Source organism: Zootoca vivipara, chromosome 5 (assembly GCF_963506605.1).
Source record: "Zootoca vivipara chromosome 5, rZooViv1.1, whole genome shotgun sequence".
NCBI classification, from domain to species: Eukaryota; Metazoa; Chordata; class Lepidosauria; order Squamata; family Lacertidae; genus Zootoca; species Zootoca vivipara.
In genome coordinates this window covers 33,988,777-34,132,955 of record NC_083280.1, presented here as the reverse complement: position 1 = coordinate 34,132,955, position 144,179 = coordinate 33,988,777, and the positions used below count along the sequence as shown (strand labels likewise).

The 144,179-nt window shown below is 42.6% G+C and overlaps 2 protein-coding genes across 4 annotated transcripts; both read right to left on the bottom strand.

Annotated features, from left to right (window-relative positions):
• Nucleotides 1-2,865: 2,865 nt before the first annotated feature.
• LOC118093784 (vesicle-associated membrane protein 2-like) lies at nt 2,866-18,542 on the bottom strand. Its single transcript, XM_060274227.1, has 5 exons — nt 18,516-18,542; nt 18,085-18,176; nt 7,288-7,411; nt 3,766-3,924; nt 2,866-2,943 (listed from the first exon to the last, which is right to left on the bottom strand). The coding sequence occupies exons 1-5, from the start codon at nt 18,540-18,542 to the stop codon at nt 2,866-2,868; spliced, it is 480 nt and encodes a 159-aa protein (XP_060130210.1).
• A 16,536-nt stretch (nt 18,543-35,078) lies between these two features.
• Nucleotides 35,079-125,445, bottom strand: PIK3CB (phosphatidylinositol-4,5-bisphosphate 3-kinase catalytic subunit beta). Of its 3 annotated transcripts, none has more exons than XM_035132808.2 (24): nt 125,234-125,445; nt 95,193-95,332; nt 82,523-82,706; nt 80,046-80,271; nt 78,215-78,438; nt 76,549-76,731; nt 75,966-76,127; nt 75,611-75,697; nt 73,459-73,710; nt 71,682-71,778; nt 68,596-68,726; nt 67,322-67,375; nt 66,065-66,253; nt 63,919-64,040; nt 61,527-61,670; nt 60,561-60,660; nt 58,213-58,391; nt 57,000-57,109; nt 56,451-56,529; nt 49,017-49,184; nt 40,536-40,659; nt 39,661-39,806; nt 37,886-38,018; nt 35,079-36,966 (listed from the first exon to the last, which is right to left on the bottom strand). In XM_035132808.2, the coding sequence occupies exons 3-24, from the start codon at nt 82,673-82,675 to the stop codon at nt 36,829-36,831; spliced, it is 3,201 nt and encodes a 1,066-aa protein (XP_034988699.1). In that variant the 5' UTR covers nt 82,676-82,706; nt 95,193-95,332; nt 125,234-125,445; the 3' UTR covers nt 35,079-36,828. The 3 variants fall into 3 exon arrangements, with proteins under 3 accessions (XP_034988699.1, XP_034988700.1, XP_060130549.1); XM_035132809.2 differs by lacking the exon at nt 125,234-125,445 and adding an exon at nt 124,644-125,227; XM_060274566.1 differs by lacking the exons at nt 95,193-95,332; nt 125,234-125,445 and having other exon boundaries at nt 82,523-90,722.
• Between the last annotated feature and the right edge of the window lie 18,734 nt (nt 125,446-144,179).

Genomic DNA, 144,179 nt, shown 5'->3' with positions numbered 1-144,179 from the left:
TGTTGGTGGTGTGGGATATTCAGCCTCATATAAGCAACATGTTGTTGTTGTTGTTGTTGTTTAGTCGTTTAGTCATGTCCGGCTCTTCGTGACCCCATGGACCATAGCAACGTGCTTGAGTCTAATTAATATATGAAGGGGTTAAGACCATAGAGTAAGCTGTCCTGCTGGGCTTCACTAGGTTACTGCCCCTCACCTTGGGAAGGAAGGGTTATCAAGCACTTGTTCTTCCCATTTCACCATGTGAACCCTACCAGTTAAGAGGTCTAAGCCGGATGCTCCAAGTGCTGCATGGCTTAAGCAAGCCATCTTTGCATTTCTATACAAATAATTTAGAAACTCTCATCACTTTGGAGCCCTACTCTTATTGGGATTGATCCCACCTTTTGATAGTAAAATTACACTTGCTGATAAAGTGCCCAGTAGATCTGAAGCTCTTGTTAACCTCAGCGTATTTAGTGGGCGCTCAGCTTTCACAACAATCATATCTCACTGAGACAGAGGTCTCCTAGGCACGTTTTGAAAATGATGGCCCCAATATCTAATCACACATACCTGTTTTGGAAGGCGCCTTTACATACAAGCTCCGAAATTGTTCTTGCTCAATGTAAAATATTATTTTTTTTAAAAAAAAAATGTTTCCAAAAATTAGTTTCTGAAGGTCAGCATGGACACATGTGAAGACACAGTGAGAGATCAATGAGTGGCATTGGTTGGCAGTATTTGCTGGAACACTATACAGTATATATATATACGTATATATACACACGTATATATTTATATACACACACACGTGTGTGTGTGTGTGTGTGTGTGTGTGTGTGTGTGTGTGACATAATACCAAAGGGAAACAAAATCAGACTACACTGAATCACTGAATTCTTACATACTGTTGCAGGCTAAGAGCCCCAAGACACAAGGAATTAAAAAGCAGGCTTCATTTGAGAGATTATCAGGAAACAAGCCATTTGCCACGAGTGGTTCAGCTGCAGAAATAGACTGGAAGAAAAGAAGAATGAAGAAGGTAAATATTTAATATTTCAGTCAGGGAAATGAGCATGCTTATCCAAACAAAACAGAAAGAGAAATTCAATGATAAAATTATATATGCGAATTTTAAAATGAAATTAAATAAAGTAAGCAAATAAAGGCATTCACGGATATGTCCAAGTTTTGTATTGGAGCTAGCAGGACTTGAGTAAAAAAAAATGGGGCAGTGGGGCAGGCCATTTTATCAGGAGGGATATTACATCTACCCACACCCCTCGCTCTTCATCTGAGGTTCAAAAAGTGGTTTACAATATAAAAACACAAACATACATAACAATACAACAAACAAAAACAATAACCCCACCAAACAATTTGAAAGACCATAAATTGTTTAATTACCCAAAGGTGTTTTTTCCATGCACAAAAATATATCCAAAGAAGGCACCAGGAGGTAAGTCTCCCTTGGGGACTGCATTCCACAAAGGCTTTATGGGTCAAAACCAGCACTTTGAATTGGGCCTGGAATGGCATTAAATGCTCAAATTGTATTGCCCCAGTGAGCAACCTGGCTGCTGAATTCTGCACCAGCTAAAGTCTCCAAATGACCTTCAGAGCAGCCCCACGTATAATGCATTGCAGTAATCTAACCTAGAGGATACCAGAGCATAGAGTACCAGCCCAAGCTGATGGGAGGCATTCCGTGCCGCTGAGGCCACCAGAGCCTCAAGCGACAGCAATGGATCCAGAAGTACCTGCAAGCTGAGTACAGTACCCGCTTTTGAAGTCCATCTGTCCATAGCTACCACAAGGTGATGAAATTATTGCCACATGCTTGTGTCTATGCTGCAATTTTAATGCAGCAAGTAGGTTTAAAAGCCGTATTTTCTTCTTCTGTTGCTCATAGCAAAACTGGTTAACTTAATGCAACTCTTTTGAAATGCTGGTAGTCATAGTGAAACATTGGTAGTGTTGATTATTTTTACCAAACCAGATCACTATTAATATATTACCTTCAAGGTGCTATCCTGTGCACAATGCATAGGTTTGCACTGTCATGAAACTGTACTGTACAAGATAAATCTATAATTTCAGGTGCAATGCCATATTCTAAATATACCAATGCTTGCCTTAACAGGACATTGAATGTGGGTTCACAGTATTAAAATAAATACATTACTGTCCTAGGAATACACCTTGTTATGATGAAATCTCAACACATCTCAAGCTTTCCAGGTTTCAGGTTTCCTAATCCACCCCTACCAAGCCACCAGAAGGGCTTTGTCCAGCCACTGAGCTAATTTAATGACCGACCCTGGATTCAGAAAGACTTTTGTTGTTGATTTTAAGACCACGATTAGAGCTTTTATAATTACGTAAGTGTTCTACTTCATCATGAAAAAGGTTTGTCCCTTTAGCAATGAGAAAATCAAGCAGTTATACAATGGATACTTAAGCAAAAACAAGCCAGCTATAAAGGAAGCATTACTTCGTGTGGCTCCTTATACAAGGGGCAGTGGTTTTTTCTGGGGGGATGTATGGGTACACGTACCCCTAAACATTTTGTGAATTTAATGGGAGAGAATATTCAGTTCCGTTGAATAGCATGGTGAATGATCAGTTCTGTTGCTACCCCCCAATGGCGGCCTCATTTCCTATCACGGTATTTTCCTGAGTCTCAGACAGAATGAGAGTACCCCTAAATACTTTTTAAAGAAAAAAGCACTGAGAAGGGGCATTGGTGATCTTTTTTGGGGGGGGGGTTGGTAAGAGAAGGGGACACTGGGAAATTCCAAACTTGTAACATTATTTGTTCACTCCCCCCCCCCCTCTTCAGAATGGTTTGTCAGTAGTCATGAAATGAAATGTGAAGGTAATTCAAAACAAAGAATTGAACCACTCACTTATAATTATGATGAGAATGACTGCACATACGATACCCAGAATGATCATCATCTAGATAGAGAGAGAGGGAGGGAGGGAGAGGGAGAATCAGTTCAGGGGAGGAAAACAGAGAAAGGTTAGCTTTGAATGTACATTTGGACAGGCTGTTTGCCTTCTTCTACAGCTAATACTTCAGCTTTTCCAGGCAACAAACATGTGATGTAAGAAAAGTAGATCATAATCTACTTGTAAGATGTCTGAGCAACTTGCAACAGATTGCCATGTGGTTTCTGACTCCCAGTCATTTAACAATAGCTAAAACAATTAGGCTCGTCTCCCACCAAAATCAGACTGGCTAAAGGCAGAAATGCAGACGTGAGGTTTGAACTGAATGTACTGAACTCAGTTCTGGTACAGTTCTGGTACTGAAAAGGTGCTCTCTTCCTTAATTTGAAGTGTACGACCTCCCATCTCTACCTATTTTGCACCTGACTTTTGTTGGTGGAACTTGGGGTTCAAATGAAGAAGAAGAAGAAGAATTTGGATTTGATATCCCGCTTTAGCACTACCCGAAGGAGTCTCAAAGCGGCTAACATTCTCTTTTCCCTTCCTCCCCCACAACAAACACTCTGTGAGGTGAGTGGGGCTGAGAGACTTCAAAGAAGTGTGACTAGCCCAAGGTTACCCAGCAGCTGCATGTAGAGGAGCAGGGAAGCGAACCTGGCTCACCAGATTACGAGCCTACCGCTCTTAACCACTACACCACACTGGCACAATGAAAACACAGCTGCTGCTGCTGCTGCAGGCTGAATGTTTGGCCACCCCTGGTTTAATCTTTGCACTCATTATTTTGGAACTATGTCCTGATTACACCCTTGCAGTAGTAACGTTTACCTTGCAGTTTTTCCACCAGTTTTTCCTCTTCAGTTTAGCTGCGCTAGTTTCAAACTGGGAGGCACCAGCTTGCAAGGCATCTGCCCGGTTATCCAACTCCGAAAGCTTCTGGTCTCTTTCTAGTACTTTGTCCACATTGACTCGCATTATATCCACCACCTGAAATGGGCATATCAATAGCTTGTAAATCACTGGGGTGGTGACCTATAGGCCTAGTCAGGTCTTTCCCCTCCATGCAGAGAAACAGAGAGCTATGCTCTTCATCCTTGCCCCTCCTCCCACTGCATTTTCACACTTATGCAATGTCCAAAAGGCTTACCTTCCAAGTCCCGGACTGCAGAATCCGGGGCCGGCAGCCGTGTGACACCGGAAGTTGCGTCGACGTAACTTCCGGTGTCGCTTTGCCCTTCTATGGGCACAAAAAATGGCCGCCGTCAGCTTCGAAAGTCGCTTGCTTGCATGTCAGGAAGTGCATCGACGCAACTTCCGGTGTCGCTCCGCCCATCTATGGGCACCAAAAATGGCCACTGCCGACACCGAAAGTTGCGTCTATGCACTTCCGGACATGCGTAGATGCGACTTTTGAAGCCGGTGGCGGCCATTTTTGGTGCCCATAGAAGGGCAAACCGGAAAGAAAAAAAATGGCCGCTGGCAGAAGATAATAATGGAGAAAAAAGGGAGACAAAGTGATATGGGGGACCACCGGGAAAAGGTAAGTTAAAACGGGGGTTTCCTGGGGAAAATGGGGTACTTGGCAGCTATGCCAAAAGGTGAAACTAAGCATGTTCAGACAATGGGCAAATTCATGGGCAGATGTCTGGGTATGGGGCTGGGGAAAGCAGTGATGTCCTACTGCCCGTCCCAATAACCCCTCTGTCTATTTGCTCTCTGCAGGAAAGAGCAACAACTGAATTAGCCAAATACAAGGTGGGGATTGATGGTTGAATGTCTTAGGCTGTGATGGAATATGCAGAAATGGCAAGACTAATGGGAAAGATCAGAAGCCAGGAAGAGCAAGGTTTTTTTTTAAAAAAAAGACTGGAATAACTTTATTGTATACTTAAAAGGCCACTGTAGACAGTTAAAATCATTGGCAGGGATACAATGACACTTGCAATGTGATATGAATTTTGGTTACTATGATTATATAATACATGGATAATGGTAAACGATGCAGAAAAAAGGAAAGAAAGAAACATTTAGAAATGGAACCCATGGGGAGGGGGGAGGAGGTCTGAAGGTTCAAAAGAACCTTGTTATTTTTATGATTTGGAATGGTTATAGTTATCGTGTATAACTTTATATAAAACCAACGAAAAATTTATTCAAGTAAATGTCTTCGGCTCCATTTCTAATTGCACTCGCCAGGAAATAAGCCCCTTAGTGATACTTTTTTCTGAGGGAAAGGCTAGGGCTGTTTATTTCCATTTAGAAAGAGAAAAGAGTAGCTATGTTAAATGAATACCATTCTAATTTCAACTAGTTAATTTTAGCTAATGGTGAAGAAAGTGGAAACACTCAAGACTGAAAGGTTTCCTTAATGAAGTACTCCAGTGAATGCAAGCTGCAAATAATACCAAACTGATTCAACAGCTTGACATCTTTCCAGTGAGAAATCAAACGTTCTTAAATGTAGCAAATTACTGTTTGCTACATGGTTCTAGCCAGAACGGAATCACCAGATAACATGATCATGATGATCAACCCCATGATGTCATGGTACAGTCAATCAATATTGTTATGACGTTGCTCAACCATATTGCTGTCATTGCGGTATGTGCAGAGGGGGACTTTTAGTTGCTTTTGCTACAAGATATTGCAACAGACTAGCAGGTCACACACACACACACACACACACACACACACACACACACACACACAAGCACACATAGAAACACAAAATTGTAATTGATTTTTATGGTGTGGATGTTTAGTGCCACCTTGAGGATATGTTTAATATGGCATCACACTTTAATGGACATTATCTAAGGATCTTTTCAGATGGACCCCCCCCCCCACTTCTCCAAATTACAGCAAATGGACAAGAACTGTTACGTGCTTGTTCTGTAAGATCCCAATGCAATCCCCAATGGAAATGATTCTTTTGTGGGAATATTGCATTTCCCCAATACCAATGCCAGTATTTTGTAGAGAACTGAGCACAGATTTTTCTGTTACTGCTGCTCCCCTCACACTGCCACTCAATACTGTCAACTGACTTGGAAGTAGAGGGGGAGGGGACACAACTGGCTTGGCTACAGGTTTGTTCTGGGACAGGAGGCAGCTGGTGGAATCTGGTGTTTGCTGTTAGCGTGTGTGTGTGTGTGTGTGTGTGTGTGTGTGTGTGTGTGTCTGAAATGCATATTGGCTCTCACCTCTCTCCTTGGTCTTTGATGGTGGCAAGAAGGTGGCAGGAGAAGAGAAGGTTGTCGATAAGCACAAGCACTGGCCTGATGGCTGGCTGGCTGGCCGACTGGCTCATTCATTTGTATGTGTGAAGGCAGATGCAAGGGCAGAGTACTGAGACAGAAGTGGTGACTCAAGCAGGCATGGGGGGAAAAGCAAGCAGCAGATTTGCAGAGGCTGGTGGGTGGCAGTGGCAGGCTGAGCTCTGAGCTCAGGCATAATAACAACAGTAGTGCAAAACGGTGGGTTGCCTGTTATGTATTCAGTAGCCTGTGTTGCCTGAGCTTGAGTCTGGACTAAGGATTCTGAGCTCCTGTGTTCTGATTCGATACATGGTGTCCAATCACAGAACATTTCAGGATTTGGGCCTCTGCCATTGGCCCTTGAACTCCGAGTTGTAATTTGCAGCTTGGAAGTTTAGACAGCCAATCACGTTGAGAGTGGGAGTGGCCCAGGCTTTCAGAAATGTATATAAGCAGTTGCTTTGCCCCATTACCCAGTTCTGTAGTCAATAAAGGTTTGTGCTGTTATCACTGTGTCTTGCCTTGTGGGAACCCACCTACACTTCATTGCCCACCCCAAGTGGGCCAAATGGGGAGGTCGCCTGTTGGGCCAGATTTGCTTCATGCGATAAAGGTTCCCCACCCCTGCTTTAGTGGATTTCTTCCCACAAACTCCCAGTGATGTTAGCTGTGTCCTGTGCATTGATGATAGACAGTGTTTGACTCTGCTTCTTGTGTCTGTCGATGCATGAAGGAGTGAGCGTTTGTGTGCCTGTCGCTTTCTTGAAGCTGTCTGTGTTGTCCAAAGCTACCCCAGCTATGCCCCGTTCCGTCTTCAGCTTCTGCCTTAAACATACAAGAGCTTTTAAGGCAGAAGAGAGACAAAAAAGACGATGCACAGAACCTGAGACACAAGAGCTACTCAGCTGGCTGTGACACATAGATTCCCAGTGCAATCCTAATTTGTTACATGAGTTTTCACCTCGGGACAATGACTGTGCACCCTAGGTGAGTGGCATATTCAACACTGAAACTCAACAGATGATCCAGATCACAATCCTGAAATCCACAGATCTCAACAAAGACAACGCAAGGTGCCTTGTGCTCAGCTCACCTCATTCACTTGAGCCTGTGTCTGCTGCAGCCTACGATTGCTGGTCACGTTGGTCTGGAGCGGAGGCCCTGCTGCACCTGGACTGGGGGCTCCTCCTGCACCTTGGGAAGGAGCTGCTGCTGACCTAAATCGGAAACCCAGCACATATTTATACCCTCGTATGATTTGGCTTACATCCTAACCCACGTTCCACTGGCAGGAGCATCACATCACGCAATGTTGTATTTTTCTCTGATTGCTGAGTTACAGTTCCGAGAAACTCTGAACAAGCTACAGTGCTCAGAATTCTTTGAGGGGAAAGGATGTACTTCAAAGGTGCTTTAAAGGCATAGAGTGCACCCAGCCAACCCCACTCTCTTCCCCCAGAATGCTGCCTATGGAAATATCGCCGCCTTTAGGACATGGTTCAGCAGATATTGTGTCATTAGCAACTTTCTGGGGGCCACACATACCCTCCAATATTTATCCGATGAAAATCAGGATGTCCTATTTCATCATCATCATCATCATCATCATCATACCCCGCCCACCTGACTGGGTTGCCCCAACATATAGATAAACATAATAAAACATTAAGCATTTTAAAACCTCCCTATACAGGGCTGCCATCCGATGCCTTCTAAAGGTTGTATCTTATCTCCTTGGCTCAGGGGTTGCATCACTCCATACCCTCCAACCATACCCGTCCTAAGGAAAAGTGGGACATTCCGGGATCAAATCAGAAACCAGGATGGCTTCTTTAAATCCAGGATTGTCCCTGGAAAACAGTGACACTTGGAGAGTCTGGCCACATGCCCCTCTAGCCACATGCCTCAAAAGTCGCAGATTGTGGCCTGGAAGCACCTGAGCTCACCATCTTGTTGAAGGGAACCTCATGCAGGCCACTTTGGATGTAAGGCAGGATATCAATGTAAAGGGGGGGGGATAGATAAATGTGGCTAGGGCCAGAGGCAAAAATATGGTGGTGCAATTAATTTGAGGCTCTGCCTGTGTATAGTAGGCTATGTTCGAGCCACACAAAAGTCTTAGGTTTCTATTCTTCTCCCCACAACATTCATATCTATCTCTCTATTCTCCAGGCAAGGAAGAGGCACCCTCACAGTTCAAGGGCACATTCCAGCCTGAAGAAGGAAAAAATCCCTCAAGGAAGGTGAGAAACAGGGTTGGGTTGGATGCCTGTGGTAGCCAGGGCCAGATTGAAAGTTTTTGTTGTTGTTTAGTCGTGTCCGACTCTTCGTGACCCCATGGACCAGAGGACGCCAAGCACTCCTGTCTTGCACTGCCTCCCGCAGTTTGGTCCAACTCATGTTTGTAGCTTCGAGAACACTGTCCAACCATCTCATCCTCTGTCGTCCCCTTCTCCTTGTGCCCTCCATCTTTCCCAACATCAGGGTCTTTTCCAAGGATTATTCTCTTCTCATGAGGTGGCCAAAGTATTGGAGCCTCAGCTTCAGGATCTGTCCTTCCAGTGAGCACTGAGGGTTGATTTCCTTCAGAATGGATAGGTTTGATCTTCTTGCAGTCCATGGGACTCTCAAGAGTCTCCTCCAGCACCATAATTCAAAAGCATCAATTCTTCGGCGATCAGCCTTCTTTATGGTCCAGCTCTCACTTCCATACATCACTACTGGGAAAACCATAGCTTTAACTATACGGATTGAAAGTAGGGGGACCAATAAAAGTGACTCTTACTTTTGCCTGATAAGGCTACATTTCAGCCACACCTAAGTCACAGGTTCTACATGCACACATTGTTTTCTATCCAGGCAAGTAAGAGGCATTTTCATAGTTCAAGGACAAATTCCAGCCAGAATTTTGCACACTGAGGAGGGGCCGAGGCACGTCACATTCCATCCCATTCCCCCTCTTGGGGTGCAATGGAAAGTGCTAGAAAGAGGTTCCTCAACTTTGTCCTAGGGCATCACTATCCCATGTATAAATCTAGGGACGCACAAGGCATCTATTTGCACAGTTCCAGGCCTGGAAGTTTAGTGCTTTAACCACTGATCTGCACCACCTCCCTTCATTGATCCGTATTTCACATTCGAGGTCAGCTTCCTAAGGTTTGTAAAGAATGAACAGAAAAAAACAACCCCTGATACATTGATATATGAATGAGAGGAAATTGGCATTTGTTTCTGTTCAAATTAATCCACAAGGCAAGTCTTTTCTCTCCAGGAGCCTGTTTTTTATTATTATTACCAATAACATCCCTTTGGAGGTTTCCTGACAGATTCAATCTGTACTGGTGGCTGAACATCGGCCAGCAAGTCTTCCTCACGCCCACTGGCCTGACAGTTCCTAATGATTCCTTCCTCCCACACTCCTGTGACTCACTGTCCTTTCTGAAAGGTCCCTCGTCATTTAATCCCGTAGGGGGACAGCCAATCTCCTCTAGAAGTGCCAAAGAAATCCATGGGAATGAAGCAAAATGCAAAAATCAAACACCCCACACAAATCTTCTCCCAACAGTGCTGATATCTCCGCACACACACTCTCTCTCACACACACATCCTGCCCCGCCCCCAATACCAGGCCAAGGGATTGCAAGATCAGAATCACTCCAGATCCTCCAACCAGAGTACAGTAATGGGGAAAGAATGGTGACCCAGGTTTGAACATCTCTGTAACAGCAAATGATTAGGGATGGGGTGAAAACTGATTCAGGTTGCATGAATCAAGAAGGGGGCTGCATGGAATTCTGCCAAGCTGAGCAGGATTCCTCCCCCTGCTGCCACAATTATTTTGAGGAAGGAATGTGCTTTAAATATGTGGTGTGTGCACAGCTTAATAGTGTGTTATTAGGGTATGTTACACGGCATCCAGTGAGTGGCTCTAGAGCTCCTGGGATCTTTCACATCTCACTTTGAAAACTATAGGCACAGAGCAGGAAAAATCCCTAGGAAAGTGCAAAGGGGCAAGGAAGTGTGTGGTTTGCGTGGACAGGCGGAGACCCCCCAACCCCAGGTGACACCCGAGCGGAATAATGACGCAAGACAACGTGCTATGGGATTAAAATTGGCCACAACTTTATTAAGTTTATTAAGGTTGTAGGGAGACCTTGGCTTAGGCATTGGGCATTTATCCTTCGCAGTCCCCAGCCGGGGATGTGAGAGACTTCAGGGTTATCCAGAATGTGTGGGGATTGGGCTGGCTCTGGAGAACATATGTTCAAGCAGAGAGCCCGCCCCCCATTTCGCCACAGTCACAGGGGAGAGCAATGACAACCTATTGGCATATGGCCAATACCTCCCCTCAAAACAGCCCCTTTAATGGGGAACCCTGGGATCGCTGCCGCGGGATGGTGGTGGGTCACCATTTCACACGCACACACAACCCACATTTAGGGAAGATAGACTAAAGGATTCTGCCCAAGGCCTGAAACCGCCAAAGTTGAGACGTTTTGCTATAGGGAAGGCAAAACCTGCCAATGCAGGAAAATTATTTTCCGGCCCTTCAACAGCGGCCATAACATAGCAGCGCCTGCGTACCTGTGAAGAAGGGGTTAACCTGCAAAAGAAGGCTTAACTGAGGGAGGGCAAGGTGGGAGAAGTTCTGGAGCCGACTGAGAATTCCCAGGTAAGTTCCACCCTCTATTCATAGCTGCCAAGTTATCCCTTTTTAAAAGGGATTTTCCATTATGCTGAATAGGCTTCCTCGCGAGAAAAGGGAAAACTTGGCAGCTATGCCTCTATTGTGTGGGCAGGGCGGTCCCTCCCCTTACCTGGCCAACTCTCTCCTGGCAACGCCTCCCCAGCTGGGATTGAATAACTGGTAGAGGTAGGTGGCAACCTCCAGTTGTCCAGCCTGGCGGGGGGGGGGGCAAATCCAGGCTGTGCTGCCGGGAGCCACATGGGATCGTGGCGGCTGTGCGCAACCAGGCAAAAGGCACCCCCCATTTGATGTGGGGAGCGGTCATTATCACCCTCTGTTTATTTGTGTGCTGCTGTTACAATCTATTGTTTTAACTATGAATTAATTGTTCTGCTGCATGCCTATAACTCATTACTGACAGTGGTTGCTATCTATGGTAGCGCAGAGTCTATCAGTTGGCTGCCAACCTTGCAATGATTGATCATACAACATATAATGACATTAATAACACTGCCTACTACCAAAGACACATTGCCATGCTGCGAGAAATGAAGATCTGTTTGTAAGAGGCTTTGCAGTGGGTTTATATGCAAGCTGAGATGCTTGTGAATGCCTACAGTAAAAGGAAAAGGTAAAGGACCCCTGGACAGTTAAGTCCAGTCAAAGGCGACTATGGGGTGCAGTGCTCATCTCACTTCAGGTCGAGGGAGTCGGCATTTGTCTACAGACAGCTTTCTGGGTCATGTGGCCAGCATGACTAAGCTGCTTCTGGCACAACAGAACACTGTGACAAGTGCCAGAGTGCACAGAAACACCCTTTAACTTCCCGCCACAGTGGTACCTATTTATCTGCTTGCACTGCCGTGCTTTCAAACTGCTAGGTTGGCAGGAGCTGGGACAGAGCAATGGGAGCTCACCCCGTTGTGTGGATTTGAACCGCCAACCTTCTGATTGGAAAGCCCAAGAGGCTCAGTGGTTTAGACCACAGCGCCACCCGCGTCCCTGCAATTGTGAATGCCTACATGCTGCAGAATGTCTACAATTAATGCCAGCAGATAACTTATCAAGAAAAAAATATTCTAAATAGAGTGGTGGAGCAAAGAATAAGTGATGTTCTGAGATGTGACTTCTAAAGCCGATCTGAATATTCCTCACAACGTCTACAGTGGTACCTCGACTTATGAACGACTTGACAACTGATTTTTTCGACTTACGAATGGGGCTAATGGCCGCACGCTTACGAATGTCTTGACATCCGAAAGGAAACTGTGGCGGTTTTAGATAGGGATTTTTCGACTTACGAATTTTTAGATAGGGTTGCTTCGACTTACGAATTTTTCCGTTTCCAATGCATTCCTATGGGAAATCGCATTTCCAATTGCATTTTTCGACTTACAAATTTTTCGACCTAGGAAGGTGCCTTCGGAACGGATTAAATTCGTAAGTCAAGGCACCACTATTAATTTATGACTTGCTTCCAAATAGGTGCCTCATTAGGGCAGCTCCATGCATTAGGATTGTTTCTAATGTTTGACATTTCCTGTGTTTTTATTATGTTTGAAGTCTGATGGGCAGGGTATTAATAAATAATGTTGTTGTTGATGATGATAAAATATAAAGGGTCTTCTCAGTGGTGGCACCCCAATTTACTGCTCTCCACGGGTAGGATAGGATTGGTGGTGGTGGTGGGGGCTCTCACAGCATTAACACTCCTATAGATCTTGCTTCCCCAGTAGGTTTCCAGGGGATCTCTAAGCCAAGCACAGAGCACCACATGTGTCCCCAGCTTCCAACATGAGCCCAGATCCCATTGTTCTTCATCTTACAATGATGGGCATCCAGCCAGGAGAGGTGGAGAAAATTGTCTTTAAGGCAACAGAGCTCACTCTTTCAAAATGTGAATAATGGAAACTTAGCTGAGCAGCTAAGGCCATCATCTTGATAAAAGAAACGGTCTGGCAGATTTCCTCTTATAGACTCTACTCTCACAGATACGGGATCACAGGTTTGGAAGATTCCTATTGTATCATCCAGACCCAACTCCCTAAACTAGTGGATTTATTACCTGTCATCACACCTACCAGATCTTTCTTCAAGCCAGACTGAGTCAGAAGGTAGCATTTGCTCACCTTGAATCCACAATGAACACATCTGACAAGCACCAAGATGAATCACTTCTGTGGTTAGCACTTTGTAATACTCACATAGCAGAAGGAAGACCTATTGTGGTATAAGGTCCACAGATTTGTTTCCTTTTTTAAGTTGCATAGTTTTGATGATGGAATATATTCCTCAGACGGGATCTTCTTGGACCCCGTGTGAGGAACACATCTGTTTTGCCACTAGCCTAAGTCTCCTTGAAACATTTTCCACAGGTCAGTAAATTTTGGCTACCTCATAAGCATGGGAACTCTTTTTCTACCTCACGATCAAAGAGACCACACCATCATAATAAATGCTAAATAATACTGTCACATGCCACCCAAATCTCTGAACAGTGAGAGATACCAGGCGTACCAGGGACTTAGCAAGCTCTGTGTTTCCCTTTGGACAGCGAGAGAGTGTCTTCATAATATATGGTTTATTTACACATATATACAACCTGAGCCTACGATGGAGGAGTTATAGCATTACACTGCAAGCGGGTCCCGTCTCTCTTGTAGCTGCCACATAGGATCCAAAACTGCCAGCCCCCATTGTGCTCTGGCCCCACTTTCTCCAGTTCGCAAGCAAAAAGCCATTCTCCTCTGCAGGTGCCCTCACTGCGCTGCTGAGAAGGATTTATTTCCCTCCAAGGAAACAGACCACTCCACCAAAAACGTTTCACAGTATTTTACAAATTGATTGCGCTTTTAATAAAAACAGGGTCCCAAATGAGCACAAGCAATGTGCAAAAATATTGCAACATGTGCTGGATAAGACTGATTGCTGTTGTCAGCTGATCAGCACTGAGCACTGCTGTCTCTACAGCAAAACGACAAAACCCATAAAGGTGGGGAAAGCTGGATTTGCCTAGACCGGGGATGAGACTGAACGATGTTGTTGGACTCCAGTCCTCGTGAGTAAGGGCTGGCCTACCCATGAGGCAAGGTGAGGTTTCAGTCTGCAGGATCCACAGGGGCAGCAGAGCCAGCCTCCAAACAACGCATTGCCCACTGCTGGGCTGTGGCACACTCCTTGGAGGCCAGATGTCAAAGTCACTCCACACTCAAAGGAACGCACACAGCAGGCAGTTAACTCTTTATTGTCAAGCTGGCACTTACAGTCATTCTATGACTCCAAATACCCACACACACACCAGTCTAGCATCTAGGCCAGTGGTTGGCAAGGCTTACTGGGCATGGGCTGGATCACTCCCGTGGAGATCCTCTGTGGGCTGGACCGGCACAGTGTGACACTGGAAATCGCTTCTGCGCATGCCCAGACACCAAAAATCACACCTGCGCAGAAGCGATTTGAGGCGTCTGGGCATGAGCAAAAGTGATTTCCGGTGCCACGGACATGTGCAGAAGCAATTTCTGGAGCCGCGGAAGAGAGGCCCCATGCCATGCTGTGCTGGATTAGCGCAGGACACGGGGACTAGCCGAGTGAGTGGCTCAGTTCGGGGGCGCCTCATGGGCCGGTTAAGTGACCCTCATGGGCTGCTTCTGGCCCATGGGCCTTAGGTTACCACCCTCTTATCTAGACAGCTATTCTCAGGCCTGCACTCCTTGGAGCATTTGCAGCAATGGGCCACCCCCCTCCACCAGTTTAGGTAGCTCCCCCCGATGGGCTGTGTGCGTACAACCAGAGACTACGCCTGTGTGGAAGTCGTCTCTGCTCTTCCCACTTCAATTTTCTCCTGGTTCTGGATGACAGTGGTGCAGGAGTGGATGGGGAAGCACCTAGCCCAGGGGTCTGCAACCTTTAAGACAAAAAGAGCCACTTGGACCCGTTTCCGAAGAAAAAAAATAAACTGGGAGCCGCAAAACAGGGACATAATTAGAAATCAGAGGGCCCCATAGCAAAATTTGCTATGCCCAATAATAAATGCCCCAAAATGCCATAGAAAATTATTCAGGGCCCCAGTGTACCATAAATCCTAATCAGTGCCTGATGTAAATAATAATTAATAATGAGTGCCCAATGTCATCCTTGTCATTATAAAAATAACTGAGTTTGGGCTGCCTTGATTACTGGGAATGGGCAAAACTCTGACTCCCTTATTAGGACACCTGTATGGTTTCATGTGTGTTGCTCCCATCAAGTGAACTTATAAAAATTTCCTCATATTGAATCAACCCATTGATTAATACATCTACCTCAATCTCCTGACCAGGCCGGCAGGAGGCCACAGGCAGGCCGCAGGCAGGAGCAGCAGCAGCAAACACGCGATCCAAGCCCGCAAGCCTTTTCTGCTGCTGGGCGGAAAGAAGCGCGCCCGTTTAAAAAAATAAATAACTCCGCCCCCGCCCCCCGTGAGCCTATTGGCTGCAGAAATGCGGCAGGGAGGGGCTGATGCAGGGAGGGGGCCGACCACGCTCCCCGGGCTGCTAACGTCACCTTGCGTCCTTTTTGCACAGCGCACGCGCACAGCGGAGTTGTGGACTCCGGCGGGCGCCATGTGGGGCGCAGGCGCACAGCACGCCGCCGCAGCAGTGTGCTCTGGCGGCGGTGGGCACCGCGCGAGTGTCTGGCGGGCGTGGCGGGCGCCGCCGCATGGCTCCGGCGGCGCATGGCTCGGGCGCCTCCTCCCCTCGTATCCGCTCCAGAGCCGCAGCAAAGGTGTAAAAGAGCCACATGCGGCTCCGGAGCCGCAGGTTGCAGACCCCTGACCTAGCCCTTCACTTGCCTGACCCACCACCTCCTCCTCTTCTTCCAGCGCATCCTGTGCTCCACCCTCCAGCTCTGAAGCTTCCCTTGCCTCTGACTCTTGCATCCTGATTGGTACAGGTCGCCACAAATCACTGGCCAGAACTCACCATGAGTACCTCCCTTGTTCTCTCTTACAAAGGCCATTTGAGAGGTGCCAGAACTGAGTTCTAGTGAGTTCCAGCTGAAAAAAAGAAAAGTCCCAGGACTTTCCATGACTGTTAAAGTGATATGAGTGCTTTAAATATATGGTGTCAATATGCCCATAGAGCACACAGTCTAGTCAAGCTATGTAAACCCTATTTATTTATTAAATTTCTACACCACCGTTACCATCCAAGGTTTTTTCCTAATAAAGGTGAGTGGAACAAAATTTAAAGGGTGGGTTTTCGAGGGGTTGAAAATGTGGGCAGTTTTCAATATGTACTTGACAAAATTACTTTTTGCATCAACGACTTCTAGATTTATTCTCCAGGGCATGCACGGAAGCTAAGAATAATCAAGTGCAAATTGTTCGGAGAAAAAGCATTCAGATGCCATTTAAAACAGCAACAAGGAAGCATGCAGTAGCTTGTTATAACTATATCTTTATGCACATGCAGCCATCAAAAACTGTGTGATACGAAGACTTCCTGTCCCTGTGAAGCAAAAGTGTTGGTACAAGCAGTGAATATATTTACACCAAGGGTTATCACACATTTTGCACGTAAAAACGTTTTCATCTGTGATACGTACTTGCTGATTTTTCTTCCTTAAAAATGATTATTCACACCATTAACCATTGACCAACCACAATCCCAGGAAAGTACCAATAAAACCAGATACTTGCTTCTCACTCCCAGCCATACCCAATCCCTAAACTTGGCATACTTTTAGTAAACACTGCCAATTAAGGATGTGTGAAAACACACAGGAGGAATTCTATTTCTATGCCTGTTTCCCCAAGTCTAACAAATCTTAACATACGGTGCATATCTGGAGGTGAAAAGAGAGAGGAGAGGACACAAAAATACTACCGTAGGAAAGGAAGAAGAAGAAAGAAAAAACACAGGCTAGGAACTTCTGGAGGCCAAAGATTGCTGTCAGCGGCAGTAATGCTTCTGAATACCAGTTGCTGGAAACCACAGAAGGGGAGAATGATCTTGTGCTCAGGTACACTTTGCAGGTTTTCCCCAGGACACCTGGTTGGCCACAGTCAGAACAGGATGCTGAACTAGATGGGCCACTGAATTGATTCAGCAGGCTCATTGTATGTTCCCCACTGCTAGTGTATAGGATTGTAGCCTTAGTGTTACTTGTTTTGCTCATCCATCCTGCATCATAGGTTTACCATTAAAAGTTGCAAGCATTAATACTCCCAAAGAGGCATTGGGAAAGGAAATCGCTATCACTTCTCCATTTGTGGTGCATAGATCTACCTTTCAGAGACTGATGGGGCAAGGGAGGGCCTGGTAAAGTCTTCCCCTCTCCACAGCCTTATGATTTTATGAAGTGAATGATGAGTAGCAAGCCTTGCCAGCTATATCCTTGTTGGTCTGCCCAAGACATTCCATTGCCTGAGACAAAGTACCACCCCCATTTCCCATTCGGCACATCCTCCGCATTCAACCCAAACTGGTAATTGAATCTTACATGCTTCAATGCACCTGAGAGCAGCAGGGTGACTTAGGGGGCACTGGGCAGCCCCCTGTATGGAATCCGCAGCTGTGCCCTCCAATGCTTATGCTTCATCACTGGCTTCCCACCCTCCAGTATCTGCTGCCTGAGGCAGCTGTGTTGCTTAGCCTAATGGTAGGGGTGTGTGTGTGTGTGTGTGTGTGTGAGGTATAATAAGCCTCCTGCAAAGCTGAGGGCTGAATAATCTTCTGCACTGTCCACGATCTTTTGCAAACTACTTAACAGACATCCAGGAATGGAAGAGTAGTGAACAGTAAGTGTTGAATCAGTAGTGTTGACTCATCATCCGCTACAGGTAGAAAAAACAAAGGGAGGAGGCTAAATCATTTCCTGGGATGAAACTATAACAACAGAACGTTCCATTTTATCTATATGCTGCCATTAAAACCTGCTTTACCCCTGCAATCAGGCAATGTGCAAAAGCTAAAAGCTCATGAAACCCACACCAGTGAAACCGATTGTTGTTATCCAGGTGTAACAATGGAAGACAATGCATTTGCAGGGTGACAGAAGGCCAGGATGCCAGGAACAGAAGGTCATTCAATCAGTGACTCATTCCCTGGGAAGCACTTACAACAGAGATGACTGTGACCAGTGATGCTGTCAAGTGAGACAAGGGACTGGTGTGACGCACTGAGTCAGGTCCCAGCACACCCATCTTTGACTCCCACTCACCCATGACATTTCCAATATGATCCTTTGATGGTAACATTTCCAGTTGGTGGCTGGCTTACGGAAGACCTAAAGGCTTCTGAATGTTTCTTCATCTAATTTTAAAAGATTGCAAACATGCTTTGATGTTATCAAGGCATCTGATGATGTGAGACTTGCCCTTTCATACATAACAACCCCATAAGCAACATGTGGTGGTGCAGGGAGATGGTCACCCTTTCTATTTACCATGTTCAAAGGCAAGTGTTGGTGCTTCTGTAGCCAAAATGGCCATTCTAACTTTCTCCCCCTCGAAGCAATGTTTGGATGAGAAACACATTTTGACATCTCTTCAAAACGGGAGCACCAATCAACATTCTGGTAGCTGCAAATTGAAACAATTCAGGTTATTAAAGTGTCTTCAGAGGTGTTTCATACAGGGTGTGTGTGCTTACCGCATGAATGACCAAAGCCAGGTCCATCTTGTCTAGGAAAGTGTGCAGCTGGTGCACCAATTGAAGGCAGTAAAAAATGTTCCTAGTCACTATGACCAAGGCTGACATCAAGGGTCACCATGGCTGGACATCTAAAAATCAACTAGAGGTTCAAGCTTGGTTCTCGCTTGAGCCAAATTGGGGATTAAACTGAAGAACTGCTTCATGCAATGCTAATGTTCTACCAAAGAGTAATGTCTCCTATCTAATATCTTGTTGGAACTTCCTAGTTCCTACAGGCTTTTAGAGACTGTTTGTAAGGAAAAGGGCTGGTGCTGTGATGTTTTCATTGCAATGATCTGTTTGTTTTAATAGCTCATATATATGCATGTGTTCTATTAATGTTTAATTGATCTCCCCCCCCCAACATTTTTGGCTGCTTCTATTTTAGCTGTAAGCTGCCCTGAGTCGCCTGTCAGGTTTTTGTGCATGACTTTGTTTTGAATAAATATGGAAGTACTAGAAAACACACAAAGCAAGATAAATATAGAAGGTCTATTAGTACAGTTTATGTAATGTGGCAACAGGAAATAGTTGCATTAATCACCAAAGCCCACACAAATAAAGGTATTTGACGTCATCCTACCTACTTGCATACACACAGCTAGGCAACACAGCAGCAATAGCATGAACTGCAGGGCAAGTTTATAAATGCTGGAAAGATACAAGGTGCCACATCAAACCAAGCAGTGTCTGAAAGAATAGCTACACAGTTAAATGAGTTTTATTTTAAATCAAAGAAAAAGATCTTAAGTTATGTGTTTGTTTAATAAGAATTGTTTAATAAGAATTATCCTATAGGGTGCATAGGATGAATGATTAAGAAACTGATTGACTGAAGGAGCTGATAGCCAACATCAAATTTTGTTTGGGTGCTGTCAGTGGGCTTTACTCTTCAATAATCTAGGCAATAAATTTTTGCCTTAGCTCCTCGGGGACAGATCAGTGACATACAGTACATAATGTTGTTAATGCTTTTTTCCTTATGAGACATACAGAGCAAGCTTACACATGTCTACTGAGAAGTCCTGTTGTGTTCAGTGGAGCTTCCTCTAAGGTATGGGTGCACAGGAGTGAAGCTTCAGGCATGACTACCGTATCTTTAGATGAATCATGTCCAATGTCTTGCCATGGAAGAAGGAAAGCATTTCTAATGGTATGTAAATGTGAAGCAATTAAATTATGATGTACATATTCAGAACGGCAGGATCTGTGAATCTCTTAAAATGCAAGCATAAGTATTTACTACATGCCACGATTTTAGGAGGCTGGGTGTTGAAAGCCAGACTGTGCAAACATATGTACAATTAGCTTTGTAAAATCTACAGCCCTGTGAGAATTAGCATGGTATCCAAACTTGATATTTGCTTGTGTGTGTAGAAATGAGCCGACTGTAGGTATTTTTTGGTTTGCTCAGTTATCTCTGGTCCCACCCACAATTGGCAAGTGGCCCTTGGAAGGCTGCCTGGAAGGTTTCGTGTGGCCCTCAGAATTAAAAATGTTCCCCATCTTGGTTCTAAAGTAAATCTAACAGGGCTATAGCTTCTGGGAGCAGCTTACCTGGGGGTAGCTGCTATTCATGTAAGAACAGGGGACAAGTACAGTCTGGTGGCTTGTCTTGGGTAAGGTGTTCCCTATCCAATTCACTCTGCAACAGAGCAGGGTGGGGGGACGGACTTCATTTTCTTCATATAATCTGTTAGGAGCCACATCCCAGTGGAGGCTGGGCAGAAGGCAGAGGTGGGCAGAACCAGTGCAGAAAACATTTTCCCTCCCTCCCTCCGACACTCCTCCTGTCTATCTCAATCACCCTTCCCCATCAGTCAATGGACTGCTGGAAGAGCACAGGTCAGTGCTGTCATATGCTTGACCTGCTCATTTTCTGAGGACCTTTGAAATCAGGGCAGGGTTGCCAACCCCTGCACGGGAGACCTTGCAAATGTTCCAGAGCCTTTGCTTGCTCCTTGCCTGGTGGGCACACCCAGTGATGAATGGGTTCTCTTGTATCTGCTTGGCTCCAAGCACTGATCTATGTTTCCATGGGAAGGCTATGCTTGCCTTGGCTTGGCACCAGATGAATCTCTGGAGCCTGGAGGTATCTGGGAATAAAAAGCTGGCATCGTGCAGCCACATTCTATTTTCAAGTGAGCCAGACCTAGAGAAAAACCAGCTCATATTTATCCCATAGCTTCAGAATGTGCCTAACTGGTAATGTATCTCATATTTACAGTGCCAAACTGGCTTCTCATCCTTTCATATTTTTTTGTAGTGGTTTGATAAGTGCAACTGAGTGGCATGTTGCCCATGTTCTGGAGCAATCAACACAACTGTGTCCATATGGGCTAGCTTTGCACAGATTCACTGGCCTTAATAATTTCATTCCAGTTTATATCTGCCTATAAATATTGATGTCAATAATATGAATGAAATATGTGAAAACCAGAAAATAGATTTAACAACTGTCATCATTCAGAAAAGTGCTCTGCCATGGGTGCCTATCTTTCCAAAACATTTCAATACATATTAAATAGAGGATGTTCTGATAGGAGGTGGAACTTAACACCTGGAAGGCCACAGGCTTCACATCCCTGCTGTAACATTGCTTAGATAAGAATGTTAGAAACACAACTCTGCAAGCTATTGAAAATTTAGAGACCTGAGCAGATCATAAAGTCTTGTTTCTGTAATAGTAATGAGTATCCTACTCTGTGTCTTAGCAGAAGTGTGAGCACATTATTCAGCACAAATGACCATCTAGGGCAGGGATGGGTAATCTCAGGCTTGTGGATTGAATGCCATCCTCCAGACCTTACAATGTAGTCCTTGGGACTCTTCCCAGCCCAGCTGTCCTGCTTGAGTGACTCTGCATGGCTGGAATGTACCTTGAACTCTAGTAATTCTTCTTGCTTGCCTGGATGGAGAGGGAATGTGAGCATGTATAGAAACTAGCCTACTGCACAAAGGTAAAAGTCACACTTGTGGCTCCACCCACTTTTAGGTCGATTCACAGGAGGCCAGTGGATATAGAAACACAAAATATATTAAGTCCCTGAGTCCATCTGCAATTCCTTTCCCTCCTCCTCCTTGTGAGAAACACACCAACTCCCATGGTCTGAAGACTCTGCAGGTCAGCAGACAGACTGCTTGTGAACTGGCATCTTCAATATCAGCCACCACCACCTATGTCTTTTTGTCCTTTCTCTCTGGTGAAAAAGCCTGGAACATAAAGTGTATCACCCTCTGCCAGGAGCCCAAAGCTACTGCCCCCAGCCTTGGTACCCTTAATTATATTACAGTGTGGCTTTTAATTATAAGCTGCTTTGGGAGACAATCTTGACTGAAAAGCAGTGTGTAAATATAATAAATAATATAATATAAAGAAAGGACCTATATCAAGTCGGGCTAATAGTCTGTCTGTCTAGTACTGCCTGCCCTGCATGGTTGCAGTTTTCTTTGTTTTTGTTTGCCAGGGTTCACTGAAGTTCTTTGTTGAATATGCCAGAGACCAGGATGAAGCCAAGCTATTGTACAGGTAAAGTATGTGTTAGACCACTTCATTGCAGCTCTCCCTAGAGAGGAAGGTTCTGGGTAAATTATAGTCAGCGGCAAAGCAAGATGGTCATCTGATTGCTCCTTCCTACTGCTAGCTTAAAGCTTTCAGCCCACAAGGAGGCAGGTAAGAAATTTTCGCACACCTCAGTGTGGACTACTTGGCCCACCCATTGCTAAAACAAAGGCATCAGATCACTATTTTGCTCTACATCAAGCTGAAATATGTATTGGAGATGTGTCTTAATCAGAATACTGAGTATTTCCAGCCCTCTCTTTACCAACATATATCTTGTAATGTAATCTCAGAAAAGTATATTACCTACTGAACTGCCAGTTATTACTACCTTTAAGTGCCTATAGGTCCAATGCTAAATCAAGGGTGAGCTCCTCCTTTACTTTAGTGGAGTTTCTATTACAGCCTCATTCACCACTCAGCTATACCCCATAAAGCACAAATGGAGGTTTTCTGTTCCACGGTAATCCCCTTCTGCAATTCAGAACAAAATACAGAACAAAAAGCCATCGCACAAAAGCTCAAATAGCAACTTTTCATGGTTCCTAAGCAGGCATGAACTTTCAGGGGACTGTGTGGGCTTTCCTAAATAGAAACCCTTCCGAGGTCTAAGTTCCCCCACTTTCTACTGAAAGCAGAAGCCTATCTGGGGCTTGGAGTGTCCCCGCAAAAGAATCTCGACCCCTCGAAGCCTTGTAGCCCTCCTGTAGTTGTATAGGAAGGAACACGCCCATAGCTCAAGCTGAGTAGTCGGAGTTTTTCAGCACCACAGCTGCCGGACAGCGCCCGAACACCGCTTCGACATCACCCGCGTTCCGTTCGGGAGCCCCCATAGTAAACCCATCGGCGCTGGTAGGGCGAACCTTTTAAAGGCAAAACCAAATAGGCGATACTCACATTGTTTCCCTTTTTATAGTCTCTGCTTTCCCTTTCTCACTCTCAGTCGCCAGCAAAGATGGCTTTCCAGTTCTCCTTCTGATGCAAACAGCCTCTTAGGATTGTAGGCACTGTTGCTGAGGCGAAGGCACTAGCTACTGAGCATGTCTGCACCTCATCGCTCCCACCCGCGAAGACGAAGTGCGCTGCTTTCCACCTTCTGTATCAGCGGCAGTCCCAGGGCAGCCGGCAGGGGTGGAGTTCTGAGTCCCCCTCCTGCCTGGGAAAAAAGAACGAAATCCCAAGCAGCTGCGTTGGTAAAGAGGGCTAAGCAGTGAAACGCCAACATTGTTTTTATTTCTTATATTTGAACCCATCTTTCCTCCAATGAGTTCAGGGCTCCTCCTTTCCTCTCTCACAACAACCCTGTGAGGTTAGGGTGAGAGAGACAGTGACTGGCCCTAGATCACTCAGTGAGCGGACTTGAACTTGAGTCTCCCCAGTCCTTAACAATGCTCTAATGGTTAGAGTCTAGCTAGTAGAGCACCCTGGCATGACAAAGTTACACTTTGTAAACTCCAGCTATTTGACCCAGACTACAATAATGTCCTGTGCAACAAGCACATGGCTGTCATATGATGTTGCCAACTTTTGGGACAGTCCCTGGTTGCTGTGTCTTTAACAGCAGCAACTAGTGGTGTTCATGCTGTGAAAAGCTTCACCTTTGGAAGATGCAGAAAAGCCCTTGCAACATAGGCTTCAAAGGAAGGGTCAGCCCATCAAAGCAAGGGAGTTTTACACCATCATTCTACTTGGATGCCTAGAGAGTGTAGGGTCCAGTTTTGAATGGGGTTTTGTTAAAGGACTGAAATGTGTTCATTTCAGAACATGTCCCTTTGATGCACTCTCAGGTACCATAGGATGTAAGCTCCCAGTATATAACAAGAAGCATCATCCATTTTATCCTCCTACAAAGCAGTTTCCTAGTAACACGAAGAAGAGAATGAAAATGCTTAAACCTTCATGTTACATCGAACACACTGAAATGGCTCTGAGTGACAATCATTTCCCTGTCCTTCGTGCATATATATATATATATTGTTTTAGGTACTCAATAAACACTGTCCCTATATAAGTGTGCATTATTGAATCAATCTGCCAAGATATGTTATTTCCATGGTTCAAGGATTCTAATACATGTGACTCTTAGAAAGGGGATAAGTGAAACATGTGTCTACTAGGGAGGCTTGCTGACCATGCTAGCTGGATTGATGGAATTTGCAGTCCAACAGCAACTGGAGGGCCACAGGTTTCCTCTTCCTACAGATCCACCTCCAGAGTAGAATGCAAATATAAACCATGGCCACACCTCTTGGATAGATCATGAGTTTGACAGGCAGCATGGCCTATTGGATAAAGTAAACGTTTGAATTGTAAAAACAAAACAAACAAAAATTAGTCATGTGGCTATGCCCTTGGGATGGAATTCTGTAAGTCGCCTCCCCCCCTCTCCACGCTTTGCTCAGGTGAGTTTTCCTCCTCTATCCCTCCCATCCCCATTTTATTTAACATCTGCATTGAGAACTTGAAAGCTTGCTCACAATTTTGTTAATTTTTGGTTGCTCCTAATGTGTTTTTATATTTTGTTGGAAACTCCTAGAGTGGCTGGGGGGGCAACCCAGTCAAATGGTCAGGAGTACAAATAATGACATCATCATCATCATCATCATTCCACAGTGACTGCTACCCATCTCCTCCAGCTACACAGAAAGGAATGTAAAAAGAGTAATAAAAGCCCCCTCTCCATCTCTTATCATATATAACTCAAGGGTCAAACTTGAGTTCTCATTGCAGGTTTTGGATCTCTGGTGACCAAGTGCAAAGGAGTATAGGTTCCTATGCCTTTAAATGGTTGTCTAGAAGAAAGAATTTTGGCAGGTGTAGCTCATTGTGCAGGGATAAGAAAAGCTGCAACTGAACCCTCCATTTTCTCCCACACAGTTAAAGGAACAGGGAACCCAATCTCCTATGCATAAGTGCAGGCATCCCCAAACTTTGGCCCTCCAGATGTTTTGGTCTACAATTCCCATCATCCCTGACCACTGGTCCTGTTAGCTAGGGATCGTGGGAGTTGTAGGCCAAAACATCTGGAGGGCCACAGTTTGGGGATGCCTGCATAAGTGCCTAGGAATTTACTTTGACCAACAAATATTTTCAGAAACTGCATACTTTACAGTATGAGGCCTAGAGAAAATATTATTTTTTACTTGCAGTAAAGCAGTGTGCTAAGTGTACTGGACTCCCTGTGTTGAATGTCCAAGTATGATTAAACCCAATGATATTATTCCCAAAAGTATCAAAGCTCTGTAGTAAAATACTGTTATAAGAAGTCAGGAATTCCCCAGATACCTGTAACAGTCAATCTAAGCTACATTGTAGCTTTAAGAAGTGATGCCTGAGTTGGCTTGTTCTCTCTTCCATTTTGTGTCATGTCTTTCAGAATGCTACCCTGTGGTCAGGGTATCTCTTGGTATTATTGATCTTAGAATCATAGATTTGTAGAGTTGGAAGGGACCTCTAGGATCACCTTGTCCAACCCCTTGCAATGCTGGAATCTTTTTCTCAATGTGGCATAGCTGCCAAGTTTTCCCTTTTCTCGCGAGGAAGCCTATTCAGCATAATGGAAAATCCCTTTAAAAAAGGGATAACTTGGCAGCTATGATGTGGGGCTTGAACTCACAGCCCTGAGATTCCCATGCTCTGCCAACTAAGCTATCCCAGAGCTCCACCCACCCACCCACAAAGCATTTCATTGCTGAAGAGAAAGGAAAAAAAATACTACAAATAAACAAATTATCATAATTATAAATAAGAATATGCAGATAAATTTGATTGAGGTACCACAGGTATAAAAGATAATACATTCAATAATTAATATTGAGATATGAAGCCTGTCTACATTTACACAGATGCAAGTCTCAATGAATTAAATGAATTTACTCTCTAGTAAATGTGGATAGGTTTTAAACATGCAGTTGATGCCCTACAGCAGTTATTTTACCTTATGAAAAAGGAGATTGTTACTGGAAGAGAAGGGTGTCACTTGCTGCATTTGGATCACATTCCTTCCCTTGGCGAATTCTGAGCACTGCAATTTACCCCTCAAAATGTTAGCATTCTGAGAAAACTACAGTGCCCAGAATTCTTTGAGGAAAAGAACGTGCTTTAAAGGTATAGTGCATACACAGTGCCTCCAAACCAACAAACCAACAGAGGACAGCTTCGATTCCATGAACAATCGCAACAATTCTTTTTGCCTCATTCACTGCTCTGTGTTAGATCCATTGGAGGTAGGATTCATAGCTGATCAAGCCAAGCCACTGGTCCATCTAGTTAGTTCAGCATCTACAATGACTGGGAACAACTCTTCATGAATTCAGGCAGGGATCTCTGTTGGTTTGACTTGGAGATTGAACCCGCACCCTTAGGCATCCATGTGTTCTGCTACTGAGCTATAGTTTTTCTTATTCATGATCCACCAGGTCAGAAAGCATAGAGCCTTTCTCTCATTTGCAGAGGTGATGTCACAAAGGGGTGGGACTTAATTACTGCTGGTAAAATCTGGACATTTGGCAGGTGATGGGAATAGTAAGGTGAGGAAGTCTCTAGGGTGAATTGAAAATGGGACTATCTTCCCCTGTTTCTGAAAAGGGATTTCAGTCTGGATTTTGGGTAAATATATTTCTTAATGTTAGAAAGAGAGAGAGAGAGAATCTGCCCAAAGACCCCAAGCCTATAAGACTATGAATTTTACTGTCAGACTGGGCCCCCTTATGCAATTCTATAATTTGATAGCTTCTTAAACAGACTATAATTAAGGAATAGTCAGTATGATGTAGTTTGGGACTGCAGTTTAGTGCAGGAATAGAAATACTTTGCAACTACTCTTCAAAATTAGTTTTAATTATCTGTTCTTAGAAGTAATTATTGGGAAGTGGTTCCAGATCTGACAAATTACCAGGATGAGCCAGAGGTACTTACCGGAGACCAAGAGCAAGTGTAAACTGTGGGGCAAGTCCATCAGCTAAAAGTAAATACAATTACTAAAATATTAACTGAAGAGCAGAGAGACTAACGCAATTAGAGTAGGCAAAAGGATCTGTCTTGGAGATGCAGTGACACGTCGCGGAAATGAAGACTAATCAGTTGATTTACCAAAAGGAGAAAGAAATTGTTTATATGCTGTGCCCTGAGCAACATTTCGCTTTCTGGCTTTGCGCTTGCTTCATAATAAGAACTGAATTCTCCTTCCCATGCTCTGCATACACAGGAGACTCTTGTTGCTTCTACCACTGCTCTGTAAGGGTCATTTGGAAAGGAAGAGAGGCAATTTTTAAACTTGGCAACCACTGCTGCTTCTGATTTGTTGTGTTAAGAAGTAGGCGCACCTGGCCATCTCTTCTTTCTTAGGGCTCCCTGAAGCTGGAGTTTTCATTGCCTGAGACACGCTGCTTTCCAAAGATGCCTGCAGGTTAGTATGCAACTTGGACTTATGGCCATCCCACCTTCCTTTGGGGAGTAAGCTCCTTATGTGCAAACATGATGATCAGAGAGCATACTTTTACATTCTGCTCCGCCATTGAGACAGGTCGGAGTTTGAAGAAGTCAAGAAGGGAAGAGGGTATCGATGATGCAAAACACTGCAGGAAAAAGGATGGGCATCTCTTTAAGAAGAGGCTTTCAACACTCAGTCTCTTTTCTGGACCTTCACGGAATGTGATGTAAGTGTTTCTCTTTTTAATATTTTATTTCTAATGAAAATTTAAAATGCTATGGGTTGAACTAAAATTGTACACTGGAGCCATTGTGAACATTGAATAATCATGAAAGCCAAAAGAAGGTTGATCAACTAAACAGCTGAGACAGACAAAGGGCGGCAAGATCAAAGAGTGCCATATTTTCAGGGGGCTCCATTGCCTTGAGCAGCAGCTTGCTATGCAGGCACCAGCAATTAATAATATTAATTAATAATATCTTGGGGGTTCTTTCAGACCGTTGCTATTTTCGAGGGGGGATTCATTTACTAATTGGCGAATTCAGTTTGCAAAATTACAGCTAATTAGAGGGTTTGCACAATAAAGGCACTTCCCCCCAAATACTGGAAGTTCTGTGATAAGGAAAGCGATGGGAGAATTGAACCGGAAAGAGGGGAGTATTACTTCTTTGATGCGGCTTCATCTAACCTGCAAGCAAATTGGAATAATGCTTGTTAACTAGCCAGTGTCCTTGAATCTCCCTGGGAATAAATTGGGCTGAATGCTTCATAAGCGGCTCATCTGGAAGTGCTGTAGGTTTATCTGCTGTTTGCTTATTAAGGTGCTGTTAAAGGTACAAGGGGAGGTACAACCATCCCTCTGCTGACCAGCTGGCAACCCTAGTCAAAATCGCCATCTTCACTGGCTCAGTTCAAGGTTCTGCTGATTACCTTTAAAGCCATAAATGTTTTACAACCATCTGCTTCCATATTGTCCCTCCCATGAACTATGATCAACTGTGTTCTATTTCATGTGTAATCTGAAAAATGTAGATTTTTTTTGCACTGTGCACCGAAGGAAGAGCAATGGTAAGAAAACTCTGGACCAGAATATTATATGTAGAAATAATGGGGAATAAACAGAATATGCTTGATTGTAACACAAATATGCTTGGTTTACAAAAAGAATACAACAATAGAATTATTGGGCCGGGGGGGGGGCGCCTATTAAAACAACAATTAAAAACATTCACAAAAATTAAACCAGCAAAAATTAAAAACACATCATTCTAGATATCTGGGTAGGCTTGTCTAAACCAAACTGTATAGCTTACTGGTTACTTTTGTAAGGCACAACACTTTGTTTCATACAAACACTCTTTACAGAGATATTTAAGATTATGCTTAACTTCATATTTTAAACCTAACTTTGGAAAGAGATTTTCTTTCTAGGATGGTTATTGTCTTACACTACCCAGTCCCTTCTAGAATCCTAAACTTCCCCTCAGCTAGTTAGAATCTGTTCCCACTGACAGATATACCCTACCCGAGTCCACTGAAATAGTCAGATTCCAGTTGCCCAACCTGTATCCAATCCCAGGGTTCCTGTCTAACCCATAGACAATCTCTGACAGTCCCAGCTGACTATTAACTTAAATTCCCCTCGCTCCCACCGAGGCAAACCCAGGGCCTATCCCTCCCAGGGCCCTTCTGCTTTGGTGGCAGGATATTAGACTGAGGAGGTAATAAATCCCTTTAAATCTTCCAAAAATAAATAAATACTCAAATGGCTTGTTTCCTTTTTTGGTAGTTCACCAGTGCGATGCCTCTTTCTGCTATGCAACGCTAAAATTCTATGATTCATCATACATGCAGTGAAAAGTGGTGATAATACTAATAATTTATTTAATTATGCCCAGCCACTCTGAGCGGCTCCGAGTCCCAACAGAATTAAAAGCACAATAAACTATCAAACATTAAAAACTTCCCTAGACAGGGCTGCCTTCAGATGTCTTCTAAAAGTTAGATAGTTGTTTATTTCCTTGACATCTGGTGGGAGGGCATTCCACAAGGTGGTCGCCACTACCCAGAAGGCCATTTGCCCTGATGCACTTTGGGAAATGGTAGCTGCCGCTGACTGTTCAGATCACTATTTTGTCTTGGCTTTTCAGTCCTCAGGAAAAAAATGGGCACCTTGAAGACAAGAAGAGAGGTGTGCAAAGAATAGAGTCTATGCAGCTGAAAGGCCAGAAGGGGATGTGTTCCTTGGGGAAGGCTCACTCTGGGAAAATGTGCCCCAAATGCGAAATTGTCATCTGCAGGGTGTGCCACATGCTACATACTGAAAGCAGCTTCATTGCTCACAGTTTGCTAGATCACTATGACAGAGGAAGGCACTCATCCTGCTGCTTGGATTCTGAATTTCCCGAAGACCACCATGTATGTAAGCACTGCACAGAATCATCCTTCTCTCATGGCAGGTCTTGTAACCTGACTACATTGGAAACCCAATCTCTACTGTGACTTTCTCTATCCTGACTTTGTAGAGACAAAGTGAAGAAATTTCCTTGCCCTGCATAGCAGGCATTCACTAGCCAGATCAATTCTTTTCAAATTGCTCAGTAGTGTGCACATTGCCGAGTTTGTGTGCAAGGTTAGTATGTGAAATTGCCAACAAAGCACAGGAATCTATATTCCCTCTGCTGCATGAAACACAATTGGTTTCACTTCTTTGCCAAGAAAAGAATAGGATTGCATTGATGCAGATCTTGGTCAGGCTAGTTCAGAAAAATATATTGTCTGATCTAGGACCTGTTGTCAGAAAAATGTTCATTGATGTTCTAGTATATTAAAGTTTTATTGAAGTTTTAAACAGTGTTTGTATGTGGCTTATACAGAAGACTGGGACTACTTAAAAGCCACTGGACAAGGGCATTCTCTGGGTGAATCCAGACAACCAGGAGTTGTTCTGGAGACTTTCCATCTCTAGCCACAGCGGAACAGAAAATGAGCAAAGTCTGAGATAATACTCTGTTTCAGCACTCAAAAGTATTGGCCGGCTCATGTGGCTACAGGTGCTAATCCAGCAAGCTTTTTCATAGCTGGATTCACACAATGAGCCATTGTCTGGACACTTGGAAACAAAATGGCCTTTCTGGGTAAGTCCAGAAATCTATTTTAGGTCAGTGGCTTCTGGAAGTTCACTAGCCATTTTGGGGGGTGTCCCCCACCCCCTTATTTTTTTCTTTCACATCTTGACATGGTAGTCATAAATCCAATATAGGTAACCAGCTACCCAATGTTAAGGTTTGGTTTTGACCACAGATTTGCATAGTCTGCACTGAGGAAAGGCTACTGGTGCTAGAGCATTTGCCTTACATGCAGAAGGTTCTAGGTTTTATCCTTGGTATGCCCAGGTAGGACTGGCAATATCCCCTGCCTAAAACCCTGGAGATCAACTTCCAGTCTGTGGCAACAATACTGAGCTGGATGGACCCATTGTCTGACCTGATATGGCAGCTTCCTGGGGTGTGACTCCCACCCCCCAACCAACAACCTACTGTTTGCTAAAGACCGGGGTCCTTATGAAGTGGTAAGAGACTCCCACATTAACCATTTGGTAAATTGATTGCATTCCCTTTCAGAAGTTATAGAGCTGTGTTTGGTCGACCTGGCTCTGCATCCTCCCCCCCCTCTACCATGGGACACAATTTAAAACATTTGGGGCAGCCCACATCTCTAGGTCAGGATCCACCCCCTTCAGAGCTATTCCCCACCCACCCCACATGGATGGGGTGCAGAGAATGCTGTAGGTGGGGCAGAGCCAATAAACGTGCCTCAACTTCCCCTCATGCAATTGTATTCATGTGAGGGAAGAATGTTTGAAAAGGGCTTGTTTGTATTAATAACCCAAAGCAGGTGATATCAAAGTGGGGAACTATTCTCCGGGGCTACTATGTCCCAGCAAGAGCTACTTTTAAAGAAACATCGTCATCTTTGCTTTTTCTCCATGTTTTTCAGAATTTCAGATTTCTGTTCCTAGAGGTGTTTATATATTCTGAAATAGTTAAATATCTGTGGGCTTTTGGCAGTTCTCCAAAATATCTGCTGTGTTTTCAGAGGAGTTCTTTTTCAAAAAATATCTCAGACTTTCACCACTGCAGGCTAAGAAAAGTGGCGGTTTCTTACTGGAAAACAATGGGTAGAGGGGAACAAAAGCCCAAGGGTGGAATCTTGATCTATCCCATAACAAGATGGTCAGATCACCGGTGTTTGAGAGATTCTGTGATTATGGAAGGTATTGTTATCGCTGTGTGTTGTGCAATGAAGAGTTTGGAGGGCGTGTGAGAGTTAACTGTGAAATTACACACAGTAATGGGTGCCATGAGCTAAACAGCAGCACAACCTTTTTTAAAAAAGTAATTCCTGAGATCAACTCCAAACGGGGGGGAATATTTTATTGACCTCTTTGAAACAACACTGTTATCACTATGCATCTACTTTTCAGAGTGTGAGAATGTGTGTTAACCATCAGCTTCCCAAGGCAGAGAACCAGCAAGTACAGAAGTGATAAAACACTGCAGCAAGGCATGGAGAGAAATGTCTCTTCACTCCATAGCAATAGAACAAGCCAGTAACTAGGGGTGGAGCAATGACAACCACAGCAAACACAAAGCCAGCCAAGGTCATCTGTTTTCCTTTTAGCACATTTTAATGCCCATGCAAGCAGCAGGCAAACTCCCAACTTAGCCATGTGGTAAATTGGTCTGTTTTCACCCAGAGCCCGTCAGCTTGGAGGATCGACATAGTTATCATAGATAACACCTGCTAATCGGCATCATCCATAAGAGCTGGGGAGGGAGAAGAAATACCTGCATTTTTCTTTAAGCAGCACATTCCTAAAGTGATACCATAAAGGAGATGGGCTAGTCCTAGGATATATTCACAAGCTGTATTCCATAGCCTAAAGATGTTATAAGGAATAGGATAGTGATGGAAGGAATGTGATGGAATGTTTAAAAAAATCCTCTAGCTACCACTTCATTCCACCAGCAGCTGCTAGAAATCTCTGTGAGCAGGCCATATTAATTCGTCCTTCCTCAGCAGGGAGCAGTTGACTCTTTCAGACTAAAGCTCCACAGAAAATGGTCTGACCATGACAACAGGGTTATCTCAAGCCCAACCCCTCTCTAATATCCAGACCTACACACATCCCTCCTCCAATCCATCACAACTTTTACATGAATAATAAACAAGTTTCCCCGGGTGTCACTTGCATTCTGAACCATTCCCATCCTGAGTGGGGTTTGAACACAGAACTACAATGAGGCCAGAGACTTCTCGGATTGGAAGCCATTTCCAGTCACACATTGAAGAAGCAAATTATTTGGACTGGCAGAGGCATAGGAGAGCCATCCAAGAGTAAAGGCAGCCAAAGCCCTTAACAATATCTTCCAACATTACCTCAGCAGCACAGAAACCACAGGAGCATGTCTCCTTTCCTGGACTGCTTTGGTAATGTTGGCAGGCCAGGAATGTACATTCTTTCCATTTCAGCATTACGTCTCTTGGAGCTGCTATAACGCTGGCACAAAAAAACCTTGCACTATGAATTCCTTCCGTACGATCTAGGGCACTATCATACTGGGGCATCTCCTACATTCTGAAATAACATGAGATGGGGCTCTCAACGTGGCCTATCAAGTAAATTGGCATTTGATCTATTTCTGAGAATGTCAGCTAATTGTCAATGATGGGATGAAGGTCTTACAGGCCAGGGGAAACCTGAGTAGCCTGCAAGATGTGCAAGTGGCTGAATAGAGGATGGAAATGATGGCCTTAATTATTACAAGTATCTCAGCTGGAGGTATGGCTGGTAACAAAGAGAGCAAGACTAAGCTTCTTGCCAAATTTTCTGCCCATGGTAAATATTGCACCCATAAGGTGCCTGGTTCTGAGGCAGCAGCAGATCTTCAGGCACCTCATCTAGATCTGCTGGCTAGGCCGCCTTCATGCCAGCATGTCGTATGTTCAACTCCTTACTAGGATATGCATTCAGATCAACAGCACACTCTCTTATTTATGCACCACCTTTCTGCCAAGGCACCCAAGGTGCCTCGCAACTTAGAACCTCAACACAAATGGTAATGAATGTTATCAGACTAACTTCAGGAGCAGATGCCACAAGCTCCATGGGCCTGGGCTTCCTCACTTCCGTCTTCCCTCAGGAACCCACAGGTCTATGTGAAGATGCCTCAGGAAAGGGGGCGGTCTATCTGATATTTCTATTGATGGTCTCTTCAGGAACTGGTGAATCCCAGCCTCCCTCATCCCCCCCTTACACGGGTCTTAGCTCCAGTGAAGGTGGGAGTGGGGCTGCAGCAGAACAGAAGGGCGTTACCTTTCTGTAAATGACCATAGTAATGACTCCCTTATGTGCAATGGATCCCAGCAATGCTTTTCCATCTGTAGCAGAACTGTTTTATACCTCGTGCTAAAGTGCTGCAGGGCAACAGTGAAACTGAATGCAAAATTTTTCTTGTGTGACATCTTCAGCCAGCGAAAGCACAATAACTGATGTACAACTCTTGCAAGGGCTTGCCCACAGTGTTGGCATCCGTTTCTCTTCCACTCACAGTGTAAGGGTTATCATTGGCTTGAAAGGTAAACAAGGGACAGGATTCAGAAGAAAACTGTGATCACAGGCGTCCTATGACAAAAGGAAAGTGCATTCATTTGAACAACTAATGAAAAACTAAAAGACTGAGCCCCGCTTGTTTGTTAGAAAAACTAATGGGAATTCAAGTGAATAAATTATAAATGAAAAGCAATTAGGTATTCATTTGTTTTTCATTGGTTTCTATTGCAAAGAAAAATCACAACACTCTTCCAACAGCCTTAACGGGTACAAAAACAATGCATGAAAAAAACGGGAGGCGGGGGGGGGGAAGAGAGAACATAGTGCCACATATAAATTGGCATCTATAAAAGGGGGATCTTTTATCCTGTTGGAGATTCGGCAAGTCTGATTCTTGGAGGCGGCTTGAAATTTTTATGCCAAAAGGATATAAACACAGAGAAATTACAAGCGGGAAAAATGGAGCTGGGCCTCACCAACAAAATCAAATCTGAAGAGTATAGGGCAGCGGATAGTTGACCTTTCTAGACTACAAACTCCATCACCCCTGACAACTGGTCATGCAGTTGGGAGTCCAGCAACAGCTGGAGAGCCACAAGTTGCGCACACCTGGTGTGAGGTGCACCTCTTAGAATTACATATAAAACTGAAACTGTCCAATCTGCCTGAAAAGCACTATATCTGATGCAGAGGGTACGTGTCGTGTAGTGGTTAGAGTGCTGAGACCAGGGTTCAAATATCCACGCAGCCACAAAGTTTACTGGGTGACCTAGGTGTAGCCACACACTCTCCCAACCTAACACCTCACTGGGTTATTAGTGCGGATAAAATTGAGAACCATGTGCACCATGCTTGGAGAAAAGGTGGAAGATGATAGATTAGATTAGATAGATAGATAGATAGATAGATAGATAGATAGATGATAGATTCATGCCACTTAGATGGGATGTTTCACTGTCATAGCACCAGAATACAAGCTGGATCTCCCATTGAAACACAAACATGGGAATAATTAAGCAGCTGGATTCCAGATTGATGATACAGAATAGTAAATGACAATACTGAAATAAATGAAATTTTAATAATGGAAAGAGTAATTGAGAGCTTCGCAGTGCTACTGTGCGTATGCTCACATACTTGTGCATGATTATTGCAATTAGTGTAATTTCACATTTATGACATATTTCTCATTAAGCTTTGGCCTCTTAGCATATTCACAAATTGTGAATCCCCAACATGATTGCAGCTTAATATTAACACAGAGCTCTGTCCAACTGAATATAGTATACTTTAGAGAAACACAAACACATTTGACAAAGTAAAATAGACTTTAATGCAATTCCTATTTAAAATCATTGTTCTGATTCAACAACAACTTTATATATAATTACTTTCATTCAATCAATCAATCATCACCAAAGTTAAGAACTACCAGTGTTCTTTGGCGAGTAAGCAGTAGTTAGAAGTCCACCTCGCCACTGTTTCAAAACATTTTATGTTTACATCTTTAAACAAGCAGTTCCTATTGCACTTTTAACTTGAATTACTCTTTTGTTATAAGCACCTTAAAGTATGGTACCTCATTGGATAAATTAAAATAAATCCAGTTTCTCCCATGTATCAACTTAGGCAAAACACAATCTTCCTTGACAAAACAAACTGCTGTAGGCATTTAAGTAGTAAAGAACAGGTCTGACTCCCTTCTGGAGTACTGTTTAAAAATGCTATAATAATATAGCATTTTTAAAAATGACAATCTCTTGGTTTTGAAAGTACATTTCCCTTAGTTTGAGCTACATATACAAAACCTGACTATGATGCATAATGCTTTCTGTTTTGTGATTTACACAAATGTGTGCAAATAATATACGGTAGTTGTGATGGGTGGCCTGTTAGTTTTCCAGTGACAAACTCTTTATTGAAGTATCTTCAAAAGCTTAGATGTTGTAGGCCTTCGCTGAATGCTCAATAAAATTCAAAAAGGCAGTAAACGTTGAGGTGGAATTTCCAAGAGCAAAAGGTTGTCCCAAACATGTATGCTCTACATACATTCCAATACATTTATATCAACACAGAGCACTTGGGGCAAAAGGGTCTCTTTAAATATATTTTTTTCATTATTAAATGTAGAAACCTCTCTTCTTCTGGCAGTAGTTCAAGACAATAAAGCAGCACCCTGCTGTACAATGAATGATCTGGCAGTTATTTACAGCAGAACAAATATGTTTGTGCCAGAAAAAAAGTATATATACATACAGCAATGTTCAGTTGCAGCAGAATTAAAGACATCTGAAACATCTCTGATGCCGTTTAGCAATCAGATCTTCAAAAAGTCTCTACCCATCTAGATCAAGTTAGAGAACACTGTCCAAACATTAAAAAATCTCAAATATTTACAGCTTCTCAATGTATCAAAATAATAATAATAATATAAAAGCTTAGTAGTAGCTTCCAGCGTGCAAAGTCAGCAGAAGCGTTTGAGGAATCTGCTAATGTTACAAAATCCTGAATCTTGTTGAAGCATTCCAAAGCAGAGTGCAAAATAAAATCAGGAATCGTTCAGGCAATTTCCTTGGGTCTGTTTTGAGAAAGGGTCTGTTGTTTCCCTTTTAATACTTTATTGTCAGGGTAACATTAAGCTTAGTGCAATTTCATGAACCACCTAGGATCGGTAATCTTTCCGGACCGTGTGTGCCATCCAGTTCACTTTAGTAGTCCAGCTTTCTCTGAGCGCCTCGTCAAATTTCTGCTTAAATTGCTTTAGTGCCTCTTCATCATTCTTTCCTAAGGCAAGGGAGTCCTAAGAACAAAAAGTAGTATTAAGAAGATTGCTATTTGCCTTGAATACCCAACCCTTGAGATTCCTTTACCAGCCAATACTGTTATTCCATGGCAAACTGCCACTGTTTTGCTGCACACAGTAAGAATGTGCTTCTTATACTCTATGAACAGTATTGTTTCTTCAGTCTGATACAAAAATAAAGCTGCCCAGTTTGAGGACTAAATAGCAGTGGTTTTCAACCAATGTGCTGTGGCACCCTAGGGTGCCACAGGCAACACTGGTCTCTGCCCCTGTTTCCTTCCATCCTCTAATGCCCTCTCGTATCTCTGCCTCCCAAAAGCTTGCACAGCTGTTTGTTGCAGCAGCCCTAGCTCTGCAGGAAAGTGGTGCCTCTGGGGCTGGCCAGGGGGTGCTTCCCTGCCTCCTGTGGGGCAGTGTGAGAAGGCACCTCTCTTGGGGGCAGGGGGGCAGCTCAGAGATCAGGAGCAGCAGCTGTGGCTGCCCAGAGGACTCCCAACGAGAGGGGAGAAGAAAAGAGGCTGATGTAATCCTCCACAAGGAAGGGGTGAGGGGCTGCCAGCTCTGCAGGCAAGGGGTGACATAACTGGGCTCCTAAGCCCCACAGGGGTGCCGCAGAAAGAATGTAGTTGGTTAAGGGAGCCATGGACTCAAAAAGGTTGACAACCTCTGCTATGTAGTATAGACTTATTTAGTATTCAGATGAAAGAAAACAAACAATGTAGTTTGAGGTCTTGGACAGCCACTGTCCTTTGAAGTAGACAGAACGAGACTAGAGGGAACAATGATCACAGCTTTTTATGTTCACAGCGTATGCGGAAGACCACAACAGTTACATTAGGATCATCACAGTGGACAAACTTTGAACATGATTAGGAAAAAGCACAAATATCACCTAAGGTGCCTATCAGAGTTTTACCTTTAGATACTGGATGTCTTTAACAGAGGTTAACTCTGGAAGCCCAGCTGTTAACATCAGTGCAAAGAGAGTGATAAATAGGTTTCCATGTTTTCGCAGAATCAAGTACGCTTCTTCACAACATTGGCGGAACCTTTAACATGCACAAACAAATACACACTGTAAAGCAGGGCAACGAAAAGTAGGCCAGACCCCAGGCAGCCTGATCTGGTTCAAGAGACATTTGTTTGAACAGGATTGACTCATTGCTGTCATCTAAGGTAACTGAACTTGCTAACCCATCACCTGCACCCATCTTGCAACACTTTGCAAATCGACGTGGACAAACCAAGGGCTGTTCCCTCTTTAGGTGAAAAAAGGGATCCCTTGCAAATCACTTGTTTTTCCTCCTGCATAGCAACAGAAAATACAAGAGCAGCACAACTCCAGTTGCTAGAAGGAAGGAAGCCAAATATAGTAATTTGTACTGCAGCGCCAAAGCAAATTAATGTAGCCAAGGAACAGGTGGTGACTGTATGGTTTATGGGGCGTTGTTCTACGGCATGCAGGAGGGAGAGGGAGGGAGAGATGCATGGAGGGATTCACACATATTGCAGCCCACGTGAAAGTACCAGGTTAACTAGTTTGCAAGATTTGCAAAGGATTGTGATGGATTATGGTGCAGCAGCAATGTAAAGGCCCTCCAAGACAGACTTGACTGTAGCAGAAACGGTTTCTTAGTTTAGGGAAAGTCATACCAGGGTGATTCCACAAAGGAGGATCAGAAAACTGGACATTATTGTAGATATGCTGTTATTGGAAGCAAACTTGTCTGAACTGCTCCCTAATGATAGGAATACATATCCTAAAGATACCATTTCTTACACTTAATTCCACACATTTCTGAGTGTGTTTGTACCTTAATATGTCTTCCGAAATTAAATTCTCCAGTGTGTTTACTATGCCTAGTTTTTTTTTAGCCTACTAACAGGAAGATTAAGAAATTAGACTTGATACAATGGGAGTGTTATATATTCCTTCTAAGTGCTTTTTATACCATCCTTCAATTATATTTCCCAGGGAGGTTTACAAAAAATAGCAAGTAATTTTCTTTTTTTTCCAACAAGGAGAATGAATGAAAGGAAACCTTCAACTCTATAATTCTAAGTACATTGCAAAGGGGTTGTATATAAAGCTGTCTTTCTACTTGTATAACAGATTCTACTTGTGCAATGAGATATTCCTGTTCTTTCCTCTGCAGTCCCCTGCAAAAACTCAAAATCTTCTACAAAGGGTTGGAGTCCCTCCAGAGCAGGTTTGGGTGGTGTGCAGGAGAGAAGAATGGGAAGTTTGTTGCTCCACATGTGCAGCACTGGATACAACTCAAAGATTCCACAATTTCTGAGTGGGGCCTGGTAGCCAACCAATTTCTAGCAGCCAATGAAGCTTATCATTCTCCCCCTTTGCTCTACAGTGGCAAAAGATGTGCATCCCTTTGTACCAGCTGTCAAATGAGAGAGTGTGTATTTCATATTACGACAGAAAAACAGAAAGAGTTTACAAGGGAAAAGAGATCAGCTGTGTGAATGTATAGGTGGTAGTCCACTAAATTTTACTCAGAGCAGACCCATTGAAATGAATGAATTGCTTTAAAAAAAATATCAGTTTCAACACTGAGATTATATCGCGTGATTTTGTTCATAATTATGGCTTTGTTTTTATTTTACTGTTTGATGACTTCATTTTGTGGCCCACTATGATATCTTAGGAAATTATTTTGAGAATTTAGGACTCACCGGCCAAATTTTTCAGTGTTTCCAGTTTTCCCCTGCTGAATGACATGTATAAAATCATAGGTAAGGATGAAAGGCACTCGCTCCCTTTTAATTCCAAATTTGGATTTGAAGTTTCCAAGAATATGGCCAAAATCAATGTGGAAGAGCTGCGAAAAGGAATAGGAAGAGAAGTTAGTGAATAAACCAATAATTTCATAATTCTGTTGCTCTAATTTTTAAAGCATTATTACATGCATTTTCTCCAAAATGCAACATGAATAATTTTTCTTCCAGCCTCAATGCTCAGAAATGTTTTGTGACTTAAAGTTACTTTATTAGCAAGTAAATCAGCACAGCACCAGACATATGGCCCTGGGGAGAAGCCACTGTTACATATTAATGAAATGCAAAACAGAGCAGGTTTCATAGCCCCAAACACAAAGTTATTTTCTACATTTAATACCTGTGTAGGAAAACACCATGTAGAAAGTGGTTCTTCGTATTTATAGAATGGTACATGATTAGAAGGGTTACACTCCTGCCAACCTAGCAGTTCGAAAGCACATCAAAGTGCAAGTAGGCACCGCTCTGGCGGGAAGGCACCGCTCCGGCGGGAAGGTAAACAGCATTTCGATGCACTGCTCTGGTTCGCCAGAAGCAGCTTAGTCATGCTGGCCACATGACCTGGAAGCTGTACAGAAGCTTCCTCAGCCAATAACGCGAGATGAGCGGCGCAACCCCAGAGTCTGGACCCATCTTAGATTTGCAAATGTGCTAGCAGTTTTCTTTGTAGGAGGGACAAAGGGTGGGATATAAATAAAATCAATACTAGGTTCCAAGCAAAACATTCCCCCCAAAAGATCATGTACTGCGTTGTTTGCCTACCATGACCTTACCTGGCCATTCTTCCTGACCATAATATTGTCACTATGTCTGTCTCCTATGCCCAGCACGTAAGTAGCTACACAGTAGCCAGCGCAAGATAGAGTAAATGTCTCAATGGCTCGATCCAAATCATCTCTGAATTGAAAAGAAAAAATGGATTTTATTGGTATATTAATGCATTTTGTACAAATCCATGCTGCTTAAAATTAAAGAAGAGAAACTGGTGTTTACTGAATTGCCCCTTGCATAGCATCAGGAAAGGATCTTCCTAGATCAGGCATCCCCAAACTTCGGCCCTCCAGATGTTTTGGACTACAATTCCCATCATCCCTGACCACTGGTCCTGTTAGCGAGGGATGATGGGAATTGTAGGCCAAAATATCTGGAGGGCCGCAGTTTGGGGGTGCCTGTCCTAGATAGAAGGCAAACACAAAATCCACCTTAGAGTCTCTTTGAATATAACCAGATAATGAAACATTGTGAGCTTTGTTTTTATGGGGGCCTTCTAATATGTGAAATTGCTGTGCATGTTTACTGTACTTTTCCATGTATAAGACAAGGTTTTCTTTTTACTCTAAAATAATGTTCAAAATGTGTCTCCTCTTATACATGGATAGTGAATGGGGTGGACGGGTGATTGGCCGCAGCCGCGTGCAGGAGCTTGTCAGCAACGATTTGGTGGGTGATTGTTGTCTGCTAGAAGGGCTTCTTTGGATTAGGTGCTGCTGCTCTAACTGGGTTGGTGTTTGGTTTCTGCAGCAAGGACTGCTCTGGATTGGCTGTTGCTGCTGCGATTGGCGGCTGCTGTTCTGGGATGTGTGCGATTGTCAGTGGACAGCTTTTCTCAGGCGGGTTTGTGATTTTCAGCTGTGGAAGGGTCTGTTGTTGATTGGCTGTTGCTGTGGGAAGTGGGCGGTCGATTGGCGACTGCCAGCGATAATCAGCATCGGAGCTGCAGGTAAGCAATTTTCGGCAACAACTTTGTGCAACCCCCTCCAAAAGCTCAACAACAGAGCCATCTCTCTCTCCCCCCCATTTTCTTAAATTTGAGTCCTCCAAAATAGGGGGATTTTTATACAGTGGTACCTCGGATTACAAACGCTTCAGGTTACAAACTCCACTAACCCAGAAATAGTACCTCAGGTTAAAAACTTTGCTTCAGGATGAGAACAGAAATCGTGCTCTGGTGGCGCAGCGGCAGCAGGAGGCCCCATTAGCTAAAGTGGTGCTTCAGGTTAAGAACAGTTTCAGGTTAAGAACGGACCTCTGGAATGAATTAAGTTATTAACCAGAAGTACCATTGTACATGGGGGCATCTTATAGACTGAAAAGTGTGATAATTCATGGAAAGAACACAGTAGAGAGCTACACTTGTACTTTAAGAGATTTATTGTGAAAGCATACAATGAACAGGCAAGATTGTTTGGCAATGGGAACGCATCAAGCACCTCGCTGACAACATGGAACATGCCTCTTACAATTATTGCCTGCAACTTTCAAAACTCAGCTCAGAAACACAGTGCTGAGGATCAGTTAAACTGGATCTAAATGACTGCCTGGTTTGAAAAGACTGACTGCAAGTTCAAGCAAGGACACTGAAAGGAACGGTGACAGGAGACACTTAAAGCATCAGTGGCCAATATTTTTGGAAACTATGGGTGGAATAAACAAAGCCATCCATTTAATAAAATGGATGGGTGAGGGGAGGAATTTCTCAAGGGGAACATTACTGAAGAATGTTGGTTTTGATTACAATTTTAGGTGAACACTATACAGGTAGAAATGATCTCTCCCGGGACTTCCTGGTTGGTTGCGAGCGCCGGCGGCTGTGGGAGAGATTCCTCCCAGTCCTTTGAGGGGTTCTGGGGGGTCTGCAGAGCGCGCAGCCCCCCGAAACTTCGGATAGAGAGTTCCGAAGGCTTGGGGAACCCGGCAGTTGTCTTTTTTTTGCCTCCCTTCCCCCCCGAAGAGCTCTAATAAGAGTCCGAGAGCGGGAAGGTGGAAGGCACGGCACAGCGGGTACAGCGCTTTCCCTTAAAGGAGAAGCTCCGTTTACTGGCGGCGGAACAGCAACCAATCTCCTTCAAAATCTACAATATCAACATGGAACCATCTGGCCATCGTGAGTAATGAATCTAAAAAGCTTTTAAAGTCTCTAATCTGGACGGATTTGGTCAAAGGGGAACCTAAAATTTATGGAGGTCGGGTTCTTCCCTCCCCCCTGTGGAAGATTGAAAGCAAAGACAGTCTCCGCAGCACTTTAACCATAAAGCTTTGTAACTTTATTTCTTGGACTTTGAACTATCTAAAAGAGAGCAGGGCTCTGGAAAATACCCTGCAGTGGACAGCAATATTTACATTTGAGATTGCTTGCTCAAACTGGAAGCGGGACTTCGTTCTGATCTCTCTAGCCGTTCGCCATTGTGACGGCACAAAAGAAATTTCCATATGAACTTCTGTTTACCCCTTGACAGGCTTTGATCTGCCTGCAACTTTCCTTGGAGGATTTAAGGATGTTTTTCCCCCCTATTTTATAGACTATGCGACGTATCGACTTTTGAGCTATAAAGTGACTGTGTGAAATATTGTTCCTTTGCCTTGTTCCTTTGTCTTGAATTATTTTAATGAGCCAGTTTCAGTTTCAACATACAGGCAAGCATACAGAGACTGTGTTATAAGTTAGCAGTTTGGAACTCTCGTGCCAGCATTGACCTTGAAAAGACTGCCAGCTTCCACTTGTTTATACTATTTCACTGATAAAAAGACATCTGGACTACTGGCGGTGAAAGAGCTCTTACTGACTGACTTGAAGCAATCTATTGAGTGGAATTTTCCGCTGAACGGCTTGCTCTTTCACTAGACTGAATGGTTTATATTCTATTTTGTTGCTTTGATTAAAAGACATCTGAACTACTGGCTGAGACAGAGGGCTTAAGGCCTAAGTTGGGATTACTATCTGAGTGGAAATTTTTATTGAACTGTGTGCTTTGAGATTGGATTGATTGGAAGTATGGCTGGAACAGAGACTGGCAAAGAGACTGGCAAAGGAAAGAAAAAACCATCCATCTCTGCTACTTTGGAGGAGCAAATCTTAAGTGCTCTTGATCGAAATTCGAGAGAACAACAACGGACTACTGAGGAACTTCGAAAATTGCGGGAGGAAGTGGGTGCAATTTCTAAGGATATTGCGCAGGTGAGAGCACAGGTGACTGGTGTGGAGAAGAGACTGGACCATCTCGAGGAGGAAAAGGTACCTGACTTGGAGAAGCAAGCCTACAAGACCAAAGTGGACTTAGCTTTTGTACAACTACGTCAAAAAGAAGGGAATCTCAGGATAAGAGCGTTCCCAAATATTGAGAAGAGTGATCTGAAAGAGGCAATAATTGAAGAATTTGTGAAGGCCTGGAACCTATCAAAGGAAGAGCTAGAAGGACAAATGATAAAAGCATTTAGGTTTGGAGCAAAATCAAAAGGAGACAAGAAACTGATTAGTGATTGCTTGGTGTCATTTCAAACAAGAGAACAAAGAGATAGAATTCTGGGCCTACACTACGAGAAGACCTTAAAGGTGCAAGGAGCGCCAATAATAATTTTTAAAGACCTTCCAAAATTATTTTTGGACCTGAGATCCCAATATTCGGATTTGGTAGCCATCTTGAAGAGACAAGGGATCAATTATAAGTGGGAATTGCCGGAGGGCTTGAATTTTCAATTTCAACAGAAAAAGATAAAGATCAGGTCAGAACAGCAGAAGAGAGAATTTCTTCAGCAACACGAGAGAGAGTTGTCAAGAGTTGGGTTAGCAACCTCCACCCCGGGCCAACCAGGACACCCGATTGAGTTGGATTCAGATTCCTTCTTGGGAGCAGGAGCTGCGGCAGCAATTTAGAGATGTCACTGAGGATTTTGTCGTGGAATTCGAATGGCTTGAATTTAAAACGGAAAAGGAATGAAGTTTACCATACCTTAGCAAAACAAAGATTGGACATAATATGCCTTCAGGAAACTCATATTACAAGAGCACATCAAAGACTTTTAAAGAATAATAAATTTGGAGAAGAATTTATTTCTTCGGATGATGTCAAAAAGAGAGGTGTGGTGATTTACGTGAAAGAAAAATTAAAGCCAAAGTTAATATTTAAAGATGAAGAAGGGAGATACGTAGCAGTGGAAATCTCATCGCAAGGCGAAAAATTGTTGATTCTGGGAGTTTATGCACCAAATGATGGAAAATCGGAGTTTTTTAAGAAATTGCATAACAAACTCTTGGACTATTTGGATTACAAATTATGCTTAATGGGAGACATGAATGGAGTGGTCTCTACATTAATGGACAGATCACAAAGACAGTCTTGCACCAAAGAAGGAAGACTACTAAAGTCTTTCTTTGATTTGATTGAAAATTTTGATCTGATTGATACTTGGAGATTGAAAAATCCATTGGAAAAAGACCAGACTTTTTTCTCAAATTCTCAACAATCGTGGAGTCGTCTCGATTACATATGGATTACAAGAGAGTTAGGACCAAAAATAAACAATGTTGAGATCTGCCCAAGAACTTGCTCCGACCATAATGCTGTACTATTAGATCTAAGGGTATCTCTCCAGGGAACTTTCAGATGGAGAATGAACGACGCGTTAACAAGAAATGAGAAAGTAGTGGAGAAAGCCCAAAAAGTATTGAAAGATTATTTTGAGATAAATTTAAGGTCTACAACGGAGAAAAAAATTGTATGGGATGCCAGCAAAGCTGTGATGAGAGGATTTCTAATCCAACAAAATGCTATAAAGAAAAAAGAAGCCAATGCAAATAAAGAAAAGATTCTAAATCAAATGAAAGAAAAAGAAAAGAAATTGAGGGAAAATCCTAAAAATCAACAGGTGCAGAAAGAGATTAAGGCATTGCAAGTTCAATTTTCTAAATTGATGAATCAAGAAATTGAATCTAAAATTAAATGGATGAAACAGAAAGCCTTTGAGTCAGCAAATAAATGTGGAAAGTTACTGGCATGGCAATTGAAGAAGAGGCAGAAATTGAACACTATTGTAAGTTTAGTGCAAGATGGAAAGCATCTGGAGCACCCGACAGAGATACAAAAAGCTTTTCAGAAGTATTTTAAACAATTGTATAAACAGGAAAATCAAAATAAAGAGGAAGTGGAGCAATTCTTGGACAAATTTGGGCTGCATAAAATCCCAGAAGAGAACAAATCCCTACTGTCTCAACAGATATCAACGCAAGAAGTGGAATATGCTATACAACAAATGCAGTCGGGCAAGACCCCAGGACCGGATGGTTTGACAGATGCATATTATAAGACAATGAAAGATTGGTTAGTTCAACCTTTGAAGGATTTATGCAATGAAATTTTGAATGGAGGAGAGGCCCCTGAATCTTGGAAAGAGGCTTACATTACTCTGATACCAAAACCGGACACGGATAGAACGCAAGTTAAGAATTATCGCCCAATATCCCTACTTAATGTGGATTATAAAATATTTGCTAACATTTTAGCCTCCAGATTGAAAAAGGTTTTGAAAGACTTTATACATCAAGATCAAGCTGGCTTCCTTCTGGGGAGGCATTTGAAAGATAATATTAGGAATATAGTTGACATTTTGGAAATGCTGGAGCAGAAGATAAACAAAAAAGCCATTCTTATGTTTATAGATGCGGAAAAGGCGTTTGACAATATTTCTTGGCTATTTCTAAAAAGAAATTTAGAAAAAATGGGAATGGGCAATGGTTTTCTGAATGGAGTAAAAGCAATCTATTCAGAGCAAAAAGCTAAGATAATCGTGAATAATATGGTGTCAGATGAGATTAGAATTGAGAAAGGTACAAGACAAGGGTGCCCTCTCTCTCCTTTGCTTTTTATATCGGTCCTGGAAGTCCTGCTTGACAGGATTAGAAAAGATGATGAAATAAAAGGTGTAACTGTAGGGAAGAGACAATATAAACTTAAAGCCTTTGCGGATGATTTGGTGTTAACTTTACAAGAGCCAGAGTCCAGTGTACAGAGGGCTCTGGAAGTTATTCAAGAGTTTGGAAGGGTAGCAGGTTTCAAATTGAATAAATCCAAAACTAAAGTACTAGATAAAAATTTGAATAAGGAAGAGAGAGAGAAATTGCAAGAAACAACTGGTTTATCTTTTGTTAAAAAAGTGAAATACCTTGGAGTGTATATGACTGCAAAAAATTTAAATTTGTTTAAAGATAATTATGTGAAATTATGGAATGAAGTTAAGAAGGATTTAGAAACGTGGACCAACCTGAAATTGTCTTTATTGGGCCGTATAGCAACGATTAAGATGAATGTATTGCCAAAGATGTTGTTTTTATTTCAATCATTACCAATAATTGAAAAGCTGAGTTGTTTTAAAGAATGGCAAAAGGTGCTATCAAAATTTATATGGCAAGGGAAGAAGCCAAGAATCAAATATAAGATATTGACTGATGATAAACAAAGAGGAGGCTTCTCTCTACCTGATTTTAAAATTTACTATGAAGCAGCTGCCTTTTGCTGGTTGAAAGAGTGGTTTACATTGGAAAACGCTGATATTTTGGACTTAGAAGGTTATGATAATGTTCATGGTTGGCATGCATATGTGTGGTACGATAAGGTTAAGGCCCATGGAAGTTTTAAAAGGCACATTGTTAGAAATTCACTGTTCAAGGTTTGGTCCAGATATAAAGATTTATTAGAAAGAAAAACGCCAAATTGGCTCTCGCCTTTGGAGGCCAAGGTTCGCAAAAGATTAAATATGGAGACCGGTTGGTTGAAATATAGAGATTTGTTGATTCAAGATGGAGACCAATTTAAATTAAAAACATATGAGGAGTTGAAAGGTAAATTGGATGATTGGCTCCAATACCATCAGATAAATGAAGCGTTTAAAATGGATAGAGTAATTGGCTTTCAAATTGAGAGGTCAAAGGTGGAAACAGAATTGTTAGAACCTAAGACGAAAATACTTTCGAGAATGTATAAATTGCTGCTAGAATGGCATACAAAAGATGAACAAACTAAAAATGCTATGATTTTGTGGGCAAAGGATGTGGGACATAATATTATGATAGAGGATTGGGAAAAGTTGTGGAAGGAAAATATTAGATTTACTGCGTGTAGTTTATTAAAGGAGAATATAATGAAAATGATGTACAGATGGTACCTTACACCAGAAAAGCTAGCAAAGATTTACCACAACAATGACAATAAATGTTGGAAATGTAAGAAAGAAATAGGTTCATTTTACCACATGTGGTGGACATGTCCACTGGTGAATGACTTCTGGAATAAGATTTATAATGAACTTAAGAAAGTGCTAAAAGGCACATTGGTGAAGAGACCAGAGGCATTCCTAGTGGGCATTGTAGGGAAGGAGATTCCCAAGAGAAAGGTATCCTTTTTCATGTATGCCACTGCAGCTGCGAGACTGTTGATCGCTAAATACTGGAAGCAGCAAACGTTACCAACGATTGATGAATGGCAGATGAAGATGATGGAATTTATGGAATTGGCAGAGATGACCGGACGAATCCGTAACCAGGGAGAACAAGCAATTGAAGAAGAGTGGAAAGATTTTAAATTGTATTTTAAAAAATACGCTAAAGTAATATTTTAAGAATAGAAATTAAGTGGTAAATAAATCTGTGGATTAGGTAAAAGAGGTTATTTTAGAATAGAAAATAAGAATTTAGTATTAAAAAGTGAATATTTAGAGGTAGAATTTGCTAAATTGGAAGTGTGTTTGAGAAACACAGGGACGGGAACCCGAGGAGGTCCCAATATACACTGTGATAAAGATAAGTTATATAGTTTTCTATTTTTTCTTTTTTATTTTCTGGTTTTTTCTGTTTTTCCTGACTTTTGTATTTTTGCTTTTTTGTATTTCCCCCATCCCTTCTAAACCTTTGTAAATCACTTTTCTATTGTGAAAATCAATAAATATCTATCTAAAAAAAAAAAGAAATGATCTCTCCCTCCCTCCCTGGATGTCATGAAAGATCAGAGCATCCTTTATGCCTGATAGACCAGATTCCAACATGGAATTCTGGATGTGTTGAAAAGTTTCACAAGGGTGGAAGTCAGGAGTCCCACAGAGCCTGACACAATGAGGATCTTTTGGGATTTATTTTCCTGGGAAATAATGTCAGGGAGGTGCTGCTTTTTAATTAGAAGAAAGGCAGGGAGGTGTGTGTGTGTGTTTCCAGCTTTAATCTTTATGAGTTAAATCACCCTTTGTAATCTTGTTCAGCTGAATTTAGTTCCATTCACTAACTTGCATTAGTTTATGGCTTCTGTTAAATATCTTGTTTTGCAATATGCTTCTTGGAGAAAGTACTCAGGACCTGTGCTAACAGATCGCAACACCAACATACAAATTATGATAGCTCACCTCTAATGCACTGTAAAGGTCATTTGTGTGAACTGTGAGATGTCAATGTTTTATGAAAAATCCAATATTGTAAAAATAAAGTTACAGCTTACCCGGAATTGTATTCTTTAAGCCAATTTAAGAGAGCATCTTTGTTGAATGCAGCAGCAGCAGCAACATTGCTACTATTTAGCTGAATGTCTGCAATTGTCTCAGAAGTAGAAACAACCTCAATTAAGCCAGAATGATCTCCTGTTGCTAAACATCCATAAGGCAATATTCTGAGGGAAACAGAGAAATTATAAACAAATCAGAAACATGCTTAAAAATATTTCTCGGGACAAATATATAGGTTAATTAAAAAAGAAACAACTATTGGAAACTCAACACAACATGCTGTCCAAGTTCTAGCATTTCAAAGCAGAAGGAGAAAAATCATAGACTTGAAGTTCTAATATTCTGACAACAGATGGTGCTATTTCTTTTATTTATTCCTTCCAAGCTGCTACAATGGTATGTTGGCCTTACGGACCAGGTGGAAGCAGCAGCATGCAGACTTCACCTGCACAAAAGAGAAACTCTTTGCAGTGTACGCAGAAGCAAGAGCCTAACCCTTATTGATTTTGTAGGGAAATTCAGTCACTTTAATGTATAGGCCCCATTCGCATCTCACAAGTGGATCTTGCCAATTTGTACTTAAAAGTACTTTTGTACTTAAAAGGCATGAAATAGCTTCCGGTGCAGCAGCCACTTGGAGAGTCATTTGGGGAGCTTCATGAGATGAGGTTACTTACTTTAGCAAGGAATACAATGGTGGAAGGATAAAGCATCTGGATTCTGAAAAATGGATTCACAGGATGGGGCAGTTGAATGAAGAAGTTCTCCAGGCTTTAGGGGCTGGATAGTTCCATGTTGTGAATGGCACTGGAATGGATTTTTATTTGGTATTTGTGGTATAAATTTGATTTTCTGTTAAAGGGACGGGATAAAGGATGGCAGAATTGCCTGAAGTGGAATGAAGTTTGGTTGTTGTTTTTTATAAAAAAAATAATAATCAATTACCCGGAGCCTACAGAGTAGGATATACAATGCAACTTTTGGGGAGGATTAGAACATTATACGCAGGTGGCACTGTAGGTTAAACCACTGAGCCTAGGGTTTGCCGATCAGAAGGTCGGCAGTTCGAATCCCCCCAACGGAGTGGGCTCCCGTTGATCGGTCCCAGCTCCTGCCAACCTAGCAGTTCAAAAGCACATCAAAGTGCAAGTAGATAAACAGGTAGCGGGAAGGTAAGCGTGTGCTGCTCTGGTTCGCCAGAAGCGGCTTAGTCATGCTGGCCACATGACCTGGAAGCTGTACGCCGGCTCTCTCGGCCAATAACGCAAGATAAGCGCCACAACCCTGGAGTCGGTCACGACTGGACCTAATGGTCAGGGGTCCCTTTACCTTTAGAACATTATAAGATAATTAAACAGATAAAAGCTCAATCTCAGCTTGATTTTCAAATAAACAACCTTTTACAGATTGTAAGCATTCCTTTTGTAGAACATTCCCCACAAAGTTCAATTCATTGTCTTTAAAACTAATGATCAATGCAGAGTTAAACAATGAGAAGCTGTTACTCCATCACTTAGGAAGCTGAATGTTAATGCAAACACAGCCAAGCCATGTTCATTGGACAGTTCCATTTTCAAAAATGCTCAGAGTAGAAGTCCAGCTATCCTCCTCCCCACTTGCTCTAAGTTTCCTACACTGCAGGGCTGGCAAACCTCTGGCTATTCAGATGTTCTTTTGTCTCCACTTCCCATCACGTCTACAAACACAGCAAACAACATCTGGAGGGACACCCTTTCCCAATCTGTGCCATCATGCTCAATTCAACATTTCCCCACATTATAATAATAATAATAATAATAATAATAATAATAATAATAATAATAATGCTGAATCCCACCACCAACTCTAGGCGATCACACAGCAGCTGCACTTCTGAAACTCCTGCTGCTGCGATCTAAGGAAGTGCATTTGAGCCCTTATCACGACCTGGGCGGGTATTGTGAGGTTAAAGTGTGACGCTTGCTGCCTCCTGCACTTCGTGACATTTCAACCCACCCTTACTTGCAGTTTTCGCTGGGCACGCTTCCAACAACTTCCCCTTCAAAAGCAGGCAATGATGAAAGCTGCTCAGCCCCCCTGAGGATGGTAAGCTCACAACCAGAGGAAAAAACATCCTCGTCAGAGAGACAGCTTGACAGGAGTCAAGCTGGGGACAAATCCTCAGGGCCCTGGTCCACCTCATCCTTGCCTTCAACATCTGTCAGGGGGATTCTTTCGTCCCTATAAAAGAACTATATAAAGATAGCCTACTGACAGATCTATAAGCCACCCTGAGAAATGACTGCTATTTTCCTTCTGCAATGTCCCCCTAAGGTCCCCCGTCAGTTCAAGCCCTGACTCTTTCAAATAAATTTGATGTGGTTTGGTGCTTTTCTTACATCAGAATTAATCTTTGAATTTATAACCTTCTTTGTAACAAAGACAAGATTTTACCACAGGCTTGTTGCCATATGTTGAAGAGCAAAAAAGAGGGCACATTTGCCGACTTCTACTTTTAACTATGGATCGCTATGACGACTCTCATTATATACACACCCATCAAAAAGAGGACATGTCCTGGAAAAAGAGGACACATGGCAACTCTAAGTTTGCTACATGTTTTGTTTATCAGCCTCCACAATGCATAACTTTATTCTTCCCTTCTTGGATTGTTGGGAGTGTGGAGTAGAGAGGATGGGTCAGCTCAGGAATAAATTGCTTGCATTACACAGAACTTCATGATGCTGATCTTGCCATTTCCCAAAGGCCTGGTTATTGGAGCACCCTAGAACCCATTAAATGTATTATATTTACCACTGTCTGTATCATTATTCCCTGATTTGGTGTCCTTTTGCCTGCTTTTATTTGTTCCATATATATTTCCTTTCCATGCCACATTTTTAACAATAAAAAGGAAACTTATTGCTCATTATTAGTGTTGTTCCTTTTTCTTTAACAGAAGATCAATCCTTTAATGGTTACATGGCAGGCAGAAATTCAACAGGTGAGGCTTTAACCTGCCACTTCCACCTCCATGCTAACAGAATAATATGTGCTGAATTTCTGCCAATATAAAAAGGGAAAAAGTTGTCAACCCTATTAATTAAAGGTAAAGGTAAAGGTCCCCTGGATGCTTAAGCCCAGTCAAAAGTGACTATGGGGTTGCGGTCTGTCTATGGACAGCATTTGTCCACAGACAGCTTTCTGGGTTATGTGGCCAGCATGACTAAACTACTTCTGGCACAACGGAACACCGTGATGGAAGCCAGAGCGCACGGAAACACCATTTAGCTTCCTGCTGCAGTGGTACATATTTATCTACTTGCACTGGTGTGCTTTCAGACTGCTAGGTTGGCAGAAGGTGGGATAAAGCAACAGGAGCTCACCCTGTTGCGCAGATTTGAATCGCCAACCTTCTGATCAACAAAGCCCAAGAGGCTCAGTGGTTTAGACCACAGTGCCACCCTGTCCCCTTTACCTTTTACCCTATTAATTAGAATTAGTCTGTTGACACACATCTGTACCCACTTTGTAGACATCATTGTCAAAACTGGACCAAAAGCAGATATGGTAGTGCCAGACCAAGGAACTGAAGGCAGGGAAAGCCAGGTAAGATCACCTTCTCTCCATTTGTCTGAAAGGGTGCATAGCCATCACCAATGCTCTGGAGGTGTTAGCAATGTGAGCCCCAAGCATTTGGAGACTGAGTCACAAGAATCCTGTTCCTCCTTGCAGTGACCTCTTTTGGTAATGAAGCAGGATACTGAACAAAAGTATGAGAATGAGAATATACATTGACCTTATTCGGCAGACTCTTTAGTTTCATAATTTTTGAGGTTTTTTTTCCCTTGGAGGGGAATACTTAAGCACCAGAACCTTCCCAGGCAGAGAATTCTTAGAGTGTGCCACTTTCTCAGCAGATTGTAAAACTCCGTAGTTCCAATCTTCAGAGGCTGGCCTGGTCATTCTGCTTTCTGCTTCCCTCTCTATGGAGAACAGGGCTTCAATGCAGTCATTGTCTTAGACCAGGCACCCCCAAACTCGGCCCTCCAGATGTTTTGGGACTACAATTCCCATCATCCCTAACTACTGGTCATGTTAGCTAGGAATGATGATGGGAGTTGTAGTCCCAAAACATCTGGAGGGCTGAGTTTGGGGGTGCCTGCCTTAGACCAACCTTCTCCAACCTGGGCCCTTCAGATATTCTCAGAGTACAACTACCACCATCCCCAAACATTAGGGTATGTTGGCTGGCTGGCTGATGGCAGCTATAGTAAAAAATATCTGGAGGATATTGATATAATGTAGATGTATTGTTAATGAGGACCACCCTTCCCAACTCCCCCCCCCAAGAAAAGCCTGGACAAACATCTGCTGGGGTGGCAAGCAGAGAAATCCAGCAGAAGGCTCTATGGCTGGGTGACATTGGTCTGAGCAGAAGCAGACTGTGCCCCATTTTCTCCAACCTAGATAAAAAGGTATTCAGTAGCTCCTGTAGGTTTTGGCTAACCTAAACTCCTCTTACAGACCCCAACATTGCAATTAAAAGGGGGTATAAAAATAAGCACAAGGATTTCTGATGGAGTTTATCTCAGTTCATTTAGCCTACCATTCCTTTTAAAACAAAACAAAACAAAAACCCTAACATTTGGAAAAAAGATTGACATATAAGACACTTAGTATAACAGCTGGTCAATCATTTCCTGAAAGATTTAAAAAGCAACCTTTGCATTGCCTCATCCTACTCCATTTCCTTAAGACGGCCTCAGATAAGAGTGAATCAGAGAAATCATTTCAAATAACTCTTACAAACTCAGTGCTGATTGCCAACAAAGTATGTGGGCAAGATTTATAAGCTCCACCCTACATTTAGGGAGGCAGCAAATGCAAAACAACTGCTCAACATTCTCATTTTTATTGTTTGACATATGCCAGATAGGGAGACCTTACCCTAACTAACTCTTAGTAAAAGTCAAGCTGCTTATTTGGAAGAAAAATATCTCCAAATATTTTTCCAGTTACCAAAAGAGATGGTAAATCAATATATGACTTCAGAGAAAATAAACACTCATTTGTTTACCCTGAAGGAAGCAAATAAATTTCCTGCAATAATCTATATTTAAATTCTTCTGATACCAGAGACATAATTAAAGAGAACCTCCTTGTGAATAGCATATTTGCCTGATGGGTCACTGTTTTACAACTGCCGCTCTTATCTGCGTGGGCTATTGCTGTTTGTCTGAAGCTCATTCTGTTCGTTCAACTCCTACAAAAAATATTTCAGATATGAGCTCAAGATCACCATCTGGTGTGTCAGGAATACACTTCCTAGCCTTGTTAAACAATGTGCACAGTAGCAAGTAAAATAAGCAAATAGAGTATTAACTTACGGCACAATAATACTCCTATGTAAGACACTCTGGTCCAGGAGACAAGAGACCAAGCATGTGACAAACGGCCAACAGAAGCACTTCAGAGGGTTTGGAAGCCACATTGTTTATTCTCATGTAATGTTAAGAACCACAGTTTAGTGCAGGAGCAGGGAGCCAAATAGACTTCTCATCTGCCTCTCCCGCCCTATTCTCTGGTCCACACCCGTTTAGACTGCTGCCCATTTTTACAATGGCACTGAAGCTCTGAATTTCCCTTCTGGGAGATGCTTATTCAGGACTCTTTTCTGTTGGGGCTATTCTGAAGTCAAGCAAAGTTGACTTCAGGGTTATCTTTGCAGTTTCAGGGTATGTTTAGGGTCCTTTCTGAAAGTTGCAGGGCTCTTTCCCAAAGCTCATATATTGGGTTCTTTATGTGTGTGTTTTTAATGTTAATTTGATTAGTTTGGGTTTTATGTTTTAAAACAGAATGCAACTATTTTAGTAAGTAAAATAAAACTGTGATTTGGAGAGGGAAGTGACTGCAGGTGGAAAAAGTGGAAACCACCAAATTTCAAGAGCAGGATTCAAGATGTGCACACACATTTTGTTTAAACTTTTGTATGTAATCTGACATTTACTTATTTAGTTAGTTTATTTAGATGAATCTTAAGGAAATCAGCCCTGAGTGCTCCCTGGAAGGACAGATCGTGAAGCTGAGGCTCCAATACTTTGGCCACGTCATGAGAAGAGAAGAATCCTTGGAAAAGACCCTGATGTTGGGAAAGATTGAGGGCACTAGGAGAAGGGGACGACAGAGGACAAGATGGTTGGACAGTGTTCTCGAAGCTACCAACATGAGTTTGACCAAACTGCGGGAGGCAGTGGAAGACAGGAGTGCCTGGCGTGCTATGGTCCATGGGGTCACGAAGAGTCGAACACAACTAAACGACTAAACAACAACAACAAAAGGTGAATCAAGTTGACTTGTATTTGCAGTTGCTCCATTTATCAGGGTTAGCATCTTCCCCCATTTTGTTGCTAAGTGTGCTTTTTTTTTTTGCAACTGTGGCCCAGCTCTCACTTACAGAGATCCTGGAGAGGTCTAGAACTTGTTACTGTGCAGAGAGATGTACTGCCTCCTAGATATCTTTGCTAGCGATTGAATTTTGCTAGCGATTGAATATTACACAAAAAATTGTAGAAGGCAAGAACTCTGGCCACGAAAGTAAAATTGTGTTGGACTAATAGTTCGAATGATTCAAAATATTTAACACCAGTAAAATTATCCAAGATGTATTGGACAAGTAGTAGAGTATGCTGGAAATGTAAAGAGAAAGATGGACAAAATTTTGTCATATGTGGTGGTCATGTGAGATAGTGAAAAGATTTTGGGAAAACTTATATAATGAGTTGAAAAAATGTTTAAATATACTTTCACCAAAAAACCCGAGGCATTTTTGTTGGGACTAATGGGAGACGAGATTGCTAAGGGGGACCAGAGACTCTTTATGTATGCCACAACTGCGGCGAGAACTTTATTAGCCCAAAAATGGAAAACACAAGAGGTTCCAACTATTGAGGAGTGGCAGACAAAAATGATGGACTATGCTGAACTGGCAAAGTTGACTTGTGCGATCCGAAATCAGGGAGAGACAAAGTTCCAGAGAAAGTGGAGTAAATTTACTGACTATATTGAGAAAAACTGTACAATCATAAAGACACTTGCAGGACTAAAATAAATCCTACGAACTGAGATCAAAGTTATAAGGAACTGCGAGATAAGCCTAAAAGAACAAAGCTCATGAGAGCAAAAAAGAGATGAGATGAAAAGGTTATGATGAGGATAATTGGTTTAATTGTTGTGTGTGTTTGTATGATGTTTTGTTTTGTTTTTTGTAATGTGTAATTGGAAAATGAATAAAAATTACCTTAAAAAAATAAAAATGAATAATATAAAAAGTGCAGTCATCTTTGCCATTTGTATGTAGTGCCCAACATGTTCATAGTCTAATTATACATCTCTAAAAAGCAAGAGCTTGGCAAGAACACAGAAAATCTAGTAACTGCAGGCACTCTCACCGAAGATCTAGACCAGCCTCTTTCCAAAGTAAATCCATCAGGCGTAACATCTGAAGTGTTAACATGTCTTGCCGTAGATCTGCAAAATAGGAAGGCATGATTTTATCAAATAGCTGCCACTAAGACATTTGAATTAAAGACCAACAGTGTTATGTGGATTGCAACGAACACAAATTAATTCAAGGAAATTTGTTCAAACCTCTACTTCAGGGATGGAGAACCTTTGGCTTCTGGATGTTACATCAGCCACACCCACCATGGTTAATGGTGAAGAATAATGGGAGCTATATGATGGAAGCTGTAGTCCAGAAATATCTAGAAAGCCACAAGTCCCCCGCCCCCTGCCTTAATTACAGTGGTGAAGTTAAATGGAGCCATGAATAAACCCTCTTCTTCCCACACTGCATTGTGGTACAAACAGCACCAAAACGATAGAATTTATCCAGTGCTCTTAACAAAACTAAGGGATTGCAGTGTCAAAATTATGTGGTAACAGTAGCACAATTATGATAATAGCAGTAAAGGGGGGGAGCTGTTTTGTTTACTCACCATCTCCATTTTTAAAGATGATCCCTACCAGATCGCCACCAAACACTTTGTTGTTGTATACAATCCATAAGGGCTTCATTTTAGAGTCCATGTATTTACATTTCTCCACACTAGGCCAAAGTGTAATAAATAATGTTAGTGACTTAAAAAGGGAAATGAACAATCCCCCTAAATGTAGCAGGGTAAAAATAACTCTGAAGGTAACTCAGTAATAGAACACTGCAACTTGGACAAATGCCTTTAAAAACTTTCATTTTGCAGCTACAGTATAAGGTACACTGGCAAGTTGGCATGCTATGTTACATATATAGGGTATATGGGGACTCAACTAACCTGCTCCACTAGTGGAAGCCAGCACAAGGGCTCCTGCTATCATCCCCCACTTTCTCAAATCAAGTCTAGAGGGCTGGGAGAACCCCCAGAATGGCATGTCGGGGAGGAGACATGAGTTTGTTCCGTCACGCAAGCAGAAAAGCTTGCATGTATGGAATAACCTCCTTAGTGATAAATTGAATTCCACACTGAAACCCATAGATCTTGGATCTCTATCTGGCAGCTACCAAGGCAAGAAAATAAGTGTCCATATTAACTTAAAAAACGTATTTCATTTTTTACACACACATATTCTCCCTATCTGGATTAGGGTCTGAAAGCCCAAGGAAAAGTGTGGGTGTGAAAGAAAATGTGTGACATTGCAGAACGCAGAGAACATCTGTCAAGGCATCAGCCTTAGCTTCGTATTTTCAGGCTTGGTGGAGCTTGTGCCAACATGAGATAGCCTTAAACTGGTAGGTTTTCTGATAGTTTAATATATCTTTGGTCAGTCACTGATTGCTGACATGATGATTCAAGATGATTCAAGATATTGTAATAATAATAATTTATTATTTATACCCCGCCCATCTGGTTGGGTTTCCCCAGCCACTCTGGGCAGCTTCCAAGAAATATTGGAAGAACACGTTTTAAGTATGAAAGGTCAATCACAAAAATCTTTAGTCCAAACCAAAACAGGCATCTTAACCTTAGGAAGCCAGAGATTTGCTTACATAGCCAGGTCAAAGCAGGAGGGAGTTGTCAGCCACATGCCGGCTTGTGTGCCAACGCTTCTGCTGAGCAATGCAGCCAACAGAAGTCAAAGAGCAAGAGCCTTCTGCCTGTCTGCTTCCACCTAAGAGCTACAGCGTACATAAAAGCAAGAGACCACTTCACTTACTACAGTTCTGAAAGCAAAACGGAAGGATTCAGAGGGGACTGGAGATTGGAAAGGGCTTCTTTGTAGGTCCTTTGTTTTAAACAGGTGTGCATTGCATCTTTTCCTTTGGCTCTGCTTTGCTTCACAGCGTTCAGTTTTATTATACTATTCAAAGTCTTCATCTTATTCAATGCTTCAACCTGAAATAAATTTGCAAAATAGATTTTAATTTCTAAATCTCTGTAAGGTCAAAGTCTAAGTCAATCGAAATGGAAGGGATTGATCTTGCAGAAAACACTGCATTATCTGACTGTCACCCTCGATTCTGACTGGGCAGCAATGACATCGAAAGGACGCCCATCATCTGCATTGCCCATCTGGAACAAAGTTAGCACCCTGGGATATAGCTGTGAAAAAGCAGCTTCCACACAGATGCTTTTTTTAATGTGAAAAGGATCCTTAACTACCTAGATCCGAAAAAAGCTTAATGTTTCTGTCATCTCGTGTGTCAGGGTCACCAGAAAAATATTTTGCTCATTCCATTTATTCAGATGCATGCCTGATTGTTTCAATGTGATCACAAGACTCCCCAACCTTAGCTATTTCTCTCTGCCCTTGTGCCTTCAAAACCCAGATGAAAGCTTACGTGCTAAATCCAAGCCAAAATAGAGGCTCTGTTTTTGGCAAACGTCGGTCACAAACACAGATCCCACTGCAACTTCTGCTTTGCCGTTTCTCCCAATTATCTTCAACTGTTATCTGCTTACTGTTGGGAGTTTCTAGGAGGAAGCAGTGGGACGCCTTGAAAATAATTAAGTGTTAACACTGCAAAAGTGTTGTGCACCTCTCTGCAGCTCCAACATAGATAAATTCCCCTATTATTAAGCGAACTAAGTTTGGGATAGGAGGCTGCGTAGGTTTCTCCCCACCAGCACTGATTCACTTTCAAATTTACAGTTGTTTCTTTGCTGTAAAAATTACCTTAATGCATCAGGCACAGTTTAAGGGCTGGAACTTTCTTACAGATAAGCTGATTTATGCCTGGCAGGATGCTGTGGAAGCTGTATGGAGTTTGATTACAGAAGAGAGGCAGTGGAGACCTGTCAGGTCAGCCATCTGTCAAAACCCAAAGCTCCCTAATTTCCACAATTCCAGGAGCTGTGCAAACATCAGCAACAAGGGAACAAAATGCAACCTGTGCTGTACAAACAGGAACTTTTTGAAGTATTTCTACTTTGTATTTCTTCCGTGTTTGCACAGTTGGGATTTTTTTTCGCCCATTCTTTGATTGCACTGACATGCACTTCCTCCTCTAAAGTGCACAGAAATGTCACAGTCCCAAAGCCTATCATTGCTGAAATGTGCTTAAGACTCCCATTCCCTTTTAGTTCATTCAAACACATTTGTAAGAAAGAAAACATTTTCAGTACTCCAAAGCTAAATGGTTTTCTTTAAAAAAAAAAATTCCTTCAGTAGCACCTTAAAGACCAACTAAGTTTTTATTTTGGTATGAGCTTTCGTGTGCATGCACACTTCTTCAGATACAGTGAAATGGAAGTTTCCAGGCACTTATGTAGAGAAGGGGTGGGGAGGGGTGGGGATGGGGAGGGGGGATCAATCAGAAGGGTGGTGGAAATGGGTGATTGACTGACTGATAGCTGTTGATGACCGCAAACGACTGCAAATGGTTTTGCATGAAAAAGCAAGGGTTGAGATGGTTTTCTTTTGCAATGCAGATTCCATTAGAGCTGCTGAATTCAAGTAACTGTGGTTGCACAGGGAAAAACCACACACATCTAAAATTTTGCCAACCTACAAATCAACTATAAATAGCACCATTTTCAAAATTATTTCATTAGCAAAGACCAGTGCTTTTTTAAAATTGCATGCATGCAAAGATGCACTGCTATGCTAGGTGGTGTTTAAGCCTAACACAAAAGGGCAGAATCAGATTTATCAGATTAACTGCTAAAATTCCAGATTATGTCCAGGACACCTGCTTATACATCATAGTACCCATCTATCCTCTCTCTATCATCTCATTCCTATTCACAGGCAGCATTTGCATGTCTCAGTAAACCATTGTTAATGGTTTACCATGAACATGGAGATGGCTCCTCTCCTAGGATGAGCAGACACAACAAACCATAATCCCTGGTCTTAGTGTTATGCCCTGAAACCACAATATTAAGCCATACTTTGTTCTTGGCTTCATATCATGGTTTGTCTGAGCCAGGATAGGGGAACAGTGAAGTGGGAGCATTCTCCATGTACATAATAAACTGTTTCTGCGATGTGCGATGTGCAACCTGGACCATCACCGCATCTCCAGGAGTGACTTAAAGGTAAGGATTTAAAATAAGCAATACCTGTCTGGAAAGTACTTTCATGTGAGCAATGCTTCCACGGCAGTAAGCTTCAAGTATCACACCAAACTGCACTGAAATGGCAGGTATGTGCACTTCTGATCTACAAGATAAAAAAAACAAAAACCTCCATGTACAAATACATCTCTCACAGTCATTCTACATAATTAGGGAGTTGTATGAGGGATGTAACAATATCACGTCAGTGTTTTAAAAATAAAGAAATTTAAAGTCAGGTGGGCATGTACCCTTTCATTTGGGGTAGCATGGTACAACTGTGACCTCAACTCCTTTGCAAAACAGCTGTCTATCCCATGCTCCAAGTTAAGCATTCTGAACTCTCAAATCATACCTTGCTAAAAGGAATAAAAATGAGTGGACATGAGTCTTGTCATGAAGTCAGTCAAAAATACAGGAAACAGTGTGGGAGTCAAAGATTTTGGCAGGCACCTTCCTATATGGGAGGGTTTCCCCTGACTTCTACATTGTTAGCTTATTTAGCAATCTTCTACATTGTTAGCTTATTTTGTAGTAGGAGAAATGCATGCTGTAGCCTTGCTGGAGAGATGGGTTTCTGATGGGTTACAGTGCCGCAGCAGCATCTACCATCTTTCTGAAGTCCTTCCTCACTGCTGTTCAACGTGGCAGTGAGATGACTGGGGAAGAGCATAGCTGGAAGGGAAATCTCAAGCACTCTCCCTCTGGGCATGGCAGACTGTATCCTTCTCCCTAATAGCGCCTCTTATTTTACATAGACAGGCTACGACTGTTTCTTCTTTGAAGGCAGAGAAACTGTCTCAGAACAGGAGATTCTTCATTTTCCAGTTTTTCTGACAGAACATATAAATGAAGGGAGGATGCGACTAGTCTCAAGGACACCAAAATCATGGTATCAGTAAATTGCTTCAGGATTTCTGTGGAAGAGAGATAATTTATATGTGTGCATGTTAATAGGTGAGCAAGCCTTACCTCAAATGCCAAAACAGCACCTGTCCTATCCTCCTATTTGCCAGAGCTTTCTCTAGCAGGAACCTGGAGAGAGCACAGTCGAGAAAAGGTTCATATTTCAATACTTGCACAAGCTGCAGAAGATACTGAGAAAGTTCTTCATCACTGGAAAAAGATAAAGAAAACCCAAGAAACTAGCTTAGTAGTGGGAAGATGCATTAAATGAACAGGAGGGAAATTCTCAACATGAAATGCATCACTTTAGAAACATGTTCATGATATATAAAGCAAAGGGATGATGTGCAATGAATAAAAGCAAAGGATAGGAACCAGAAGGATTTCAACAGCAGCAACATTTATTACCATTTATCATGGGCGTACCCAGCATGGGGCAGGGGGGCAGCTGCCCTCCCCTAGAAGCAGGGCAGCTGGAGAGGACAGGCAGGGGTGCTGCCTGCTGTGCTCCACCTCAGCCTGCTTGGCTGAAGCGAAACGGCAGTGGCAGCAAAGCTGCCTCCGTCAAAAAAAACCTGGACTTGGACCTGGGCTAACTTCAGCCCACACTCCTTCAAGTCACAGCGAGCACAGCACAGAAAGTGCTGCCCCACAATGCTCCGCGGCACCTCATTTGCATACATGAAGTGCTGTGGAGCATTGTGGGGCAGCACTTTCTGTGCTGTGCTCACTGTGACTTGAAAGAGTGTGGGCTGAAGTTAGCCCAGATCCAGGTTTCCTTCGACGGAGGCAGCTTTGCTGCTGCTGCATCTTTTTAGTCACTGCTGCCATTAAAGGAGCGGGCGAGGCAGGAGTGCAAGTGCGGGTGGCTCCATGCAAACGGCCCCCTTTTCTCTGGGGTGTGTGCATGTTGACCATGCCTCCTGGGGGGATCCTGGCCACGTCATTGCCAGCTAGTCAATCGGGTGGCTGGGGGGCATGGCTGGTGTGCCCCCCCAGCTTTGATCCTGGGTACGCCCATGATAGCAGATATCTCTGATAGATGTACAAAGTATTCAATATCGGTCATATGAATTTGTCTTAAAGATCATCAGGCAAGTTCAGTAACTGCTTTTTGGCTCTCCTGTGCTTACCACATCTTTTTTTTTTAATTAAAAAAAGCTGGTTTGCAGCTGTTTGGGTTTGAAATGAAATTTGAAGTAATGGGTTTTTGTTTTTGTTTTAACCTAAGGAGGAAACATTATTCATTCATTTATTTGTGAAAAAGAATAACTATTACAGGTGACAAAATAAAACACTGCTGAACTACCAAATAGTTCACTGTAATTTAAGGGTTTCTTCTCATCTACTTACAGCCCAACCAAAAAATAATAATAATGTCCAAACAAATTAACATGTTGTACAGTGACTAAAACTGCTCTCCTGAAAAGTATGTCAAACGAAAAGTCACCCCCCCCCCAAAAAAATCACATAGGCATTCAAATATTTGATCACATCAAGGAGTTAATAATGAATATACCTAGAATGAATTCAAAGAAAACTAAGAACAACTCTATCAGATGTACTGGTTTATTACACAAGTCTAGACCAGCCTGACAGAGCAAATCACCTTGTTTACATTTTACTGAAGTCAAAATATGTTGTTAACAATTTAGCCTTGAAAATAATACAAAAATGCTGTACATCACATCCAGTACTCTTGAGAAGTCAAGGAAAATAGGAGCATAGCAGCATTGCAACTGATAATAACCCATTTCTTTCCTGGAGCAAAAATGGCATTAAGCCCATGAATATTTGAAGTAGATAATTAAAAAACAACAACTGAGAAGCTTCTTGAAAATACAGAGTTTTTACATCCACGAGCAAATTGGATGTACGCATGGCAAACTTGAGCATGCTTACTCAAAAGTACATTTCACGATTTTCAGTGAAGCTTATTCCCAGATGTTTGGATAGGACTGTAAACAGAGGACATAAGTGACATACATAGGTATGGAGGGAAAATGGATTCAATTCACATTTAAAGATGAACCTACCAAATCCACACTTTCTGAAACAATGCACAAACTGAAGCTTTGTCCTCCTTCAAAATCTGCACTTCTCTGAGTTTTGCAAAGCAGTTCTCCAGTTAAGTAATGTGTGAAAGCATTGTATTCTAGGCAAACCTTTAAAAACCCATCAGCTTTCCTTAAGGCTTTTGACCCAGATACCAAAGGAAGCCTTCTTCTGTCTCAACTGGACAACACTTCCCAAAGGAGGACCACCCACTCCAGTTCCACTGATACGATCAGTAAACTGGGATCGCAGCCTAGCCCACAGCTGGACACTGAAGAGGCTGCCTGCTCCTTAATTTGTAGGATTTATTTCATGCAGGGTGAAAGTCACTGAGTCTTTTCATTGTTGTTGCATTTTAATTCTATGAGTCAGTTGTTGAAATAAAACTTGCCAGCAAACTCACCTCATCTGCCTTAAACAGCCCACTGCGTATTCTCTTACATATTGATCTGGATAATTGAAATCCAATAACTCTAATGCTTCTCTGGGAGGCAGCTTGGACCATATCTGGAGAAGAGCCTGAAGCTGTTAAGGAAAATAAACACACACATAACTAAGCAAGGCTAAATAGATACATGTTTAAGAATATTCATAGGCAGATTTCCTGAGGAAGGAAGGTGAACTGTGTTCAACAACTACATAGCATAAATCACAGGTACCCTTCCCCACCTCCACCCCCAACTTTAGAGAACTTTCTGTTTTCATCTAGGTGGAAATGCCTTCCTCCATAATTGGAAAAAAAGGTCTGGGAATAGCTGGCATTGCTTTTCTAGCAGCAGCAGCAGCACAACCACCCACCAGAGGGCAGAACACAACAAGCACAAAGATCCGAGTATGGCTAATGAAGCACCAGAGGAAAAATGGGCGAAGGAGGTGTTTGTGGAGAGGGCAACAAATTGGATGTGGCATCAGATAAAACAATTAGGATTATCTGGAACTCCTTCTATGATGTGTTGGCACTTGACAGAATCATTCATTTAGTAAAGTCGTCTTGACTATGACGGAGGCAGGCAGTTTAGTTCAACCCTGAAGAATTAATTACAGATTCTAGAAAGCCTAGGGTACTGGCTAGTTTTATATGGCAAACTCTCATATGCATCAACCTGCTGTCCACATGTGGAACATGAGGGTCATTGATCCAGGTTATCTGCTTAGGACGAATTAATTGTGGACATTAGGCCTGGCCCAGGTAATACCTGGTTTTCAACATTGTGATGTATCAACACCTAAATACTGTGATATGCTGATATATCATGATGTCTGACTCTGGAATGTATCTCAGCTGTTTCTTCCTTCCCACCTTAGGGGAGTCGGAGGGGTAGGGGGCTTCCTCAAAGGCAGGCAGGCAGGCGGAGCCTGAGAAGCTTCTGTTTAGTGTCAGAAAGATGCTAGTCCTCCTAGATTTCATAAGCGGAGTCAGGAATAGTCACTGCTACTTGTGTGCAATGCTTGTGCATCTTCTAGGACAGGCATCCCCAAACTGCGGCCCTCCAGATGTTTTGGCCTACAACTCCCATGATCCCTAGCTAACAGGACCAGTGGTCGGGGAAGATGGGAATTGTAGTCCAAAACATCTGGAGGGCCGAAGTTTGGGGATACCTGTTCTAGGAAGTGGCACAATTAATATATGTAGGAATACCAGACAGGTGATAAAGGTAAAGGGACCCCTGACCGTTAGGTCCAGTCGCGGACGACTGGAGTTGCGATGCTCATCTAGCTTTACTGGCTGAGGGAGCCGGCATACAGCTTCCGGGTCATGTGGCCAGCATGACTAAGCCGCTTCTGGCGAACCAAAGCAGTGCACGGAAATGCGGTTTACCTTCCCGCCGGAGTGGTACCTATTTATTTACTTGCACTTTGACGTGCTTTTGAACTGCTAGGTTGGCAGGAGCAGGGACCGAGCAATGGGATTCAAACCACCGACCTTCTGATCGGCAAAAGCCCTAGGCTCTGTGGTTTAACCCACAGCGCCACCCACGTCCCAGGTGATACTAACCCACAAAATGCATGCTTATTTGGAAATACGTATATGGGAAATTAGTATGTGTGTAGTATTTCCATAGGAGCTGGCAAGCCTAAATTGGCAAAATGCAAGATTTAGCGTTAAGAGCAGGGATGGAGAACTTGTAGTCCTCCAGAGTTGGTGGATTGCTACTCTGATCACCCCTGATGGTTGGATCAAGCTGACTTGGGCTGGTGTGAGTTCAGCAATCAGGAAACCCATCCCTGAGTCAGTGCCTTGTTCACATTAGGTTGACCTTATCTATAACAGTAAGTAAACAATCTCTTCTTTTTCAGATCAAGCACTGCTGACAAAGAGGGTGCAGAGAAGTAGCCATGCAAAGTCCACTAAAAACAAAGAAGGATGTTGTGGCACCTTAGAAGATTTAAGAAAAAACCAAGATCCATTTAATGGCAGTTGGTTTCACTGATGAGCAGTTAATGGCAATTAAAATAAAACCTCCCACATTGCTACGCAAATAAAATCGCTCACATTCTGCCCCTGGCATTACTATTATTGCTGCACAGGTATTTCTTTTTCCTCTTACCTGAGCCACATCTTCAAGTTTGTTCCATTTGACAGAGAGCAACAGCTTTGGTAGGGATTGTGGGAAGTTTTCACGACAGTCATACCGTAAAGTCCAAATGAGATCCATTTCATTTTCACACAGCTGAGACAAGGGGTCCCTTTCCATGATCTCCTTTAGCTCAATGTAGAACTTTTTGCCACCACGACCCTTTGGTTAAAGGTTGAGAACCACAGTTTACAAGTTATGTGCATAACATCAAGACTACTGTGCCTGTTTCTATACTGCATGTCCAAATGGCATGAAGCTAGAACAGCATGAACTTTCCTTGCTAGCAACTAAGGTGCATTATACGTATATATTTTAATACTCAACTTTAGCAAGTTCAACACTAGAGGGGGCACTACTGCTATTTCCCTGTTTAATCTGGGAAATACTTCTGCTGAGCCATGCTGGAGGTTTACACTGCACAGGCACTGTAGATGTCTCTAGACCCACACAACGGATGAAAATTGAGCATTTCTAGCAACTTAAATGCTAGTATGCAAATGATGAAAAAGAGCACATGAAGTCAAAACTGAGGAACAAGTCACTAATACTTTAAAGCAGTTTTGCAGGTGATGCTAAAAACTGACTTTTGCATTTCCAACATCTGTTATTGAACTGTAACAACCACCACCAAAAACCTAACATTTAAAAACAACTATACATGCTATTTCTTCCGACTTTCTATTCCACATTAATTAAACATGCGTACAGAAGATGTTTCAGTGAGTTTCAAATGGAGCTACAGTATATATATCATGAGTGGCAAAAATTGTTTATAAAGTCTCTACATTCAAGAGGCTATTAGCATGTGAATTTATTATCTACACTCAAGTTATTCAGATGAAATATTTTGTTGATATAATTAATTCTTATTATTTTACACATTAGTAAGGAATTTGTGCACTATGCTGAATGGCATATTATTTAAGCTATAATTTCACAACATTAAAATTATGGGCTATGACAACCAAGCTGTTCACATTTTTTTAGGATTCCAAATTTGCAATCATTTTAAAATTATGGCCATATTGGCCTTCAGTGGTTTGTAGGGAAATGAACAGGTTTTGTGTGTTTACCCTGACCTTTAAAAATACAATTTTGAAAGTACAGAACAACTTTACTACAGCTTGAAGAGATGCTTTCTGGACAAGCAACAGGAGGGTAATAAAAATACATCTTGTTCTAAGTCTTAAATGGGGGAAGGATAATTGTTTCACCTTTGATACTTACTGCCATACCAGAGCTATCATTATTTCTTGCAATTTCAGCTGCCTTTTCAAGTATCTGCAACAACAAACACCAGACAATGACAATGTTGGAGAACAATGAAATTAAAGATGATCAAACGGTATGATCTCTATAGTTTGAAAAGTCATGTAAGTAAATAAAATATTTATGCTCTTCTTTCCCAATCCCTTTTGCTAAGTGCAGTATATAAATGCATGTACATTATGCCACAATACTCCTACATAAACAAAGTTCATAATTCAACAGGGACTGGATTAGTGCACTGCATCTTCTAACGCACAACAACAGAACTGAAAACAGCCTCATGTACGGAAAGAATTAGCCCAGGAGCACGTAGACTCTGAAACACTATGGTCCCCAAAAGGTCAGATTTATTTTGGCTAGAGTTGTGCACTCTGTGATCGCCCAAGTTTAAAACATATCTCTTACACTTTTCCATTTGGCAGAACTGTAATCAAAAATCATTGGGTTCAACAGCCTTGATACATTTGCAGTAGAAGTAGGAAAATGGACATGGGTCATCAGCTTGGCTCAGATTATACTCTGGTCTCCAAGATGGGTAGGTTTGTTGACTGTTTCTTAAGATGGAGTTATATATCACCCTTGGTTTAAAATTAGCACTAATAGGAGAAGGGTGGTTATGCTGAAACAGTGGAAAGCCCCAAAATGGGGTACTCTGAGGAGGGAGCTAAGCCAGCCCAAGATGTGCTGGATCCTGAGATGCTCTTATAGCTGGTACTGGTTGGCACAAAGCTTGATCACTGCAGCTGCCTGGAGCTGGTACAGGGATCAGGGTTTATCTGCCTGTCCCCCCACCCTGCCACCATGATATGGCTCTGCTGCTCTGCAGAGCCTTGGTGCCAGCAGCAGGGAACTGGGATTGTTCTGTTTGTGAATTACACTTAGTCATAACCAAGGGAAATGTTAGTCAATGACCAACTTCATTCCCATTGATTTTTTTGTGACTAACTTGCAGGGTAATCATATACATTTCTGCTTAGAAGCAGAAGTGTATAGAATTGAATCCTTTGTGAGCAGTGTGTGTATGTGTGCGTGTGCATGTACATGTGCATGTGCGTACATGCAGTTAGCCAAAACGTTTTCCAAGTTTAGTCAACTTTTTGTAGACACATATTCATATGCTTGAGTGTCGTTACAACAGCAAGAGCTGAGGAGCAACTCTGTAAAGTTAGAGAGAATGGATTTAGTATCATGCATGGAGGAAAAGAAAATACAAGAACCCATAACAACCTTACCTTATCAAAGGGAGGGTAATAAATAGGAAATTTGGAATACTCTTGAAATTTGATCTGCAAAGCTGTTGCATTTTCAGTGTATGGATTTGTCTGTACAGTTCCCATTGGATTCAACATTTCTTCAAGTTCATCTAGGCAACCAGAATATACATTTTGTGTTTATGTTTAAAAGCATCCAATCTGTAGCATAGCTAAACTAAATTCAAGTCTGTGTTAAATGTATACTAACAAGGCAGGCAGGCCACATTAGCAGACAAGTTCCCAGAGCCACAGTAAGAGAGACAAATAAAATCATCATCGTCAAGTAAGCAGAGCCCACTTTTCCCCCTATATAATTTTAACTTTAGAGGTTGGGTTTTAAAAGTCACAAGGCAAGCTGGGAGAGGTGGTCAACTTCCACTGATGACTTTCATAGAAATCCAACACACATTCTACCCATCCATGGCTCCCACTCTAAAACGAAGTGCAATAATTTCATCACACTGTGATGCACAGAAGTGTTCTTCTACTCCTGGGCCATTCCCATCTGGGCGTAAGAGATACCTTCTAATTCAATGTTTTCAAATCCCAGAGGTTGGAAAAGTCTACAGTGGTCTATTTCTATTTTAAACCCATAATAAACATGTAGCAGGCTTGCTATAACAGAAGTGAAAAGGACATGAATTAGGCTCCATTCAGGATTATCATTACTGTGTTGGATTTCAAGTTCTGATATCCTGCTTCAGTGGTAGATGCTGGACATGTCATTAGCTTCATATCGAACATGGTGACTGCTGTACAGTCATACCTCATGTTACGTTTGCTCAGGGTGGATTTGATTTAAATCAAACTGATTTTAATCACGATTTTAATCACGATTTAAATCACTAGTCAGTGAGGCTTGATTTAAATCATAGTTTTCTACATAAAGACTAATTCTTGCTGGTATAACTTTAATATGCAAGTAGATGAAGATTTTTAGAATAACAACTTTTCATATTAGTTTTTTATCCCCAGTTTAATAGGATATTCATATTTGGACAACTTTACTGTTGTACTTAGGAAGGAGAAAAATAATCATTACCTTAATATTAACAATTTAAATAGATTTATTCAACTGAAACAATAACATTACAGCATATGTTATTTGCTTAAACAAACATCCATGTTTGTTAACTAATTTGGCTAAACAAAAACAATATATATATATATATATATATATATATATATATATATATATATATATATATATATATATGTATGTAAAGAAACTTAGACTGTCAGCCCAGCCTACACATGAAAAACTTAAATACTGTCCACTCCAAACAATCAGAAAAATATTGTTTCTATTCTATTCACTGAACTTCTTGAAACTTAGCACTGAAGGGGTTGTTTCTGTATTCATAGGTTTGTAGAACAATAGGATTAAGGTCTTTTTCTCAACTCTGTTCATGTTATAACATTTTTGCTGTGAAGAAGAGGCATGTGATCTCTGTTGAGTCAAATTCACTTTTGAGAACTGCAAAAGTAAACCAAGCATTTGTGATAATATCTTGTAGGCAGAGAAACTGCCCAATAAGCTTACAAAAACCTCTGGAAGAGCATGACATTGTGAATGGATTAATGGAATTTATTTACCCCCAAAATTAAACATATACAACCTTATTCTACATAATAAAAAAACTAATCTTTATTTCATGATGGAATAACCGTTGGATGGTAATATATTTTCCTCAAAAAGCATTTTATTTAAAAAAAAATCTGATTTAAATCAAAAAAATCGATTTAAATCAAAAAAATCCGATTTAAATCAAAAAAATCCGATTTTTTTGATTTTTTTAAAAAAATCATTGATTTTTATCCACCCTGCGTTTGCTTCAGGTTACGTGCTTTTGGGTTGCATTCCGTGGGAAACCTGGAAGTACCAGAACAGGTTACTTCTGAGTTTCACCACTTGTGCAGAAGCGCTAAATCATGCTTCGAGCATGTGTAGAAGTGCCAAATCATGCTGGCGCCTGCGTAGATGCAGCGCTTCAGCTTGTGAACACTGCAGGTTGTGGACGTGCCTCCGTCACAGATTACATCCGCAACTCGAGGTTCCACTATAGTTATAAAGCTATTGCCAAATGTATGGTACAACAGGCCTTGCTCCCAGTTAAGTGTATGTGGCAAGTGTAGCCAATGGGGCCCTCCAGATGTTGCTAGATGTGGTTAGGGATGCGGTCCAACATCTGAAGGGCACAGTGCTGGCTACCCTTTCTGTGCAGAAGACTGCAGCCTTCATGGACTTGTGGACCAGTGAGGTTTGGAATAATGTACTGGCAGCTAACTCTTTCCTTTAAACCAAGGAGCACACACAAGTCAATGAAGTGGTTTGGCACTATTTTACCAGGAATTTCTGTTAAAACTTTGATGTGAGGGTGGGGATTACTTTTGGGGCTGGATTTGTTTCTTTTTCTAAAGAGAGAGAAAGCTAGCAATTCCATTCCTGAGATATGATATCTCTTATAAAAATACCAAGATTCACTTTTTGCTATGTTCTGCATTTTAATAGAACCTCAAATTGCAAAAAAGGGCAAAATGTTTAGTCAGCAGGAACTGGTAAGGATCCATTGAATTAATAATGCCAATTCAGTCTGTAGTCATGCAGCGATTATCCTATAGAATGCCTACTATTCCAGACCAAGTTATTTCATGCATTCAGCCAAAGCTGCACCTTAGCTCCAAGCCCATTTCAGAGGAGTTAAGTGAAAAACATTGGAGTCAAAATTTTCCATAATAGCGCTTTTCCTGCACTAAGAAATTTATTTATTTTACCTCAGGGTAACAATTGCATTTTTTATATTACGAGACATATTTCATTATCCATATTCTATCTGTGTTTTATAACCATAATCATTATCTTCATGTGCTGAGGAGACACTGAACTCTGTATTACAGGAAGTACTGAATGGATTGTGATCTGATGTTACGAAGTCTTCATTCAATTTCAGAGGGGCTTAGGTGGAAGCCTAAGCAAGACAGCCTCTCTGAAAAGGACAAAGGCTGTGCAATAGCACAGCATAGCTGATGGCACAAGCAGCTTCTTATCACAAATTAAGCCTTACCAGGAAATGACGACCAGCTGTACAGTATGAGGTCTCCAGTTTTCAATTGTCCTTTAAAATCAAACACCATAGTATTGACCCATGCGACAGGGTAGTGCTGCAATGAAAAATCATACTGTTTGAAGATGAGGCCATAGTGGATTCAAAACCTTAAGACAATAGAACAACACACACACACAACATACACAGAGAAAAAGAAGTTGTGATGTGGATTTGGAAAAAAATCCTAAATGCAATGCGCAAAGAGTTTTGTATAATAAGAAACTACTAGTCTGAACTATTCTTGAAGCTGAATGTCTACAAGCGTAAATTAATATATGCATTTCAAGCTAATTGCTGTAGTATAACAGGCATGTCCAACAGGCAAATCGTGATCTACCGGTAGTTCACGTCTGTGGTAGATCAGTGGTAGATCAGTAGCTCCCCCCAAAGAAGCACAACAACCTTGGTCCCCCTAAAAAAAGCTCAATAACCTGAACCTCCAAGAAACTGGCCTTGCTCATTCCTAAGAAAAAGCTCAACTTTGACCTGAACCTCCCAAAACAGGGCTTTCCTAAAAAAAAGCTCAACAACTTTGACCTGACCCCCCCCCCAAGTGGGTAGATCACTGCCAGTTTTTAACTCTGAGTAGATCGCAGTCTCTTGGGAGTTGGCCACCCCTGTAGTATAAGATGCTGGAACTAGATGACGGATGGGGTGCATCATATTAGGTGAATTATTTCTGCTGGAGCAGGGTTTCCCAAACAGGGGGGGGGGTCCCTCCAGTTGTTTTTGGACTACAATTCCTATAATCCCTAACCACTGGTGCTGCTACGGATGATGGAAATTGTAGTCCAAAAACAGCTGAAGACTCAAGTTTCGGAAACCCTGCTCTGGGTCATGAAAATAGTTTAGTGCAGGGGTTGGCAATGTTTTGGGGGCATGGGCTGGAGTGTGTGTGTGTGTGTGTGTGTGTGTGTGCACATGCACAAACTCCATTTCCAGTGCTCCCTGCAGTGTGGAGGAGGCGTGTGCAGCTTCCCATTGGCTGTAGGAGCTTTCTGCAGCCAATGGGAAACCGCCCAGCGTCGCGGAAGGTGGCACCCGCTCTGCTCCGCACCGGTTTAGCGCGGCGCAAGGAGCCGACCATGCGGCCGAAGGGGGTCCATGGGCCGGTGGTTGCCTATGCCTGGTTTAGTGCGTACAACACACATACACAACAACGTTGAGTGCAATTGTGTTTGTTATGAGAAACACTATGGAAAAGCAAGCAAAGCCTCAGCAAACCTGACTTCTATGCACAGTGTGGAAAAACTCTTGAGAACTAGGCTGGACACAATTTGTGCAATATAGAATGCCAGCAGAACTACAGCAAATTGAATGTATGCTTTTTAATGTTTTCCCAACATGGCATTTATTATCCTCTGGCAGAAAGCAATATGTGAGAATATATATATATATATATGCAAATAGTAGAAGTGAGAATGAAGTAGAAAAAACAGTGAGGCAAGTCCTATCCCCCTGTTTAAAAATGAATAGCACATACTCAAGTATGTGTGTGTGTGTGTGTGTGTGTGTGTGTGTGTGTAAATCTCTCTCTCTCTCTCTCTCTTTGTGTGTGTGTGTGTATGTATGTGTATATATATATATGTATATGTGTGTATATATATCAGCATATATCCTGACTTTCAGTCTGAAGTTTAGAATTTTAAAAAGCTATGGAAATGAAAAGTATGCAAAACACATGCAGAGACTTCCCAGTACAACGAACAGGAATGTAAAGAAACGAATCCATTACCACTTTGCCAGCTTTCCTAATGGTCTGGTATTTGGACGGATTAAGTGTCTTGCTTGGATTATTTTTTTTCTTTTTATCCATCACAGCGTAGACCACAAAGCACAGCCTAGCCATTCTTGGCAAATCACAGACGTTGATATCGAATTCCAAGGGTTCGTTCCAAACATGGTCATTTCTCCCAGATATTTCTGAGCTTACGATAGGTTTACAAAGGAGCTCAGTTCCATGGAAGAGACCAGCCCTGACATGAACCTGCAAGAGAGACATGACAGGGAAGTATCCAAACACATTCCAGAGAGTAAGGATTATTAACCTAGAAGTATTTCCTGCTTAGAAAGAAGGCAAGGCAGCTTTGGAACATTTGCCCTAATTAGTGTTCTTATGCTATGTGCTAGAGTATTAGCTACACTGAAGATCTAAGCAATCTGTGGGTATTGCCAAGGAAAAATGATGGTAATTATTTTGCTTTTCAGGACTGGGCACAAAGTTTGCCAATTAGGAGAGTGGATGGTGTCAAGAAGCATAACTAACCTCACACATATATTTTTGCTTATATTTCTAGAACAGGAATGATAATGACGATTCAGGATGCCTTTGAATCTTTGGAGGCAATCATTACAACTGGGAAATGGTTCGGATTTGTTTTTGAATTGCAAATTTGTATGCACGTGATTATTTTCAAGTTCATATAATTGGCACATGCCTTAATATTCTATACTGTGTCCTAATGGAGTGGTATTCCTATGTAAACATAACTTTTTTAAAACAACAACAACATATTTCTAAAGCTGGAGTCCTTTCTCTTTAATATATTAGTGAACTTTTGGGGGCTGTCTAAGGTACCTTTGCCGAAAAGCACTTTTCAAAATAGTAATACAAGCAAAAAAGTTAGTCACTCACAGATTTCCTTCAGAGCTTATGGAATGGGTTTTAGCCAGAATTAATGCTAAATGTGTTTTATTTCTGACAAATCTTTGTGGCAAAACCTTAAATAGCAGTTTAAATGAAGCATTGAACACTGTTTTTTTCTGAAAATGTAGACAAAAACTTGCTGCACACATCATTGTCCCATTTTTTAAACAGATCATTGCACAGTCTCTCTTTCTCTCTCTCTCTTCTGTTTTCAAGAAGAAAAGGATTACTAGGATTATAGATATGCATAATTTCTGCAATATTCATCCAAAATAACAAACATGGAAACAATATTATATATTAATTAATTGATTGATTGATTAGCTTTGTATACCACCCTTCATCTGTAGATCTCAGGGCAGTTCACAATATAAAAATACAATATAAAAACACAGATTACATAAAACGCAAAATGGTAAAACATGTTTCTTAAAAATAGCTTTGTGGCATTCTGCTCCTTAGCAATTACTGCGTTTGTCTCCCTTTCAGTATATAAAAACTTGAACTGATTTTTGTTCAAAACAATTTGCCCTGAAAGGTCAGTGAATTGTTTTAAACACCATGCCAGTCATGCCACACTATGAGCCCATTCATATTTTTTTTGGTCTTCTCCAGCTGAAAATTCATTCATTCACTTAATTGTATGCCAAACAAACAAGGGAAAATGCATGCCATTCTATTTCACAGGCAAAATGCATAGGAAGGGGTTTGTGCAGTAAGCTCTTACATGTTACAACCTTGGTTTAAAATGCATTCTTTTTACAGGAAATACCATTTCATTTGCTTCTACGTTCAGCATCTTCAGTGAACTAAGTACAGAGCAAAATGCTTAGTGGAACCAGATTATACTTGCAAATCATTTAAAAGTTGGAAATTCATCTGAACATTTACAAAAACATTTACATATTAATGCCATAAAATTAGGAATATATTTCAGTTTCAGTTAAATTTGCAGATTGAGTAAGAGTTCACATATCACCTTACGTCATGATATTTCTGTCTACATAAACATTTTTCAAGACAAGTATCATTTAGCGTCGCTCTGTAGCTTTTGATTTACAGCTCAGCCAGAGATTCAAGCCAATTCCCAATTGTAATCATGTAGTCATTTAGACTACTGGTATTTAAATTAGGCACTTGTTTATTAAATAAGCAAATCACATACAGCCTTGACAAACAAAGGAAATTTGTTAAGACGACCAGCAGAAACATCTCTTGTATTGGGGAATAATTTAGTTACCTTAGCTGTCTCTTCTGTGTTCAACTTGTTGCCATTCACTAGGACTACCTTGAAAGGATTGTTAATATCCCACACACTTTGAGTCAACTGTTGTAGAAAGGAAACAGCCATGAGAGATTTCCAGGCTTTGTGAGAAACACATACAATTCAAGATCATGCTGCTTAAAAAATAGCCCTGCACTAAATCAAATCTAATGTCTCTCTTCTGCAAAGAATGTTTCTCTTTTGCCAAGAATGGCTTATGGAGGTAACAATACAAACATTAACTGTCAACTTTAAGCTGCATTTTTAAATGATTTGCTTGTACCTTCCAGACATGAATGCAACAATTCTTAAAATGAATGAGAAAACTCACACGTGTTTTTTTGGGTGGTAGAGGAACAGGAGGGTTGCCTGGTTTTCGGTTTATGGCAGCTTCTATAGCGACCATTTCCTGATCACACATTTTTTTTATGGTGCTGCATTCAACAAGAGTGAGCTGAGGAAGGGCTCTGCTCATCACACAACGATGGATATACTGAGAAAGGAAGAGAGGCAATGAATCTGTTATTTGCATGCTGAAAATTAAACATGAAGTCCTTAAAGCATGTTCTATTTAGGTCCATATATATACTTCAAAAAAGCAATGAACCAGTCAAGCACATCCACACTTAAAAGATTTGCTGCAACTCTTGCTTCAATTTCAAAAATGTTTCATATTTTTGGGTGCTTGGGCAACAAAGCACCTAGAACAGGTATAGTAGAGCAAACCACAGAGTTCACATCTGAATTGCCCAATTATATATTTCTTCATGTATGACATTACCAAAGAAGTAAAAAAACAGACATCTTGGAAGAAAACACCAACGTTCCACCCACTCAATAGCAGATTATTTTTTAAAGTCACACCTCCTAAACAATCATATCGCTTTAAAAGAAAAAAGAAAAGAAAAGAATACCTGGAACTGAATTAACGGATGGTCCCCAAAAACATATTCCAGTCTTCCACTAACTTGCAGAACATAGTCAGAAGGATCAACTTCTTCATCTTCTCTTCCATGGATAGTCAAACGTTTACGAATTGCTAGTTCATTCAGCTTGATAGGGTTTATATTAGGAGACACCTGAAAACTAAATACGTCCTGTTAAAAAGAAGAAGTAATAGCTATTACTTTCAAGTACAAATGAATATAAATAATTCATTTTACTTTAGAGAATTAAAACCCGTCTATCAGCCATATAACTTTAAATAAGAATATTTCCTGGTTTATATAAAAAAAGAAACCTAGTAGGTGTAGGTACCCATTGTACTATTTAATACGCAATTGTGCAAGATAAAATACATTTCTTTACATGAATCCTCATCACAGGGTCTATTATGTTGTGCACAAATGCTTTTATAAGAGTACATACAGAACTTATTTTTTCGAACACACTGAGAAGATGCAGGAATTCAAAAGCAATTATTTACAAATGCCTGCTTTCATTTTACATTTTATGATGAATATTATTTTTTTGTCTAGAGGCCTATTTATATAGCAGCCTTCTGGTAGCAAGCCAAACCTAGCAATGGAAAAATCGTAACCATAATGAAGAAGTCTGTCAAAATCAATTCAGTATTTTCTCTGTTTCAAAAGTTATCTGTTTCAAAACAGCTACTTTCCCTGAAGTTAACTGTCAGATACAGAGGCCCTCACAATTCAATTTTTTTAAAAGGAGACCTTCTTAAAACACAGTGTTTCTATAGGGAAAAAGACATTTATAAAATGTTCTAAACACTAATGTATGAAGGTCAAAATAGTCTTTAGATTAATGGCATACATTAAATCTCATGCTTTGGAACCCTTCATGAAGATGACTCAGAAACTTCAACTGGCCAAAAAAGCAGCAGTCAGATTACTGACTGAGGTTCAATTTAGAGCTCATATAACCGACTTTAAAACTGCTGCCACTAGTGGACAGATCATTTCTGGGTCCATTAAAGGTGCTCAAGGTAGTGTTTAAAGCCCATAACAACTCAGGCCTACAGCCATCAAAACCTATGCAAGATGTCTATTATCTCTGTTTGGACTCTGTTTAAGGCCCAACGAAAGAATTGTTGCCATTGTACCACATGGCTAACTAAGTGTTACAAATACAGTTTGCCACTGTATAAAGTTAATTTTTTATTGACAGCTGGATTAGACTTGATTTTAACAGTGTATTTATTTTATATACTGTTTACTTGTATATCTGTACTGAATATTTATTGTATTTGTATATTTGTACTGAAATGATTGCATGGCAGACAGTATATAAATAGGTTAATAAAGAAAGCAAACAGTACTGCAAATAGGGCAGAGACCACTGGACATAGATGTTACACACAGAGGCGTTTATATAGGGTACATAGCCCCCTCACCCTCTGCACTATACATCTAAAGCAGTATCATACTGCTTTAAACAGCCATGGCTTTTACCAAAGAATCCTGGGAGCTGTAGTTAGTTAAGAGCTATTAGAAGACACCTATTCATCTCACGGCTACAACTTCCTGAGTGTTTGACAATGTACATTTTGCGACTTGCAAGCAAGAATTACTTGAGGCAGTTGTGGAAGTGTTTTCTAACTATGGCCAATAATCCTACCCGGCAGTTGTCAAAATGAACAGCCACAACTAGATTGCCACCATAAAGTTTATCTTGGAGGTTTTCCTGTGTTGCTGGCTCTAGGTGCGGTGGGTAAGTGTACTTCAACCAGCCCATCCAAGACAGCCCCACAAGTGACTGCATCTTCTCTTCACTGATTAGCCGCATTTTAATCCGGAATTCTTTGACTTCTGGGTCTTGTAGAGCATCGAACTCATGGAGGCCTGAAATGATTTAATTAAACAATACATATTTTTAAAAGTGTCAGAGGAAAAGAATCACAATGCACCACATGGCCAACTGAGGTTTACTCCGAGTAGACCTATTGAAATTAATGGGCCTAATTCTGTTATAGACAGACACTAATTTCAATGGGGCTACTCTGAGTAAAATTTAGCTGAACTTAGCTAAGTTAGCCCCAAAACTTAGCCCCAAAAGTTGTTTCTTCTTTTAGTGTTATTACATGAACCAATTCAATGCCACATTTTCCATTAAAAACCCTAACTCCATTAAATAAATTGTGTGTGTGTGTGTGTGTGTGTGTGTGTGTGCGCACGCGCGCATTCACAGCTGTCATTTTGAACTTTCCGTGTAGAATATTCTGCTGAGGAAGCCTGATAATTTATTTTTATTTTATTTATTGATGTAGGCTGCTCATTCAAAAGGTTATGAATTGTTCCTTACGTATGCATAGTACAGTACTGGAGGTGTGGGAAGAGGAGCATTACATTTTCCAGAAATACTTTAGTAATAACTTCAGTTGTATTTGCCATTGTCTAAGGTGTTTTAAACATAAGCCTTCACTGAGGAGCACGTGGCATAAAGTGCAGGTCAAGCAGGTTTGAAGAGGAATAACAAATTCTACCCAGAGAAGTACAAAGAACCAGAGAACTTGCTTTGTTCAAAACGAGGAAAATTGCCCAGTCATTCTTTTTCAAAATAATCAGTTACAAAAATCTAAAAAAGAACTCTGTGCGTCAGTAGAAGCCATTGTCAGCGCAGACAAGTTAGGGTTCAGTTTGCTGTTGAAAGCTAAACAGAACTTGTAGATATTGTGCCAGGAACTAACAACTGCCCATTGTTTCTGATGGGAAGCATGGCCTGCCTATTGATTATTTTTAATTTCAACATAAAATACATCATTCCCTTTGCAAATTGCGAGCATGAAAAAAATGATTGTGTTAAAAATTCAGCAGCAGCTGACTGCATTATGTCTCTGGGTACCAGCTGCTGGGAATTGCAGGTGGGCAGAGTGCTGTTGTGATTATGTCCACCTTGCAGCCTTCCCACCAGGCATCTGGTCGGCCTGTGAGAACAGGATGCTGGACCAGATTGGTCACTGGCATGATCCAGCAGGGTCACCTTATATTCTTATGACTTGTAGATTCTGATGGTGAAAATAATTAAAATGGGTTTTTAAGGAAAGCATATCCGGTTACTAGGAGTTCTTTACAGTCCAATTACTGGGTAGTGTACATCCATCATACCTTGTATGCACATCATTAATAGAACATTATCACTATCCAACATTTGTAACATCCTAACACTGAAACACATATAATTGATTTCTGAATGCCTTCTTCCATATGGTATTTACTCTTAATTATGATGCTATGTAAAACTATTAAAATTTGGGTGGTTTTTTTCATAGTTAATTAGAACGAGGGATACACATTCAAGGACAGAAAATGGTCATGTTAGATTTTATTTGGGGTTAATCTTAGTATAGTTAAGCCCAGTCCTTTTAATGCTTTTGGGCTAACTTTAATCCACCTCAATGCTCTTTTGGTGCTGTATCTCCCTATCCACAGCCAAGAACACCAATATTTACCTTTTCCTATGAGGACACCTATTTTAGAGTCCAATTTTTCCCCTGGGTTGCAGCTTCTTGTAATTAGTTGAAGGACAGGAAGGAACGGTCTAACGTCACAGAGCCTGCGTGTCTCATCTTCCAGTTCTTCACGTACCGCTGTTTGGTTCACACAAGAGAACATATAGGAGTCGATCTCCATAAGAAGATGAAACAGAGGGTAACTCTGTGCTTCCTTCCATAATAGCTGCAAATAAGCACAGAGACTTTAACAGTAGAATGCTTTGTTCACAAAACCCACTCACTGGAAAGTAAGACCTCTGTCAACTGTACGCACAGCATTAGGTAGGTGTTTCTGTATCACTCATGCAAGCCCTTACTTCAGCTTAAACAAACTTCCTTCAATCAAACACAGCTGACTCAAGCCTCCAGAGAATAGTGGTGGGTCATTCATCTATTTTAAATTAATACAGCCATTGTTTTTTAAAACTAAAAATCCTAAAAATCACTGGTCCTGAAAGAAAACTAGTTCTCTCTGCTGTAAAGACTGTCCTGGAACAAAGTGTCAGGAGTAAAAAGGTACACTTGTCACTGTATTTATTCATGTTTTAGTAATGAAAACAAGTGCTAAGGGCTGGGGTGGAACTTCTGTCCCAAGGTGGTTCTTCTGCATTGTTTTTTTGACTGCTGGTTTGGCAAGATTATTGTAGAGTTTTGGCCACAAAGCATCTGAAAAAGGACATCAATTTCAGGCCAGTTGTAGAACTTATGGACCACTAAGATTTCTGCATCTATCAGCCAGTAAACTAGTTAAACAGATGCCATCTCAGCAGAAAAGAATCTGCCTGACTATCTTCTATGTCTACTAGTAAGAGAATATGTACCAAGCAGATTCCAGGGTTCCCAGGGCCCCATAACACACTACTGGTGGTGACCGTTTTCCATGGGGGTTCTGTTCCTGCCCCCCCCCCCCACATTGGCGGAGCACAAAGAAATGTGATCTTCCCCATTGTACCCCCATTATGCCCTGCCCCACTCCCATTATGTGCCATTACATTCCTGTCCTTTCCTCTTCTGGGTCCAAAAGGACCCGCACATTGGCAGTCACACATCAATTGGATGGGTGCAAAATGGTCACCTGCTGTACTTGTGAATGCTTTCCTGTAAAGTCCATGGGGGTGACAAGAACTGCATTTAGACATAAAGATTATTGCATTAACTTTCCTGGTTATAATGCTAGCACTTCTGTCCTGCTTTCTAAAGTTCCATTTACACTGCAATACTTGCTGTGGTTCGCATGAGTGGGTTTGATGTTACATCGAATTGTGCCATCATATGTGTGTGTGTTTCCAGGGCCGTCCTTACCTGGGGGTGCAGGGCACCTGGGCGCCAAATTCTGGGGGGCGCCAAATATTTTCTGGAGGGGCACCAAATGTATACCTACTATATACTGGTCCCTCTTGATCAGCGGCAATGAAAAGCAATGGAGCAAAGATCTCCCCCCCCTCGTTGCTCTGTTACACTGTAGCGGCAAATATTCCCGACTAGTCAGGAAACAAAAGCTCAACAACTTTGAGTCCCCCCCCAAAAAATGGGGGGGGGATAAATTAATTTGGGGGCAGTGGGTGGATCTTTGCACCCCAGTGGCACATATGAAGAAGAAGAAGAAGAGTTTGGATTTGATATCCCGCTTTATCACTACCCGAAGGAGTCTCAAAGCGGCTAGCAATCTCCTTTCCCCTCCTCCCCCACAACAGACACCCTGTGAGGTGGGTGGGGCTGAGAGACTTCAAAGAAGTGTGACTAGCCCAAGGTCACCCAGCAGCTGCATGTGGGGGAGCAGAGACACGAACCCGGTTCCCCAGATTATGAGTCTACCGCTCTTAACCACTACACCACACTGGCTCTCTATGCTAAAGATGGCCCTGTGTGTTTCTGTTCCCCCATGATTCCACCATGAAAACTATGGGAAAGAATTGTATGCTGGAATACCACCCCAAATTTCATCACATGGCATGACCCATGAAAACCATGGGGAAATTACACCACAAGATTTTCCAGGTAACTAGGGTTGCATTTCTCTGGAAGCGATTAACACAGAAATGAACGCTAAAATTTCCATAGATTTCCATAAATGTCCCTTAATCCATGTGAAAGATCACAAAAAGTGCAGAGATAATCAGGTAAGGAACCATTGGGAAAATTGAATAAAGTACTATCTGAATGCAGCCTACTTCTAACATACTTACAAGAATCTAAGTGATGTGCACACTTGCATGAAAACAACAATGAGATGATGCTCATGCAGAAGCTAATGTTTTATAGGGATCTGTCCTTCCAACCAGACCGCTAAGTCATGTTTCACAAAATTAAGTAAGGTTACATACTCAGGAATATTATTGTAAACACTTAAATTATATGAGAAGCAAAATGCACTTCAATGAGATGTAGGTAATAGACACTTTAAGAGCAAGCCAGTTTTACCTGTTCTATATTACCTGTTTTATAAGACCGATAGTGGCATCACGTGGGACATCTAGACTGATGTAAATTCCAGTAGGAAGCAGGAAGTCCACAGATATTAAGCCATCAGCTGCTATCTGTGAATCTACTGCCCAGATGTCTAGGGCATCTGCCATGGCAGGAGGCATAATGGACTTTAAATCTCATAACCATGTGGTCCTACAAGAAAAAATAAGTTAGAATAATTTACTATGTTTACTTCCATGGGACTGCTTTTAAATCAGAATCAAATACTATACAAACATCAAAGTGTACCAAACAGTGGCACCAACACTCACACAGACAAAGTTTATGAGAAGACGCTGCCTTTTTAGGCATGACTTCTGGTCAGAGCTTTACTTAAGTTTGTCTAATGTAGGGTAAGGGAGGAATAGGGAAAGAAAGAACTGCAATATTCTGAAGGGTGTTTTTCGCATTTAAAAAACTTCCAGTCTAGCAGGCATTTGGAAATGAGTTCTAGAAGGCAAAAAAACAACACACACAATAGATTGCTATGCTAGTTCTGAGCTGTGATTAGAAATATTTGTAATGGAGAGACTTGTCCAACTGTGAAATTAGAAGAAAATACAAATTTTAAGTTAGAATATTTTGCTCAGACATTGGGGGGGGGGGAACAGGCACAAAAGTGTGATTACGAGATGTGCAACTAGTAAATAATAATCCCAGAAGGTCAATTTTTTTCTGCCATTGAATCAATAGTTTAAAGATAGCCCATCCCCAACTCCCATTTTGCAATGTCTGGGTGCACAAAATACATCTTATAATTCATGTTCTAGCCCAAGGTGGGAATTTACATTTACAAAGCTCAAGTACAAAGCCCTCTTGGACACATATTTACATGGTCCACTGGATTCCAGCATGTATGAAACAATGGGTAGAAAAGGGAGAATATCATAGTAGCTCTCAAATACCTAAAATCCTGCTATTTTTTATATATAGGAGTCGGAAAAGCAGAGCAGCAATTGGGTGCTCTAGAGATACTTGCAGAAGCACGAAAGGAAATAGGTTTCAATAGGAACAGATCAATTAACAGTTTAGCAATGTGTACAGGGCTAAGTTTACACATGCAATAAAGAGGTATGGAAGTGGCTTCAAACTGCCAGAGAGCGTAAGGCTGTGTACACAATACCAACTTAAAATACAGCAGTGGGAGCACAGTGGATGCACAGGACATGGGAGTGTAAGCCCAAATTTCCCTACAAAGTAAGCCATTCATGTCAGAAGCTTACCCTCATCCCAGGAGTTTTCACCTCATTCTTGCAAAGATGTCACAATGGACATGGCGAAAATCATTGAAGCCTTGTGGGAAGTGAATCCCATGAACAACATACCACACAATCTCTCTTCCATTTAATGGCTTTTTTCAAGTGGTGATCATGTCATAATGTCGTGTATGGATTAGATGTAATCCTATAAGCAATCCCACTCTCACCATGTGACATTTGATGCCTGCAGTTTTAGGACTTGGGAACTGTTTCAGGGGGTTAAATGTTTTTCAGATGTCAGGGCCACTAAATTAGTACACAGGCTGAAAATCACAGGTTTGGGAAAGGAAGAAGTCCCTAAAGAGCAACAAAAGCCTGAACCAAATATATTCCTCTTTTTTGTGAGGATACCATTTTATAAACTTCTGGTTTATTATTATATTGTGCATTCGATAGGAAGCTGCCAGGACGGAGGAAGTGTCCCAGGTGAATATCAATTTGCAAGCGTTCAAATCAAACTAGCATTCGGGTGTGTGTGTGTGTGTGTGTGTTTCAATATGCAAATACTGTACAACAACTGCACAGTAGAAAGGAATGAGTGAGCATTTTGTTTATCAACGAAACAGATTAGCTTATTTCAGAAATGACATCCAGTCACCATTCTAATTTGTGCCACTTGCGGACAACATAAAGGTCAGAGAAGTGCAAAGTATTTATACAGAAAATGGCACTTGTCACAGCCATGAGACTGCTATGAGAATGAATCACAGGCCAAACTGTATAATGCAAGGCGATGCCTGTGAATGACTAACACTCTCACATCCAGCAGTTGAAATAATGCCAAGGATCCATCTGTGGCAAATAGTTACATGAGAGGAATTTTAAACAGCCCCCAGCAAAAGGGGGGGAAAGTTTGTATGCAACTATTTATACCTAATGAGCCAGTTCAGACATCATGATGAACTATAGTTCACTGTGATGGGAATGAATGTTAGTGTGCCTTTGGATCTCACACTCTCCTCCACCACCACCAAGTGCAAGAAGATAGGCAGGTTTTGCTTCCATTATGCTTCCATTAAAAATAATAATAATTTAACTGCAGCTTGTTGTTTTGTTATCTTTAACTATTGTTTGTTTGAAACAGTACAACTTCTAAATCATTTTGATGAAGGAGAGTATAAAAATATTTTAAATAAGAAAGTTGAAATCTGTAGAGTTGATTTAAATCTGTAGAGTAGAACTGTAGAGTTGGAAGGGACCCCATGGGTCATCTAGTCCAACCCCCTGCAATGCAGGAATCTCAGCTAAAGCATCCAAGACAGATGGCCATCCAACCTCTGCTTAAAAACCTCCAAGGAAGGAGAGTCCACAACCTCTGGAGGGAGACCATTTCACTGTCAAACAGCTTCTACTGTCAGAAAGTTCTTCCTGATGTTTAGTCAGAATCACCTTTGTTGTAACTTGAAGCCATTGGTCTGGGTCCTACCCTCCAGAGCAGGAGAAAACAGGCTTGTTCCCTCTTCCACATGACAGCCCTTGAGATATCTGAAGATGGCTGTCATATCATATGTAATAGGTAAATGTGACAGGCAAATTTAAAAGTGTTGGTAGAAACACACTTTTTGTTTTGTTTGTTTTTATGTTTGTAGTTTCTGCAAGTACATTTTCTTGCGTGTTTATGCATTTATATACAAAATAGTATACAGTTTATATATAAAACAGTAGCTTGGAACTTTGCTATTTTAACTTTTGCTTGAGTTGCTGCACTTGATGATGTAAACTCACCTCACATTTTAATGTAGTAGAGAATTATTCTACATGACGCTGCATTGAAAAACTGCCAACTATTCCTATTAAACTGTGTATTTCTTTTTTAAAAAAAGTGTGTTACTTTTTTCTGAAGATACCATAATACATAATAATCACATTTTCTACATAATTTGTGCTTGTGAGTTGCAGTATTTGGTAGGGGTGTCTATCATCTCCATGTACAGTTCAAATTACGAAGCAAATAGGAGTGACTGCATTATTAAGAAGGTATCTCAAGCTGGATCAGGGACTTGCTAAAGTTGTTCTGTGAACTCAGGTGCCCCCAAACCACTGCCTTTTTCCATTTAAAGTGACCAAGCTGACTAGAGAAACACCCTAAAATTGAGTAGGGGTGTGTGTGTGTGGTCAGGGTGGGGTGTGTGTGTACTCTTTCATTTTGTTGAACAGGTCTATGTTTTAACCACAGTGATCGATTTTCACAGGGCACTCCAAACACAGTGATTTGAGGGAAGAGTGTTGGTGCCCTTATGTATCACTGTCTCTTTCATAACAGTTTAAAAATCAATACTTCTATCAATTTGTGTTCATTCTTTGTTTGTAAACCTTTAAGAGAGCTCAGTATAGGATCGTTCCAGGTTCCTTTAGTTCTGTTTCCGTTTTCACGTGATTTATTCGTTCCTTTTTATTTCAATCCCTTTCTGTTTTCCAACAAATACTTAAATTATTTTTCATTCCATTCTTTTTTTTCTTTAGGCTTCTGCAAACTTTTAATAGTCTCCATCCCACACAAAATGCCTTGTGTATTGCTTTTTATTCATTTTTATTCATTTAAAATGTTATTTCTTCCAGTTTTAGTTTGCTAGTTCAAGGCTTCATTCTCATGCCTCCGGTTTTAGGATGCCTGCTATTCCATTACATTGAGACCTTCCTGGTGAGTATTATTAATTTCTATTAAAGTTTTCTCCTCCCTTTTCTAGGTCTAGTATCTTCACATACACAGAGACATACTCAGCTACGGCAGCTTGTCCCTGAAGTACAATCCCAGCTGTGCTGCTCATTGCCAACCCATCATTACCCAATTATCCAGGGGCACCACCTTGTTGCCACTATTTTCCAGACTGATTTCTATTTAACCCACCACCACAAGATAAAGTCTGCCCTTGCAGGAAAACCACCACACCTATTCTACTGAAAGTGTCAGACTTTGGGATGTAGCCAATGCTTCAGCTCTTTGCATACAACATAATTTCCCCACCTGCCCCCTCCAGTCCCCTCTGTACCCTCAAAATCAGCACTGGAGGGCTGGGGAGAGCAGGGACATAAGAGGAAACAAAAGTCCTGCATTGGATACAACTCTTTATCCCTTCAGAGGGGCCAATAAATTGCCTGCAATTCTGTGAAAAAAATTAAGGGTTAGAAAAATATGTCAAGATTCCCTGCACACACATTTTTTTTAAAAAACCTGCAGTTTGGCTTGTTCGGGAAGAGCTCTGTTGCCTTTTCAGATTACCTGTTTTAGTCAATAGGAGGGGAGAAACAGGCTTTTGGATTTAACAGATATGAGGCAGACTTGAATAACAAGCCAAATCAGAAAGACAGTGGATTCAACACAGTTCAAGTTGTTTTGTAACGCTACAGATACAACGTGAATATTGTGGCTGGTGCACACCACCAGTTAACAGAATGCCATTTTAAGACAGATAGTGAACTGAATAATCTCTGGCCCCTGCCGGGTCTAAGGCTTAGATCACAAGGCCACAATCCCACGTACGCTCACCTTGAAGTAAGCCCCACTGAACACAGTGGGACTTTCTTCTGAATAAACATGCACAGAACTGTGTCATATGTACTATGGCCTAGTTCCTGGGGTGTTAAGTCCCATCCAGTTCAACAGAAGTTCCTAGTTAGGTATAGGAAGCAGACTTATTATGCCAAGCCATTGGGCCATCTAGCTCAGTACTGTTTATTGTTGATTGGCAGCAGCACTCTGGGATTTCAGGCAGGAGTCTCTACCAGCCCTAACTGGAGATTCCAGATATTGACTCTATGACCTTCTGCATGCAATGCACATGCTCTCCTATTGAGCTATGGGCCTTTCCCAAGTGATCAGGCTTGTAAGAGGCTGTTACTCCAGCATGGCTCAACAATGCACTGTGTTTACCGGAAGGCATTCTGAGTTTCACAGTGGAAGAGCTATACACTGTTTCTCTGAAGGAGGGTATAAATAATTAAAAACAAAATGGCTTAACATTGAGCGGAAGCTCCTGCCTTTGTTCTGCACATCCCTTTTAAAGTACTCTTTAGTTGGCTTCCTAATTATTCTATTAAGAGTATGCATGGCATGCTCAGTAATTCGTAGCGCCTCTCATTTGCTCTAATATAATAGAAAGAGATGCTGTAATGCCTTTTGGAACAGCATGCATCTGTATAGGTCAACTGCAGTTCAGGGGGTCAAGTTGTCAATGAATCAGTGTTCACAATACTTATCCCAAAAACTCACATGCTCCATTGTAAAGTTGATCTTAATAAGAGTTTCTTTTCCTGGCACTTTGTACCAATTTTCAACATGACTACCTGACTCAGTCAGTACTGTAGTCTCAGCACTTTTCTAGCAAGTTGTAACTGTAATTAAATTTAAGCCATAATAGAATCTGGGAATAAAAATGGGGTAGAACTGGGGGTGGGGCGCTCACCCCTATTGATGTACATTTGGGGATAAAAGTGGACTCGGAAAGGTTGGAACGGGAAAGTCGGAATTGGTTATAATTATGGGATATTAATTAGATTGAGTATTTTTCTTCTTTCTTTTCTTTTTTGTTCTGAATTTTCTTTTATTTTTCATTTTTGTATTTTTCTTCTTTTTTTCCTTTTTGCAATATTGGCAATATAAAAAATTGTTTTTTTCATTCTGTATTTCAAAAATCTTTCAATAAATATATTTTTAAAAAAAGTAATTAGGAGGAATTCTTCTTCAACCCTTATCAATGCTTTCAAGTATGTTTCATTACAAACCCTGATATTTCAATAAATGATCACGGACTTTAACAACCACCCTGGAGAAACTAACATACATAACATTAAACATACTGTATATTCTTGGTAAATGAAATGAAGTGACTAGCTATTTAATACTTCAAGACCCTGAAGCAGTTTTGTTGCGCTGATGAAATTGGCGGATGAAATTTAGAACTATTAATAAATATTCTCACCGTTGCTTTGCTGTCATTTGGGAAAACTCTATTGCTCCCTCAATTTCCAAATAGTATTTTCAGGATTAAACACATTTATTGAAGAAGTGCATTTGTTATATTCTGGAACAGGAAATTTCTGGACAAGGTGCACCTTTGTTATTTCTTCTCTATGTTACAGTGTTTTCCTACATTGTGCCTCTTTTGTATTTTTCTAATATTAAAAACATTACACCACACATTCACACTCCTTCTATAAGCAAACACTAATGAAGAGTAGAAACAGTAATATAGACATTCAATACTTTTAAATGAAATATTTTCATTCTTGCTACATTTCATAAGCTTTACACAGCTGCTTAGAAGAATGACAGTGTGATTTTGTGGTCAGAGCTGAATTCTGCAGGGCAACTTGATCCTATACATGCTTACTTCGATGTTAATTCCCACAGAGTTCAATGGGACTTACCGGCACTCTCAAAGTAGTATGCATAGTACTGCAGACTCAGTCTGATCACTGAATTGTTCAATATTAGCAAAGCTTGCTGTAGTCAAGAGAATATTTGCTTTCCTGAGCTATGAAAGACAGCCGCTAACAGGCCCTTCTGCACCATTACACAGAATATCCCCTTCCTGGAGAGCAGTGAAGTTAGCTGGCAAGAAATCATTGTTTGAATGTCTGTGGCCACTCTGTCTTTCTCCCTTTATTTGGAGCTTCTGTGATACACGAAACCTCGCTCAGGAGCAAAATACAGTGGAAGCTGTACCACAAGTATGTTTTTCAAGACTTGTAATATTTGGACAGGATAATTCTTATTGAAGAACATATTTATTATACGGAAGAACTGTGAAAGTACAATGTTTGGAGATGTTAAAACAACCACTAGGAATGGTTTTTATTCCATCCAGAAACTTAGATTTCGCACTAACCAACACTGAAGAACTTATTGTGTAAGCCTGTCTTTGACCACATGCATTTATAGAATGTATTTAAAAGATTTTTATCCTCCCTAACAAAGATTAAGCTGGTGTGGCATAGTAGCCAAGAATGCAAGCTGGGGGATTGTCTCTCAAATCCCACCGCAACTCCTAGGTAGAATGAAGTAATAGTCAATGTTTCTCATCTATAAAATGGGGCAGTGATATTTACCTACGTTATAGGAGAGCCCCCCACAATCTAGTGCCCTCCAGATGTTTTGGACTACTACTAGCCACAGAATGGCCAATAGCCATGCTAGCTGAGGCTGATAGGAGTTGCAGTTCAAAACATCTGGATCCCCCAGGCTGGGGGTGGTGGTGTATGGATTTCTGAGTACATTAAGAGTACTCAACACCCCAAGTAATATAAATATGCTGGGCTTCCGGGTTCAGCGCCAGCGCCGATCGGCGGGGTTTCGTCTCGTCTCCGAGACGGCCCGTCCCTGCTAGGAGTGGGGAGGGCAGCGAGAGCGACGCTGCGCCCCTTAGAACCTCGGGAAGGGCGTCCCGGGGGCAATTTGCTCGGCACAGCCCCAATCCGGACTCCCCAACTCTTCGGTTAGCTCTAATAAGAGCTCCGGAGCGAGGAGGGTAGAAGTCGTGGGGGCCATTTTGAGCGGCAACGTTATTCTAGCAGGGAGAAGCTTCAAGCCGAAGGCGGAGAGCGCTGGATTCTTCCGAAAATAAAACGATTGGAAAAGACTGTAAGTAACCTCACGATTTGGATTATAAAACAATTTGGATCTGGGAGAGAGGGGAGAAAAGAGGAAGCCACCCCCCCCCACGGCAACAAAAGAGACAGTAAATAGAAACCCGAAGCCATAAACAGAAGATTTGCAATTCAAAAGGATCCCTCAAAGGCATCAAAGAGAATCTCCCCTTTGATGCAGGGTGAGAAGGGGAGAGAGACTGTGGTTTATGACTGCCCTGCTGCAAGAGGTAAAGACTGAGAAAAATCTTTCTTTTCCTCGGGAGCCGGCAGCCCAGACAACCCAGTGAGTTGATCAGGATTTATGAGTCAACTTTTATTTCACTTTGTATTTCTGGATTTTGTAGAATTTCTTCTTTGGTTTAAATGTTTGTGAAATGTGAGTTCGAACTTTATTGTTAATAAGACTTGAAGAATGCAGCCAGCTTGTTAAAATGGAGTCGAGAAAATAAACTGTGATCATATTCCACCCCACGTGACAAGTTTTGACCTTGGCAGGATTGAATTATGTCAACAAAAAAGTGTTCCCCTGAGTTCCAGCGGTCTGTTTTGACCTTAATGTGGGAAACAAGAATAGAGCTATGTCAAGAGGAGACACAACGGCAAGAGTTACAGCAAAAATTTCAGATGGTGATGGCAGAATATGATTTTTTAGGAGATGAAGCTTTTGACACTGAAAAAGATGAATGTGAGAATGACAATGATGATGACTGTGATTTGGAAGGAAAGGATGAAGATGAGGACTGTGATGATTCAACACAAAATGAAGCACACCACGAAAAAAATGATGACTTTACTCTACAAAAAGTTGGATGGAGTGCCCTGCTTTTGAGGGGGGCACAATTGGTATTATTGGAACTCCAGAACGCCCACAGGGAAGAAGGAAAAAATATGCAGAGAAGAGAAGAAATTCAGGGGTCCTGTATGGTGGCCTGTATGGCAAAAGACTGTAAACAGGGGGTGGGGTGAAGGGAAAGTGATGTTGTGATTATATGGATGGATTAACAGGTTTATAACTGGTCTGCTGATTATGGAATTTGCTGGATTGGGGGGGTGGAGCCGGTAATCGGGGATGTAAGGTTAAATTGAGAATAGTTATAGTTTTAAAAGTGAATGGATTTTGGAAAATGTGAAAATATGGAGGCTTATAGAGGGAGAAAAAATTAGGCACGGGAAGATAAAATGGGAGTTTGATTTTTCAGTGATTTGAATATTAGATGAAAATGTTAACAATTGATTTATAAGTTGTATAAGATACAAAGGCGTATTTTTATAAAGTAAGAAACTGTTGCAGATGATAAAAAAGGGATGAAAACCGGGGAAGGGGGGGAGGGGAAGCCCACAAAATATGGTTTTACAATCATGAATGTAAGAAAAATTTTTCTGTTTTGTATTGTTTTTTTCTCTTTTTTTGCCCTTTCTTTTTTTTTCTTTTTTCCTATTTCTATTTTTCTCTTTTTTTGGTATGACAATAGATGGTTGGATGGATGGCCTCCTGCGTACTGCCCTGGTTTGCTGGAGCTCCCTGGTGGCAGGGGGGGGGCTTTGGGGTCAGGGGAGGGGGAGGAGGACAGAAATCCAAGCATAAAATGGACCATCTCTGACTGTTCACATACATGGGATACTTCTGTGGCAGGGGAGGACCCATGTGGGTGGGTAGGAAGGAGGTGGAAAAGGTGTTTATATATGTACCGTTTTTTTTGTCTTTTTTGTATTCTGTAAAATTAATAAAAAGTATGTTTAAAAAAAAGTAATATAAATATGCTGAGTATTACTATTATTGAAAACATGAATGGCTTATAAATGATTTTCATGAAGTCTATTCTGTTCTCATACCATCCACTGAAAAATAAACAGGAATTTGACAGTTGCGATCAATATCTCAACATTTAGTTCAGGCATCCCCAAACTTTGGCCCTCCAGATGTTTTGGCCTACAACTCCCATGATCCCTAGCTAACAGGACCAGTGGTCAGGGATCATGGGAATTGTAGGCCAAAACATCTGGAGGGCCAAAGTTTGGGGATGCCTGATTTAGTTCTAACTACCATGAATACCAAGAACATTCCTATTTCTTTGTTCCTTTATGTGCCTAGTATTAGGTCCCAAGTTTCACTTTAGCGTATACTCTCTGACATCTATCCCCGGTGTTACACACACACACACACACACATTTCCTGGTTCTTTCAGTTTTTCAGGGGAGGAAACCCTGGGAAACAGCCCGTTTTCCCTTAAGTATTAACCAAGTTTTCAGGAAAAAACTGGGGGGGGGAATAGGGGGGTGTAGTGTTTACCCCTCTAATTTTCTCCCTGGAGCTTCACATCTCTCCCACAGGCATGTTATAACTGCAAGCATCTTCAAACAGGAACACAAGCAATTGCTATCGACAAATACCACTGCACAGCAAGGTCAAGCGTTGGGTTAAGACCAGCAAGACCCAGGCACAAATCTACACTTGCTCATTAGGTGATGTTGGGCTAGTCACATATAGCCCTCCAAACAGGGTCACTGGTAGCAGAAAATTGGGAAAGGAGCAGAACTATGTACCGGTATGCTATCTAGAGCTTCCTGAGGTTCAGGTAGAGGCAGAAAAAAAATATTTCATTTTAAAGGGGGGGGGTAGTCACAGAATGCTACTAAGTTCTCCTAAGAGTTGATCGACTGAAATAAATGACTCCAAGTTAGTTCATCTACGTCAATGGTTTCACACTGAGTAGGTTTAGCATTTAGCATTGGTGCAACCCACTGTTTACCAGTATCTAATTTGTTTTTGTAATTCACACAAGTAACAAGTTTGTTGTTTGTGATCTTTCTTTCTATAACTTTAAAGGCTTTTTAAAAAAAAACCTTGACCACTCCTTTTTGACTTATCAAATGCCCAATCACTGACCTTCAAGAAGCAAATCAAGAAGGGATTTTTTTAAAAAAGGAAATAGATAGTATTTTCTTGATTTTGCTTATCAACACCTACATTTACTGGATTGGAAAGGTATCCAATATGCCAACTGATTGAATGGGGGTCCTCAGTAATTAAGAGCCACATAATTCTATTCTATTCAGGCTCTTTAAGTGCCATAAACAGATAAGAACAATGTGCCCCATAAGATAAATCAATGCTGAATGAGGAAAATGCATTAAAACAAAAACAAAAATGGGTAAATGGAGAATTCAAACCAAAAAAAGCAAACAAGCTGCAATTCATTACTCAGATGCAGAAAAGTATGAGCAGTAGTTATAAGACAACACAGAAAACTTATTTTATCCTTTAGCAGCTTGCCTGAAGTAGAAGAAAACCATTCCGCTATGTATCTTTTATATACCTTGTGAGTTTTGTTTTGTTTCAACTGAAGGGTGACATTAAAATAAAACAAAAACAAAAACAATTTAATCATAATCTCTTCCCCCTCCAAGATTCCCATTTACAGATGCCATACAAGAATAATCAGGCCTGATAAATATCAAGTTCCTTTAATGACTAATAGGATGAAGGGGTAGGTGGAACTATGACTGTCCAGAACACTTCCTGTTTACAATTACTCACAAAATCTCAGGAGCCTAGATTGGAACAGCTGCTTAGCTAGGTCTGAAGAATGAAGGTATCCAGTATGAGATTTCCTGCATTGTGCAGTGGCCTTACAATGGGTCTTACAATGGGAAATCCAGGTTCATTTCTGCAATCAAACATCTATCCACACAAACCCAGATGCTACATGGCAGACACATAACTGTCTCATTTTTGTTTACTGGGAACATTAGTGGGAAATCAACTTTAGCCGGGTGAGGTCTGTAGCCCCCTGCAGTTATTTTTTCTTCTCAAAGTATTGGGAGAGTTTTGCAATGTGACACCTAAGCCTTCCCCAGATGTTGTTGGGCTACAACTCACATCAGACCCAGTGAGAAAGGCCAATAATCAAGGATGATGGGAGTTGTAGTCCAACAACATCTGGGGAGCCGGATCCCTCATTCTTGATGCAACCTCTATTTTGTCTAAGATCTACTGAACTCGGGCAAATTGTTTCAGTGCAGACAAATGTTTAAGATAATTAACACAATGGTGTTTTGCCTTAAACAGAGTTAAATTTACAAAACATGTAATAAATTCATGGTTTTGCTTGCCAGAATAAGACCTGTCCCCATGGGACGAGAGTAGTAAGCAAGGCCAGCATGCCACATTTAAAACAGTGACGCTAGAGAAGACCTTACACATGACACAGAGGTAAACCATGGTTAGCAAATACACTTTAAACCATTATTCCACATCATCGTTTGTGGTTAATGATAATTGTTGAGGACTTATTCTTACCTACATGAACTGCATAGGGTTTTCTAGATCTGAGCGAGAATTTTAATATAACAGAAATATGCCCAGTATCCAAAGTCTTAAGTTTTTAAAATGACAGACACAAAAGTCCTTTATGCGCATTTGTTCTACGCGTGTGAAGGAAAAGCCAACCCTGTCTCCTGAGTGTTCAAAGATGAAAACAGGGCTCTATGAACATATACCTGCATGCACAAAGACACCTATACAATCAGGGGATCTTATCACAAAGGGTCTGTGTTCAAGGAGCCTCATTCCCACCCACGTCTTAACATACAAAAGAAAGGTTTCACCTGCTGATGCAAACCTGCTCCCCTCCCTGTGTGTCTGGAGAGGAAACACTGAGTTTAGGGTTAAACACTCTACTTTTTCCAACAGAGCGTGCATTAAGAGCTGATCTATAATGACAGCTACCTAGACTTTTCCTCTAAGCATGTTATTAAGAGATAAATAAGTAGCATAAGTATGGAATGGTACCTTGAAAAAGGAAGAGCTTAAATTTTTGCTTTTTCCCAGTGAACTCTTCTAATTTCATGTTGGCTATGTAAGCTTATTTGTACAAACCATCTTTTCTCCTGGTTTCCTTGGAAGGCTCTATCAGATGATCAAAAGTTAGCCTTTAAGAAAAGAAGAAAAAGAAAGGGGAATTGGCATATTTTTAAAATAATTACATGAAATGAAATTTTAAATTATTAAAACTCCAAATTAGCCCTTAATAAACACACATCCAGCCAAAATATTCTCCCTGCACATTCCACAGCACAACATCATGTGAAATCTACACAATTTTACTGTTAATAACAAAACAACAACAACAATATATTCACTAATTTATAGGCTTAGATTCAGGAAAGCCAACATAGTGCTCTTCAGATGTTTCTGGAACCCAGCTCCCCTTAGGCTTGCTCTGGCATAGACAGTAAGTGGCGCTGCAGTAAACTATTCAACACAGAGAACTGAGTGCTACAAAACAACCTGAATGACAGCTCTGGCATGTCATGCTCCTGAAGGAAAAGGACTGCTAAGTTCTTACCTAGAGCATGTCCATATACAGTACATTCAAAGCAACAGTGGAGAACCTCTAGCCTTCCATATGTTGTTCAGCTACAACCCCCGTCATCTCTGACCATTGGCCATGCTGACTGGAGCTCTGCTGAGGGGAGTTAGAGTAAAACAACATCTAGAGGTCTACAGAGGTTCTCCATCTCTGTTCTAAAGGCTCTAAAACACAAAGCCTCTGTGCCTCCTGCCCTCGTATTTCATGGATGCTTTCGCCCACCTGCTATGACTGTCATGGCTCTACATGGTTCTACTACAGCAATCTGCAGTGGGATGGATGAGGAGATGACCAGCTGAAAAGAGCAAAAGATGCAGCAGCTGCACACCCTCTTACAGTATTAGAAGTACAGACACTGTATCAGTCCAAAGCTTTGCAATCCCAGGAAGGAAGGGACTGTACTTTGCCTTAGGTTTGTGGTCAACTGCAAGCCTAGTACAGTGGTACCTCTGGTTAAGAATTTAATTCGTTCCGGAGGTCCGTTCTTAACCTGAAACTGTTCTTAACCTGAAGCACCACTTTAGCTAATGTTAAGAACTTCCTTATGACCTTTTAGCCTATGCTAATAACATTAAATACACAGGATCAGTTAACAGGAAAGGAAGGATATTTCCCCTCTGTTTTTTGACAGTCTGGCTCAAATATTGGGTTATTATCATCAGCGAGGGTACAAGAACTAGGGTACAAATCACTGCTTCAGCTGTAATCCATTACCTCCGAGTCTACTTATAAGTGCCACCACCAAAATCTCCAGTGATGGCAATGGTAGACAGCAGGTAACTTATTGATCCACTAACAATGAAGAACATTTATTTATTGTTAAATATATAGTCAGTGACGATTTCAAATGGTGGCCAAGTAGATATAAAATCTACAGAAGAATCCTACCAAAAACAAGTTTCAACAAGTTCAATGCGCTTTCTCTCAGAGTACAAGACTGCAGCCCTAATTCTTTGCATAACAGGTGCTCAGACTGCAATTGCACTTGTGTCTGCACTGTTGCAAAGCAAACTGTTCCACCACAGACCGGACCTGCATCAATAGGAATTATATAGCATCACACCACCTGTACAGGGGATAATTCATCTGATAATTATATAGCATTTTCCCAATCAATGTAGCGCAGACACCGACATTACAATTTATACCTCAGGATTACCAATTTATATGGGTCAGTTTTCCACTGACTTGAAGCACTATGCAGATCGCACAAGTTGGTTGTGCAATTGTAGGCATGCAACATGAAACCCCCACAGATTTGTACTACTGAACAAACAACCTAACTAGTAGCAGACTTTACTAGTTACAGCAGATGGGGAAACCTGTGGCCCTCCAGGTGCTGTTGTACTACAATTCCCATCATCCCCAACCGCTGGCCATGCTGGCTAAGCCTGATGGGATTTGAATCCAGGACATCTAGACAGCCATGGATTCCCCATCCCTGAATTACAATATGTGGAAGAGTGGTGCAAGATTCCCAGTCCTGCCATCTCTCACCGCCACTGCGAATACAAGTCCAGTATGAGTCAAAGATTTTAGACAGAGGGGCTGTGACCACATGTAGCAAATGATACTCCACAAATCTTCTCTGTGCTTGTTTGTTTGGAAATACATGTTGCTGTTTCCATCCTCCACCACACTGGCATGCACATAAAAGCACTCGCATGCGCGCGCACACACACACACACATCCTCAAACACTCAAAATATGTCTGAATAATCCATTCAACACAGAACACTCCAGCAAGTCAAAAAAATCTCAAGTACGAAAGAGGAAACAAACACCTATGGTAAAATCAGTTCTCAATTTCCTACATTCCTTCCCAAAAGAAAAGAGAGAGAAAACCCTATATAAGTAAACACATCATATCATGGAACACAGTAGCATGCTATTAATATTACACTTGTATTGCAGGATAAAATGTAAGCATTGCTGAAATCTAGCAAGAACTGGCATTATTTTTCATTACCTTCCACAGGGATAAAAAGCTTCCAGTCCATAAAAACCATTTTAGACTAGTGCAGCAAAAGCTTCCGCAAATAGGTTCTGCTGCAATCCAACACAGCGGATGAATTCACAGCTACCGTAGCTTCTCCTTGCCAAAGGAGAAAGCACTGCAGTCTCTTCTCTACCTTACAAAACCATCCTGGAAGTTAAACTGAAAATACATCTGAAAGAGCCAGTGGGGGAGATGAGGGACTAAGCATTAAGGGCTGAAATTCTAGCTCTCAGCACAAACTCCACCAATTTCCATGAGGCTTACATAACAACTAAAAAAAAAAAGAAGTCCAGGAAAGATAAGGGGCTGAAACTCAAGCTTTAAAGCAGCAACAGTTTCTTTTTCCGTGTTCCAGGGAATGTATTTCCTTACCAGCCAATGAGATCACATAATTAGAATATGAAGGGATTATTTCTGTAAGCAACAATAAACATTTCACAAGAGTAGGAAAAATGAAATACCATTTAAAATGGAGGCACTCAGACACAACTATTTCACATATGCCAATAATGTTTTCGTAATTATTTTACATTCAAAAAAGAAAGGAATACCTAGCTTTCTGGCTGCACATACCAACTGTACAGCGGAAAGATTTGATATTTTACTACATTATATAGTTAAGACACATCACTGGTTTTGTTTTAACCACCTTTAGCATTTCTTTACTGATTACTATATATGCAGCACACACACACACACACACACACACACACACAGAGAGAGAGAGAGACAGACAGACAGACAGACAGACAGACAGACAGACAGACAGACAGACAGACACAGATGCAAACATGCATCACTACAGCTAAAAAGAACTCTATAGTTTATCCAGAAATAATCCAAAATTACCCCTACACCCCATAACCAGAATCAATTTACCATCTTCACCTGCAGTTTTGCAAAGACTACAAATTCTAATAACATTTTCAGAATGAAACTTCTATTTTCTGTTCTCTGTGAGATCTTTCATAGAGCCTTAATTCACTGCTACATTTCCGTTAACATTTTGAAATCGTTTGTGGGCAACGTACCGTAGTTTTCCCTAGTTCCCTATTTATTTCCTGCACTATTTTAGTTTGTGTTTAAATAAGTAACAGACAGACTTGGGGAGTCAAATATATTGCCCTTCCAATTCCATATACCGTAGCTATACTAATAACAGTGTGGCTTTTTGGCCATAGATAGCCCATACTAGACAGAGGCCAAAGACAGATTAGCAAGCGGAAACTCACATTGGTGACCAAAGAAATACGATGGGAGTCATGTGCCACATGGTATGAAGAACTCTATCAATATTCTACCTCCTCAGATTGCTGATCAGTTAAGGTCACATTCACACCATATATTTAAAGCATTATTATACCATGTTAACATTCATGGCTTTCCCCCAAAGAATCCTGGGAACTGTAGTTTGTTAAGGTTACTGAGAGTTGATAGGAGTCCATTGTTCCCCTCACAAAGCTACAATTCCCAGAGTGGTTTAACAAGCAATTCCTCTTCCCAGGACCCTGGGAATTAGAGCTCTGCAAGAGCACCAGAGGTCTCATATCAACTTTCAGTAAGCAGCCTTAACAAACTAGAGTTGCCAGGATTCTTGTGGGAGAAGCCATGGCTGTTAAAGAGATATACAGTAATAGTGCTTTAAATGTATGGTGTGGATGTGGCCTTAAGTTGCATTCACTTAAAGGCTTGTGCACCAGTGATAGCAACAGCCACAGTAGCACCTTTATCCCTTTCAGCAGATATAGAACAAGATCTGCCTCCTAAGCAGATGTGAGGAGGGAGACTGTTGTGCTTATATTATGAGTACAGTCATACTTCGGGTTGTGAACGCTGCGGGTTGTGAGTTTTCGGGTTGAGCTCTGTGCCGAACATGAAAGTACTGGGATGGGTTACCTCCGGGTTTCGGCGCTTGCGCACGTGCAGATCCACAAAATGACGTCACCGCATGTGCCGAATCATGTCAAACGTTTGCTGACCTAAAATCTCCACTTTTGGGATAAAGCTGTCTCCCTCAGGAACAGTTCTGCCACAAGCTGCCTTTCAAAGTAGCCCACTATGCAAATCAACTGACATCTCCATCTATTTGCAGCATAGGGCTGCTGGAAGGGATGAGGAATGGCAGCAGAATCAGGGCAGAGGGTCTATCTAAGGTGGGCAGTGTCCACCTCCAATTCAGCTTGGAACAATTAGAGAAGTGATGTGCACATGTCAAGCACCCTTGTTCTGAATTCTCATCCCATTCCTAGTAAAGCAAACTGTGGCTTTTCTTCTTCAAGCAACACATATCACTGTGAATGTTCTTTTATGTTTCCAGTTAGGATCATGATGTGTTTAATGAGTGCATACAACTTCTGAACTGGAACTTTCTCCTTTCCTTTCCAAACAAAAGTAAAGTAAAGGAACATACAGAGTGAACTTACCAGGGAATATAAAGAGTGCTTACTCAGGTACTTACCAGAAAGCTGAATAGCAGATGTCAAATGAATTTACTCTACTTACTTGCATGGTGCTGAAACAGTATTGTGAAATATAATGAGCACAAAGCAAGTAATTAAACTGAGAAAGGGATTTTATTCACTCTTATTTCTATGAAAGCTGTTTCAGATTTTAACCTTTGTGGAACATCACAAAGATAAAGGCAGGACTTCGATGTAAAGGGGTATGGGTGAGGCTCCAGATACCAAAAAATGGGTGAGGCTCCAGATACCAAAAAATTCCTTTAAACCGAACAAATATCAAATGTTGCCCAAATACATTTGCGCTTCAGGTTGAGTACTGTTCAGGTTGCGAACAGGGCTCTGGAACGGATCCCGTTCGCATCCAGAGGTACCACTATATCATCTTCTCCCACTTTTCTGCGCTTAAAGGTAACACACAAGAGACTAGTGACTCATTGTAATTATGTTACTTCTATCTATTCTTTTTGACTGACTTCTGTCACGACTTCATTTTTGTATTCAGATTAAACTGATTTTTCAATCTGACATTACCTTAACCTATTCTTACAGCTCCTCTTTGATGTACCATTGTATTGGAAGGCTGGGCTCTTCACTTGACTGATTCCCTTTCTTCTTATTAGGTGCAAAATTTCTTGTTCCATCAGACATCCAACATCCACTAGTTTTCTCTTGTTTCCTACCAGGCCCAGGACATTGTCTTGGAACATTATTCCTTACTGTTCCTTCCTTCTTTTAAGAACATCTAAAAAGTCTTTTTTTATCTCTATGTTAACTTCTTAATATTTTAAACATGAGTTAGAATACATGTTTGTACCTTCTCTGCATTTGCCATCACATCTTTGAGATTAGGGTGTGTCACAGTGGCCGGAGTGGACTACTTCAGAGTAACGACGCTACGCAGCTCTGCATTTTATTCTTTTATTGGTGCTGCGTATTTACAGTGCTCAAGTCATTGCTATTTACACGGAGCGATGTTGTCAGTCGGTTTCAGAACCTCCTAATGGCTTTTGGCGCGTCTTTCTCCAACACAAAAGCTTTGGCAGACCCATCCTCTTGCCCCTCCTCTTCCTGCGTAATTCTGGAGTTGGGGGGATGGGTCTTCCCCCCTTACTTGCCCCTTCCTGTCCCACCTGGGACCCTGGCTCCTCTACCCTGCCTGAGCCTCGGACACGACTTCCTGCTTCCCCACTGGAATCGGAACTCTCCCTGCTTTCCCCTTTGCTCGGGGACGGGCTTGAACTCAGGAGGGGAGGGACTTCGCGATATCCCCTGTCCCTCACATCCACCCCCCTCCCAAGCTCTCCTTCACCCCTCCCCAGGCCCCCCCCATGTGTCGGTGACGACTGGAAGCCTAAAAACTCGGTGCTCTCCGATCCCGTTGGTGGGAACACCTCCCCCCAGTCCTGCGAGCCCCCCCCTTCCGCCTGGGAGGACGGGAATCCCAAAAAGTCCGTGGCGTCTGAGCTGGTGGGGGTAAAAATGTTTTGCCAATCTGCTCCTTCCTCTGACTGGGTGGATCTTGGCGACACCCATACCTCATCCTCTGGTTCCTCAAACTCCGCTTCCCAGCGCCATGGTGAGCTGTTCTCCCGTGCCTCCTCCTCCTCCCCCTCCCTTTCCATGTGCCAGGGCTTGGGTCTGTGGGGAAAGAGGGCGTGAAATTCTTCCACCAAGAATTCCTCCTGTATCTGAGTGGCGGGAACCCATTCATTCTGGGACGGTGGAGCATCCTCCCATGCCATGAGGTACTCCAGGCCCCCCACCCCCCACCTTGAATCCAGGATGGCCGTGGCCTCATTGAGTTGCTCCCTGTTTTCCCTCTCCCCCCCTCCCTCGGGGGTTTGTTCGCTGTCCCTGAGCCTGCTGCTTTCCCTGTACGGCGACAGCAGCGATCTATGAAACACTGGATGCACCCTCATGTCCTCTGGCAGTGCCAGCCTGTATGCCACCGGGTTGACCTGTTGCGTGACCGTGAAGGGGCCCAGCCATTTGGGTGCCAGCTTCTTGCACCTCCCTCTGGTGGGAAGGCCCTCCGAGGACAACCACACCTTGTCCCCCACCCTGATGACCTCCCCTTGTCGCCTGTGGCGATCTGCCCCCTTTTTGTACGCTTCCTTGGCCCTCTCCAAGTGTTCTCTGAGCTGCTGGTGCACCGTCTCCAGTTCCTCTGCCCAATCCTCAGCCTGTGGGCCCTCCTCCTCCTCCTCCTCCCTCTCCCTCTCTGGGAAAGATCTGAGGTCGCGCCCGTAATTGGCCTTAAAGGGCGACACCCCTGTGGAGACGTGCACTGCATTGTTGTAGGCAAATTCTGCTAGTGGCAAGCGATCCACCCAGTCCGTTTGCCGCTGGCTGACGTAGCATCTCAGGTACTGCTGCAGAATGGCGTTGACCCTCTCCGCTTGTCCGTTGGTCTGCGGGTGTCTAGCCGTCGACAAGCTGACCTCCACCTGCAGGAGGTTCATGAGCCGCCGCCAGAACCTGGAAACAAATTGGCGGCCACGATCCGAAATAACCCTTAAAGGTAATCCATGCAGTCTGAAAATGTGATCAACAAACAGTTTGGCTGTCTCTTCTGCCGAGACTGCCCTGGCACACGGTATAAAGTGACACATTTTGGACATGAGGTCCACCACCACCAACACTGCAGTCTTACCCCTGGACGAAGGCAGATCTGTGATGAAGTCCATGGACACCACTTCCCACGGCCTGTGTGGTGTGGCTAAGGGCTCCAGCAACCCTGGTGGCGCTGCTCTGACCACCTTCGCCCGCTGGCAGGTGGTACAGCCCCTTACATAGTCGCGAACATCTTCCCGCACCCCTGGCCACCAGAAGTGTCTCATGACTAGGTGAGCGGTTTTGTCCCTTCCAAAATGCCCCGCTGTAGGGTTGTCGTGCATCTGCTTGAGGACCGTACGTCGAAGCTGGGTGGTGGGTAGGTACAGCGCACCCTTGTAGAAAAGCAGCCCTCTGCGTTCTGCAAAGTCTTTTGCCTGCTCCCTCCCCCCTCTCAGTTCTCTGAAGATGCGGTTGGCAAATTCATCCGCTGCCGTCAGTGCTGTGAGTTCTGCCTCGCTCACCACAGCTGCTCCGCAGGACCATGCCGACGGGGGGAAAATGTGCCTTGGGGCTGGTGGCGCCTCCTCCTCCATGTACTCTGGCTTGCGGGAGAGGGCATCCGCCCTGACATTCTGCTCCCCCGGGATGTAGTGGATGGAGAAGTTGAAGTTCGAGAAGAACTCTGCCCACCGTATCTGCCGCTGGTTGAGCACCCTGGCAGTTCTCCAGAACTCCAGGTTCTTGTGGTCTGTGCACACCTGGATGGGGTGCTTTGCGCCCACCAGGAAGTGTCGCCAGTGCTGGAACGCAGCGTAGATCGCAAGAAGTTCCCTATCAAACACTGTGTAGTTGCGTTCAGGCTGTGTCAGCTTCCTGGAGAAGAAGGCACAGGGTCTCCACTCCCTGTTGGCGTCCAGTTGCAACAAAATTGCGCCCACAGCTTTCTCAGAAGCATCTGTCTCAATGCGTAGGGGCGCGTCCTGCACCACATGGAACAGGTTTTGGTCTGAGGCGAACACTCTCTTGAGGCTTTCGAACGCTGCTTGCGCCTCTGGTGTCCACTTGAACTTCTGCTTGCCTCTCAGGCAGTCCGTGATGGGAGCCGTAACGCGAGAGAAGTTCTTGATGAACTTCCTGTAGAAGTTAGCGAAGCCTAGTAGGCGTTGGGCATCTTTGCGCGTCCTGGGGCTGTGCCAGTCCAGGATGGCCTGCACCTTGTCCTTGTCCATCGCCAGCCCCTTGTCTGACAGCTTGTAGCCCAGGAAGTCCACCTCTTTGGTGTGAAACTTGCACTTCTCCAGCTTCACATACAGGTGGTTCTCCTTCAGGCGTTGCAACACCTCTCTGACATCTTTCACGTGCTGCACTGGGTCATTCGAGTAGATAAGGATGTCATCTAGGAAGACCAAGCATTTCCTGAAGAGGAGGGACCCCAGGACGTGGTGCATGAAGGCCTGGAAGCATGCTGAGCCCCCTTGCAAACCGAAGGGCATCACCAGATATTCAAAAGAGCCCAGAGGCGTGAACATCGTGGTTTTCCATTCATCTCCTTCCCGGATCCTGATCAAGTTGTACGCCCCCCTTAGGTCCAGCTTGGTGAAAATCTTGCCCCTGCGTGCCGCTGTCAGGAGATCATCCACTCTGGGCATGGGGAAAGCCACTGGCTCTGTCACCGAATTCAGCCGTCTAAAGTCCACCACAAGACGGCGCTGTTGCGTGTCTTTCTTGTCCACCCAGAAGACCGGGCTGCCCCCTGCTGCCTTGCTTTCCCTTATGAACCCCCGCTTGAGGTTCTTGTCGATGAAAGCGCGCAGATCCTCCAGCTCCTGGTCTGACATGGCGTACAGCTTGGCTGGGGGTATCGTCGCCCCTGGCACCAGGTTGATCTGGCAGTCAAAAGGCCTGTGCGGGGGTAGGTGGTCGGACTCCGCTTCGCTGAAGACCTCCTGCAGGTCCCAGTACTGCTTGGGTATTGCCTCACCCCCTTTGATATGCATGGTGGCCACCGTGGCTATCGGAGGCCCCTCCCCTGGTTGGTGCTGCATGCAATGTTCCAGACAAAAGTCCGACCCAAACGTGATGCACCTCTGGTGCCAACTGATGGAGGGGTCGTGGCGCGCCAGCCAGCTCATGCCCAAGACGATGGGGGGGTCTGAGATGGTGGTGACGTTGAACGCCAGTGTCTCTGAGTGCCTTCCCACCGTCATTCTCATGGGGGGGGTTTGATGTGTGATGGCCCCTCCCAGCAGCTCCCTGCCGTCAATGGTTGCCACGTGCAGAGGAAAATCCAACTGCAAAAGCTGGATTTGGTGCTCTTCTGCAAAGCTTCTCGAGAAGAAGTTGGCGGACGCCCCACTGTCAATTAAGGCGAGGACCGTCAGGGGATAGCCATTTGGGAGCGTTAGCGTCACTTCTAGAACCACTCCTGCTCTGGGAGGGGTGGGCTGGCTCTGCACCTCTCTGTGCGGGTGGGCGGGCTGGGGCTGTTGTCTGCTGACTGTGCCTGGCTGCTGCCCCTTGTCTCCTGCAGCCAGGCTTTCCCGTTTCCCTGCTGTGGTGCTGCGTCAGTGGGGGAGGGCACCACCGTTCCCGCCTTTCCTTGCCACTCCCTGCGATGTGGGCAGTCTCTGACGAGATGCTGGGGTGAGTTGCAGAGAAAGCAATTCCCGCCCCTTCCCTCCTTGCGTCTTGGCGCCGCTGGGGTTTGAAAAGCCCGCGCGCGCGCGCTATCAATCTGCATGGGCTCCTGGTCCTGGCTGGCTCCAGGCGTGGCTTGAAAGGGTTGTTGAGGGAGTGGCTTCTCCTGCGACCATGGGAACCAAGCCCGCTTTGCGCGCGTCGCTTGCTTGTCGTTCCACCGGGATTCCTGCCTCACCCCCACCGCCAGAGCTGCTTTGCTCAGCTGATCCATAGTACTGGGCTTTGGACCTCTCGAGAGTTCATCCTTCACCTCCTCGCTCAAACCCAAGTAAAACGCAGCTTGCATGGGAGGCGAATCCAAAACCCACCCCAGTCTGTGCACCAGCATGGTGAATTTCGCCCAATATGCGCGAACTGTCATATTTCCTTGGCGTAAATTATGCAGTTCCTCCTTAGTCTGGTCCAAATGACTATCGGACGAATACATCGTCCTCAAACCTTCTAGAAATTGTTGGACATTTTTCATGCAAGGATTCTTGGTTGCGATTAATGGTCTTAGCCACTCCCTGGCTGCTCCGGTGAGATGTTCCACAATAAACGCTACTCTGTGCTCATCATCGGGGAACTCATTCTGGTGCAGCTCAAGAGCATACACGATCTCAGTCTCAAAGCCCTGAAACTCCTTCGGGTCTCCATTGAACTTGCTTACAAGGGTCCCTGCTCTCCTTCCTGGCAGCACTTGGACTTGGGGAGCCCCTCCCGCCTTGTTTTTCTCTGCATCCAGCTTGTTTTGGAGGTCTACCGCCACCGCCCTTAAATGCTGCTCTTTTTCCTGGAGCTCTCTCACCTGTTCCGCAAGTTGTAGCCGGTCGTCCTGGACCTTCTTAGTCTCCTCTTTAGCTGCCTTCAATTCTCCCTGCGCCTGCAGCGACAGCTGTTGCAGTTCTAGCTGGGCTTGCTCAGCGATCTGCCGCCACTTCTCCGCCTCGGACACGCTCATCCCGGCAACTCCGAAGTAGCCCAAAAATGATTAGGAGGTTGCTGTCACAGTGGCCGGAGTGGACTACTTCAGAGTAACGACGCTACGCAGCTCTGCATTTTATTCTTTTATTGGTGCTGCGTATTTACAGTGCTCAAGTCATTGCTATTTACACGGAGCGATGTTGTCAGTCGGTTTCAGAACCTCCTAATGGCTTTTGGCGCGTCTTTCTCCAACACAAAAGCTTTGGCAGACCCATCCTCTTGCCCCTCCTCTTCCTGCGTAATTCTGGAGTTGGGGGGATGGGTCTTCCCCCCTTACTTGCCCCTTCCTGTCCCACCTGGGACCCTGGCTCCTCTACCCTGCCTGAGCCTCGGACACGACTTCCTGCTTCCCCACTGGAATCGGAACTCTCCCTGCTTTCCCCTTTGCTCGGGGACGGGCTTGAACTCAGGAGGGGAGGGACTTCGCGATATCCCCTGTCCCTCACAGGGTGGCTGCACTTTCAACTATGCAGTTCCCCTCTTCTATCTTGCTTTATTTAAAAAAAAAGTCCAGTAAACAACTTTGCACAGAGATCAGCTCATTCGATTCTTATATAATGCAGTGAGCACAGTTTTAGGGCATACAGGAAAAAATGTGCTCTTGGGCAAAAATAGTGTACAAAAAAACCACATTTTTATTCAATTTGGTATTTAAATATATGTAGGAATGCTAGAGTGATATGTTTTCTTAAAGCTAACTTCAGTAACACAGGAATTCCATCTGTGCTTTCAGACACAAAATGGTATTTCATAAAACTTGCGTAATAATTGTATCATAACTCTGTATTTTGGCTAAAAGCTGGTTTTTCCTGGAACTTTCCATGCTGTATCAGTTCTCAAGGTATAAGAAGAAGAAGAGTTTGGATTTGATATCCCGCTTTATCACTACCCGAAGGAGTCTCAAAGCCATAGCTGCCAAGTTTTCCCTTTTCTCGCGAGGAAGCCTATTCAGCATAAGGGAAAATCCCTTAAAAAAAGGGATAACTTGGCAGCTATGCTCAAAGCGGCTAACAAACTCCTTTCCCCTCCTCCCCTACAACAGACACCCTGTGAGGTGGGTGGGGCTGAGAGACTTCAAAGAAGTGTGACTAGCCCAAGGTCACCCAGCAGCTGCATGTGGAGGAGCGGAGACACGAACCCGGTTGCCCAGATTACAAGTCTACCGCTCTTAACCACTACACCACACTGGCTCTCAGAAACTAAGAAGTTTCTGTCTATTAAAAGTTCCTGTTTCTCCCTGCTGGGTTGCAGCAGTAACAACACACATACACACTACTTTAGAGACTAGTGATCTGAACTTTGGAAAGCCAGGCTTGTAACGCCTCCTCATCACCACTCACTCACGACTACAAATTGCCCTAGGTGACCAGGTGGTGTCTCACACTCCCTGACACCAACATAAGTCTAACCCCACTTTTAAAAAAGAAAAGAAAGAAACCAAAAACATGCTCAGTTCAGCGCCAATTTGCAGTGCAAGACTATGCATATTTAACTAAGAAGCAAGTCCCATTTCCCCCCCAGAAGGACTTGCTCCCAGAAAAGCATGCACAGGACCACAGCCTTAAGCATGTATTCACGTACCAGAATTGCTGCTTTGCTTTACAACAGCCTCCACCAACCAAGTCCTGGCTAGGGCTAATGTGACTTGTAATCCGAAACATCTGCAAGGCACCAGACTGATTAACAGTGTTAATGAAGAGCTGTGCCATTGTATCTTTTCTCCATAATTTAAGTAAATTGTCATAAAGAATAATAGAAATCCCATTTTGAATTCTGTCTTTGGAAATAGATTCCTTTAGATCTATGTAAGACCTTCTTGTGTATTTATTTATAGGCCATCTTTCTGGTGAAATACAGAAGACAGCAAACAACAACAGTGAAAAAGGAACACATTTACAACTGGCTACAGGTTATAAATCAAGCTTATACACAACTCAAAAGCCCACGACCATGATTTAAATTAGCAGTAGGCAGATCCCATCCTAAATAGCTGCATCCAAAATGCCTGTCTGCAAGAGATTACCATTCCTCAGTGAGAGTAAGATACAATTCGTCAATGGGAAACAGCAATTTATCAGTGTTCAGAAAACACATTACATCATGTATTTAGGGGCTGAGCCCAAGTAGTAGAAGCAAGTCTGGCCTGCATTCTAACAAGCCCTTACCCAAATAGGAGGCTGTGGGACATGTAAAGTACAGATTTCACCTGCAGAGCCTTGGATGGTTTTGTTGTAAATACTGTAGGTGCCAGTTTGAGCAAAAATGATTTGTTTCAACTTTTATCAGTCAGAAAAGCGAAAGGCAGCCCCTTTGCACCTGCAGCCATTTTTATATGTCCCTTTATACTCTTTTACAGTTACATTAAAAATAAAAACTAGAATTCATAAATTTGTTGTTCAGTTGTGTAACCCTCCAAACAGCTGGGTTATTTAAACCCACGTTTCTACAGGTGGAGGTAAAATGTAAACAGGTAGAGCAAATGCATTTGAAATGCACTAAGCAAACCTCATTTATCTGTGTAACCTTCATGTTAAAGAAACCACATTAAAGAAACCACATGTAACACTTAGCAAAGTTTTCATGAGTTTCAGTTTCATATCAAACCCTTCGTGTTTGATAAAGGAAAAATCTTCTTCTCAAGCCTATAGCTTGAAAATCTAAAGTGCTTTCTTATTTTTTTGTTCATTTCTGGGACATAAACAAAGTGAAGCAAATGAACAAATCCCCTGCCCCAACTGTTTTTTTAAAATTCACATATGGGTTGGTAGGCAGCCAACTAAGATCTATTGTAGGGGTGGGGATATTATTAACTTCTGAGGACCTATTTGCATACCCAGGTACCATGAGACTGCTGCCCAAGAAGCTAAGTGTGGGTAGTAGAAGCAGTGCTATTATTCTAGAAAAAGAGGTGCCAGAACTCACAGTGAAACCCTCCCTTGTACTTATAACAGGAATGCCACCCACCTGAGAGGTGCTGAAATGGAGTTCCAGTGAGTTCCTACTGGGAAAAAAGCCCAGAGGAGAAGTAACCACAGGTCACTGATCATGGATCAAAATAGGCCACAAATTTATTGATCACAGATGTAAGCAGGTTTCGGGATAGTCATTGGGTGTATACAGAATCACCCAGCCTTACTGCTGGCTGATTGTTGTTAGGCAGGCATAGGCAACCCTGGCTCTCCAGATGTTTTGGAACTACCACTCCCATGATCCCTGACCACTGTTAGCTAGGGATCATGGGAGTTATAGTTCCAAAACATCTAGAGAGCCAAGGTTGCCTATGCCTGTTGTTAGGGGTCAATCCTTGATGAGGATTGCCCTATGACGTACATCATCAAATCTGTGCAACCCCTCAGAATTGCAGCATTGGAGGAATGCTATGCCCCTAATTCCCTTTCTGGACATTGGACACAAGCACCTTCCCTTGGATCCCTTTAGTGGGATAACCTGTTTTCCTGGAGAGGGTGGAATGAGTGGCTTCCATCCTGTCCCCGCCACAGGTTCTGGTTCCTGTGGCGGCTGGGATTTAAGGCTGGGAAGTGAACCTGAGTGAAGCCTTTGCATTTGACATTCAGTAACACGGGTGGTGCTGTGGGTTAAACCACAGAGCCTAGGGCTTGCTGATCAAAAGGTCGGCGGTTCGAATCCCCGCGATGGAGTGAACTCCCATTGCTTGGTCCCGGCTCCTGCCCACCTAGCAGTTCGAAAGCACATCAAGTACAAGTAGATAAATAGGTACCACTCTGGTGGCAAGGTAAACGGCATTTCCGTGCGCTGCTCTGGTTCACCAGAAGCGGCTTAGTCATGCTGGCCACATGACCCAGAAGCTGTACGCCGGCTCCCTCAGCCAGTAAAGAGAGATGAGCGCCGCAACCCCAGAGTCGTCTGCGACTGGACCTAATGGTCGGGGTACCTTTACCTTTAACATCTGGTGGTGCTGTGGGTTAAACCACAGAGCCTAGGGCTTGCCGATTAGAAGGTCGGTGGTTCGAATCCCCGCAATGGAGTGAACTCCCATTGCTCGGTCCCAGCTCCTGCCAACCTAGCAGTTCGAAAGCACATCAAAGTGCAAGTAGATAAATAAGTACCGCTACAGCGGGAAGTTAAACGGCGTTTCCGTGTGCTGCTCTGGTTCGCCAGAAGTGGCTTTGTCATGCTGGCCACATGACCTGGAAACTGTATGCCGGCTCCCTCGGCCAATAGAGCGAGATGAGCACCGCAACCCCAGTCTCGTTCACGACTGGACCTAATGGCCAGGGGTCCCTTTACCCTTAACTTTTATAGAAGTACTTCCTCTGACACCCAAAAGAACAACCAGTTCAGCCAAATTTACCACAGTGCTATGTATTTTTTTTAAAAAAAAAATTAAATCTAAATGGTATTTTAATCTGCATTTTAATCATTTGTTTTTTCTTTCACGTTTTATTGTAATTGTAATTTTATTGATGTCAGCCACCCTGAGCCTGGCTCTCACTGGGGAGGGTGGGGTATAAATAAAATTTATTATTATTATTATTATTATTATTATTATTAATGAGCAGTAATAGCCTGGGAGTATCAAAACAAACACTCCCATGCACACAATAGGGAACTGGCATCTTATGAGCTGGAAAAGTAAAAAGAATAATTGCTACTCATGAAGATTAAGCAGATAACTACTCTGTCTCCACAAGTAATTCAGAGCAAGGAGATATTTATACAAATAAGAAAACTGACCTGAAGGAGCTCCTGATATTCAATCCTTGGACTGTCTGATAAGGGAGAGGCATTCAAAGGTCCTGCCACCTGGTCACCCATGGTAACTCAATAAACACGAGTGCTGCTACCAAGGTTTTAATAGCAGCAGAATTTTGCTTGAACAATAAAGTTCAGTCCATCTCCAAAGAGTACAGTACTTCAACATTTGTGGCATACTTATTGAAAACTACAATATTTAAACTTCATGTCCATCCAAGATGCTTCAAGTATTTTCATGCTACAGCAACAAGCATTCTATATTGTGATGTGAAAATTTCACAAAAAATATAGATATCAGCCACCTAGAACTTTGTTTCCCCAACTCAGTTCTCCCCAGATGTTTTAGGTTACAACTCCCAACAGTTCTGAGCACCAATCATGTTTGTTGGTGCTAATGGGAGGGCAATGGATTTGGGAATCCAGGTCAGACCTCCCAGAGTGTAAATATACCATACATTCTACAAATCCCATGTCATAAGGCAATAATCCCAAGGTTACATACTTCTTAATTGCCACAGATCCTATACTGACCTAACTCAGATGGTATGATTCATGAGTTAATGAACTGAGTTTATCAGACCCAAAACAAGCACTGTGCTTTCATCTCTTCTATTGTGCACATCAATGCAATACTTCTAGGACAATGGAGCACATCCTTTCCCTGTTACATTAACTTAGAGCGAGTAATAGTCACTTGCAAATGTCTGTAGCTAAAACATCTCACTTGTCTATCTTGGCAACTGTTCACACCTCCTACAGATGTTGCTATATAGTTCACCTTGTAATAGGCTAAAATTCCCTATTTGTAGTATTTTATTTACAGTAATCAAGATGGCTGAACTCATAACACTATTCTATCCCTAACCTGGGTTCTTTATTCCTCCATATGTACTCAACCATTCAGCCATTTCCCATTTTCATTTTCATGTCCTGTCCCACCTCATATAGCTTGAACCTTGTCCCAAAAGACTTGCTACTTCTATTCAAATCCATCCTTCAACCTACCTGCCTCTTTTGTGAAATCTTTTGCCGAATCCTCTAGTCCTTACTCCCAACTGAAACAAAGCTTGAGTATATGCAACTATATTTGCACATACTCCTCTGCACCCTTACTTCTGCACCCTCTGTTTGATGATGTTTGGAATGCAAGCTGCCCATCTTTATAAAAAACTGACATTTACCGGTAATAATAAATGTATCCAGTTCCCTACATCACCATGGTCCACTTGTGAGGAAGAAAGACATCTAAACTTAAAGATTCAAAATCAGTTCATACTCAAGTCTGCACCTAAAAATGCCCAGGAATCCCAGGTCATTCATATTTTAATATTTTTCAAAAATTACCTTTGATAGATGTGATTCAAAAGAGGTGCTTGGACTTGAACCGAAGCTACCAGTGTCATTCAGATCCACAAACTGGATTTTGGGGGCTTATTTGTTTTTTAGGATCAAAGCTTGAACCTGGCTATAATGAATTCCCTGTACATCACCACTAGTATCTATAAAACAGCTCCAATGTTTGTTTGTTATTTATTGCTATTATTGGGGGAGCAGGGCCATTGTGAGTCACTGAACAGCTAGCGTACTTTCACTGAAGTGACTACAGAAGATCCAAAATATTGTTGGTAATTATGTGGGAGGACCCAAGCTATAAATAAGATTTTATTTTCTGAAGAGTCATAGAGAAGATGGGGGAAACAGAATAAAGAATGTATCAGTTCAAACAATTAATGCAAAGGCACTCACAATTGCAGCTCCTTACATGTTAGACCAGGCATCCCCAAACTTCGGCCCTCCAGATGTTTTGGACTACAATTCCCATCTTCCCCGACCACTGGTCCTGCTAGCTAGGGATCATGGGAGTTGTAGGCCAAAACATCTGGAGGGCCGCAGTTTGGGGATGCCTGTGTTAGACTCTCCCTGACTACTAATGCAACCAGTACAGTATGCAAGAGACTATGTAAATGCTGTCAGCTGCATAAGCAAACAACAAATGCTATCTGCCTGAGGTCAGAAACTGTTCATTTCAAGTCTTATTGCTCATCACAAGGCTCTGAAAAAGCTTCAGTGAATTGTACCAAGGCAGGAGCACTCAATTGTAATAGTCTGTCCTGTAGGTAATGGATTAATTTTCAAAATTGCACTTCGTCACAAAACAGCTGGACAGATGTGAGGGGTGTCTCAACCTCCCCTCATTGTCCTCGGTTAGCTCTGATGGTCAGATCACAGATGGACTGCATGAATGACCTAGGCCAGGCATCCTCAAACTTCGGCCCTCCAGATGTTTTGGACTACAATTCCCATCTTCCCCGACCACTAGTCCTGTTAGCTAGGGATCATGGGAGTTGTAGGCCAAAACACCTGGAGGGCCGCAGTTTGGGGATGCCTGATCTAGGCTTAAGCACTCAAGTAATAAAGGAGACTGGTGATATAATTTAGTTTCCAAGGTCTGTGAGCAGCATCATAAAAGACCTGGGAATTTTTGAACGACACTTTCTCAGTGCAAATTTGTATCAGGCATTCATCTGTATCCATCTGTACCAAGCATTTATTGACTGCAGAGCTAAAGGCAACACCTGCCTAGAAATAAGCACACATAAAATAAGCAATGACATTCTTTATCAATCCAATGGGTTTTTTAGTATCCAAAGTTGCCAATGCCAGCTACAACCAACTTTAAAGTAAATATTTTTGTTACACAAACTATAAGCCAGTAATGTTTTGACTTCACAAATAAAGAGCATCAATGTAAATGGCTAACAAGCCAATGTTGTCAGCTTGACCAATTCTTAAGGACCTAATCCTACCACATGCCTAATGGGAGAGGTAACTTCTTCTATACAAAAACATACACTGAATACACTGGAACTTGCTTCAAAACAGGTAGCACTTCTGGAAGACCAGTTTGCTGCTATGACCAAGGCAAAAAGTGTTTTTGCACAACCTGAGTCTGCATCTGTTTCTGGAGAAAACTAATCTTGCCACTGTTACATCTGCTTTGGTGACATCCAGTTCAGTTTTGCCTGGAGCTGCCTTTGATATGGGCCAAAAAAAGTCAGCTGGTACAAAACGGAGCCACACTGCTGACAGGAGCCCACATGTCAGATCACCTAACACCAACATATATTTCACTGGCTCCCAAGCTGTTTCTGGGCCCATTCAAAGTTTTCATGTTTAATTATGCTTGGGGACTGAATATTCTGAAACAGAAGATTTGATTTTTCCCTATATGAACTTACCCACACATTTTGCTCATCAAGAAAGGTCTTGGGCAAGATCCCTCTGACTAGATTTACTAGCAATGGCAAGCGGGGTGCACAAAATAATCAATCCAAGCATTCATATTTAACTGGGCTGTAGAACATCTTGTACATGTGCTGTAGATTTTCCTTTGATTGATTAGGACCTCTCTCTCTCTCTCTCTTTGACAGGATAGAAATAGTTTCTTTTTTTAATAGTTGGACTAAAACTTATTTAAAAAGCCAGATTAATACTGCTTTCTTATACTTCCTATAATGCCACTAAGAACCTGCCCAAATTAGGGTTTCCAAGAAAGGATCTACCAGTGTCTTACTTGTCTAGGATCATATGCTGTAGTTCAGTTTGTTTCACTTCCATCAACTAAATTTGCCTTGCTAGGTTCTATGACAATGGTGAATGGAACCAGGAACTCCACAGCAAATGCATCCTGTTGAACAATGCAAGTTTGTAGACAAAAGTCATTATATGCACACCTGAACCAATATAAATTCACCCAGGCAGGGAAAAGTTCACACAAATAAAACCTCTAATAGCTGCATAATACTCTTTTGCCTATGGCCAACAGCTCACTCACTACCAGAAGAATTTTTTAGAAGTCACATTTAATGCCTTTAAAGCGATATACTTTATCACACCTCTAGTTGAAGTTACTGCTATTGCTAAACATTAATTTAGCACCAGTGCAGTTGAGAACAGAGAAATGAGACTGTTCCTTCCCAGAGGGCAACCTTGACCTTCTAAGGATTGCTTTGAAAAATAAGCTACATCTTTCATGCAGTCCATGATTCTATACTTTGCTCCAAATTGAGACAAGCTCTGAGAAAGATGCAGTTGGATTATTATAAAGCAATTCATGGAAGTTTAATCAGAGCATGAATTTTAAATTTTAGGAGAGAAGAAGAGGAAGAGTTTGGATTTGATATCCCACTTTATCACTACCCGAAGGAGTCTCAAAGCGGCTAACAATCTCCTTTCCCCTCCTCCCCCACAACAGACACCCTGTGAGGTGAGTGGGGCTGAGAGACTTCAAAGAAGTGTGACTAGCCCAAGGTCACCCAGCAGCTGCATGTGGAGGAGCAGAGACATGAACCCGGCTTCCCAGATTACGAGTCTACCGCTCTTAACCACTACACCACACTGGCTCTCTGCAAATTTTACAAATTGCAAAGCTGAAAACAGCAGCCCACCCAAGCAACCTCTCTCTATATATATATAATAGAGGAGTAGTTCTTCCATTTCCCACTCTAATAATGCACCACATGTTTAGCAAGTAGTTTGTGTTGTATAAGGCAGGGGTAGCCAACATGGTGCCATCCAGACATTGCAGACTACAACTCCCGTCATTCCCAACCATTCATGCTGCAAGCTAGGGCTGATGTAAGTTGTAGTCCACAACATCTGAAGGGACTGTCTACCTCGATTTCAGATGAAAAAACAATAGAAATCTCATTGAAATATTAAGAACAGTCACATACTCAAGGGAATATAAGCCCACTGCCCCAGTAGTGGCCTCTTTTTTGAGTTACTGGCCCAATATATGGAAAGCAAGGAACCATTCAACCAGTTTCTTCATACCTGCTTCCATTACTACAGGGATATGCACAGACTCAACCAATACAGAAGACAGGGTTAACTAACACCCCAAATTTAAATGACATCAGGAACATAGGAAGCTGCCTTATACCAAATCACTGGTCCATGAAGCTCAGCAACATCCACACAGAGTGGCAGTGACTTTCCAAGGTTTCAAGCAGGAGTATCTCTCCTAGGCCTACCTGAAGAATTGTCTCTCCAAGAACAAAGTCTTTCCAAACTCTCCCTGGAGATGCTAGGAACTAAACTTGGGAAATGTAGGGACCATCTATACCACTGAACCAGCTCTGGAATGTGGAAGGGTCCATTTGTGAATGGGGCTCTTCTATAGCTATCCGAGATGGAACAATAATAAATGAGAAAGCATGGAAATTAAGATGAGGCGTGGCATTTTGAAACACTAGTAAAATTTAGGCATTGACAAATGCATTGTAGTTTGCTTGGAACCTCTGGATATAGACCGATCCAAATAAAACACAAAGTTTATTCAAGTGTTGGTCCAGCTCATTTCAACAGAATTTCCTTCCATTAACATAACTTTGATGTCAGTTAGATCGAAAGCAAGATTGATTTCTATCAAACAACAACAACTTTGGTTACTTCACATATTGACCCAACTGCAAAACAGCATAGTCAGTAGACATTTACAAACTCTCAGAACACAATCCTAAGGCTACATCTCCCCACATGAGTGGAGTTATGATCCACCAGCTCTCTGGCTAAGCTTAGAGCTTTGCAGATCTGACAGGCTACGCCAAGTCCAGAACCCTGGTTGAGATGAGCCCAGAGAATCTTAAGCTGGTTTAAGCCCTGAAAAGGGGACAGGGGAGTGTAACAGAAAGGAAGGAGACTTAGGCTTGATCCTAAACCCATTCACCATGCTCATGTGACCTTGTAACCTGGCATAAATTAAGATGACCAAATGGGTGGTGTAATTCAAAGTCTATTTTTAAAAGGTTTGTTTTCCCTATGCCAGCCTTATGCTGGTTCTGACAGCATTAGCCCTGCTCCTGAACTGAGTCTGAATTTGGCATAATTTATTATGACTTCCCATACTTGTATTGCTCCCTTAGGATCATTTCAATTGTCCATATTGGATTTCTGGATCACTACATTGTTTTACCTTGCTAGAGATCAATGCATGTGCATTTCAACTTTGAGAGCAGGTTATCAGGTTGCTATCTAATATATTGTTATGGGACTCTACACTTCTCCAGGAGCTGAGATATTCTAGAGGCAGTGCTACCCAGGCTTGCTTTCCTTTGGAAACTGGAGACTTAAACCAAGTGCTGCAAAGTCAGTGTATTTACAACAGAACATAAGCGGAAACACATGGCTCTCTCAGGCGGCACCTGCATTTCAAGGTGTGTCTAAGCATCAGCTAACTTTCCAGCTCTCTACTTTGGTTTTTCCCTGTCATACCAAAACTTATTTGTTTCATTACATGCATCCCTTTTCTAAACTCTGATCATTTTCTCATTCCACATCAATCTCAGAAGATTAGCACACATAAAGTGGGAACCTACCAGCCACCCTGGGCCATTATGAAATACGTTTAGCGGCATGGAACCCTCAAGGGGTCAATCCTCAGACATCTCAGGCTGATATGTTGTGAGCCCCTTTGGGCACAGTTTCGTAGAAAAGTAGCATAGACACAAACAGATGACAATGATGATGGAGCTATCACAGGGGGGCGGGGGAATCACAAAACCTCCCCACCCCGTCAACCACCCCATCAGGTTTTTAGTGGGAGTTGATTGCTCTGTAAATAAATATATCTATGGAGGGTTTTTTTTCCCTTCCTCTCCTTGATTTGTGAGCCACTTTTGAGACCTTTTTGGCTAAAGAGTGGGATAAATATGCTTTAAACAAGTCAGATCCCAGACTATGAAGCAAAACCTGAGCACAGTATGGGATCTGATGAAAGATGCTTAAGTGATGGTCCACCTACAATAATCAGGCAGAAATCTTATAATGTGTTGGCAATATGGTAATAAAACAGAGGACATGGTTAACTGGGTGATGGCCCTCCCCCCGCCAGTAACCAATTCAAACTCAATTTCATTTTGTTCATGTAATTCTTTCAAAATATGAGGCAACAGAAGATTTTCAAAAGCTTCTACATGTTGTTGCCAGTTCAGTGCCACAGATTAAAGTCAATATCTCTAGCCTTCCCCCATTAAAGAAACAGGATCAATAAATGGTGATAATTAATGTTTAGCTTTAATTCTTAAAGCCAACTTTTATCTGATTTTATGTTGTAACCGCCCTGAGACCTGTGGGTATAGGGCGGCATACAAATTTAATAAATAGTAATAATAATCTGTTCCTATGAGGTGTTTCATATTCAACTGCTTCTGCATAGTAATAAGACACACCTCCCTCTTGCATTAATGGGCCAATCACTTCGCAATAACACCTGCCTTCTTCGGTCTGTGCTTATCAGATTTCCAGAGAGACACCTTGCACCGCAAGTTGCTTCCAGCCTTCAGCTCTCTGTCTCTCTCCCTGTTTCCATCCCACACCAAAACTGCTTCTTTTATTATTGCTGACACTCATAAACAGATTATCTGTCTCAACCAATCTATGCATCATGCATCTTAGAAAATCAGTTCTGGGCCAGGGAAGCCCATTTGTAAGTCATTTCAAAATATCTCTGTTGGTTTTTCTGCAACAACCTAACTTAACCCTGTGGAATCTGCAAATGGGATGTTTCCTACAGCTTACAAGTGTCCTGATGTTTCCAAGCCATGAAACTTCCCAACCACCAGACTTCATCCTACAAAGATCTGGCTCCTGTGAGAGATGGGATTTCCAAGCAATTGTGTGGCTGTGTTCAGATGCAGCATTAAACCATGGCTTAGTGCAGGGGTTGGGAACCTCAGGCCATACTTGGCCTGCCAGGTCATTTTGACCAAGCCACACCCACCTGTCCTACACCTGCCATCATATATGATGCTGGATGTGGGGCAGGTAAAGATAGGGCTTGGCCAAAAGGGGCAATGCCTGGAAAGTCCCTTTCATATCGCTTCCCAAGCATCCAATAAGCAGCTGACTGTGAGGCATCTGGGAAGTACTGTGCACTTTGTAATTCCTGTGCTCAGCGCTTTCCAAGCACCACACATAGTGCTTGAAGAGCCCCTTACACAGCTGGATGTCGGGTGTTAAGGAAGCGCTGTGCTTTGAGAGGTATCACTTTTAGAGGTATGTCGTCAGATCAGTGGCGTAGCGTGGGGGTGCAAGGGGGGCCGGCTGCACCGGGCGCAACATCTGGGGGTGCACGCTCGCACTCGCAGCTCTCTGCCCCTGCCTGCAGGGCCGGAGCGTCCACAAAGGCAAGCTCGCCGCCCACCGCCTGCCGCTTTCCCTCCTGTTTCCCTTGCTGCTGAGGCGCTTCCCTGCAATGCCCTGCACGGGGTGCAGGGCCGCGCCCCACAATGGGGAGGTGGGGGAACTTGAGCGCGTGTGCGCCCAGCGCATCAGTGACGGCACCGGCCGGCCGAGCGCCATGATCCCAGTGGGGGCAAGGCTTCAGCGCTCTCCAGCCAGCCAGCCGGCCACCACCAGCGCGCCTCAGAGCCTCTGCACCGATTCGAGGGGCTGCTTCGCTGCAGCTGCTCACACAAGCCAGAGGCGCAAAGCGAGGTGTGCGCCTTCCTTCCCCTCAGTAGCGCCCACATGCCCTCATGCATAAAACATGGCATGGGAGGAGGGGGAGGCGGCGGCGGGCGCCCAGCAGAGCCACTTGCCCTGCGTCACCGGGCTTCCCCAGAGCCGCCGCCGCCGTTGCTGCTGCTGGTGGCCATACACCCCACTGGCCAGAGAGGAAACTGGGTGTCCTTGCTTCCTGCTGGGCCCGCATCATTTCGAGCTGCAGCCTCTCATGGCCATGGAGCTCCCTCCGCGCTTGAACTGTCACTGCCTGCTGAGGAACTGGCCTTGGAGGCGCAGGGCCAAGTGCGGGCCTTTCAGGAGTAAGTGCGCCTGCGAGGTGGGCGCTTTGGGTTTGGCCCCTAAGAAAGAGTGTGTGCCCAATTTCTCCTTTCATTTCTGCTGCTTTCCCTCCCTCCCTCTGCCTCCCTCTCTACCAAAGACCTGTAAACCACTGTGGGTTTGCTCCAAGAAAGATCACATTTATTTATTTAAAAATAGCTACTACATCTTAGATTTTGCTTAAAATTTCTGTACAGTACTGGAATGTCACTGGCGTGAATGAACATTTCCAATGCCCTATAGTTTTTGAGTTATAGCTTGGTTGGTAGCGCAAGAGACTCTTAATCTCAGGGTCATGGGTTCAAGTCCCATGTGGGGTGAAATATTTGATGACCCTTGTGGTCCCTTCAGACTATTCTGTAATGAAAATTAGAGAAATGCCATATACATGCATAATGCACTTTTTAAAGCAATTTTTTAAAAAGCAATGTGGGATAAAGTTGCTTGTGACTGGGCCCCTTCTGGAGCTATCACAGCCCTGATAGCTATCACAGCCCTGATCCAACATTGTTGGATACTGGAAAATATGATTTTATTAAGAAACAAATTCAGCACACGTGTGCTCAGTACACAGAATTGAATGCGGCATCTAGGGGGTGCTTAGGGGGTAAGGGTTTCTTTAACTAATCTAGTGGAAGAGACTCGAGTGCTAAAATCAATGGGTTAGGGGGCACAAATTACTTGCCTTGCCCCGGGTGCTGACAACCCATGCTACGCCACTGTGTCAGATGATTGACTGGTGGGTAGCCACACCCACCTGTCAAAGTTGGCTTGTGAGGGTAGGAGAGATATATATCTGGCCAGCTGGGCAAAAACATTTCCTCACCCCTGACTTACTGTTACATGAATGAGCTGCACCTTGGCCTTATATGCTCCTTATATATCTTATCTTATCTTATCTTATCTTATCTTATCTTATCTTATCTTATCTTATCTTATCCCTGTTTCCCTTCCCATGCATCAAGGAGAACTTCCACATTTAATTTCAGTTTCCTTTAAAATCAGCTTGTTCTTATTCATTCAAATTGTTGATCATTGTTCACATTTGCATTCAAACAACCATGCATATGCTCCGCGCGCCTACATACTGTACAGCCTTTTTGCTCCTGCTTTTTCACCACACATACCGTGTTTCTCCAAAAATAAGACACCGTCTTATATTTATTTTTCCTCAAAAAACACACACTATGGCTTATTTTCAGGGGGTGTCTTATTTTTTTCCTCCTCCTGCTGTCACGGCCGGCATTGCTGCTGCGCCTATCACTATGTCTTATTTTCGGGGTATGGCTTATATTCCTTGAATGCTTAAAAATCCTGCTATGGCTTATTTTATGGGTATGTCTTAAAATATGAGAAACAGGGTACGTCACAAAAGATTTCCAAAACCCACAATTAGCCATTGCTTCCTATTTTTTTCTGAGCTGCCAGAATATAATTAATGCCAAGGTTTAAACTTAACCATGGTTTTGCCAATCAGACAATACATGAAGCCATGCACAGGTACATTAAGCTCATCTGGACCTCATCTTATTAAGCCTCAATTTGATTGTGCGAACATGGCCACTAACTACAGCTGATTTAAACAAGCCTGCTTCAGAAATCATGGTTTGAAGCTGATTTGTTTTGAAAGTGACAACAGTTAGTGATATTCCATGATCAGGTTTAGCTGACTGAAGAACATGTCAAGTTTAATAGAAATTGGAAGTAATAGCTGTCAAATGCAGCCACATGAGCAAAGAGAGACTGTGCAGGTCTAAAGCTCGATGGGACTGCAATTATTCTTTATGATTTATTTATGTATTTATTAAATTTGTAGCTTGACCTTCCTCCCAAAGCAGTCCAAGATCAGTTTTTGCAATCAGGTAACTGACCTTCCAAACCGCAAGTCAGAAGCCCTCCACTACAGTTGGCATTTGCTGCTACAATTTATACCAGTTAGTCTCCATTAACCCCTGAAATGAAAACTCTTTTCTCCTAATCAATTCATAGGAAGTGTTTCTCCAACAACTGAAACATGGGCAGCACCCCCCCTACAACAAAAACCCCTATCACTTCCAGCAGTTGCCCTGGAAAGTTAGTATTCCTTACTGAATTTCAGGCAGTGAGCTACAATGTGTGCTTTACATTCAACTATACATCACACAGAAGTATATTATAAAAAGAAAACAAAGTTGGCAACCTCATGCTTAGACTACAGAAAGTGCTCTACACAGACTTCCCATCAGACTGGTTTTGAGTGGTGGACATGCACGCATTATGCTGCACTGACTGAGGGAAACACACTGACTGTAGATTACTTAACAGGTCATGTTCAAGGTAGCAGATTATTAACATATAAAAAGCTCTGAATAGCTCAGAAGCAGGTTATCTGTCCCTGTAAGACTAGCAGCTGATACAATTTCTTGTGGCACCACATGCTACAGAATATGACCAGGAAACCAGCATTTTCTGCTACTGACTAACTTTGAAATGCCCTCCCCCTCTGTTAAAGATGAAGCATCACATCCACTATTTGCTTCAGATGTATTGCAGACATCTTTTTCTGCAGGCTTCCCCAAATCATTGGATTTCCCACCACCACCACTGAATTCCTGTGTGGTATTTTAACCTCAGCTTTTAGTGTAATGCTTTTGTGTTTTTATGTTGATTTGTGCACTACTTAGACATTTCAAAAACTAAATGGTTTAGAAATAAGTTATTATGATTATTTATTTATCTTGGTTAATGCTTTGTCTTTCAGGCCAACATTTCAGAATACAGTAGTACCTTGGTTCTCAAATGCCTTGGTACTCAAACAACTTGGAACCCAAACACTGCAAACCCGGAAGTAAGTTTATGAACTTTTTTCGGAAGCTGAACGTGTTCCATTTTGAGTGTTATGCTTCCGTTTTGAGTGCCACACTTCTGTTTTGAGTGTTACACTGAGGTCTGTCTGTTTTTGCTATTTATTTTGTGTTTTTGCGGCTCTTTTTTGTTTTTGTGACTGTGTGGAACCCAGTTCAGCTGCTGATTGACTGTGTGACTGGAGTACATTATTTATTGCTTTCATTTTATGGATCAATGGTCTCGTTAGATAGGAAAATTCATGTTAAATGGCTGTTTTAGGGGTTGTTTTTAACAGTCTGGAACGGATTAATCCATTTTGCATTACTTTCTATAGGAAAGCGCACCTTGGTTTTGGAATGCTTTGGTTTTGGAACGAACTTCCAGAACGGATTAAGTTTGAGAACCAAGGTACCACTGTACTGACACACTCCTTTTTGACTGCAGGCAGAAGTGTCTCTCCCCCTGGCTCAGCCAGTCTGCCAACAGTGACACAAACGTCACTTTGTCAGCACCAACCTCCCCTTTATGCCCATCGAAAATGCAGAAGGCACAATGGTCAGTTCCCCACCAGCAGAAATCCCCAACACAGAGTGTTCAGGGAGAGGGGAGGCCCAAGCCAGTCTGTGCTGGATCCCAAGCTGGTCTCACAGTCATCATGCAACAACACTGGGCTACAGATCAGGCCCAATTATTCTGCCATCCCACACTCCCTGCTGGGACCACCTTGAGCATCAGAGCTGTGGCTCTGCCTCTCCACGTAGCCCCTCTTGCAAGTAGGTGCAGCTATGTGCACCTACAAGCAGTAACGAAAGACAACACTATTATTAACACAGCATGCATTACAGGCACTCAGGTGAGCTCCGGCCCTATATCATACCAAAGTCAGTGACTGCCCATTAAAGCTGTCCGAAATGAAGTTGTGAACTTGCTAAGAGAAGTCTCATAATGAGCTCGTAGGAGGATTTGGAAACAGAGAACACAACTGACCCAAGCAACTTCCCCTTCCTCATTTAAGTTTTTGAAACGGATCAACTTTGCTTAGAAATACGGATCCAATGTGAAGAAAGATCTCTAGTGTCAGTCAACAAGAGAGGCCAGGAGTGAAGTACAGTATGTTGTACAGTTCATCAAAGCAAGGCTCCCAGAAAGTGTTAAATCTTTAACAGTGCAACACTAGGAATGGCCATTTAACTCCATTCTCAAGACTAGTGAGGTTCTGGAAATTATTATGCAACATTTGAACATGTTTTAAAACAACAGCAAGGAGCTGTTGAATGAGAGAGACAGAAATGGAAAGGGGGAAAAACTTGAAACGGGGCTGGTGGGAAGTAGCTTTTTGCCAGAGCAATCGAAGGCACCCTAGAAGTTTATAGGCAACAAAATAAAAGCTGTATTTAAATGCAAGAACACCAAATGTTAAACAGAACCTTGTTTTCAAAAATCAATTCTTACTCTCAGTCGCTTATCTGTAAAATGGGAGGAGCTGTGCCTCGCAGTATGAAGTCAAGCAAGATTAGCCTTGCATTCAGAAAAGGAGAGATACAAGTGAGGGATAACATCTTAAGTTTAAACATTCACAGCTCAAGCGCTTATCGTTCCCTTTCGGAGGCGTCCGCAGCCCCTCTGTCTGAAGCCTTCACTCCAACCCGGCCGATAAAAAGAGCGAGAAGTGACTAAATTTCACATGACCGCTAAAAGGAAGGCAGAAGCAGACGGCGGACTCCGCTGCCTGTTGAGCAAGTCGGTGTTGCAACCGAAAGGGAGAAAACGAAGATAAATACCTTTGCCGCCTTTACTACGATGAAACACCAACAGAAACAACAACAACACACTGCCATGTCCCACACAAGAGTGAACTGTTCCCGGAGAGGGGCGGGGGGCGTAGGTCTCGGTTGGGGACGACGGCCCCAGAATCCATGTCAGGCTACAATCCCGGATCAGCACAGTCGCGAAGGAGGAAGAAGCCCCACAGAAGCCAGCGGGACTTGACTGCCAAATAAACACGCCCGGGTCGTAAAAGTCCGCGCGGGGAAGGTTTCGACCGGAGCTGGGCAGGCACGCACTCGCGCGCAGGCGCCGCCGCAATCAGGGGCTGCTTCAAACACCCGATTTCCAGCTGCTTCCGCGCCACATTCCCCACCAGGAGCTTCCACAGCCCGGCGGCTCGCTGCGTCAGCAGACACGGCGATTCCAACCACCCACCCCTTCTCACATCCCCTCGCGCTCGGGTGGCGGGGCAGGGGAGCCGGGCAGCCCGCAAGTTCCCGTCCGACCCTTCCTCCTCTCTCTCTCTCCTTACCTCAGCAGCCCAGGTAACGCCAGTGGTTTCCCACCTCAGAAGCCAAGCGCAACCCGCGTCTCACACACTCACCTGGACGAGCAAGGGCGGCGGCGGCAGCCACAGCAGCTCCTGCTTTCCCTCAGCCGCCACAGGCTCTTTCTTCCTCCTCTGGTCGCTCTTCTTCGTAGCCAACGCGGCGGCGGCGGCGGCGGCTTTCCCTGGCCTGCCCCTGTCACCGGCAACTCCTGCTCGTACGGTACCTTCCGGGGCCCAGGTCGCTCCGGCGCCAGCCCCCTTGCGGCGAGTGTGCCTGTCTGGCGAAAGGCTGCCGGGCGCGCGCACTCTCCCCGGCGCGCGGGGTTGGGGGAGGGCGAGCGTATCACCTAGGCAACAGCTTCCCTCCCTCTTCTCCTCCTGCTCCTCCGCCCTCCCAATTCGTTCCGCCAATCTCCTGGGAGCTCGTGGCAGAAGGGCCAATTAAAAAACGCCCAGGGCCCCGCAGTAGTGCTTTCGCTTTCCTCCTCTGGCTTTGGCCAAAGGGAGGTGGTTGGAATCTCCCTTCGGTTGGTACGAGCCGCCGCAAACAGACGTGCCTCCCTAGCAATGCGGAGTCGGTTGCGCGCGGCGCAGATAGCCCGGGAGACGACTCCGGAGACCCTTTTTCTGGGGGTGGACGCGTCCTGGGCAGGAGGGATCGCTTAGCTTTCGGGTTATTCCATGGAAGGGAGAGAGGGTGGAGAAGGGAAGAGGTGAGTGTGCGGTGGGCAAGATCAGAAGAGCTAGCTGGATCAGCCCGGTGGCCCATCTTGTCTAGCATCCTGTCCTCAGAGTGCTCGATAAGATGCCGACGGAAGCCTGCAAGCAGGACCCGAGCGCAAGAGCACCCAGTTGGGTTGGGTAGGCAACTCCGGTCTTGGTTAAATACGCCCGCGCAGTCGGATTCCGCGCATGTCTGCTCGGAGTACGTCCCGTCTGTGGTCACTGGGTCTGACTTGCGACTAAGTACGTTTGCACTGGACTGCAGTCTTCAACCTCGATGCGCATTTAAACTCAGCGGCAAAATTTCCAGTCCGGTGGCTGTCATTGCTTGCAGGGTATTCTTGATTATTTGGTTACTGCTTGCTGCTGGGCAACGTTGAGATTCTGCCCTCTTTCGAACGGGTGACCCATCTACTGTATACATTTCTGATGATGTACTTCATTGGATAGAAAATAAAAAAATTCCTTTCAGTAGCCCTTTAAAAGACCAACTAAGTTTGTCATTGGTATGAGCTTTCGTGTGCATGCACACTTCTTCATTGGATAGATTTATTTATTTTAAAAACTGCAGCGTTATTGGCTTCTGCTTTACTCGTTCTGCTCACTGGTTGTTGTTTTTTTAATTATTGGACTGTTTTTTATTATGTTTTCCATTTGATGGTTTTATTGCTGTATTAGATCACAAAGTGTTACACAGTGGGTTACACAGTTTCTAAATAAAGAGTGAATTCCATCCCTACTACTCCCCCCCCCCCCACAGTTTTAATGCATGCTTAGTCGGGAACTGATAAGCCTCAAGCTGTGGGAACAGAGCTAAGAGGTGGTGGTTATTCTCAACTGAAGCAGAGGCAGATAACAGCACAGCTATCAAAACACCACTATCATATACATGTTTTACTCAGAAGTAAATGTTCTTTGGGGCTTGCTCTCTACTACTTAAGACTGGATCAGTAACTTTTAACAAGGATTTTTGTGCCTTCTTCCAAATTCCAGGATTTTGTAGGATAACCAGGCTCATATAATAAATATGCTTAAGTCTAATCAATCCATGAAACCGTTAAGACCACAGAGTAAGCTGTCCTGCCAGACTTATCTCAGTTTCGGAGGGACTAAGTACGGTAATCAAGCCTTTGTTTCCCCACCCCTCCACCTGAGAAGCTCATGTGTGAAGCCTCTTCCTACTCCAATAAGTTAGAAACTTCCACCACTTTACAACTGTGCAACTTTGTCTTAATGCTGTATGAAAAAGCACATGACTCTGACCTTTTGAGAGTTTGTAAGTAAACCATTTTTAACTTGCCAAACGTGTGGCCCTTTTCTATGCTTTTCTCATGAACCTTCAGAGTCTTGCCCAGAGCACAGATTCAGGCCTTCTGGATTGCCCAAGTAGTTTGGGCTGCTTATGAGAAATAGATTCATAAAGAGTAACCCCTTACTTCCAGGGAGCTTTGTTCTTCAGGCAGGCACTTTGGACTTCTGGCAGCTGACTGGAACTGCACCTTTAGGAGCCAGTGCTTCCATAGACTCAATGACAGCTCACCCTCTGCCTCCAATCCTGTGACTCTTGAAGGCCTGGGATATCCCATACATACACTGTATTTCTCTCTGGTCACTGACACAGCCTTCTTCTCTGTAACATTTGTTTTGGGGTTGTACCAGGTTCTTCTCTGAGCAGGATTCATCCAGCAGAGGCGTAGCAGTTGAGATATCTTAAGTGATGTCAAGATCAGTGTGATTTTGAAAGATTCAATCCACCATCTGGATTCAAAGTGGTGTCTGAAAATCAAAGACCTGGTCCTCAATCTCGGGAACCACCATGCCAAATTTGGTGCTATCTCAAGAAGTGTCCAACTGCATAGAGAACAGATGGAAAACTTTTCAAAATATATAGTAGAGGTAGATATAGCGATGATCTAATAGACTAAGTGATTGCTGTAGTTACCCAGTGCTGAAGGAGAGAAAAACACCCTGCATATGATTCAAAGAACTACCTGTGGAGGAATCCCAAGTGGGGGACAAGGAGGAATAGGGCAGAAGATGTACCACCACATCCCAGCCCCAAGTAGAGGAAGTGGGTGGATAGTGGCAGTGATGCAGTTCTTTCTTCTCTGGCATTACACTTCCAACTGGCTTCTTGGTTTGTACAGGGTTTGTAATCCAGCATGCTGCTAGTGCTTTCTGCTTTCTGCTGCCAGTGGTTGCTTTCTCGCCACCTGCGGCAGGTGGGGCCTCCATCACTGCGCTGGTTGATGCCTCCAACATCAATTGGAAAAGATAGGACTGTGAACTACCCTGAGACCCCCAGGTATAGGGCTGTATATAAATTCAATTCATAATAATAATAATTAGTAGGACTATACTATTAATTAGAGACCCAGGTGGCGCTGTGGGTTAAACCACTGAGCCTAGGGCTTGCTGATCAGAAGGTCAGCGGTTCGAATCCCTGTGACGGGGTAAGCTCCCGTTGCTCGGTCCCAGCTCCTGCCCACCTAGCAGTTCGAAAACACGTCAAAATGCAAGTAGATAAATAGGAACCGCTACAGCGGGAAGGTAAACGGCGTTTCCGTGTGCTGCTCTGGTTCGCCAGAAGTGGCTTTGTCATGCTGGCCGCATGACCTGGAAGCTATACACCGGCTCCCTCGGCCAATAATGCGAGATGAGTGCGCAACCCTAGAGTCGGTCACGACTGGACCTAATGGTCAGGGGTCCCTTTACCTTTACCTATACTATTAATTAAGGCAAACAAAGTAATCTTTTAGTTTTAATTTAGGGCTGTCCCAGTTAATGAATTCTTAATGAATCATCTGTTTTAATAGTTTATTAAATTTACATACAAGTAAAAACAAGTTTTGAAATGATGCCAATTAACTGGTCAACTACATCAGTTTTGTTTGTAAGACTTTTTCAAAGCTTGATACATTTTCTTGTTGGTTCTGCTTCTTGGTTTCTCTCCTTTCCCGTTACTACGTAATGGAAAATGTGAAGCATGTTGGTGTACCCCTCTCAGACTTTCCTGGAAAGGCTGGGCCCAGAGCCACGCTGAACTTTGAGAAAGAGATTTAATGCCATTTTCAAGCAGCGACCTAACGGGAACTTTGCATTGTGTTTTAAGAGAATGTACACTACCTCAAAAGGAGAAATACTGCAGACTGAGGATGAATGTTAAGAGTTGTCCTACACAGAATGTTTTTACTAGATAATACAGACAAGTCTGTATAAATGGGCACAAACTTAGCTTCAGAAACAACAATATGCAGGAACTAGTAGGAGAACATTTCCACTCCCAGAAAACTTGGTTGTGCAACTGATCTTGGGACTCATCTGCACCAAATGGACACTCAAGTTGGACTATCCTTTCCCTCTCTCCAGGATCATCTTACCACCAACTGCCTCTGGGAAGGGAAGCCTGCAAACATGACATCGAGTTCCTTCTGTCCCAGCCCACTTCCACCCTACAGCAGTGGCAGCTACTACCAATTGCAGGAGAGCAACGGAGGCACACAGAGACAACATCAAACTCCAGTTGGGCTGGGTTTTCTTTCATTTTGAATGTGTGATTCATAGTCTATTGTCATCATAAGGAAGTTTGAGGACCTCAGTGGAAAGGGGAATAAGGTGCTGCATAAATGAGATGGTTTCTATAACCACATATCTGGAACTATGGAATAGGAGGCTCAGTATGACACAATTTTATTAATTGTTGCTACTATTATATTATTGTTATTTATTTATTAATTTTCTATCCAACCCCCCCCCCATCTGGTTGGGTTTCCCTAGAAACTCTGGGCAGCTCCCAACCGAATATTAAAAACACAATACAGCATTAAGCTTACCTCCTCATAGGATTCTTTTGAGGATAAAAAATGTGGAGGGAGGAAACCATGTATGCCAATCTGAGCTCCTTGGAGGAAAGGTGGGATAGATATCAAATAATAATAAACATTGTTTTAAACCGATTAAGAATATCTAATGTTATTTAGAACAAAGGTTTTGTGGAATATTATAGGCAGTGCCATAGGACGAAAACCTTCCTATTATTGGGGTGTGGGTGTGTGCTTCTTTTATGGGAATCCTTTTTTTAATCCAGTGGTTTTGTTTTAATTTGCTGTGCTTGACTCATTGCTGTATTGTAGCTGATCTGAAATTGTATTGCATTTTTATGGCTGGTTCTGAGTGTTGCCAGCCACCATGATGTGCACAAGCACCGAAAGGTCAGGATATAAATTTTAAAAGGAAGCATCGTTTAAATAGCAAAATTGGCGAATTGGCCACTGGCAATCTGAAGGAAGATTTATTGTGAAAGCTATTTTTCCTTAGAAGAGCCTATTAGTTCTTCAGTAAATCCTGAACCTTAAATGAATTGGGATTTTTTTAAAACAAAAACAATCCTATGGCAATTGCCAGTTGCAGCACAAAACCTTTAATAACAAGAGCAACAATCAAAGTCTATTTTTAAATCACCAGCAGCCAAATAAAGGAATGCTGCCAATTTCCTGCTATAGTGAAGTAATTTTTTATTTCTTTATGTGTTTTTTTAAATTGATGAGTAGAAACAGATGGTTACTTTGTTCCATAAGTGAGCATAGCTTTGTGTTACTATTTATAAATATAAATAGCATTCATAAAAATATTATTTATAAATAATAATCCAACTGGAGGCTCCAGCATGAAACTGCTGAATTGCAACACATCACATTTTGATACTATTAATCTGAGTCTGAATGGAAACAATGGTTTCCTGTCCCACTACAGGTGTTAGTACAATTGATTTAGCAAAGTTGATTAAGTGAGCAATTCTACAGCAAGATGAAAGGGATCCATCAGGTCTCCAGCTGAGCTCTACAGTGGCTTAACTGTCTCATGGTTGGCTCAGCCAGAGATACGCCAATGTATCTTCCTGACCCTTGCTGAGCCCAATCCTGGTGAATCTTAAACTGGCATAAACCCTGGAAAAATGGGTGTTCTGGGGTGCATTGTGGTGTTGGGAGCAGAGAGGGGGAACTTAGGCTGGATCCTAAGCCCCTTCAGTTTATGTCACATGGTGGTCTGACATAAATTAATCTGGCAAAAAGGATGCTGCAACTCAAACATTATTTTAAAGGCCTGCTTTCTCTCTGCTAAATATAGGCTGATGAATGGAATTTGGATCTCAGGTTTAACTTGTTCCTTGCATTATTTCAACTGTTGTGTTTTGAATTCAGGGCTGGTCCACCCATTATGCCAAGTGCTCTGTGTCTTATTGAGCTTTTCAAGACCAAAATAAACTCCTCGGTTCTTTCCATTGATAACTAATACCCAACAAAGACACCATAAACACAGAAGAAACTGCTCTGTGCGATATAAATCTCTGGGGAAGGGACACCAAATAACAGTACGGTATATTAGATAAGACCATGTTGACTTGGTTCTCTGCACTATGAATATGAAGGTGCAGAGAATAAGAAGTGCACTCTGCCTCTAGTCCTAACCAAAGCCTTGTATGAAAACCAACATGGTGCAGGAAGCTGTCCTTGGTTCTGGGGTGGGGAGGCAAGAAATCCTAGAATCATAGAATCATAGAGTTGGAAGAGACCACAAGGGCCATCCAGTCCAACCCCCTGCCAAGCAGGGTGATGTTCTCTTCCGGTGATGTTCCTCTTCCGGTGATGTTCCTTTCCTGTTCCGTTCCATGTAGAATTGTACTAACAAGACCACTGAAAGTTCGCGTTCCTTAAAATAGAACTCAGGTGTAGCTTGTACATTTGACTCAAGGAATCCTTTTCATGTTCTGATCGGAAACTGTAGTAGAAAACTTGAAGTGCTTAACTGGCTTTGCTCAATACCTCTGTCAGGTGGCTTAATCATAGTAGCCAGGTGCTATTACAGGCATCCTCAAACAGGTGTTTTTGACTACAATTCTCATCATCCCTGACCACTGGTCCTGTTAGCTGGGGATCATGGGAGTTGTAGGCCAAAACATCTGGAGGGCTGCAGTTTGGGGATGCCTGTGCTATTATATACAATCATGGTTGAAGACATGACTTGCTGTGTGCCTTCTAGGATTCATGATGGAAATGGCTCATGGGGTGAAGAGGTTTCTCAGCCTGTTCAATTCCTGGTACTGCAAGTAAGTTTTGGGGTTTCTTTAATTGGCAAAATTACAGGTAAAATGCACAATAAATTCTGCTGGAATTTTGTTGTTTAGTCATCTAGTTGTGTCCGACTCTTCGTGACCCCGTGGACCAGAGCACGCCAGGAACTCCTGTCACTGGAATTTTATGAGGACTTTTATTTTACAATTGCAATGTGGTGTGGAAATGTGTTGAACTGAAGATTTGAACAAGTATCTGAAATTTGACAGATGTGTCCATCTTTAATCAGTGTTAGCATGTGCTCCCTAGTTGATTCTTAATGGGGTCAGATATTTTTTCACTGTGATTCTTCTGAAGGACCATGAGCTCTTAGAAAAGCACTTTGCTGCTGCAGGTATTACATTTGTATACTGCCCTTCCTCTGAAGATCCCAGGGTGAATCACAACAGAAAAATACAAAATGAGAACACAAAATACATAATAAAACAAAAACAAACCAATAACCCTGCTCCCATTCTACTTTTGCATCTTATTACCATTCAACTTACTTCTGAGTAAGCATGCACTGGATGGTGCTGCTAAACCAACTTGACAGCAATAGTTCTTGCATAGGAACTCTGGAAATTTCATTTATGAGAAGGGGAAGCTAGAGCTCACTAGCAGGCAATTCACTGAAACTTGCAGTAGAAAGATCTATTCTCTGTGGCTTCCCAGCCTGCTCCTGTAAGTGAGCAGGAAGCCAGAGGGAGGCTGGCTGTGTCAGCAAGAGCATGGCTCCTCCTCTCATTCATCTGTTTTGGTCAGAAAAGAAGGCAGGAAGCAAAATTTGCTTACACTGTGCCTTGGTGGAAGCTCCCTCCTCTTACACATGCTTTGGTCTTTGCCTTTCCTCTAGGGAAAACTTGAAGAATGGAACACTGAAGGCCAAAGGTGATGCTAATGATATCTTCAGCAATCACCATCTGTGCTTTTAAAAGGCACAGGGAAGGGTGGTTGGAGTCAAACCTTTCCTACGCACCACAGCCCCAATGAAAATTTGGAGGAAGGAATGGAGTCTGCAATTATTTATATTTGCTGATTATGTGTTCAGGGGCATGTGTAGCTTGGCCCAAAGACTGCAGGTCACCACTGAGAAAAATAAATTTCCTTTGGGTGGGTTCCTTCCTGCTTAGAGGAGAGAAGCAGAAGAGAGGCAGAAGCCAAGGTGTACCATCAAAGGAGGATTCCTGCTCCAGTGGGGGTGGTGTGCATACATTTACACCTCACATTTTTTGATAGGAGAGTTCATTTTTCAATATGGTTGCCAATAGATTAAGAGGGCATATCATCCCATTGCAATAGACATGGTAACTCCAAAGCTCATGGAACTTTCTACGCCAACAGTGACCAAATTGCATATAATGTTTGCATTTGGTTCCAGGAACGGTCTGGAGGCATATGAGGCCATCACAAATCTGTGGATTTGTACACTTGGAATATTGTGTACAGTTGTGGTTGCATCCCCTCAAGAAGGACATTGTAGAGCAAGAAAAGGTTCAGAAAGGACAACTAAAAGGAGAGATGCCTGAACCAAGGGGTTCAGGCATCTCCCTTCTAAGGAAAGGTTGAAACATTTGGGGCTTTTTAGTTTAGAAAATGGAGAATAAGGAATGACAGAGGTGTATAACGTTCTGCATGATGAGGAGTAGGATTTTTTTCCCTTCCCTCTTATAATACTAGAACTGGAACACTCCACTTTAAGCTCAAGGTTGGAAGATTTAGGCAGCCAAAAAAGCCACTTTGGCTTCACACAGTACATAGTTAAACTATCGTATATGTAGCAATGACCACTAGGTTGGCTGGCTTTAAAAGAAGGTTAGTCAAACCAATGGAGGATACGACTATCAGTGGCTACTCTGCATTCTGTTCTGCCTCATTATTTGAGGCAGTATGTCTGAGTATCAGTTGGTAGCAATTGCAGGTATAGGGAGTGCTCTTGCACCCGGGTCCTGCTCACAGCCTTCCCATAGAAACATGCCTAGAGCAGGAAACTGGTCTGCATGGGCAGGATGATGTTCATATGAGGGGCTGTAGGCTGCTTTTAATCTGCCTTCATTCTATCAACTGCACACCAAAAATCTTTGACGAGAAGCAGAATAATGGATATAGATGCAAACTAACTCCTTTGCACATGAAGGGCATGTTCTTCAAACCACTTAAGTGTACCAGGTTTGAGCATGTTGACTGTGGCTGCCCCATACAGGACAGAATGAAATCTGTATGTCAGGGTGGATTAGAAGGTCATATTTGGTTCCAAGATGCAGTTAACATAATGTGGGTGAATGGAGGAGGGACAGGTTGGCTTTCATGCTTCAAAAGTGCACCAGCATCACCATGTCATTTCTGAAGCATTGAAGAGACTGTTGAATGAAGTGTAGTTGGCTTTGAAACTGTTCATTAGTAACGTGGATGTTACTTGGGTTCTCCCAGGCCCTTAGTCTTTCAACAAATGGTAGCTACAGACAAAGTGTCTCTTGTATTAAAATCAAGGAGACCATCGCTTTCTTTATGAACAAGCTGCATGGCAGAAGCATCTCCTCTTGATTTCTGCCTGGTGCAGAGAGAGGGTCCACTTCTAATGTAAAGATGTGGAGGGAAATACATTACCCAAACTCCAGAAACTGAAACATGTGGAAGTTCTCCTTTTTAGTAAAAGCATTAGTCATTACCTTGTATTACTCATGACCCTTTTGCCATAAAAATATCCTCAGTATTTTCAGCCTGCCCAGAATGCCACGTGATTTCTTGCACAATGTGCTGAGAACAGAGTGGAAGTGCTGAGAACAATAGTCCGTTAGGGAATCACCTGAAGGAAGTTTATTAATGCGGAGGAACAAATGTTACATTTGAAACACCAAACCTAATTCACAGAAAGTGCCCCATGTCCCCAGAAGACGAAATAGGTTATTGCACAAATCATGTGAACTCAATCATATACTCATAGTGGCTATCACATAGAAATGATAATTTGTAAATGCATTTATTGTGCTTTATGCTGGAAGTGCAATGGCAGGGGCTATCAGTTTGTTACTTAAGGTTAATTTTTTTCCTGTGATAGTCAGCTGGAGGGGTTGCTTAGCAACCAGGCAGAATGAAATGATCTCTAGTGAGGTAGCCCATTGTCTGCCAGCTGTGTAGTTCTGAGGGATTTTTTCCCCCTGTGTGTGTTTGGCGGAATGTTTCCCTGCTATGTACAAAGTCGGAACTAAGAAAGGCAAAACCCTTTCTCCTCAAATTATATACTATGTTTGTGCAGTTTTCTCAGTAAAGTGCTATCAAGACATTCCCATCTGGACTCCATCTACATCATTTAGTTGACTTTGCTAACACTTTTCTCTCATTGCAAATTAGAGGCATGGGAAGGGCCGCTTACCTTCTTGCTGGTGAGTGGCGGATATGGCCCGATGTGGCGCCACCTCTCTCCCTTGGATGCGCAGTGCCATTTTAGATTGTTTCCCTGTCTCCTCTGGCCACCGCGGGGGCTCACAGGTTCCCGCCTAACCCGTCCTTCAAATGAGCCAATCCGTGGTAGCACGGGGGGGGGGGGCAGGGCATGGCCATCTACTTGCCCGACTGACCACTCAGTACAACATCCAGTCAGATGGGAGCACATCTCCCTTGATGCTCAATCCGGACCAGTGCAGGGACAAAGGGTTAAATCCCACTAACCCCAAATCATGCTCCAAATCCAGCCCATCTATTAGAATCTTGCATGCCAGGGTAAGTTACATGACAAACATCATGTTTCATTTGGCCAGAGCAACAGCGCATAGAATATACCATTTTTGTATGTTGTTCTCATGAATATCTGCATTTTTATGCACACACTACCTAACGCCTGCATTTTGAAAACTTTACCTGGCTGGGGAACTGCATTGCAAAATTTGGAGAAGCGTGAATTGCAAAGGATGGCTGTGTTTCAGTTTGCAGATTGTTTTGGAAAGTGGGAATTGGGCAGATTTTATGTTACTTCAAAGCCAATGAAGCTCATTTCTTAAAGCATACAAACACAAACCAAACAATTCTCCTGCCCCAACCCAACCCACCTAGTAGGGTATGTACTGCTCTTTTATCTGAAAAATGCCAGGAATGACAATTTGTCTGGAAGGCTTATTGGATGACTGAGGAGACGCATATTCATTCTCACACCCTAACTTGCTTGGACTACTAACAGCAAAGATAATCCTTCTAAAAATACACAGACGGCCCAATCCACAATCCTGTTAACCTAATTACAAATAATGGTACTGAGGTTTCCCCCTTTCCCATCATGTTCTGATTGAGTGAGTTTTCAATCTGTTCTCTATGTGTTTTTAAAATCACCCAGAGATCACACCCCATTCCTTCAGTCCAACAGTTATAATGTTTAGCAAATAGACAAAAGCTGAGCCTAAGAACGCTTGTCATTCCATTCCACTTGGACACACTGACCCTAATAGTAATGCATTCTGATCCATATTTCTGGAATTTGTACAAGAGAAGATAAACCAGCTCACTCAAGTATACCTGTATGCTTTGCATTCCCCATATTTCAACAACCAGAAACCCAGCCGGCCCAGAACCCCAATCCCAGCACCAAATTATATTGGATTTTCACAATGAGATGAACAGGATCTGTTCATGTTAGATGCTTGTAATTTACATGTTTTGTTTTCACAGAGCGCTATGAGATATCAAGACAGGGCCCTTCCATTGTCAGTCTGCAAGAAGCTCAGCTGTCTTCCAAGATTTCACCAACCAAGGTTGCTTACGGCTCTGAAATTTCTGCAGCTGATCCTTTTAGTGCTTAAGGGTGTTGTTAGTTTGCATTGTTTCTCTTTCCTGTGGCTTTATGCATTTTTATTCTTATTATCTAATCTCTGAGAGCCTTTATGAATTTGCGCTGGTAAGTGCCCCTCCCCCCAAACAAGTATCAGGTCAGTTTTCTTTTGAGAAACTTGAAGCAAAGCAGTTTGTTTTGTATTCTAGCCAGATGGGTTATAAAAGGTTAAGGCACAGATGAGTAGCAAGTCCAGTGCTACCAGGGACGTACCTAGGATCAAAACTAGGGGGGCGGGCAAACCATGGTCGTTCAGGTTGTGACAACTCAGTATGGAAAAGGCGAATGAAACCAAAATTTTAAGAAAATTATATATAATTATAGCAGTGCTTTATTATGGTAGTTATTACAATTATTTGCTGGGGGGGATTAATTTTTATTCTAGTTACATGTCTTATACTAATATCATTTTTCTTGGGTTTGAAGAAAACTTGTTCAAAACTTTCGTTTCAATCCAGTCCTGATTTTCCTTGAAGAATTTCCGATGGGCACTCATCAAACACAACCCAGTCAGTCTGTCCTCTCCCATTGTACTTCTGAGCCAGGTCTTTACCCTTTAAAATTAAATTTTCTACAGAAATTACTTACCTTTTTGGAACCAGTTTCTTATATCCATTTAGGCAGCCTTGATGTCTTCTAAATGTAAATAAGAAGGTAAACTAATAGCGGGCGGCTCAGTTTAGTGGCAGGCGGCTCAGTTTAGTGACGCAGAACTCACTAGACCCCTCTAGAAGATTCCCTCTTCTCTCTGCTAGAGCCCGCTAGAGACCTCCCCCTCCTTTGAATCCCAATGGCTGGCTGACATAGATTCCTCTACCAGTCACTAGGTGACTCTAGATCAGTGTTTCCCAACCAGTGTGCCTCCAGATGTTTTGGGACTACAACTCCCATCATCCCTAGCTAACAAGACCAGTGGTCAGGAATGATGGGAGTTGTAGTCCCAAAACATCTGGAGGCACACTGGTTGGGAAACACTGCTCTAGATACTTCTCGGTTTTTACACATTTCAGTGTGGTAAACAACTGATTATTCGCCATCGCCCTACCTAATTTTATTTCGTTTCATCACTTTATAACCATTTATTTATTTTTTTGCTTCTAGTCCCTCGCTGGGTACGCCCATGAGTGCTACTGCTATGCTTTGGGGGGGGGGTGCTATGGCATGGCTACAGCTGGCATAATATGGATCCTATGCATTCTGTGCTGCAAGCAGAAAAGCAAAACTGCCATGAGAACAAGAGCAACACTGGTGCCCAAGGTGCCCCTGTGCTGGTCAGTGTTAGAGTGTTTGACTAGGACCCTGGAAGACCAGGGTTTAAATCCCCATGCTGAAATGATCCTCACAGGGTAACCATGGGTCACTCACCATCTCTTAGCCTAACCTACCTCACAGGGTTGTTGTGGGGGGAAATGAGGTGGGGGAGAATCACACGCACCGCCTTGAGCTCCTTGGAGGAAAGGTAGGGTATGGACGTAGTAACAGAAACTCCACAAGCGCCAACCAATCTCACACTGCAGGGAGAACAGGATTTGAACAAAGCTCTACTCCTTTCCTCCTAAGACTCTGTCCAACTTTTCCTTTTGCACTCTTGGAGTTCCACAGAGGTAGGGTTGCCATACGTCCGGAATTTCCCAGACATAGCCAAAAAACTGCAGTCAGAAGCAGTGTCCGGGCAGAAATCACTAAAGATGTCCGGAAAAATCTGGCCATATGGCAACCCATGTTGGCATATTGTTTTTGGCTTTCCTTAAAAACAATAACCCTGTTCGAAAAGAAAGAAAAGAAGAAGAAGAAAAGCTCAACAACTTTTGTGTCCGAATTGTCACTTTTTGAAATAAGGCAACCCTATGCAGAGGATAAAGTGTCTTAAGAGATTAGGGTGTGTCGTCCCCTGTCCCCCTGTCCCTCAGTTATATCAAAGCTCTGTTTCTGTCAGTGACCTCTGTAGAGTGAAAAGGCTAACCTGCTGTTCTGAAGCATATTTTGGAGAGAGAGAGAATAGGAGGAGGAGGTATAGTGGGCGAACCAACCAGTGACATGCAGTCTCTACCTCCAATGGTTAGCCAGGAGAGAATGCAGCCCCTGGGCTGGAAAAGGTTCTGTACTCTTAGCCTAGCCTCCCCTGGTACTGGGACCTTGCTACTCAGTCCTATGATCAGGGAACCTGGCATCTGATCCTATGAGCTGCTGTCTCATGATGCCAGAGATGACCACAAGCCATTCTTCCCCAGGATGGAGAGCTAAAATTATCATACAGCAGTACAGTGAGCACTTTGTTGTTGCTAGAGCAGCGAGAGGAATAGACTATTGAGGTGTTTGGGGCAGCTGTTCTTTCGTTGCAGCCTTTTCCTGCTTTCTGTTCTCTGTGATAAACTTCCCTTTGTTTCTTCTGGAGCAACTGAGGGAGAGGGACACCAGAAAAGAACAGCTCAACTGACATCAGTACCAGACTGTAAATGCAGGTGTCGGACAAAGGAGTTGCAGGCTTTGATTACCGAGAGCAGATGATGTCCCTAGGGATTAGCAGCTCTTAGCAGTATTGGTTCTTTGCTAACACAGTTAACTGCAAAGTTTGCTGCAAAGTATCTGGTGGAACAACATTGCAATAGGCAGTTTTAATACCTGCATAAGAACATATTGATTTAAAATCAATAATCAAATAAGTAGAGATGAAAAGCTTCATCTCTTTGTTCAACTGGGATGCCTGTTCGAAATAATAATGTTAAAATTCAAATGAACTTGCTCGTCTATTACAGTGTGGCTACATAAGCTCCATCAATATCAGCATCTGCCTTAATTCAGAGGGAGGTGATTGCAAAGAGAAGATGCCACTACCCACAGTGGACATGATAGGGCATATTAGATCACTCTAATATACAACCACCAGCTGTGGAGTGTAGGTTTTTTTAAAACCTTGCAAAGCATTACCGGTAGTTTGCTTACCTGCATGGACCACTCTTCTTAGATATATTATCTTAACTGCCCTGGTAACTGGTTGAAGAGCAAGGGCTAAATTTGTAAAATGAAATAATCCCTAGCACAGAGTACAGAAATAAGATACAAACCTCTTTCTTGCACATGGTCACTTATTTCTCTCCTTCTGCTACTGCCTTGATATAGTGCTGCTTTGAAGTATTAATGAACTAAGGTTAAGTAGGAAGGGAAGCAGAATCAATAATAATTGCATAACATTGATTTAAGAATTATTTAATATCACCAGGGAGCATTTAGTTCTGTTCAGTAGTTTCCTCATTAGATTAAGTGCTGTTACTGGGATGTCTTGCTGGATCTCATCCCCTGTCTTAGAAGTATTAAATACTGTACCTTGCTTGTGGGTCCAGCACTGGATCCCCTGCTATCAGAACTCCCAAGGTTTCCAGTAATGCTCTCATCTAGTCCAGCCACTCTTACTAGGTATATATATGCAATGTCCAATATATTGATGTTCAGCTACGAAAAAAGCTTCTTTTTGCATTGAACTAAGTAGCACCACAACAGCTGTAGCAGCTTAAACAAGGAGGAAAGCTATTATTGCCTTTAAAAAGTGCCAGTCAATAATGTTATTACTTTTCTCCCACTTTCCTGCATCTATTTTTAAAGCTGCTATGCCGATCTCCCTTCCAGTTACTGATTGATCTCATTAAAATATGGAACACTCTTACCTACTCTCTTTGGCAATGTATCAGAGACAACTTGGATGTCTCGATTTCTCCATCTCCCTCCTTTCAACTTTTACATTAGCTCTGCTAACAAAACAAACTGCCTAACAGGTGAATCATTCCAATGGGAGTGCTTTCAAATGTCGGAGAAGCGATATTCAGGAAGCTGAACCAATCCCTCACTTCCTAACCCATCACTTTCACGTTTCCTCCCCATGATTTATTGTATAGGCTGGATATGAATTCCCCTTGTTGCTTTTACAACACAGTGCATTCATCCCAGCACTTGTGATGATTCTGACCATTAATGTACACAAGCACACCCTTAAATATTGTCATGAACGCCTAACAGTAATTGCTATTTTAAGTATACATGGTTGCTATTGTTATACTAGCTGCTTTGAAAAAATACATTGCTTTTATTTTCCATGTAAGACTACGCACAGGTTTCCACTGGAATTTGTTGCCTCCCATTACTAGTATTTTCTGTGGGAGTGTTCAATTAGGTGCCAAGTTCCTGCTGTGTTTTTAAATAGAGCATTTTGCTGTTCTGACATGCAGAGAGCATTATGCAATGACACACCCTCCCACTCATCACATCTGCTCAGAGTCATAGTATCTGTATATGTAGGAGGAACAACAGTCTGTGTTTACTGCTATTTATTTCTGGGTAGTCTTCTAAAAGGCAGCATGATTAAATTTCCCTCTTTCCTGGGCAACAACCAAACTGTAATATGTAACTTCCTTACATATTCGGGATACCGAATTGTTGGGAGGGGATGAGCAGTCAAAGGTACATAGTTCCATATGTGGTGTTGTTGTAACATCATCAAAACCTTCTGGAATGCTGTCTTCAAAGAAATAAGCTTGATATACAACAAAACGATTGAAATGTATCCTGCACTGGCATTACTTGGGCTTAGGATCCTGTCTGCTCATGATTATCCTAAAGATGACCTCTTAGCCTTTCTATTGACTGCTGCACATATGTAGATAGCCAGATGTTGGAAAACTGGTGATGGGCTGAACTTTGATTCTTGGTATAAGTAATTTTATCATGACAAGTTACTTGTTTACTGTTGTAACAATTGTTTTCTCAAAATTTATATTCTGTACCATGAAAATAAATAAAAACAGTATTATTATTATTATTATTATTATTATTATTATTATTTTTAAAAAATGAGTAAATTAACACTTCCAAGGCTGGGAGTAAACACTGGCCTTGGCCCAATATACCTAAAGGAGTGTCTTCCCCCCCATCGTTCAGCCTGGACACTGAGGTCCAGCTCCAAGGACCTCCTCTCACTGCAAGAAGTGAGGTTACAGAGAACCAGGCAGAGGGCCTTCTTGGTAGTGGTGCCCACCCTGTGGAACGCCCTCCCATCAGATGTCAAGGAAATAAACAACTATCTGACTTTTAGAAGACATCTGAAAGCAGCCCTGTTTAGGGAAGTTTATAATGTTTGATGTTTTATTGTGTTTTTAATATTCTGTTGGGAGCCGCCCAGAGTGGCTAGGGAAATAAACTACTACCGGTATTATTATTATTATTATTATTATTATTATTATTACTTCAGCATTTCATAAAGCACCTTGATTTGGCTTGGACCAATTTAAGGGCTGTTAGATTGGGTTCAGAAGTCTGGGTGTGCTTGGTTCCACCACCCCCATTCACTATCAAGAAATTTAAAAAATGCTGTAGTCATTGCAATGTCCTGCGTTACATGCTGTATGTTTTTAATGGACGAACCACAGTTTAGGAACCCCTGCTCTGAAGCATTTGCAACTGCTTCTCCAATTTTGTAAACCTAAGTAATTAATGACAGTGCTAAACAGCGCTAGATGCTGAATGACCCTCTGAGTAACCTACGGGACAAAAGGTTAACAAATCTTATTGTAAGACAAGACATGGTACATTTGCTACCAGCAGATGAGGAAGTAGCCACCAAGTTAGAAAGCTTCAAACGGGGACTGGACAAATTCACGGAGGATAAGGCCATCAATGGCTACTAGTCATGGTGGTTGCATATTGCTTCCAAAATCACAGACACCATGCCTCTGAAATTACCAGCCTCCGGGAAACAACAACAGAAGAGGCCTATTGAGGTGCTGCTCGACGGCTTTCATGGACAAGAATGCTGGACTGGATAAACCTAGGGTCTGATCCTGCAGGCAGTCTCTTCCTATGTTCACCAAGAACCTAGGGTCACCCACCTAAGAGATCTGGAAATCTCCAGAACCATTTCAAAAGCACAAGTAATTTCATTGTTATCGCTGCCGGTTAGGGTCTCTGCCAAAGCTGCAGTGTTTCCTCAGATTTGTTCCAATTTAGAGTATGTTGTTTTGTATGTGTCTTACCTGCAGTAACATCAGCCAAGTGGCAAAGCAAGCCAATTCAAAGCTGCAGCATTCCACTCTATAACCAATGCAAGCAAAGCTACTAGACCGAAGCACTGATGTAACTCCACTAAAGCAGAACAGGAACTGCCCTAAAGTATTCCACTGAGTTCTAACTCTTAATGCACTTTGCAACAGGAGTGTTATTGGTTAAATCCATATTTAAATATTACATTTTAAACCCACACTAACTTTGCCCTTCTTCTGTGACTTTAAAAATGGGTTGCTTTCAGCAACAGCCATTCTCGCTTTCCTTTAAATCAGTACCAATCTGAAGCTAAGGAGAGATGTTCCAACTGGTCTTCAGTTAAAGAAAAAGCACTGAGACATCCAGCTCTTTCCACTTCCCCCTTACCGGTACATCTCTTTGCCTGAATTCTGCTGGTAGCTGTCATCATAGTTAATGTTCTGAAGCTGAGGTTTAAAAAGGCTGAGCTTATTCAGCAGTAATTTTGCTACCCACATCCCCTTTGTTTTGTGAGCCTCAAGTGTGAGGAAAGGGGAACCTTTCATGTGTAGGCAACAAGATATAATAGGAGAGACATCCTTGAAGATAACCTGGAAGAAATAGGAGAATTTGCTTGCATTGGACCACAACATTATCTATTTAGAGAGCCAATGAGGTGCAATTGTTAGAATGTTGGGTGATGCTCCTGGATAACAGGATTTTAATAACCACACAGCCAAGAAGCTCATTGGGTGACCTTGGGCCAGTCCCTGTCTCTCAGCCTGGCCTACCTCACAGGGCTGTTGTGAGGTGATAGCCATATACACCATCTTGAGCTCCTTGGCGGGAGGAGGTGGTAGATAAATGTAATAAATAAAGACATATGAATTCATGGTATGAGTGAGAACATAACAACCTTTGTGCCCCCCCCCCTGAAGCAAACTCCACACCAAGCATAACAATGTCCCAAAGCTATACTAGTCCTTGATCTCTTCCCCTCTACCACCTGTGATTAACCCAGGGTAGAAATGAGGTGAGATGGAGAAGGAAAGACATTAGGGGGTTGGGGAGGAAGGTAAGGTGCCAGATATCTTTAAAAGATGACCTTGAACGCATGTCATCTACAAGTATCAATAGTGGGGCAGCATATTAAAGTTTTCTACCATAATCACCACCACCACATTATTGTATGTGTTGTTCTTTAAAACCTATACTGGGATGCAAATATGCCTAGAACTGAAAACTACAATACTTTAAATGTTGGTTCTGCTCAAGGAGGAAACACAGTGATAGGTTGATGTCATCAAGCTGCTCTCTAATTCAGCATAATAGGCATGTGGTA

Coding starts and splice junctions, on each gene's coding strand:
- LOC118093784 (XM_060274227.1), bottom strand. CDS start 18,542: ATGGACCTGGCTTTGGTCATTCATGCG. Junction 18,177..18,515: donor TGGCTTTGGTCATTCATGCG/GTAAGCACACAC, acceptor TTTTAAAATTAG/ATGAAGAAACATTCAGAAGC. Junction 3,925..7,287: donor CACAGGCTCAAGTGAATGAG/GTGAGCTGAGCA, acceptor TGCCCATTTCAG/GTGGTGGATATAATGCGAGT.
- PIK3CB (XM_035132808.2), bottom strand. CDS start 82,675: ATGCCTCCTGCCATGGCAGATGCCCTAGACATCTGGGCAGTAGATTCA. Junction 60,661..61,526: donor GTGCTGTTTTGGCATTTGAG/GTAAGGCTTGCT, acceptor TTTATCTTGTAG/ATCAGAAGTGCACATACCTG. Junction 40,660..49,016: donor CTTAAAGAATACAATTCCGG/GTAAGCTGTAAC, acceptor TTTTCAATTCAG/AGATGATTTGGATCGAGCCA.